The sequence below is a fragment of the Podarcis liolepis genome, assembly GCF_965112155.1.
Source record: "Podarcis liolepis genome assembly, chromosome: 12".
Taxonomy (NCBI): Eukaryota; Metazoa; Chordata; class Lepidosauria; order Squamata; family Lacertidae; genus Podarcis; species Podarcis liolepis.
Window position 1 is genome coordinate 11,661,712 of NC_139563.1, and position 144,179 is coordinate 11,805,890.

The 144,179-nt window shown below is 44.5% G+C and overlaps 1 long non-coding RNA gene across 1 annotated transcript; it reads right to left on the reverse strand.

Annotated features, from left to right (window-relative positions):
- Positions 1 to 44,994: 44,994 nt before the first annotated feature.
- On the reverse strand, positions 44,995 to 47,286 carry LOC310689545. The gene is made up of 3 exons (XR_014517473.1): positions 47,190 to 47,286; positions 46,017 to 46,369; positions 44,995 to 45,273 (listed from the first exon to the last, which is right to left on the reverse strand). It is a non-coding gene; the product is annotated as an uncharacterized lncRNA (long non-coding RNA).
- Positions 47,287 to 144,179: the final 96,893 nt, after the last annotated feature.

The window sequence follows — 144,179 nt, forward strand, 5'->3', positions numbered from 1 at the left end:
CAGGACTTGATGCCTGAAAACACAACACAGTGCAAATTGGTCCTTTGGCAATGCTTTTGGAGTCTGGCTTGTGGATTTTTTCAGAGTGGCAGAAATGGCACCAGAGACGTTTGTCCCATTTACGCATGTGCCACTGTTGTCTACGAGCTGCTTCCTAGCAACAGCAGGAGTCATTGCTGCCTTCCACTGGGGAGGCCTTCAGCAGTTAAAATTAAATAGATACAATTAAACACTAAATAGGAATTACAGGCACATGGGGAGTTGGGAGTTATTGATTTGAATTCTACAAGAATAAACAGGAGTCCTGTTTGACTTAGCCAGGATTATATTTCACCACTAATTAAAGTTCAATGGCGTAGCGTTTCCTTGAATATAAAGAGAACCTGGCCTCTGTGGATTGTTCCACTAGCAGCAAGGAGACACAGACCTTGCAATCTGAGAGCTTGCTTGCTTTTTCCTTGATAATGAAACTGATGCACATTAAATCATGCACAAAGTTGCCGATTCTTCATACATTTACAAATTCCTCTGCCACAATAAATCTGAACTGCTCCGAGCGGAGGAAAATTTTGGCCAGCGACAGCTCGATCTTTGCTTCATTGCTGATTTAAAGCCCAAAGTAAACTTCCCCCTCCCCATTACGCTTGACCTTAGCCATATTAAAACAGTAAATACAATAAAACCGGTTATAAATTGTGCCACTGATGTGATTTAGGGGGATATATTGCAACCCAAGCGAGAATCTCATCATTCCGTGGGCTCTCGCATTACCTTGGGTGGCTTCGTGAATGTTAAGTACAGCTTGGTTTTTGATGCAAATGTTAAAATAATAAATAACTCCCCCCCCCCTCTGTGGCCCAGTAATTCAAGAAGACCCTACTTTGTAAAAACAGCCTGGCAATGTGAAATGGATTTGGGAGTTAACATAAAATTGTTCTGCTTAGTTCCATGTAGAGGTTTTGGGAGGGGGGAAGCTGTGGCGTTCTCCCCACAACTCCTTACTGAGGTGATGAGAAAGGATACAGCCAATGCTTTTTTGGGGGGGGATGCGGGGGTACGCATACCCCTAAACATTTTGTGAATCTTTGTACTTTTGCCCATTTACTGTATTTATTTCCCCCGATTTGAACTATAAAATGGTGATTTCCTTGAGTCAAAATGAGAGTACCCCTAAACATTTTTTTAATAGGAAAAAAGCACTGGATACACCTTTTATTTATTACCTGAAGCACTTTTACTCTGTTTGTTAGCCAAGAAGGCTCTCAGAGCAGCTTACAGACCAACACAATTCCTGTGGGATTCAAGGTACAACTGTATTTGAAAAGCAATTAAACCAAGGAGGTGGTGAAGGAGGAGGGAAAAAAGCCAACTCATGCACCCTTCCTAAATTTACAGATCTGATGTAATTGCTACTGCTAGCTGACAGATGAGGGGGAAGAAGCAAAGACAGCTGGCTGCTCACTCCAGCAATGGAATAACCCTGCTTCCCTACTCTCCTGCTCTGCATGTGATGAAATGTCTATCGATACCTATGGACATACATTTGTACCCACCCTTTCTTCAGTGTTCCATTTCATCCTGGAACAAAGGAACTTCGGGTGCCATCCAAACCTCGGTTGCTACTTGGCAGTCATTAGCAGAGCTGTGGGGTCACCAAAGCACTCACAGCCCTGCCCCTCATGCCGGTGCCCGAATTCAGCCTGATGCCATCATGTGACACAGCAAGGAGGCTGGCCAGCTGGGGTCCAGCAGAATGTTCAGCAGGTGGAGGCCAGCAGGGCTGGGTGGAGGGACCCAATCCAAGCCCCCAAGCTGGGCTGAAAGGAGGGATGGTTTGCAGTGCATGGTGAGAGTGAGCAAATCTCCAGTTCCTCTGAGTTAAGCACATACACATACCAGTTACCAGTTGACCTTGCTTCAGGATGGACTTCTATGGTATGCAAGATTCTTACATCTGCTTCTTACAACTCTGGGCAATCCTCCCCCAAAAAAGCTCAACAACTCTGGGCAATCCTCCCCTTCCACCCAATGCTCCTCCTCCAGAGGAGAGCCAGTGTGGTGTAGTGGTTAAGAGCGGTAGACTCTTAATCTGGTGAACCGGGTTCGCTTCCCTGCTCCTCCACATGCAGCTGCTGGGTGACCTTGGGCTAGTCACACTTCTCTGAAGTCTCTCAGCCCCACTCACCTCACAGAGTGTTTGTTGTGGGGGAGGAAGGGAAGGGAGAATGTTAGCCATTTTGAGACTCCTTCGGGTAGTGATAAAGCGGGATATCAAATCCAAACTCTTCTTCTTCTTCCCTCCAATGACAATGGGTAGATCACTGCCAGTTTTTTTATACTGGGAGTATATTACAGTCTCTTGGGAGTTGGATGTGCCTGTTATAGATCAATAAACAGTAGTGAGTTTTACATTTAGGGAAGAACATCAGCCCAACAGACAGAAAGCCCATCTAGTCTAGCATCCTATTCTCAAGCAAGATCTGAGCGTAGCAGCTGGTACTCTGAAACATATTGCCTCCAATGATGGAGGGAGAACATGCACACCCTGGCTAGTAACCACCAACAGATTTGTCTAACCTTGTTTTAAATCTGTCCAAGTTGGTGGCCATGATTGCATCTTGTGGCAGTGACGTCCAGAGTTTACCTATGTCCTTTTCAGCTCTGAAAGATCCTTTTTCAGGTGACCAGAGTTATACGTCACATTCCAAGTGCAGTCACTTCATAGATCAATGGACATAGGATGCAAGCTTGCTTTTAAGAACGTGATATGAAATTAGCTGTTTCCATGCAAGCGTAAGGCAATGAGCGATATTACTAGACGGGTTGGGAGAGTGATGGTGGAAACACTCCTGATTCCTTTGATGTGGTTGCCACACCTAATTATCCTTCTCACCTGTGTTTCCAGATGGAAGAGTGACTCTCCCTGAGCTGAGCCAAAGTTTACCTCTCCTTAAGCCAGGAGATCAAAGTGTCTTTCTTATATCAAGAGGACAGAGTGCTTAAACGGTGCCATCCCTTGGGCTGGGATATTATGACATCCTGTGGGAGGTACTAAAAATTGGATGAAGTGAAGTCGCTCTTAATAACAGGCTTGAGGGAATGATATATAGGGAAAAGTTAAAAGCTGAATGCTTGCACTTTATCTACAAGACACACCGCATACACTCGAGTGTAAATAACGCTGGGGAGACAGACAAGTTATGTTACATTAATAAGAGAGAGAGAGGCCGCGAACAGATGCCTTTCCCAATCTGTTACCTGAATTAAACAACAGCCCACACGGAACAACATTTACATTCTTTCCTTCTGGGGGTGTTTTTGCATTGTCAACACAAGGGGGGAAAGGGGCTTCAGAAGATGTGCGATTCTGAGGAAGGGTGAAAGAAGGTGTAAACTCTCAGCAAGTGTAAAAAGATGTAGATATGGGTGTTTTGTTTTGAAATTACTACTACTACTAATTTGATTTATTATTCACTCTTCACCCTAAGTTCCCAAGGCAGGTCCCAAAAAACTAAAATACAACATTAAAAACAGCTCAAGACAAATCACAGTCATAAGGATAAGGTGAGTTCTGAATACCTGTAAATACATTTCAACTGTGAAAGGTAAGGGCAAATAGGTGCATCCATGTAACTTTAATTTATACTAGACTTGTAAATAAGAATGTCCTTGCAGGTCAAATCAAAGGGCCATCAGTAAATGCGTGATGATTTATGCTCATTTAATAAACAAGTATATGGTAAAGAAGGTAAAAACATGTACCGTATTTTTCGCCCCATAGGACGCACTGGCCCATAGGACGCACCTAGTTTTTTGGGGGGTAAATAAAGGAAAATTTTTTTTATTCCCCCCCCCCCAGGTGCGCTGCGCTGATCCTGAAGCTTGGGGCGTGCGGAGTTCAGCGCGCCTCAAGCTTCTGGGTGCTGGCAAGCAGTCCGCTAGCCGTGGGAGAGCCGCGTGGCTCTCCCAGGGCTAGCGGAGCGCTGTGCTAATCCCGAAGCTTGGGGCGTGCGGAGCTCAGCGCACCCCAAGCTTCTGGGTGCAGGCAAGCTCTCCGCTAGCCCTGGGAGAGCTGGGTCTCCCACAGCTAGCGGATAGCTTCCTGAAGCCTGGAGAGCGAGAGGGGTCGGTGCGCACCGACCCCCCTCGCTCTCCAGGCTTCAGCGAAAGCCTGCATTCGCCCCATAGGATGCACACACATTTCCCCTTCATTTTTGGAGGGGAAAAAGTGCGTCTTATAGGGCGAAAAATACGGTATATACTTCTGTACTCACACCCAAATCCTGTTTGAAATTCATAATATTTTTATCCCATCCTTCCTCTTCCCTCGAGGGTGGTGCACATACGCACTTAATTTTATTTTCACTACAACCCTGTAAGGTAGTTGAGAAATGGCGTCCGATGCAATGTCACCTAGTAAGCTTCATGGCAGAGTGGGACTTTAACGCTGAGGCCACTCCAGCACTTTATTCACTCCATGGCACTTGCTCTTCAGGGGGGCCTCCTACAGAATGTAGCATGGAGGGCTCCTGTTCTGGGTTCCAGCCAGCCAGGCCCTTTTCTAAGATACAGTGGTACCTCTGGTTATGAACTTAATTTGTTCCAGAGGTCCATTCTTAACCTGAAACCGTTCTTAACTCGAGGTACCACTTTAGCTAATGGGGCCTCCCGCTGCCACCGTGCTGCCGCCACATGATTTCTGTTCTCATCCTGAGGTAAAGTTCTTAACCTGAGGTACTACTTCCAGGTTAGCGGAGTCTGTAACCCGAAGTGTTTGTAACCCGAGGTGTTTGTAACCCGAGGTACCACTGTATTCCATTCCAGTCTCCCTTCCCTAGTTTTCATGCACCCTCCCAAGTCCCCAAGAGTCGCGCAGTATTTTGTAGCATCTGAGCATGCTCAAACCTCACTGGGCTGTTCTTTGGGCTCTGAAAATTATTTTCCATTTTCACGCAATTGCATTGCTTCCTCTGGTTAATACGCTGGTGAATTATATGTTTGCTTCTTTCTTTCTTTACTTCCTTCTGCATAGGTCAAGAGAAGGGAACCTGTAACCTTTCCGGATATGGTTGGACCACAACTTCCATAATACTCGACCATTTGCCATGCTGCTTTTGGCTGATGGGAATCTTAGGATGGCAGTGGTGCTGGCGATCCCTGACTTAAATGAACGAGTGCCATTGTCTGTGCCTGGAGAGGGGCTTTGCTACAGAAGCCTCCAAAGAACCGAAGCAGATGCAAAAGTAATTCCTTCTCATACAAACTTTGTAATGCCTGCACATATTCATTTGAGCGCTGCTTTCTCCCTCTAACGTGATCGAGCCTCTACCTCTAATGTGCTGAGTCTTCAACAAGAACGAAAAAACCCCCAGAGAATAATCTCCTGGCAGCATGATTGAACGCACCAAGAAGTTCTAATTTCCCTGCTGTTTTCTTATGCTGCATGTTAATTACTGAGCGGCAGGCATCAGGATCCTCCTTGCTTCCCCGTAAAAGTAATGGCGTGCGTTCAGTTCTGTGCTCTTAATGGCTGAGGCAGAACCCCCTCTCAGGAAAAGACGGACTGTAAAGAGCCTGCAGGATCAGGCCAGCGTCCCATCTAGTCCAGCATCTAAAATATAGACGTGCTTTTACTCTCGCAAGATTGAATGTACTGTATTGCCCTCGGCTGTACTTGAGGGACAAGAAAAACGCTTATGTCCCTGTGGAGATGGCAGTACCCAATTGGTGGCGCATGCCCTTCTGGCTTGCACTCTTTATAAAGACTTGAGGAATGAGATTATCACCCCTCTTTTATTGTCTATTCCAGGTAGCCCAAGCACTGCCACAGTGTCCTTTCTCTTGGCAGATCAAGATGAGCAGGTGACAGCAAAGGTTGCAAGGTTTTTAGCTGGGGCAATCAGAATAAGTTCCACTATTTCTCCTGGTATGCCCCGCGGAGGACCTTAAAGTCCACAAATGATAACATTTTGGAGGTCCCAGGTCGCAAGGTGGTTAGATTGGTCTCAACTAGGGCCAGGGCCTTTTTGGTACTGGCCCCGACTTGGTGGAATGCTCTAGTCACAAGAGACTAGGGCCCTGCAGGACTTGACATCTTTCTGCAGGGCTTGCAAGACAGAGCTGTTCTGCCTGGCCTTTGGTTTGGACTCAGTCTGACCCTTATTAACCTGTATTTTAAATTGGTCCCCCCCCATCATGTTTTTTACTGTGATTTTATTGGTGTTAGCTGCCCTGAGCCCGGCTCTGGCCAGGGAGGGCGGGGTATAAATAAATTTATCATCATCATCATCATCATTATTATTATTAGACTGCTGATTCAAAACCCTAAAATGTATTTTATATAACTGACTTTTTATTTCTATTCTTTGTATATCGTATTGTTGTTTTATTGCTATGGCCGATGGCTGATGCAAATAAAGATTCATCCATCCATCCATCCATCCATCCATCCATCCATCCATCCATCCAGTCCAGCATCTTTTTTCTCACAGTGGCTCAACAGCTGCCTCTGGGAAAGGATTTGCCCATCAGGAGATCCAAGGAATGCCATCCATTCAGATCTTCGTAATGGCATATCTCCCATCTGAACTATTGGCTTTCCCTCTAGGGCAGGCTACCCTGACCTGATGCCCTCTAGATATTTTGGACAACAATTCCCATCAACCTCAGCCAGCATGGCTAACAGTCAGGAATGATGGGGGCTGTAGTCAAACAGCACTTGGAGGCTGCCAGATTGGCTTCCTTTGCTTTAAGATACTGGTGGCCCTTCAGACATTGCTGGACTAGGATTTCTGATTGTTTTCTATGCTGGCTGGGCCTGAGGGGAGTAGCTCTTGTTGACAGCAAGTAAGAGCAGCGAGTACATTACGGGAGAGGCTGAACATACTCTGTTCTTGCCAGCACTTTGGTGGAATTGCAAACTTCTCACAATAAACAACACTATGCAAGTTTTTGTGTTATTTGAGTAGAAAATAGCGCACTGCCTAATTTTTGATCCTCTTTCTCCTAATTTAGACTTCCAGCCAAACACAGCATTATGATAAATAATTTTGCTGTGGTATGATGTATGTGTGTTTTTTTAAAAAAAAAATTGTAAGGAGCAGCTGCAAGATTCCCCAATCACTACGGGGGAACATGGCATGCTTAACCCTTTCTTTGCAGACTGTGGTCTCTGGTTCTTCTGTTCAGCATGGGAGAGTAGCTGCCACTGCTGCTAGCCAACAGCAGCTTCCATCCCATGTCAACAAGCAATGCCAAATCATGTGGGATAACCAGCCTCATGTAACCAATGTGCTTAAGTCTAATTAATGCACAAAATGGTTAAGAGTAAGCTGACCTGCCAGGCTTAGCAAGGTCATTTCCCTACTTGAGAAGCTCAGCGTGTAAAGAGGTCTGATCCAGTTGTTGCAAGCTCAAACTGCATGGCTCTTACAAGCCACTCTTGTCTTCCTATATCATTCATTTAGGAACTTTCACCACTGTAACTAAGCTAACACTGCCTATGATATCTAACTGATGCATGGAAAAGCACATGAACCTGACCTTTGCACAGTTTGTAAGTAAACTGTTTTAAACATACCAAATTTGTGGTCTTCTCTATGCTAAGGGAAGAAGGAAGTTTTGGAACTCAAAAGGGTATATTTTAATGTTCTAACAGTCCATAGTTCCATGCTTTACCTTGCTGCATATTTTATTATTTTAAATCTCTGCTGGGGTTCTCTCACTAAAGAGTACTTGCCCCAAACTTGGATCTTGGCATCCAGGAATTCTCATTTTCTTAACCTATTTTTCCTTGCCAGCAACAAACCACACACCTAACCTAGGCCCCGCCTGCACTATACATTTAAAGCAGCATCAAGCCACTTTGAACAACCTTGACTTCTCCCCCCAAAATCTGGGAAAATGCAAGGAGACCCCTACTGTCCTCACAGAGATACAATCCCAGAGTGATTTAACCGTTGATTCCTCTTTGCAGGTGCCTCTGGAAATTATAGCTCTGTGAGGGGAACAGGGGTCTCTTGACAACTCTTAGCCCCTCTAACAAGATGGTTTTCAGGATTCCTGGGGATGGAGGGGAAAGCATGACTGTTTAATGCAGTACGATACTGCTTTAAATGTATAGTTCAGATGGGGGCCTTAGTGAGTAGTTTGGGTCTTAGTTTGCCCACATATTGCAAAACCTGATTCCAAAATTGGGCAAAAAAGGGCACATCTGAGGCAGGCTCCCAGTAATGTACATATATAATCTTAAAAATGCTACATTTTAAGCATTTTAATTTTTTATTTAAGTGTGTGTGTGTGTGTGTGTGTGTGTGTGAGAGAGAGAGAGAGAGAGAGAGAGAGAGAGAGAGAGAGATTCTCTCATCCCCTTTTCAACAGCTGAATGTGCTTTGCTGTGTAAATAATCACAGTTTGTGTCGGTTTTCTACAGGAATATTCAATGATCCATGGCAAGGGCACACCTCTGCCTTGCCTAAGCCCCCTCCTCCCCTGACATGCTGTAATCTGGGTTTTAACCTATGCCTGAAGCCCTCTCAGAGAAGGCCTCTTTGCACACATTTCCATCCGAACCAGAAAATATCTTCCCTAGTGGCAACTTTACCTCCAAGCCAGTCTGTTGAACTGATGCAAAAACGAATGACTCTATCTCTCTTTCGACTGGATTTGCTGTCAGAAAGCATGCCTTAACTTGAGTTGAAATGTTTAGGCCGATGCCATCAAACCACTTAATTATCTGCGAGCAATCCTGCCAAAGCCAATGGAGCTACTCTGGAGGAACTCACCACAGTCTTCTTAGCTAATCTGATTAAGTCGCTGCATTTGTTAGATCCAGTCAATATATTGTATTTTAGCTGTCCAGGGAGCAGCTGAGGTATATTGCAGATGCTGAGTTGACAAAGCTGGCCAGCTCAGGTCTAAAGGAAGTTGGATTCAGTTAGGAAATATGTGTGGATATTCATCTAGTGGCAGTTCACAATAGCTGAATCTAAGGGTTCAAACTCCAACAACAACAACATTATTATTTATACCGTACCCATCTGGCTGGGTTTCTCTAGCCACTCTGGGTGGCTTACAGAATATATAAAATATAAGAAAGCATCAAGCATTAAAACGTCCCAATACAGGGCTGCCTTCAGATGCCTTCTAAAAGTTGTGTAGTTCTTTATCTCCTTGACATCTGATGGAAGGGCATTCCACAGGGAGGGCGCCACTACTGAGAAGCTCCTCTGCCTGGTTCCTGTAACTCCGTTTCTCGCAGTGAGGGAACCAGCAGAAGACTCTCAGAAGTGGACCTCAGTGCCCAGGGGGTGGAAACGCTCCTTCAGGTATACTGGGTTGAGGCTGTTTAGTTCTTTAAAGGTCAGCACCAACACTTTGAACTGTGCTTGGAAACGCACTAGGAGCCAATGAAGATCCTTTAGGACTGGTGTTTAATGGTGCCGGTGGCCACTCCTGGTCACCAGTCTAGCTGCCACAGTCTGCATTAATTGTAGTTTCTGAGTCACTTTCAAAGATAGCCCCATGTAGCGTGCATTGCTATAGTCCAAGCAGGAGATAATCAGAGCATGCACCACTCTGGCGAGACAGCATGCAGGCAGGCAGGGCCTCAGCCAGCGTACCAGGTAGAGCTGGTATACAGCTGCCCTGGACACAGAATTGACCTGTGTCTCCATGGACAATTGTGAGTCCAAAATGACTCCCAGGCTGTGCACCTGGTCCTTCAGGGGCACAGTTACTCCATTCAGGACCAGGGAATCCTCCACACCTGCCTGCCCCCTGCCCCTCCAAAACAGTACTTCTGTCTTGTCAGGATTCAACCTCAATCTGTTAGCCTCCATCCATCCTCCAGCCGCCTCCAGACACTCACACAGGACTGTCACCGCCTTCACTGGTTCTGATTTGAAGGAGAGGTAGAGCTGGGTATCATCTACATACTGGTGAACACCCAGCCAAAACCACCTGATGATCTCTCCCAGTGGCTTCATGTAGATGTTGAAAAGCATTGGGGGAGGGGGGAGACCTGAGGCACCCCACAAGTGAGAGCCCAGGGGTCTGAACACTCATCCCCCACACCACTTTCTGGACACGGCCCAGGAGGAAGGAGCGGAACCACTGCATAAGAGTGCTCCCAGCCTCCAACTCCTTTAGACGGTTCAGAAGGATGTCATGGTTGATGGTATCAAAGGCTGCTGAGAGATCCAGCAGGACCAGGAAACAGCTTTCACCTCTGTCCCTAGCACACCAGAGATCATCGACCAGAATGTTTAGGAGGCAACATCTTGGAGTAAATGGACATTTTGGCTGACCCGGAAGTGTTCCACTTTAGTACATTTGCAAGGGATGCAATCATGATACAGTAGGGGGAAATGGATCAGACCACACCCTTTCACATGAAACCCCTTTCTTCTGATTCCAGAGATGCAAGGCTGATTGCTAGAAACTCTCTAATGAGGAAAACGCCCTTTGCGCATGCTCAGTGGCACATCATTATTTATGACTGCATATGGCCCTGGGCTGATCTTTGATGCTGGGGAAAGAATTCAAGGCTGAGATTTGGCTCAAATTAATTTCTGATGTTTATGAGGGAAAGGTGATGATGCTTTAGCAGAGAAGATATTCTCAATCACTCTAGAAGGTGGATACTTCAAAGTGAAATATTTGAAGAAGGACAGTTGTAGGGGTGTGGTTTGATGGTTAACATGTTGGCCAACCTGGGAGTCTTGGGTTCAAATTCTCAGTCACAAGCTTACTGGGTGGCTGTGGACCAATTGCCCTCTCTCAGCCTGAGCGACCTTACAGGGTTGTTTTGAGAGAAAACAGTGGGAGACAGATTCACACATGCTAGTTTTTTAGAGGACGAGTGGTTCAAAAATGGAATGAATGGATGGATAACAGCCTCCACAAGAACTTTAGTTATGAAGGGACCACAGTCACATGTGGACTGGGGTGCATATTCTATCAAAAAGTGTGTGGATTTCCCAGGACTGTGAAACTTCCGCAGATTTGGAGGTTAGCGTGTACAGGACAGGACACATTTTGCCCCCCCCCCACAAGTGGGCAACTCATTGGGGTCTCTGAGTTACTTTTGCAAATCTAAAAGCCACTGTATCACCATGGGACAGGCAAAATAGGGAACACGAGACATAACCCAGGCCACCCAAGCTGAATTACAAACAAGGACTTTAAGAACTGGGTGGAGGGATGTCAAAAGTTGGGTGACAAAGCACTTAGTCGCTCTTTCGCCATCTATTATGTCCGAAAAGCAATTGCCTTTTTAAAGGGGTCTATTTTCCTTGCTTTATCATCTGAGCAGGAATTTGTGGCTGCTAAATTTAAACAGATAAAACACAAGCAGGTGATTTTCTGAAGGAGTATTAGCCTCTGTCGTAAAAACCTTCCCGGGAAATGGAGGGCTTTTATTAAACGTAATATAAAGCGACAAAGGCGACCTTGTGATGGCCGAGGGGGCAATACCTAGGAGAGACACATTGATTCTCTCATCTGCCTTACAAAACGGACACCTCCCTCCCATTTTGAGGGTGGCGGCGGTGGGGGGGAGTTATGCTGCACCCCAGTAGCAAAACCTCTCCCTCCAATACCTCATGCCACCAGGCCTTTAAACCAGCCCCACTTGAAGGTGCAGGATGGATGGATCTGCCGATTCTAGTTTCTCTCGGTTTTTCTTTTTCCCAATCTTAAATTCAGTTTTCTGCATTCCTCCTTCTGTTCGCATATGTTCTGTTATGGGGATTAAATTAGGAGAAGAACTACGTTCACCACCTTGCACTCCTTGGAGAAAAAGGTGGGATATAAATGAAACAAATAAACAAACAAACAAACAAACAAACAGACAGACAGACAAACAGACAGACAAACAGACAAAGGAGGGCTCAATGGGGAAGGTCTATGTTTATGTACTGAGTTGAATAGGATCCAAAATACAGCAGTCTGATGGGTCCTAGAACAATAGGATTCAGAATGCAGCAGTCTGATTGGTCTTAGAACAATAGGATTCCGAATTCAGCAGTCTGATGGGTCCTAGAACAATAGGATCCAGAATGCAGCAGTCTGATGGGTCCTAGAACAATAGGATCCAGAATGCAGCAGTCTGATTGGTCCGCAGGAGCCACCCAATCCAACTCCGGATGGAAGTGAATCTGCAACCTGATTGGCCTACAGGAGAATCCCAGAATTATCCAATCATGTGGGGCCCATTGTGTAAATAATGTATATAAAGCAGACATTTCGGGGGAACTTCCATTCCTCAGTACTCTGAGCTGAATAAAGAGCATGAAATCCACACTCGACTCTGAGTATATTTCAGTCTATGGCACGGGGTGCTGCAAACCCTCTCCCTCCAAAACAGGGGGAAATGTGGGAAATGGCTGCACCATGTTTGGCTGCGCTGGACCCATTCATTCGCTTTCAATGCCACATCTGTTTCCTCCTGTTGAAAGTGGCTGCTGTGGATGTTGCTGGGACATCACACTGACAATCTCAATAGTCTCTCTCTCTCGCTTTAAAACATTATTGCTTTTCCTTTGGTGTCTAACTAGGCGCTCATACTTTATAAAACCCTTAATTGGGTGAGAAGCCTAATAACACGGGGGTCGGCAGCAACCCACACCTCGCCCCTTATTCTTGTAATAGACTCCCACTAAAATAAAATAAGGCTTAATAAAACTTCCACTTGAAAAACTCATTTGCTTGGGCTATTGATTTAATTAGCGCAAGTCTATTTGTTTTTATCACCAGCCGTGGTGCTTCAAATGCAAAAAGTAGAACTTCTAAAAAAGTGAGCCTGCACAAGTTGCCATGGCTGGGTCCAGGCAGGACCGGTCTTCTTGGGGGGCTTTGCACTCGGCCCCCTGTTTTCAAGCAGCCCCCACTTCTTTTTATTATGCTCACCAACCCACTGTTGCCGTTACTTTTAAAGAAAACGATCTTGCTGCAGCAGACACTAGAATATTGTTCGCTCATCACACTTTCCTAGCCAGTGAGAGGTTCCACAAGTGCAACGCTGACCCAACTTTGGTTCTGAATTTGGAAAGTCACTAGAGGCTTACTGGCATTTTGCAACATCAGAATTTATTTGCAAGCCATCGGGGTAATCATAGGTGGAGGCCAGCTTAAACACTCTCAGCAGACAGTCAAAGTCCACTGCTCCCACTCCAGGTCTCTAGGGGCAACACCTTAATACCTTAAGGTGGTTCCAGAAGCCAAACACAGCTCTCTGCTTGCATCCTTCTTAGTCTTTGTCTCAAAACCCTCAATCTCTTTTCATGCATGGGGAGAGAAGGTCTTCCCTCTTCTTTGACGAGTTTTTCCTATGCAGAACCATTTCCCAAATGTCTCTAGATCAAGAAGCAATAGTGCAACTATTTAGCTCCAGGGTGTGGCTGGCCAGCTGGAACAAAGGTAAGCAGCACTTTAGGGCCACTAGCCTGGTCCAGTCCAACCTTCCAGCCTTACGACAATACTGTGCTTGCTGCAGCCTGAGGGCTAAGCTCTGTTCAGTTATTTAGGAAACAGGGCAAAAGAATGCATGCACCGGGAATGTGGGGATGAACCCATGTTGCAGGATGAACTTCTCCCATGAGAAGCGTGCCGTACTATTGTAGGATCCATGCAATTTAGAACCCCACCTATGAAGCCTGAGATTGCAATCCCACCTGCACTGCAGGTGTAACATCCTTGCTGGCAGAAAGTGAGGAGGAATTAAAGAACCTTTTAATGAGGGTGAAAGAGGAGAGTGCAAAATATGGTCTGAAGCTCAACATAAAAAAAAAATGAAGATCATGGCCACTGGTCCCATCACCTCCTGGCAAATAGAAGGGGAAGAAATGGAGGCAGTGAGAGGTTTTACTTTCTTGGGCTCCATGATCACTGCAGATGGTGACAGCAGCCACGAAATTAAAAGACGCCTGCTTCTTGGGAGAAAAGCAATGACAAACCGAGACAGCATCTTAAAAAGCAGAGACATCACCTTGCCAACAAAGGTCCGTATAGTTAAAGCAATGGTTTTCCCAGTAGTGATGTATGGAAGTGAAAGCTGGACCATAAAGAAGGCTGATCGCTGAAGAAGTGATGCTTTTGAATTATGGTGCTGGAGGAGACTCTTGAGAGTTCCATGGACTGCAAAAAGATCAAACCTCTCCATTTTGAAGGAAATCAGCCCTGAGTGCTCACTGGAAGGACAGATCGTGAAGCTGAGGCTCCAATACTTTGGCCACCTCATGAGAAGAGAAGACTCCCTAGAAAAGTCCCTGATGTTGGGAAAGATTGAGGGCACAAGGAGAAGGGGACGACAGACGACAAGATGGTTGGACAGTGTTCTCAAAGCTACCAGCATGAGTTTGACCAAGCTGCAGGAGGCAGTGGAAGACAGGAGTGCCTGGCGTGCTCTGGTCCATGGGGTCACGAAGAGTCGGACACGACTAAACGACTAAACGTTATTATGATTATGATTATGATTAATATTATCATCATGATCATCATCTGGATGGGCCAATGGTTTGATTTGGTACAAGGCAGCTTCCTAAGTAAGAGGCGATGACTCAGAAAGCGCCTAGTTCAAATCACTGCCTTTAACTCAGGAGGTAAGCCACTCTCTCTCAGACTCATTAACAAACGCCTTGCAGCAGGGATGGGGTACCTGTGACCCTCTAAATCAGGCTTCCTCAAACTCGGCCCTCCAGATGTTTTTGGCCTGCAACTCCCATGATCCCTAGCTAGCGGGACCAGTGGTCAGGGATGATGGGAATTGTAGTCTCAAAAACATCTGGAGGGCCGAGTTTGAGGAAGCCTGCTCTAAATGTTGTTGGATTCCAACTCCTGCCAGCCCCAGCCAGCCTGGTCTATGGTCAGGTATGTTGAGAACTGTAGTCCAACAAGACCTGGAGGGCAGCAGGTTCTCCATCCCTGCATTTACAGGGTTGCATTGAAAGGGCAATATGCTATTCCTCCTCTTATGCTACCAGTTTATGCACAATGTTCATGGTTGGGTGTGGTTGATATCATGGTTGATATGCCATATCCATGTCCTCCATTCAACTCACGTTAACAGAACCATTTGGACCTTTGGAAGTAGTTTTCTATAGTCTTCTGGTTATAATTCAAATTACTGGTTGGGCGCTGCATTTTCACAGTCCCATTCTACTTATTCCCGCCATGTTGGATCATGTGAGATAGATCGAGGGTATGCTCAAAACACTACCTCCTGTGCACCTGGGTTCAAACTGCAAGGGCACGTAGCCAGCGATTCCCAGGGATTGTTCTCAAGCATTGGTGTGCCCTGCCCTCCCTTTTGCATTTATTTCAAATATAAAAGTATCCAACTGATCACCACTGACAAATCTTACGCAAATCTGAGCTACTCGGTCTTTTATTCTCCCATCTGTTAGAAGCTAATTTCATGGCTCTGGCATGCAATTAATAATTAACTCCTGCAAATAAGTGGCCTTTTACCATGTTCATTACACTTCCCATTGCAGTGGAATTTCTGCAGCCTTGATCAACACTATTCCTCAGACTCTTTTTATTTTGACATTGCAGGGCTACACATGGACTTGCCTCAAAGAAGAGATACTTGACAAGGGCCTGGTTGGTTGATTTTGCTGGATCAACATTATATAATAGAGTGGGCGATGGATAGGAACTTCGGTCACTAGGATATGAGGACATGAGAGTCTTCAATGCCTGGGACCGATGGTGCTCTGTGTGGGATGGCATCCTAGGCCTTTTTAGCCAGACCTAAAACCATCCCAGGGACGCAGGTGGCGCTATGGGTTAAACCACAAAGCCTAGGACTTGCTGATCAGAAGGTCGGCAGTTCGAATCCCTGCGACAGGTTGAGCTCCCATTGCTCGGTCCCTGCTCCTGCCAACCTAGCAGTTCGAAAGCATGTCAACGTGCAAGTAGATAAATAGGTACCGCTCCGGCGGGAAGGTAAACGGCGTTTCCGTGCACTGCTCTGGTTCGCCAGAAGTGGCTTAGCCATGCTGGCCACATGACCCGGAAGCTGTACGCCAGCTCCCTTGGCCGGTAAAGCAAGATGAGCGCCGCAACCCCAGAATCGGCCACGACTGGACCTAATGGTCAGGGGTCCCTTTACCTTTACTAAAACCATCCCACTTTCTTTCAACAGACAACCATCTGGCCTCATTTGCAACCAAAGCACCCCACATCCTTTCCCCCAGGTTTTGGGGTGTCCCTGTCCTTTTCCCTGCCCCAGCTGCAAGGGGACTTGCTTGTGCACCTGTCTTCTCTCTCTGGACAGCATGGCGATGCAGCACAGAGGAGGGGACACACCTATACAAGAGTGTTGAAACCTCCTAAGTGCCTCAGTGTTCACTGCTGATGTTGGCTGCTTCTTCTGCTTCTCTTTCTGTATGCCACTTCTTCATACTTTTTGAAAAGTCTATGAGAAAAGTCAACAAACAAAACAGAAGAGTCAAACACAACTGTTTGGTATTTCTTTTTGGATTTCTTCTGTGCACAAGAGATTCAATACGATACAACATGGAGCTCTCACATTAGTGTTCAGTTTGTGTGCCATTATCCAAGAGTGCCTTTCTGCTGGAGTATGTGCGTGGGGGGAAGTTGATAACTGTGTTCCTTAGCTCTTGCACATAAAATAAAAGCCATTCCACATATCATAAAAGTCACCCAATTGCTTATTGATTCTGTGTGCTTTAATTTTATTATTCAGTTTCTCCATCAATGTGACAAACCACAATTGCTGGTACCAATCTAACATCAAAGCACCTGACCTGGACTCCCAGCGCTTGACTTGCATTAGTAGGACATCTGTTCAATACCAGACTGTGATTTTCACCCCCCACCCAAAAGAAGTGCTTGTGAAAATTTGCCAGCATTTTAGTGTGACTGTCTCCTAATTGACACATATTTTTTTTAATGCAATGCTGCAAAATGTACACATCTGCACACTTGCAGTCTTGGTTACAACTTCTTATAAAGACAGGGACTTGTGGCAACATTGCAATGTCAGCCTTTTGCTACTGAAATCGGGAAGGTCAGGGGAAGCATTGCAGATTCAGCTTTTCTTTGGTCCAACACGATACTTTTAAAGTGATGGGAAAGGAAGCCAAACTTCTGAGCTGAGGAATTCATTCAGCGAGTTCTCCCCTTCATCACAATCAAACCAGATTTCTATTAAATCCCTCTCTATGCTTGACTGCTCATGCTCCAGTGGCTGTTTCCAACAATTACATCAAAATTGGCCTTTTTCTCTTCTCCTCCAGTCCTCTTTGCGATGACCCTTCTAATCAGTACAATATCCGCTGGATATAACTAACTGCAATCCGCACACTTAATCTTAAAATGTAATTAAAACAAAGGAGTGTGAAATGAAAGCCCATCAGACAGAAAATCACAGAATTCACTCAAAGAGGCTGTGCCTTTCGCTCGGGGAATGTAAATGTGGGTGGTTATGGAAAGGGCATCTGCAGCTAGTTACAAGGCCAGCAGCAAAGCTTTTAACAAACTCTTTCGAAGTTGCAGGTGTCTTAATTTCGCCTGTTTTTCAATCAAAAAGAAGACAGCTCTTATTTGGGAGAGCTTGCCTTTCCACCACTCTTTCCAGGCACAGTTTGAGCTTTAAAGCTCTGTGTTAAAAAGCACACTTTCTTTTGCTCAGTCAGAGCAAATGGCAATCTGCAGGAAACCCAAATTGATGTTTGCTCTTATTGAGGTGAGTGAGGCTGAGAGACTTCAGAGAAGTGTGACTAGCCCAAGGTCACCCAGCAGCTGCATGTGGAAGAGCGGGGAAGCGAACCCGGTTCACCAGATTGCGAGTCTACCACTCTTTACCACTACACCACACTGGCTCTTTCCATATGAACCCACCCAGACTCTGAGATCATCTTCTGAGGCCCTCATTCGTGTGCCACCTCCTCAAGAGGTCCAGAGGGTGGCAACACAAGAACAGGGCCTTCTCTGCAGTGGCTCCCTATCTGTGGAATGCTCTCCCCAGGGAAGTTCGCCTGGCGCCTTCATTATACACTTTTACGCGCCAGGCAAAAACGTTTCTTTTTAACCAAGCCTTTGGTTGTACTGATCAACATCCCATGTCCTTTTAAAATGTGGCTCTTTTTGGGGTATTATTGGGTTATTGCTTTTATTTTTATTTTATACACTGTGATCTTTTTATGTGAACCACCCAGAGACCTCCGGGTATAGGGCGGTATATAAATTCAGTTAATCACCACCATTATCATCCTTGCTCAAAGCAAAACAATCTGAGGATATCCACAGCTTCTCCACCCAAAGACAAAATAAGGACTGGTTCACTAGGGGCAGATAACAAAAGCAAACGGAGCGGTCCCAGGAAACTAAGATAATAGGAGTGTATACAGTACAAGTCCTATTCACTTTATCCTTTCTCTTGCCTTTGACCTACCAGCGGTGGACACCAGCAGGCTCACCCTTCAATATTGTACAGTTTCTTCCAGAGAAACTGCTTGCAGAGTAATTTCTTCCAGAGTAACTCAGTGAACATGTGAGGACATGTGAAAGATGGACAACTGTGCTTACACAACTTCCCTCACAAATGAAAGGCCCCAGTCAGTGAGAAGAGAAGTTCCCAGACTAAAGTTCAGTAGCCTGCCTTGTTTAGATGTAACTTCCACATCGCCGGGAAACACCAGGAGCAGAAGGTGTCATCTTGAGCCTGCTCTGGATTTATGAAAGCGGTAAACCTTATTCTGCAGGGTGACAAAAGGTGAATCACCATTAAAGCGAATGACCTGGACTCCAAAAGGAGTCTGTCAGGAAGAGAATTGGAAACCTGAAGCGGCTGATCCCCAAATTACAGCTACAAGATTGCTTTGAAAGGGGAAAAGCCCAGAGGCAGAGGCAGAGGTGAAAAGCCGCCGTGTGTGAGGATTGCAAGGCAGATCCTTCCATTACCTGGCCTGCAAAAAAGAAAAGAGAATGGGGAAGTTTTAGAAAACCATTAACAGTGATTTAAGTCATGAGCATCAGTGTCTGCTAGACAAAGTGGAATGAGCAGGTATGGCCAGACCCCCCAACATTTCTCCGATGAATATGGGGACATCCTATTCCACATTAATAATAATAATTTTATTATTTATACCCTGCCCATCTGACTGGGCTGCCCCAGCCACTCTGGGTGGCTTCCTACATATATAAAAAAACAGTTTAAAGTCTTCTAAAGGTTGTATAGTTACTTATCTCCTTGGCTCGGGTGACACATGACTCCATTCCCTTCAACATTTCTCCAGCGAAAACAGGGACGTCCTAAGGAAGAGTGGGACATTCCAGGATCAAATCAGAAATCGGGACAGCTTCTGTAAATCGGGGACTGTCCCTGGGAAACAGTGGACCCTTGGAGGGACTGGGTATGGCACTCACTGCTAGACCTAGAGCAGGGATGGGATCTAGAGGGCCTTCCAGTTATTGAGGGACCACAACGCCTATCATTCCTGACCATTGGCTATACTGGATGAGTCCAATGAAATTTTTAGTCCCACAACACCTGGAGGACCACAGGCTGCAGATTTCCCATCCTGACCTAGAGAGAAATCTAATCTAAACATCTGGCTTCAGACAAAGAAACTCATATCTACTACCCTGTGACAGATGCCTGTCCAATCCTTATCTGTAACCATTCAGGCAATAAATCCTGCAGCTTGCCTAAACAGTTTGTTCCACAGATTACCTTTGCAATGATGGCATGTCTCACCAGGCTAGGGATGGGGGATATAATTTTCATTCAGTTCTCATGGAAAGGCAAACTTACCTAACTGGGGGTGCCTTACCTATGTGGGGCTTCCCAGTCTTGATGTGTATTTTATAATATTTATAAAGCATTTAGAGGATTTCTTTAAATGTAAGCAGTATATTTTTGATCGCTTCAAGATGCCTCCTGGGAAGCGATTCATAAATGAAATTAATACTACCATGAAGAATAATACTAAAATGAATAAACTTGGGAAAAGCCTTCTCTCTTTCCAGGGAGACTCACCTGCAAGCATGCCTTCTCTCATTCTCCTGTCCTTTTATTCACCTGGGCTTTTAATGCCTGCTAGACCTCTGCAGGTGGCACTGTGGGTTAAACCACAGAGCCTAGGGCTTGCCGATTAGAAGGTCAGCGGTTCGAATCCCTGAGACGGGGTCAGCTCCCGTTGCTCGGTCCCAGCTCCTGCCAACTTAGCAGTTCAAAAGCATGAAGTGCAAGTAGATAAATAGGTACTGTTCTGGCGGGAAGGTAAACGGCATTTTCGTGTGCTGGTCTGGTTCGCCAGAAGCGGCTTAGTCATGCTGGCCACATGACCCAGAAGCTGTACGCTGGCTCCCATGGCCAGTAAAGCGAGATGAGCGCCACAACCCCAGAGTCGTCCGCGACTGGACCTAATGGTTGGGGTCCCGTTACTTTAACCTAGACCTCTGCTGCTGCTCTTTTAAAAATCTGCCTGCTGGTCCTTGGCATTTTCATTTTTTAAAAATGGATTTTAATTCTGGGCTATAAACTTTGGGAACTGTAAAACCGAAAGGTGGAGGTAGCAAACATTTTATTAAATAGATGCATTTGGCTTGATCCTCTCAGAATACGCTTAGACCAGCCTTACAAAAAACAAAACAGCCTATCCTAGATTCCCACACACAGCCACAAAGGGATGGTCCCATGTTTGGTGGAGCTCTGGCCAAGTGGCCTTTGGCGACCTCCTTCCTATGGTGGTGGGCTCCTCTTTCAGTATGGTTCCAGTGTATGAAACCTCCTCTACATGGTCACATAAGTGCCTTTCTTACTTGTCACAGGTAAACTGGGTGAGTAACTAGCCAGTAGCAGCACCTGTGTTGTGGTGGAGCTGAGGATTCAGCCTCCTGAAACAGACACCTGTGCTGCTTACCTGGATGGGGGCAGAGTGGTGATGTCAAGGCCAAGTAGATGCTCTGGTGGGAGCACTGGATTAGCAGTGGTGGTCCTGCTAGTGCAGCCATGTGCGTCACCACCCAACCCAGCCCTGATCAGGAGAGTACTAGTTACACCTGAGAAAGGGTCAGGAGAGCAGTTGCACCTGTACCTGGCTGTTTATCAGCTTGCCTTCTATTCAGCAATTGTAGACTGTCAGCTCAGTTCCATTGAGCACCTCACATAAGAGGATGCTGTTGTTTTTCCAGTGGGGCTTACTTCTGACCTGCAATTCTTACAGCATTTCAAATGGATATTCCAAGCCCCTGCTTTCAGATGAATAATATGCATATAAACGGCAAATTGTTATCATGAGCGGAACTGATGCAAAGCCAATGGCGTGTCACACAATGTGGTTTTATTCCCAGCTAATTTTCAGAAATTGCACAAGTTGTTATACACCATTCTCTGTGCAGATGAATTACCTGATCCTGAAGTGAACACAATGAGATTCGTAGATTTAAGAAAAAAACAAAAAAACCTTGTATTTTAAATTTCTGAAATGTGTATTATTATTACACTGGTTAAACAACAAATGTAAAACAAGTACTACAAATAACAATGTTGCCATATTCAACATTTCTTTTAGCAGTTCATAAAATTAGGTTTATAGGCTAGTCTTGTTTGTTTGTTTCAGGCAAATCAGTTTTGGAAAACACTCTTTCCTTAAGTGGCCCATCAGACACCTGTCAAAAATATTTATGTTCATTAGGAAAGATACTTGATTACATCTCTAGTAAACCGGACATAGTGGCAGCAGGTTGCTAAATAGACTTCTTTCTGCTTTGCACTGAAGATGTAAATGTTAAGGAGATTCCTTTCATTCTCTGGTCTGGTGTTTTTCAATGCTTATTCCAGTGTGGCATTCTCCACCTGTCGTGGACTGCAAATCCCATAAATCCTGCTGGTTGGCTGTACTGACTGAACCTGATGCAAGTTGCAACATCTGGAAGACAGTCACATAGTCTACCACTGCCTTACTTTCTCTTACAGCAATTCCCCCCAGCAGTTTTTGTATGCAGTGTTACTGAGTATTCACCCTTACTGTATTACCAACAATCTTGAAAATCTATGCATTCTGAATCACCTCTCAAGTGCTTTCAGATTGGCCTCATCTACATTATTGAGTTTTCGGCTGCTTTTGTTTGCTTTGCTTTATGAAAGTTTATACCAACTGTAGAGGCGATTTGCATAAGGATAAGCCAAGAGTGTTTATGGAATGTTTGCTGGTATAAATATTTTATTATCATTAAGTGTCAGCTCTCCCTTTAACAAGACTGCTTAACTATTGTGCAAAACTAAATATTGCATCAAGGTACACCAGGGAGCTGGGCCAGAATTCTTTTAAAAAAAAGTTTTGCAAAAAGGCAAGAATTTGTGCAGATACCTAATTTCTTATTGGTTGAAGTAATTAAGCACATGGTGCAAGTGAGCAATCTGATGAAGATTCTATGGAGGTTTTTAAGCAGAAGTTGCATGTCATCTGTCATGTATGCTTTCACTGAGATTCCTGCACTGCAAGGGGTTGGACTAGATGACCCTAGGAACCCCTTCCAATTCTACAATTCTGTGACTGCACAATTCTAAGAAGGTGCTGTTTTAAGCAAGCTTATGCTTGTGAACTTTCATGACTGTAAAGTTGTGTTATATAACAACAACAACAACAACAACAACAACAACAACAACAACAACAGTAGTTTATTATTTTGATCCCGCCCATCTTGGCTAGGTTTCCCCAGCCACTCTGGGCGGCTTCCAACAGAAGGTTAAAAATACATTAAAACTTTAAGGATTAAAATATTAATAAAGGAGAAGACGTTAGTAAGTGAAAGGAGTTAATATTATTAGAAATATGAATTTGGAGAACTGTTATAAGGTGATATAATGAAATTCAGTTAGAGGGGATTTGAGGAAGTCAGTTATCAATGTAATGAGAATTAGGTAGATGAAGAAATAATTTTTCTTTGTGTTTAGTTTATTGTAGTGTAATGTGTTTTTCTTTGTTGTGTGTTTTGTTATGCCATTTTTGTGATAAATGTGGAAAACCAATAACATTTTTGAAAAACAAAATACATTAAAACATCAGTCATTAAAAACATGTGCATAGACTGGATCAGTTTGTACACCCGTAATAAGCTAGACCATCTATTACCTAGATATGTCAGAAAATGAACCATGTTTTTATCTGCTATTGCTGAGAGAAGAGCTAATTGCTGATGTAAGGACAATAGCATGAATAGCATGAGCATGAATAATAGATCAAACATCCACAAATTTTCTGGATCCAGAAGAAACTGTTATGGGTACCACAACATGCCCATTTCTCAGAAGAAAAACTGACAGTTCTTAGAACCTTCCTGAATCAGGCAAAACAACTGCACCCTATGACAAAACAAACACAGACAAAAAACCCCAAAAACCTCAGGCATCCTGCTCCCACAAACAGGAACACCTCAACCAAACAATATAAAAAGCCCCAAACCCCTAAATTAATTTTTTTTAAATTGGGGGGGGGGGGTCTTGGTGGGCACCAAGAGCACCATGTTGGGGACCTCAGCAGTATATGATACTTACAATAGTAGATGATTCATTTTTTAGCTTTACAGTGGAACCTTGGTTCTCGAACTGCTTAGTTGATGAACAAATCGTCTCCTGAACACTGAAAACCCAGAAGTAAGTGCTCCGGTTTTTGAACATTTTTTGGAAGCCGAACGTCCGACGCGGCTTCTGCTTGAGCTCAGGAAGCTCCTGCAGCCAATCAGAAGCCGTGCCTTGGTTTTCAAATGGTTTTGGGAGTTGAATGGACTTCTGGAATGGATTAAGTTCAAGAACCAAGGTTCCACTGTACTCCATTTGCTTATTTGGAGTTGATTTTTGTTCACCATTGGCAGATAGTGTATTGCTTATGTAAGTAAGATCTGTTTGCTTTGCTTGACTCAACTGCTTTGCTTTTTCAAAAACAGTGACCACCTCAAGGTCTAGGGTGATCTAGTGCTGGGGTGAGGAGGTTTTTTTTTCCTGCCTAGGGCTGCATTCTCCAGTGCACTCCAGCTCCCATCATCCATGCACAGTCAATAGTAGGGGTCATGTCTATTTGGAATCAGGCTCTAAGGAGCCAGAGTGAGACCACTCCCAGCCTGATGGCTGCAGGTTGTGGAAGAATGGGCCTCGCCACTGAATTTGTGGCTCAGGGTTTGTGTGCAGCATTCACTGCAAACCTTCGAAGAAGGTGAAGCATTAAAAATGGCATCTTGCCCCTGTAATGTTCACATTAATGCGATTTAATTAATTTTTATGGTACATTATATAACCTCATGCGTCAAAGTCACACAAGTACAGTAATAAGGCAAGTGGAGTAGAAGGCATTTGAAATACTTCATATGTGTATCCTCAATTTTTGGAAGATTGCTCGTAATTCATGTCTTTGCACATGGTAGTTCTCAAGGGGTGGTGAGCCGCGATCGTCTCCTTTAAAATTATTGAACAAATTCTCTCCCCTTCTGTGCTTTTAATTAATTTTGCCACTCCTCTATCCTCCCTTATTTACGTTAGATTTGTTCTCTTTTTACAATCAGGCAGCTGATTGTAAACAAAATGTATGCAATGACTGGCTTGGAGAAATAAAGCAGATTCTGAACTATGAGGGTTACTGATTTTTCTAAAAATGCTCAGGATTCTGAACAAGATGCTTGACTCGTAGCAAACGTCACAACTTTGTAAGGTTTTGCGGTTAGGCATTGTTTGACCTTATGATGGGGGAGGGGAGGTGTGGCCATCACCTGCCCCTCCAAGATTAAGTGTATTTCGTTCAAGGAATCTGGGGGTGCTCATCTTGTCTGAAGCCCGGGGTGGGGCTAGGGCCATGACGGGAACATCTGGGGGAGCTCGAGTTGCTCTGCATCGATGGGGCTCCCCTTTTTGGTGGTTTACACTGCGCAGCGGGCAGGAGTCAGATAAAGTCAGGTCCATTCAGTGCCTAAGCCAATACCACTCACAGTCTGTAATCAATAAAGTTGTGGCCAAAATTTGCCCAATAACATTAATATAATATCTGTGTCCTGGTGTCTTAGTCTTTACAAGGGGGTGGTTGCAGGGTCTCAACAAGGCCTGTCCTCCTTCCGGAGGGGAGGTGTTGTGAGCGGGAGCCAACTCCCGCGTCACGCAGGGGGCCTTCTGCCCCCTTCCCAGCCATCACCGCTGGTGTGCCGCGCCTCCCAGCCGGTCTCCCAATCGGGAGACACCGCGGGGGGCGTGGTCTAGCCGTTCAAATTCGGCCGTGCCGGCTCTCCCCCGCCAGTGCCCTGCCGATACCTGCGGGTTAGGCATTGGAATGTGTTGTTGGTGTATGGAAGGGCAAGGTGTGGCCATCGCCTACCCCTTCACTTATGGGTATTCCGTTAAAGGAATCCGGCGGTCATGGATCCTGTCCGATGCCCTTCTATGGCGGGGGGCCATGGCACAACCCCTGATGACATTAGGGGAGAGCTTATAGTTGAATGTGCATCAACAGGCTCCCCCTACTGGTGGTTAACCCCTCGTTAGACTCACCTCTCATCCTGAGTGGGTAGAGTCAAATTGCTCTTGTCCAATGCCTAAGCCAATACCTTTTCACATGCTGTAATCAATAAAGTTGTGGCCTTTTCTAGCCCATTAACCTTAACCTTATATGCCGTCTCCATGTGTCTTTATTATTCCCAAGCAGGGGGCGGGTCCTTGAATCACAAATACTTTCTAACCGTAAGAGCAGTTTGACCATGGAACAGTCTCCCTTGGAAGGTTGTGGACTCTCCTTCTTTGAAGGATTTTAAGCAGAGGTTGGGTGGGCATCTGCCATGGATGCAGAGATTCCTGCGTTTCAGGGGGTTGGACTAGATGACCCTCAGGGTCCCTTCCAACCTCCACAATTCTATGTTCTATGATTCTATTACTGCACTACTAGATACTAGTGCATGGGCATAGGTTGATGTGTGGATACTTTCAGACTGTCTTGCTTTTCTGCTGCCTGCCCTCCTCTTCCCTCACCTTCTTCAAGGAATAAATATTCACATGAACAGCATCTCTTTTTACTTGTTGGGGGAAAATGTGAATAAATGTATGAAGGCAGTCAATAATTCATTTATCCCGAAACTTGCAGACCTAAAATGGCTCAGAAACCAAAGCTATGATCCTAGGTAGACTTCATAAAGAGCAAGTCACATTGACCTCAGGAAGGCCAGGCAAGAAGCATTGCTTGGGCATAAAATTGCATTCAATAAGTGGCTACCAATGGTTTTTTTTTGCAGTTTTCTCATACAGCATATGGCACAAAGTAGTCGTTTCAAAAAGAGAGTGCTGGGTGGCTATTAAGTGAAATGCGAGCAGATGTGTTTTAACCATAGAATTACAGCTTTATTATTTTCATTTTCATTTTAACGGTTGCATAATAAGCTGGTAAGCAGCCAGAATTATTTAAGTACTGACATTCTATCTACCTATAAGTTATATTTTTAAACTTCCAGGCTGTTTTAGCACTTTTTAAAAAAACAAAATCTACTGTTGCTGCTTCAAAAACAAAAAAAAAACAAAACAAAACACATGTTTCTAAGGCTGGCTTTCCCAACTCAATCCTGGCAGAGAACATTCAGCTGCAATTAAATATTATCTGCATAATATATTTGCACACACAAACACCGGGGACGAATCCCGTACACAAGCGGAATATTGGAAGATTCAGAACAGACAAAAAGAAGGACTTCTTCACACAGAGCACAGTTAGACTGGGGGATTTGCTAGAACACGACGGCCGCCAATTTGGATGGCCTTAAAAGACAAATTCATGGAGGAGAAAGCTATCCATAGCTGTTCGCCATGATGGCTGTGTTCTGCCTCTGTTCTATGAGGCAGTATGCCTCTGTAGGGCAGTTGCTGGGAATCACAAGTGCAGAATGTACTGTTGTGCTCATGTCCTGCTTGCAGACTTCCCACTAGGGCAGCGGTTCTCAACCTGTGGGTCCCCAGATGTTGTTGGACTACAACTCCCATCATCCCTGAGCTCTGGCCTAGAATGGTTGCACAGTCCTCAATCTGCTGCCCCATCCATGGAAGATAATCCATGGAAGATAATGCACATTAGAGCAGACATTGGACAGATCAGTGCCATTTCTGTGTGTGGTTGAGAAACATTGGTTGTCATCTTGTTTACCTTTGAAAAAACCACAATCTATTGTATGGCTTCTTCTGTTTGGCTCTCTTGTTATGATGTTAACAAATCCCCCAATTTCTTCAACGTTTCCTTCCTTTAAAGGGAAACTCTTTCTCACCCAATCAGGCTTCCTGATTGCCTCTCTAACAGCATAATACAGAATGCTTCCCATTATATTAATTAGAATGAAGGCCGGTAAAGGACAGTAATGAAGAATAAAAGAGAGCATGAATACAAACACACATTGGTTAGTTTCCCCCCCTAGTTAAGATTAAATTACCGTATTTTTCACCCTATAGGATGCACATTTCCCCCTCCAAAAATGAAGGGGAAATGTGTGTGCATCCTATGGGGCGAATGCAGGCTTTCGCTGAAGCTGGGAGAGCGAGGGGGGTCGGCACGCCCCAAGCTTTGGGCTTCGCTCAGCCCTCCGCTAGCTGTGGGAGAGCTGCGCGAAGTCACACAGCTTTCCCATGGCTAGCGGAGAGATTGCCGGCACCCAGAAGCTTGGGGCGCGCTGAGCTCAGCACGCCCCAAGCTTCGGGTTTCGCGCAGTCCTCCGCTAGCCGTGGGAAAGCTGCGTGACTTCACGCAGCTCTCCCACGGCCTGAGGATAGCAGCCTGTTCTGGGGGCTGGGGTCGGGGGAAGCTCGGGCTTCCCTCGCCCCAGCCCTGCACCTGGGAAAAAAAATATCCCCCCCCCTTTATTCCCCCCCCAAAAAACTAGGTGTGTCCTATGGGCCGGTGCGTCCTATGGGGCGAAAAATACGGTAAATGTGAAATTCAAATCAATAAGTTGTGTTTATATCTATCTATCTATCTATCTATCTATCTATCTATCTATCTATCTATCTATCATCTATCTATCTATCTCACAACTTATTGATTTGAATTTCACATTTCACATTTAATTTTATATATATAAAATTTAATATGCATATATTACCCACTATCTAGTACAGTGGTACCTCTGGTTACGTACTTAATTCGTTCCGGAGGTCCGTTCTTAACCTGAAACTGTTCTTAACCTGAAGCACCACTTTAGGTAATGGGGCCTCCTGCTGCCGCCGCGCTACCGCTGTGCGATTTCTGTTCTCATCCTGAAGCAAAGTTCTTAACCTGAAGCACTATTTCTGGGTTAGCGGAGTGTGTAACCTGAAGCGTATGTAACCTGAGGTACCACTGCATATCCACCCCGTTGGCATAATTGACACAATGGAAGAGGAGTAGTGCATATCCTTTGGTTACCAAAGGATCCTGGGTCAAATCCTAGCATCTCCAGAAATGGCTAGGAAAGATTCCCTGTCTTAAATGCTGGAGAGCTGCTGCCAGTCGGTGTTGACAAATACAGGGTTAGATGGACCAATGGCCTGGTTCAATATAAAGATGGCTCTCTATGCTTCTGTGACAAACTACTTCAGCAAGAATTGGAGGTGGGTAAATTAGGGCACGATCGGCATTTCATTGTACCTTGGACAATAAAGAGACTCAGCTCTCTCATTGTAGAATCTTATTGTTGCAACCGGATTCTGAGCCTCCAGAAAATTTGCTGTCAGAAGAAAGGGAAAATGAACTAAACAAAGAAATACTTTCATGAAAAGGCTCAGGCTACTGTATCCGAGATTCTGAGTTGGGAAATAGCATCTTCAGAAAATCCATTATACTCTAATGATCCATAACAACATAAGAGCCTCTTTTGTATAAGAGACAATAGCTTCACAATAGTCTCGTATCAGGACAGACGGCATCTTTTGCTGAAGTGTACTGAGCCTACCTGAATTCAGAGGGAAGAGGTGAAGCAGACATTCTGAATTTGCTTGCTGCTAAGAATGAATTGATCTGGTGTCTGTTTTTATGAGGAAATTGCATCCGGAGGTGACAATTCTGCTGCAATTGCTGTGTGTGTGTGTGTGTCTGTGTGTGTTCCTGCCTTCCCTCCTATGGTGAAACTGGGATGTAGACAAAATAAATGCAATCGCTGAAAACCGATGTTGAATTTCCAGTGGGAAGAGGGCCTTACTTGGTCCTGGAACAGCTTTCCAAGGGATCCTCAGTTGGTGTCATTTTTGGGGTCCTTTCTTGGCCACTAAAGCCACATCCACACAACTTTATGCTTCTTGAGCCTTTGTTTTTAAACCCATGTTTTTAATTTGGGTTTGACTGTAATGGTTGAATTCATAATGTAGTGATATTTCCTTAGTGTTCATAAGTCGGTCATTTGAGGACTTGCCCCCAAAGCACCTGATCAGACTTCTTGTTTCCTGTGCACCAGGGGATGGACGCCTCTGCTACTGGAACCATATTGGAAATCAATAAAAACATTATTATTTTAAAGAAAAAGAAAGAAAAGCACCTGATCAAAGGAGGTCCAAAGGCCTGGAGGTTATTGCATAACTCTGTCTTAGAGGCTATTGAGAATAAAGTGGTTGGATGCCCATCTGTTGTGGATGCTTCAGTTCAGGCACGTCCAACAAGTAGATCGCGATCTACCGGTAGATCACTGGACGTCCATGGTAGATCACTGGTTAGATCAGTGGCTCCCCCCAAAGAAGCTGTATAACTTTGGCTCCCCAAAAAGAAGCTCAACATTTTTTCAGCAACTGTGACCTGAACCCCAACAAACAGGGCTTTCCTTCCTACAAAATGCTCAACAACTTTGACCTGAACCCCTCAAAAGGGGGTGGATCATTGCCAGTTTTTAACTCTGTGAGTAGATCTCAGTCTCTTGGGAGTTGGCCACCCCTGCGTTTAGTTGAGATTCCTGATGACCTCAGAGTCCCTTCCACTGCTATAGTTCTATGATTCTGTTCTATGAATAAACCACTTCTGGAAATCTGGAAGTTTAGCTTTCATTTCTGTGTTAATTGTACATGCCTGAGTTTACCTGAGGGACCTGGAGTCTGCTTCTAAGGAAGGCAGCCCTGCTGGGCAGCAACACATAACCAACCAACCAAATAAAATTTCCTGTGGCTGTGTCTCTTTTTGATGTTAGATGGTGGAAGACTTCTAAGTGGAGGTTCCAACATTCGCCCACACATTGCAAGAAAGTGTGTGTGTGTGTGGGGGTGTGTGTGTCACAGGGCTGTGTGGGCTGCCCCCTTTGCTGACATGTGCAGCAGCCATGCCCCCACTCTCTGCAATTTTGGCTGGGATGGATGCTTGCGGAAGATGGATCTGGCCCACATGGCCCCATAGACCCCCCACACTTTGTTCACCCCCCTCTCTCTGTGCATAGAGGGGTCGTCTTAGTTTCCCCAACCCCAGAAAGCAGGTCTTCCAGCAAAAACAAGAAAGAGACAATACTAGGTTTACGCACCCTAGCACTCTCCATATTGATTGGGGCTGATAGGAGTTGTAGTCCTGAACACCTGGAGGGCACTGGATTGGCAAAGGCTGATTTATACCAAGCAGAGGAAAACCACGCTCATTATGCCAATGCAGCCCATTAATTACAGAACACAACTCTCCTCTGTTCCACATCATCTACCCAACTAATGCTGCTGCTTATTGCTACCTAGAAATATTTTGTTAATTACAGTGAGGTTTACATTAGTTTTAGGCCACATGATTTCAGTTTAATCTATGTCTCACCCACCCCCACTCCCCACAGAAAGTGAATTTAGTAGATAATGGCACCTGAGAAGCACAATGCCGGCCTGGGGGGAGCTCATTATCCTCTTCCCAATTTATGATAATTTCACAAGTCATTAAATCTATTTACGCCTCCATGCTGTTACATTGTTCTTTGAGTCTCTCTTTATTTTCCTATTGTCAATAACATCTCTCTCCCCACAGCCCCCCAGTCTACAAACACTGGAAGACAAAAGTTCCTCCAGCAGCTGTTTACAATGTACAGTGCTCGAAAAAACGAGATTCGCAGCTTGTTACTCACAAAAGCCAAATGGCCCTTCAGTCTAGCCACTCCAGGGGAAACTCAGTTTCTGTCTCTTCCTGAATCTATTTTTGTCAACAAAGTAATCCTATGGATCAGTCCCGCCCAGCGTGACCTAATGGAACCAAATGCAGCCCTCTGGTAATCCTATCCCCAAAGCTACTGGGCAGAAGACCTTTTGTTTTGCCAACAAACCAACCAACCAGGCCATTATCAGCCTTTCGTTTCTTCAGTGACCCACCCCAGCGACAGAATTTGCCTTCTCACAGTGAGGGAACTGCCAGAAGGCTCTTGCTGCTGGACCTCAGTGTCCGGGCAGAACGATGGGGGTGGAGACGCTCCTTCAGGTATACTGGACCGAGGCTATTTAGGTCTTTAAAGGTCAGCACCAACACTTTGAATTGTGCCCGGAAACGTACTGGGAGCCAATGTAGGTCTTTCAAGACCGGTGTTATGTGGTCTCGGTGGCCACCCCCAGTCACCAGTCTAGCTGCCGCATTCTGGATTAGTTGTAGTTTCCGGGTCACCTTCAAAGGTAGCCCCACAAAGAGCTCATTGCGGCAGTCCAAGCAGGAGATAACCAGAGCATGCACCACTCTGGTGAGACAGTCCGCAGGCAGTTGGGCCTCAGCCAGTGTACCAGGTGGTGCTGGTATACAGCTGCCCTGGACACAGAATTGACCTGTGTCTCCATGGACAGCTGTGAGTCCAAAATGACTCCCAGGCTGTGCACCTGGTCCTTCAGGGGCACAGTCACCCCATTCAGGACCAGGGAGTCCTCCACACCTGCCCGCCCCCTGTCCCCCCAAAACAGTACTTCTGTTTTGTCATGATTCAGCCTCAATCTGTTAGCCACCATCCATCCTCCATCCATTTGGGGGTGGGGGTCTGCTCCTCAAAAAACTCATAACAATACATTCATATGAGAGCCTGCTTGGTGTAGTGATTAAGAGCGATAGACTCGTAATCTGGGAAACCGGGTTCGCTTCCCCGCTCCTCCACATGCAGCTGCTGGGTGACCTTGGGCCAGTCACACTTCTCTGAAGTCTCTCAGCCTCACTCACCTCACAGAGTGTTTGTTGTGGGGGAGGAAGGGAAAGGAGATTGTTAGCTGATTTGAGACTCTTCTTCTTCTTCTTCTTCTTCTTCTTCTTCTTCTTCTTCTTCTTCTTCTTCTTCTTCTTCTTCTTCTTCTTCTTCTTCTTCTTCTTTTCAGTGACAGTGAAAAAGGCACACAAAATCTTGCTATGTGAGGGTTGTTTTTAATTTTTAATGACTTAAAAGTGAGCCCTATTATTATTATTTTATTTTGGGGGATGAAAGATTTGGCTTATATAGGCTATAACAATTGAATGCTTTAAAAAAAACAACTTATAGTGATATTAAAAAGCTGTCACTCCCCAAATAATAAGATAAGCTGCCTGGCTTCAAGGAGCCCGAGTCATGAATGGTGAGTACACCAGAACTATATTTTCAGCCACATGGATGAAAATTTACTCATTTATTTCTATGGACATTCCAGATGAGATTGGTGGTATACAAATAATTTAATGAATTAATATATTCTTATCCAGCAAATAGCATTTCCTTTATTACTTGCATTGCCTTCAATTCAGTATATATGTACACACAATAACATTTTCCTTTTACTGCATTTACTTTGAGTTAGTTAATGTTTATGCATCAGACAACATTTCAATAAATTGAAGTCAGCGGCTGCAGAGCAAGTGAGCGAGGGCGGGAATCAATTTTCTAAACCCCAGGAACCTGTGCGGGTAATTGGAAATAGTTGCTGGATATTCCTTTTGCAGTCATTATTTTGAAGATTAGCCCGGGTTATTAGGTTTGATTAAAGGATTTTAGATCTGTCTTGTTCAAGAGCTGGGGATTTAAGCAATAAGGAGCTTTCGTCTCTGGTGTGTCCCAGAGTTTATCAGTTCTGTACTGCAGGACATTGATTACGCACTCATTGTTGTAAAACATGCCAATTTCATTCATTCATTTGCAGCTTTCAGATCAGCCGGGATTATTTAGCCTGCTGGGTGATATAATTATCTGACAATTTCACTCATGTGGAGCATTAACCGTTATGTCTTGGTGAGATCAAAGACCAAACCTTACCTGACTTGTTATTTCCAGTGGAAACCATTGAGGTGCCCATTTAGTCAATAATTGGGCAATGTAATTGTGGGTGCATTGCTTATGGGAAGATGGCAAGGGATATGCCAGTTTGGGTGAAGGGAATTTTCCAACTTTCTTGCATTCTGCTTCAATTCATTTTCAGCACCTCTGTGATTTCCAAAGCACCAGCTTCTGGAAGGCTAAGGATGGATTTTAATAGCTTTTGATAATCTGATTTCCCCCCACCCCACCCCACCTCAGAGGTTCAAGGTTCCTAACAATATTTCTACGTTTAATTAATTTTCACAACAATCCTATGAGGTGCATCACTCTTAATCCTAATTTACAGATTGGAAGTTTGACAAGCTCTTAGACAAACAACTGATCACATGGTGAGACCATGCTTGGAATACTAGACTTGTTCACATGCTTCACTGAACTCAGGTGCCAGCTGCCTCTGCACATGTACACATGTGCACATGTTTGTGTGAAAGAGTGATTTGTACAGGTCAGCTGTTGTGTACACAACAGTGATACCAATACAACAGCAAAAGTACCTATCAAGACGTCATGGTAATGAAAAGCCTAATAACAACAAATTTCACAATGGAACCTCACAATCCAAAGAAACACAATCCTATTCTGTACTTTAATTTTAGAACAGGCAATATAAATCATTAAAACACATATCAATTGATATAATTTCTATTAAAATATATAAACACCAATCAGCTGTGATGAATTTCTCCAGTGCATGGCCAGCTATCAATAAATATTATAACTAGCAACACAATCCTCAAAAGTGGTTGGGGGTGTGGCTAGTGCATCCTGACCCGCCCCTCCATGCATCAATTTGCATGTAATTAGATGCGTGTCAAGACCTTCCTTTGCACTCTTCTTCACTGCCGAAATGTCGCTACAGCTAACACGTGTAACTTTTCCTACTTCTTATGGTATTATCTTTCTTCTGCTTTAGGTCCCTTGGCTTTTGACTACGAGTTCATCCTTTCCCCTTCCTCAGTTCTTCTAAAAAAATAAAAATCAAAGCACTAAAAACCCTTCATCCCATATTCTTTTTATTCCCCGAGGTGAGTTTATAATTCATGCAGCCTATTAATTTTGTGTTGTATCATGCTTGGCTTATCTCCCTTCAAACAACTCATTTGCAGTAGCTGCAGTCAAAGCCCGCTATTAAACTTTCTGGTGCTGGCTCTAATTTAAAAAGGCTTGGAGGCAGATTCAGCAGAAAAATACTTCCGTAGCAAATAACCCATGGGAGTTGTGTGTGTCTCTTTGGTTCCATGGCCAAAGGCTACTTATTATTCCAAGGCTGTGTGGTATGTGAGGTTGTTTGGAGAGTAACCTTTCTCTGCCTCCATCCACGCAGTCATATTGGCAAAAGTATTCTAGCCAAGCTTCTGCTTGGGCATAGAAGGCAGGGTCCAAAACAGCAAATTGCATGCCCAGGCACCGCTGCCCTCCAGTGCCCTGACTAACATTTAAGAACCAGACAGATGCCATAGATTGGATTGAATAAGCCCACAACTTTATTGATTACAGAAGTCAATAGTTTGGCATAGGCATTGGGTCTAACCATTAAACCACCAGTGCACCTGCTGGCAGTACCCGAAGGGATCGACTCCAGGAAGGAGGTCCTATGACTTACACCAAATGGGATCATCCCCACATGATCACTGTTTTGAGGAGTGCTAGCCCCCATCTAGGAACGCAGGTGGCGCTGTGGGTTAAACCACAGAGCCTAGGACTTGCCGATCAGAAGGTTGGCGGTTCGAATCCCCGCGACGGGGTGAGCTCCCATCGCTTGGTCCCTGCTCCTGCCAACCTAGCAGTTCGAAAGCATGTCAAAGTTCAAGTAGATAAATAGGTACCGCTCCGGTGGGAAGGTAAACAGCATTGCCGTGTGCTGCTCTGGTTCGCCAGAAGAGGCTAAGTCATGCCGGCCACGTGACCCGGATGCTGTATGCCGGCTCCCTCAGCCAATAAAGCGAGATGAGCACCGCAACCCCAGAGTCGGTCATGACTGGACCTAATGGTCAGGGGTCCCTTTACCTTTACCTTATCCCCCATCTGGGTGTCCAGACAGAAGCACCTCCAGATGCCTTCAATGGGATGCCCCTTTCCTTCAGAGGGGCAGGCAGAGGATTACAACCTCCCCTCCAACCAAGACAAAGGCGAACCCAATGCCAAACTGTCAAAGTTTTGACAATTGCTATGAGGTTGGTAAAACCCCCAGACTGGGCCAATTTAGTCTGGAGGAAAATTCCTGCCTGGCCCCGAATATGGGTGATCATCAATCTCTATAGCAAGGTCAGGTAAAACAACACAGATAAAACAACACAGAAAATGCAAGGGAGATTGGGCGTGGGATCCGATGAGGAACTGCACAGAAGGGGAGAGGTGAGCCTCCTTAAATGTTTTGGACACGGACCCAAGTGAAGCTCAGTTGGGACTGCCCCCAGCAAATGTCTACCTCTTAGGCTGCTGGCCATTGGCCAACTCAGCTGGCAGATTTACAATCCACTTCCTGACCAATGGGGAGGGCTGTTTTGGTTCCCCATTGGTCAGGAAGCTTTCCTGTGCAGTTGCTGCGTTGGGAAGCATGGAGACAAAGTGGCCAGCCGGCAATGCCGTCGCACCCAAAATACGGCAAGAAGACACACTTGGGGTGCATTCAGACATGGGGATGGTTACATTGGTTTTCCTGATTATAACGCTAGCACATTTAGCTCAGCAACCATTGTTTGTTTTCACCTATTGTTACAGAAAGTGCAAATTAGGTAGGTTCATCTTTAAGTGTGGAATCAAATCCCACCCCCCCAACCTCTAGGAGTTGCTGCTAGTCAATGAAGAAAACTAAATGGACCAATTGCCTGATTTGGTGCAAGGCAGCATTGTCTGTTCCAGTGGAGACATTACTACTTCCAACACAGAGACAGTAAATGTAGACTATGGGGTTGTTGTATTATTGAAATGCAAGGCAGCTTTCAGTAGATTAGCTTTGCATTCATAAAAACTCCCAGTGAACAGTACTGACGGTAAATCATGTGCATGTTGTGCTACCTGCTACTCTAAAAATTAAATCCGTGCCACACAGAATGTGTTTGACTGTTTTATAGCCATTACATCGGGCCCCTTTGCAATGTTCTCATAAAAGGTGCTCCATAAATTTTATATAGTCTTCTATTGTATTATGTTTTATTGTAATAATTCAGGCTGTAATGAAAGTCCCCCCCCCTCTAAGCAGGGTTAGAATGCACAGGTGCAATTCTAGTAAAGATATATATGTATTCCTGAAAATTGCCACATTCCATGTACTCAATAGCATTGATTTTCCTTTTTTTACTGTAAGACCTGCAAAGGGAAAGTGTTTTAAAAGGTTATATAGGGGAGCACCGTGGCCCATGGTCGATTCTTCTTCTAAAAATATTTTTCTTCCTTAGAAAAAGTTCTTAGAAGAAAAATATGGGTTAGGAGTGTTTCCTTCCTCCAGATGTGCAGAAAGAATCCTAGTCACCAGCTTCTTCCAAGCCTTCTCCACTTCTCTCCTCCCCGTTATTGGTTCTGAGCTTGATGTACAATTAAAGTGAGAGTTTTATCGGGAACATTATTAACACGAATGAGCTTCCATGCATTTTGCCTGCAAGGCAGCTGGCCTTGGGTGCCTGGTCTGCTGACTCTGCATGCACAGAATCTCATTTTTCATTCCAATCTTGATAAGAACTTTTATGGGGGAACAATGCATGGTTTGTAAATGTTGCTGGCATCTGTCTGTCTTGAGAGACAATGGAGTAAACCTCTTTGGGTGGAGTCAAACCTCTGCATTAGCAGCACTGAAGCAACCTCTCTGGGGTGGAAGCTGTGGCAGTGTGTGTGGAGGTTGTGGGCTGCCAAGACAACAAGGACCTCCCCCCTCGGCTTTGCTGAAACCACAACACAACACAAAGGAAAACCTATTTTTGCTTATTTTGTTGTGGATATGGCAAAGTGGTCCAAAGGAAAGCAGAGCAATATGTTTGGTACCAGCTTGGCTGCAGCGTTAATAATAATAATAATAATAATAATAATAATAATAATAATAATAATAATAAAATAAAAATAAAAATTTATACCCCGCCCATCTGGCAGGGTTTCCCCAGCCACTCTGGGCGGCTTCCAAAAGAATATTAAAATAAAAAAACCTATTAAACATTAAAAGCTTCCCTAAACAGGGCTAGCTTCAGATGTCTTCTAAAAGTCTGGTAGTTGTTGTTCTCTTTGACATCTGGTGGGAGGGCGTTTCACAGGGCGGGTGCCACTACCAAGAAGGCCCTGTGCCTGGTTCCCTGCAACTTGGCTTCTTGCAGTGAGGGAACCGCCAGAAAGCCCTCAGCAATGGACCTGTGTCTGGGCAGAATAATGGGGGAGGAGATGCTCCTTCAGGTATACTGGACTGGTTTGCCAGAAGAAGGCAGACATGATGCCATCCAACCATTTTAGGGACTCCTCTTCGGATTTATGGAGGGTTAACCCTTAGCATTTTCTTCTCCCAAAGATATCCCATAAGGCAGTGGAAGTTTAGGACCAGAGTTTTCTTCTCCTACGACCTACATGGGTTACCTTCCCTGGTTGACAAGCCCCATCTACCCCTCACTTCCCTCTAGAGCACATGCAGAAACCACCTTCTTGACTCCTATAATTTTGGAATATTTTGGGGTGGATAGGATTAAGGGGGAAGAGCCACGGTAGGGCTGGGAATTACTGTATTTTTTGCACCATAACACTCACTTTTTTCCTCCTAGAAAGGGGAAATGTCTGTGTGTGTTATGGAGCGAATGCCTGCGGGTGGCAGGGGGGATCTGCTGCAGTCGTGAGCAGAGGATCCATGGTTCCCCTTCCTTTCCTCCTCTGTGGTTACAAAGCATGGATCCACATGGATCCTCAGGATTTTTGCATTGGGCTATTCCAAACTCACTGTCAGATCACATGTCTGTGGCCACAGCATGAACCACAAAAATCATATATCCACTATTTTGTTTCGAATATTTTTTTTCTTGTTTTCCTCCTCTAAAAACTACGTGCGTGTTATGGTCTGGTGCGTGTTATAGAGTGAAAAATACGGTATTCCTTGCCTGAAACCCAGGAGATACTGCTGCAGGCCAATGTAGATAATACTGGATTAGATGAACCAATAGTCTGACTCAGTACATATCCTCTTCCTATGGGATTCTTCTTCCAGCCTGTTTTTCTAAAGCAATCCACGGTGCTTAGTATTTATGTTCTCACTGCTTCTGCATTTTTTGCTGCTTATCGGAAGTTTCCATCCTTGTCAGCCGTTTTAATCACAGTGATGAAACTGGATTAAGTCTCCTTAAATATGCTAATATTCTGACAGGCCACAAAAAATGAGCTTGTAATAAATGATTCAGAAGCTAAGGTAGCTGACTCAACCTCACGCAGCTGCACCTGATTAGCTTTGATATTTCTGCTTGTCAAGTACATAATGATTAGAGCTCCACTTACTTTGCCTGCTAACCAAGGCATCCTTTTGGTTACAGCAGATTTATTTCGTATCCTTTGCAAATCGCACCACTGTCCTTCTGCCCTCGTGAAGGTGCCTTTTGAAATACGGCATTGCAAACCAGGCCTAATTGCATTTCACATACGTTGTGTTGCCTAGGTATGCTGTCCATCAGACAACCAGGTGAAAGGCTGGGGAAGATTAGGCAACGGAGCAGGAGGTTCATAAAAGAAGGAATTAGCAAATTATATAGACTGTACTTCTGCACACACTTGGCAGGGAAAAATCCTATTGAATTCCATGAGACTTACTCTTGAGCGAAGAGACGTGGGACTGCATTGATTGCCTCTGTTGGATTTTAAAATAAGTTGCTCAGTGAGTTGTCAGACAAATGGGGCTGTGGTTAAAATGGCTTCTTCATTAAAAGTACAGGATTTTACCTTGACATGATGTCACTTACCTCACCTCCATTCCACCAATTAGCGTTCCTGGACATCCCACATTGAGGACGAAGGTGGGGAAAGAAATTCAAAAGGCCATAATGACCCCTGCCATGTTATCAGCTTGAGGTCTCCCCATAAAACTGCCCTTCAGGAAAACTAGCACTTGGGTATGAACCATGTGGGTGGCGCTGTGGGTTAAACCACAGAGCCTAGGACTTGCCGATCAGAAGGTCGGCGGTTCGAATCCCCACAACGGGGTGAGCTCCCGTTGCTCGGTCCCTGCTCCTGCCAACCCAGCAGTTCGAAAGCATGTCAAAGTGCAAGTAGATAAATAGGTACCGCTCTGGCGGGAAGGTAAACGGCGTTTCCGTGTGCTGCTCTGGTTTGCCAGAAGCGGCTTAGTCATGCTGGCCACATGACCCGGAAGCTGTACACCGGCTCCCTCGGCCAATAAAGCGAGATGAGCGCTGCAACCCCAGTGTCGGTCACAACTGGACCTAATGGTCAGGGGTCCCTTTACCTTTACCTATGAACCATGTACATAGCAGGATTGTGTATGAACTGTCCATATCTTCGTCACCATGTGAGAATGAGCTCTCTGCTTTGGTGCCTAGGAATTCAGTGCAATCAGTTACAGTGCAATATAAAAACTCAGCAGATTTTGCCTTCATTTGCTCCGGATTTTCACTCCTCAATACTCCTGAGGACGGACGGCTGATTTAGTGCTGAGGCGTTTACAAAGGTTCAGTAGGAGAATTGCCATGAGTGTGAATTATGGTCTGCCTCTTGCATCGGGCTGTTAATAGGTCACCATGCCCAAAGAACCAAGGCCCAGATTTTCTTCATTGCCAAAACATGTGCTGCACAGATTTTCATTGCTGTTGGCCACCTATATGCTTGAATTTTTCTTTTTGAGACAAGGGCAGCCTGAGGGGTGCGGACAGCTCCCAAGTGCTGTAGCTACAGAAAGTGGAAAAGGAGCTTGAAAACACACAGTGCAATATGGGATGCCAGCTTTAAAGTGGCAAAAAGCACCCAGATCCAACAGCTGGATCTGTTTTGCCACTTTAAAGCTGGCATCCTGTATTGCATTGTGTGGTTTTAAGCTGTCACACAGAATCTAAGCTGACTTGGAGACAGGCAGCCCAAAACACAGGAAGTCGGCTTACACACAGTTACCATAGCTGTCAACGTTTTCCTTTTATAAAGGGAAATTCCCTTATTCCAAATAGGATTCCTCGCAAGAAAAGGGAAAAGTTGACAGCTATGACAGTTACGGGGATGCAGGTGGCTCTGTGGGTTAAACCACAGAGCCTAGGACTTGCTGATCAAAAGGTTGGCGGTTCGAATCCCCACAACAGGGTGAGCTCCTGTTGCTTGGTCCCTTCTCTTGCCAACCTAGCAGTTTGAAAGCACGTCAAAGTGCAAGTAGATAAATAGGTACCGCTCCGGCGGGAAGGTAACCGGCATTTCTGTGTGCTGCTCTGGTTCGCCAGAAGCGGCTTAGTCATGCTGGCCACATGACCCAGAAGCTGTACGCCGGCTCCCTTGGCCAATAAAGCGAGATGAGCGCTGCAACCCCAGAGTCGGCCACAACTGGACCCAATGGTCAGGGGTCCCTTTCCCTTTCCCTTTGTGACAGTTACAACATTGGCCCATCTAGTTCAGTATTTCCTGCTCCATGTGTGTGTGTGGGGGGGACCCTTTGGCCCTCCAGACGCTGCTGAACTACAACTCCCATCATCCTTGGCCATTGGCCACACTTGCTGGGGCGGATGGGTGTTGAAGTTCAGCAAGAGGTGGCAGGCCAAATGTTCCCCACGCCAGGACTACCCTGACTGCCTGCAGCTCCCCTGTTTCAGACAGAGTTCTCTCTCTGCCCTTCCTGGAGATGCTGAGGATTAAACCTTGGAGCTTCTGAATGCAAGGCAGATGCTCTACCACTGAGCTATGGTCCTTCCATAGAAGTGCTTGGCTACTGCGGAATCAGACCAAATATTTATCCATCCATACGTTCCTGTGTTGAGCACTGGCCAATCAGATGCTTCTGAGCAACCCCACAGCTATCTGTGAAGGAAACAACAGTCCACCCTTGCTGTGGTACTTAGAGAGTAGGGGTGTGTGTTCAATTTAATCAGTAAAGCCCAGAGTTAAGGTAAGACTAGGACGCGGGTGGCTCTGTGGTCTAAACCACAGAGCCTAGGACTTGCCGATCAGAAGGTTGGCGGTTCATATCCCCGTGATGAGGTGAGCTCCCATTGCTCGGTCCCTGCTCCTGCCAACCTAGCAGTTCAAAAGCACATCAAGTGCAAGTAGATAAATAGGTACCGCTCCGGTGGGAAGGTAAACGGCGTTTCCGTGCACTGCTCTGGTTCGCCAGAAGCGGCTTAGTTATGTCGGCCACATGAACCAGAAAGCTGTTTGTGGACAAACGCCGGCTCCCTCAGCCAGTAAAGCAAGATGAGAGCTGCAACCTCAGAGTTGTTCGCGACTGGACCTAACGGTCAGGGGTCCCTTTATCTTTACCTTTAAGGTAAGACTTGCTAAAAAGAAATGCAGCTAATTTTGCTTCAGACTTGTTATAACAGAAAATGAAAAATGAAGCATTAAAGGTGACTGAAAACAAATAAATAGGGTGGTAGCTTTTCTTGCTCAAATCAAAGTGATTGCACACTTTCTTCAGCATGTTTAAATGGTGCCAAAATGCCCACATACATCCTTGACCACTGAGCTGTCCAAAGTGCTGAAGTTCTTCATAGACTATGAGTAAGTTCTGTTGAGTACAGTGGTACCTTGGTTTACGAACTTAATCCGTTCCGGAAGTCCATTCTTAAACCAAAGCATTCTTAAACCAAGGCATGCTTTCCCATAACAGCAAGGGACTCAATTTACAAATGGAACACACTCAACAGGAAGCGAAACATGTTCTGCTTCCAAGGCAAAGTTCACAAACCAAAACACCTACTTCCGGGTTTGCAGCGTTCTTAAGCCAAGTTGTTCATAAACTAAGCTGTTCTTAAACCAAGGTACCACTGTAGTGTGTATGGGGATCAGGGCAGGGCACCTCTTTAAGGCCAAGGGCGGCATTCCCTTCTGGGCTACCTCTGAGAGGGCCTTTATCAGTGGTGTTGGTGGCACAGGGGCAGAAGTGGGCAATGGATGTGAACTTTACCTTTGTACAGTAGGCTCGTTTGTACAAACACCCTCCCTCTATCCTCTGTTCAGATAATCAGGAGGCATTATTAGAGCTCAAGGACACAATCCAGCCAGCCAAAGACATTCAAGTAGGGTGTGACTGGAGAGTGGGTGTTGGACACGCAGCAGAGGAGGCTTTCCTCTGTATGTTGGGTTGCATGTCTCCCTGCTATGTAGAAGATCTGACCTAAGAAAGACAAAATCTCTCTGTTTATTTCCCCACAAATTATATACTGTTTTTGTTCTGTTTTGCTCAGTAATGTGTTGTTGGGGCTTTTGTCTCTGGACTCCACCTGCATTATTTAAATGACTTTGCTAATGCTGGAAAGAGTCCTGAGAGTCAGACAGGTGCTTGGAGGGCTGCATTTGAGCTTCCCCACCCCACCCTAGATGTTTATTATAACATGTTGGCATGGATATGAGGCAGAAAAATATTATGGTGGGAATTATTTGGATCCACAACATAGGGCTGCCTTGAATTTTTTTTATTTTTTGCTTACATAGCTCTGAACACACTAAGGTGTATTCCCTTTGCTGATGGTGTTTTAATTAAAGTACAGCTCAGTGCCTTTTTTTTTTAAAGCGCAGCAAACAGGGTGAGAAGGCAGCAATTTAAAATGAAAGACAATTAACAGCAATCAGCAGCAGCTGCACCAAATCAATCAAGCAGCCGCCCCTCTTCTTTCCTACACAATTAGTGCCAGCTGTAGCAAAATGCAATAATAAAAGGTAATTGGGGAGAAGGAAAACAAACGTTTTAAAAAGCTGCACACCTTTATGCTCTTAAGGGTTTGTTGTTTTAAAAAGAATTAATCAATATCACCTTCTACACCAGTCTTTGGGAAGGAAGAGCAACAGCCACTTCTCTGCTTGGTCGTACGTGTATTCACGTGACGTGCTCCCTCCTTGACGCTTGGTCTTTGCGGAATTATTTGTTTATATTCTAGGGCACTTTTGGGTTCACTCTTCAACCAAGCCCCCTGCCCCCACCACTCAGAACTCCTTACATAAAAATGGGCTTGCAATCTAAAACGTGACACAAAACTATAGGGAGAGGGAAGAAGGAAAATACTGAAAGCATTGTTTTCCCCTTACATTTGCAGTGTTTGATTTGCACTGGCTTGATTCTGCAGTCAGGCCATTAGCAGCGAACCCATCCTTTGCCACTGCTTCCAGTTTTTCAGTGTCGTTCCCCCAAGATCAGTGGTTCTCAAAGGGAGTGGCAGGAGAGGATGGCAAGTGTGGTGGGAAGATTCAAGGACAGCCAATATTATACTTTTGGGAATGATTCTTGTCCCTCTCTAGCTGCATTTTAGTTCTGCATTTAATACTATTCTTCCACATAGATTGGTGTGATTTTGGTTTTAAACGCAGTGTAAGACCGAACAACGGGAGCTCACCCTGTCACAGGGATTCGAACCGCCGACCTTCTGATCAGAGCCTAGGACTTGCTGATCAGAAGGTCGCGGTTCGAATCCCCATGATGGGGTGAGCTTCCATTGCTTAGTTCCTGCCCCTGCTAACCTAGCAGTTCGAAAGCACATCAAAGTGCAAGTAGATAAATAGCTACCGCTCCAGCAGGAAGGTAAACGGTGTTTCTGTGCGCTGCTCTGGTTTGCCAGAAGCGGCTTAGTCATGCTGGCCACATGACCCGGAAGCTGTACGCCGGCTCCCTCGGCCAATAAAGCGAGATGAGCGCCACAACCCCAGAGTCGTCCGCAACTGGACCTAATGGTCAGGGGTCCCTTTACCTTTACTTTTTAAAGAGTCTCTGTGGGAGTATATTGTATTTAAAAATGGGTTATCAGAGTTTTTAGGGGGCTAACCAGGTTGGGATAGCTGGGATAGCAGGCTTGTTGGTTTTTGAATATCTTATGTAGATCTTTTCAATTTCGTTGTTCTGTGTGGGACAATGACAATAAAGATTATCGTATCGTATCGTATCGTATCGTATCATTATTAGATACTTTCTGAATGCCCCATGATCATATTAATAAAGTAGCTGTGTTCTGTGTTATAAATCAAGCAGGCCACTACAGCAGCTGCTTCACCATCCATGTCTCTTGGTCCTACATAAAGTGGTACCTCGGGTTAAGTACTTAATTCGCTCCAGAGGTCTGTTCTTAACCTGAAACTGTTCTTAACCTTTAGCAAATGGGGCCTCCCGCTGCCGCCGCACCGCCGGAGCACAATTTCTGTTCTCATCCTGAAGCAAAGTTCTGAACCCAAGGTACTATTTCTGGGTTAGCGGAGTCTGTAACCTGAAGTGTATGTAACCCGAGGTACCACTGTACATGTGAGACAGCACTTGGGCTTCTCCCTCAAAACACCCTCGCAAATCCCCGTTTTCAAGTCCTGATCATGAGCTTCCAGAGGTTGCAACCAGCAATACAGAACTGCTGCTGGCTCCTAACTCTTTCCCAACTCACTTCCTTGTTCAGCCTGGCTTCTGAAAGGCCCTTTCAGACAGATTTCTGTCAGTGGTCCCAGCAGTAATTCTGCAGTGTGGTGGGTGCAGGGAAGCAGTTGGGAGAATGAAATAACAAATGGATTAAAGATTCATAGCGTGTGCCTGTTTTTCTTTTTTCTTTTTTTAAGGCTCTCATCATCTGAAATGCATCCAATAGAGTCCAATTAGAACCCCTCCCACATCTTTGTATGGCTTCCAATATCTCGTTAACACCGAGCCCTGGTCAATTGTGATGGCTTTATATAATAAGATCATTGAGAAAGAATTATGCATGTGTTGCTGATGTAGAGGAAATCCAGGAAACGGCAATACATATAGCTGCCGAGGGATTGCTGCTGGCTGAATTCTTGGAAACAGAAGTCAGAGAGTTACATTGAGAGTAATTCATTACCAAATGGACCTCATTGTCATTAGAAGGTAGTTATACATATATAGCGGCCCTTTGTGTTTCAAGGCGGGTCTGCTTCCTGAAGAAAAGACATCTGAAGGAGCTGTTTCTGTCCGGAAGAGAAAAAGAAGCACAATTTCTGCCTGCTTCTCCAATTGGCTTCCGATAGCTATTGTTGGGAAACTATTGTTTAAGAGAAATTGATGGAGAAAAGGTGGGTTTTCAGTATCTTTCTGGGGGTCCTGCAGTGTGCAAAGGAGGAGACAGTGGGGATCCTGGCATCGTGCAAATGCATGAATTGGCTCCACTGGTGCATTTGCACCATCGTGGGTGGCGCTGTGGGTTAAACCACAGAGCCTAGGACTTGCCAATCAGAAGGTCGGCGGTTCGAATCCCCGCGACAGGGTGAGCTCCCGTTGCTCGGTCCCTGCTCCTGCCAACCTAGCAGTTCAAAAGCACGTCAAAGTGCAAGTAGATAAATAGGTACCACTCTGGCGGGAAGGTAAATGGTGTTTCCGTGTGCTGCTCTGGTTTGCCAGAAGCGGCTTAGTCATGCTGGCCACATGACCCGTAAAGCCAATAAAGCGAGATGAGCGCCGCAACCCCAGAGTCGGTCACAACTGGACCTAATGGTGAGGGGTCGCTTTACCTTTAATTGCTTTGCTGCCTCTCCACTCCCAGTAAGAGACAGTGACCCACCTGCAGGGAAGCTACTGCTGTGACTGTGCTCTCCACCAGGCTTAAGCCCCTTCTGTCATCCACAAGGACAACCAGTGCTGTTTATGCCCCCAACCCAACCCAAAGAAACAGGCCAGAACCATTCTCTGGGTTGGCTGACATGCCCACGGCTACTTACTTTAAATTGCATCAGCATCAGCACCAGAGAACAGGAAGGTCACCACCAGTACCATAAAAATGGGTCGGCCTCAGCCCAGCTTCATAGGTTTCTCTGTGAGTTGCTAAGAGGAGCCTCTCCACAAAGTATTGCAGTATCACAGACGATGCCACAAGGACATCTCCACTCAAGTGTTATTCTTTTGTGAGCTTTTGATGACATTTTTTCTAAACAAAATGAAGCTAGGCCACTCTTCTTGGATGGGAGCACAATAGGGATGATCACAGCGCTGCCTCCTTTTTCTTCCCATCTTCTTCGCTGTTGTTTGATGTTCCTTCTTAGATAGAAAGGGATTGCTGGGAACGCGCAACTAAAAAAGTAACAATCAAAACAACACATTTCTCTCTCTGCAACAAAGAGTACAGGATTATTTTATTTCAAAACTTTCAAGTGCCTCTTTGCTGATGTGCCTTAGTTCTCTTTCTTTTTAAAGCTCTCAGCAATCCTGAAAATCAGGACACACACTAGAACCAGTCAAAAGTCATTGTTTGAGAGGGTATATATGTTACTCACTTGGTGTGCTTCCTGCAAGTAAGTGACTTCCCTCTTCCTTGCATACTTTTTATGGCTCCAGCTAAATTCTCATTTTCCTGTATCAACTGGGGATGTATAAAGGTCCCATTGATTGATTCAAACCATCAGTCCATCTAGGCAAGTGACCTCATGAGCAACAGCAGAGTTTAAGCTGCTAGCCAGGGGTGGCAAAGCGGGGTGGTAGGTTGTGGAGAGTCTGAGGGGCCAAATAAAAAGTCTTGGAGGGCCAAATTCAATCCAGCTTTCCCAGTCTCACTGCCAGAGGACCTCAATTTGAATCACTTGGGATATATCTAGCTTTTCTATGATCCTTTAATGAATGCAACCCTTCAGCAAAGGTGCCATTTTTAGGATCCTGGAAGAAAGAGGATAGTTTCTTGAAAGTGCAACATTTAGTTGCCATCACTCAACTGCATGTTGGGATTACTGCAAACATTACCTCTGGGGACAAACAGCAACCCAGGAGGTGATGATTTTCTGCAGAAAACTAATTTATGACTCAAATAAGAAGCATGTCCTACATTTGAGGCCTCACTGCTGCTATCTATTCAAAATATAAGTTGCCATTGTAAGCATGCTTTTAAATACAGCTGTACCTTGGTTGTTGAATGCCCTGGAACTCGGACATTTTGGCTCCCTAATGATCAAAACCTGGAAGTGACTGTTCTGGTTTTCAAATGTTCTTTTGGAAGCCAAATGTCCGACGGGACTTCCACGGCTTCTGATTGGCTGCAGGAGCTTCCTGCAGCCAATCAGAAGCTGCAATTTGGAAGTTGAATGATTTGGAAGTCAAATGGAATTCTGGAATGTATTCCGTTCAACCTCCAAGGTACAACTGTAAATGTAGTAGGTTTGGACCTTACTGTTGCTGGTAGAAGAAAAGACCATTATGCTAAAGGTTTCTTTGCTGTGCTACAAAAGTTGGGTGCCACCCCAACTCTCTGCCAAGTGGTAGCAAGATTCTAGGGGGTTCCAGGCACTCACACAGGGTCTGTGTTCCTTTGGAGATTTGAGACACAGTGGAGACTGTCGTAGCTTTAAGAAATTTGGTTTATTCACCTATTTACAACTTCCATCTGCATGGAGTCCAGAAGAAGAGGAGGAGGAGTAGTAGTAGTAGTTTGGATTTGATATCCCGCTTTATCACTATCTGAAGGAGTCTCAAAGTGGCTAACATTCTCCTTTCCCTTCTTCCCCCACAACAAACACCCTGTGAGGTGAGTGGGGCCGAGAGACTTCAAAGAAGTGTGACTGGCCCAAGGTCACCCAGCAGCTGCATGTGGAGGAGCGGAGAGCGGAGACCCAGTTCACCAGATTACGAGTCTACCACTCTTAACCACTACACCACACTGGCTCTGGAGTCCAGATGTTACAGCATGGTCATTTCAAGAGGGGTTTGTTCCCCACAGCAGTGCAGCTCTGGAGTCAAAGGCATACTTTCCAACCAGCCTTCAGCCAGCCTGCCCAAGATGGATCCTAATATTTCTTCTCCCCAGCACACCTTGCTAAAGACTCTCCCTTTCCTGTCACCTTACACCCAGTTTCAGCTGGATCCAGTTAGGTGGTATTTTTGATATCATCTTCTTTAAAATGTTTGTGCAAATCAGCTTATTTTCCTCTTTGGGGTTTGCACAAGAGAGACTACGTGTGTGTGTGTGTGCATGTGTGAGTTTGTGTATACACATGCTGAGAGTGAGGGTTATATCTGCAAAATCTTTTGGGTTGTGTTTTTTTTTGCAGCAATGGTAAGGCAGTTTTACAACCTCACTATGGGAAAAACATTGTGCACACCTTGATTTGTGAGATATATATATCTGAGATTCAATACAGTTATTCATACCAGTCAGTTCACAGTGCCCAATAAACTCTCAATTCTGCCTCATTCATATTGTTGAGTGAGGTAGCCCTATGATCTTCTAACATTAAACTACAATATCCCATGAATAAGGGACAATCTGTGCACGAAGAATTAGCAGTCGAGTAGAGAAGTAATTAAACGTTGCAGATTGGGGTGATGAAAGTGTAACAGTCTGAATGGGGTTGGGAAAGGGCATGGAAATGTTTTGATGGAACTACTCTTTAATCATCTAGGAGCTGATGATATGATGGTGGGGTGCCCAGGATCTAAGACCTTCATCTTAGAGCCAAGACTGTGTAGGTCAAGGAAACAACAGTTAAGCTGCTGACACAACCAAGAAGTAATAAGGGCTTCTGCCTAAATCGATCATATTAATGCTTCTTAATTAGCCGGGTATCAGGTTATAACTCGTTTTTATGGGAACCACACAGAAACTACAAGTTGATTTATACATTATTATCCCAACAAGGGGAAGATTTGCCTTTGGCAGGGCTGGCCCAAGACATTTTGGCACCTGAGGCAAACCCACAAAATGGCCACCTACACTGGGTGGGTGCTGAGCCCAGGAGACCCCAGAGGGCAGCCCCTGCCATTTTCTCCCTAGGGACAGAGGGAGACTAGGAACACTCCCAGTTTGCCAAGAGGTTGCCATAGAGGCAGAATTAGAAGGGGCTGCCAAGGAGACGGCAGTTCCAGCCTACAACGAGTATAGCAGCAGCAGGCAAGGCCAGATCTGCTGCCCTGTGGTTCCTGCTACCTGAGGTGGTTACTTCATGGGTGGGCTGACTCTGGCCTTTGGTATATTGCATTTGTTTCTGAGCATGTTCACAGTTATTTGGGTGCACTCTTCCCACCTTGGATCAAACCTATGCTTCCAGGTGCCATAAGAAAGCTGCTGAGATAGTGCAGGATAGTGCACACCCTGGAAATGATCTCTTTCAGCTTCTGCCTTCTGGAAGAAGGTACAGGGTTATAAAGACTAGGAATAGCTGCCCGAGAAACAGTTTCTATCCAAATGCCATTTTGGTTTTAAACACAGTGTAAGGAGTCTCTGTGGGAGTATTTTGTATTTAATTATGGGGTACCAGAGTTTTCAGGGGGTTGACCAAGCTGGGATAGCAGGCTTGTTGGTTTTTGAAGGTCTGATGTAGATTTTTTCAATTTTGTTGCTCTGTATGGGACAATGACAATAAAGATTATCGTATCGTATCGTATTTGGGGATGCATGGTCCTTCTCAGGCATAGGCGTGGAGAAAGTAACATGAGAACATACCGTATTTTTTGCACCATAACACTCACTTTTTTCCTCCTAAAAAGTAAGGGGAAATGTCTGTGCGTGTTATGGAGGGAATGCCTACGGGTGGCATGCCTACGGATTTTCCTCCTCTAAAAACTACGTGCGTGTTATGGTCGGGTGCGTGTTATAGAGCGAAAAATACGGTAGATATAGCATATCTTGTGTGATTCAGATTCATTTCTGCTTTGGTGAAGTATTTTTTAAAAGATGTCACAGTTGCAGAAATTGTTGCACATAAGCAAGAATGTTCATGTGGGGAATAACACAGTCAGATGAAAACATATAGATAGATTGGCTTTTGGCACTCAAATGCCCCAATGTTTTGTGGGGTTTGCACTGGAATGCAAAAGTTGAGGCACAGAAATGTTGCTGCTTGGCAGTCACATAGGCATTTTAGCTCAGTTTTAGCTAAATGTCCCCATGGGACTGATGGAAGTCATGGCTTTTGTGGTAACTTATATTATTATATGATGATGATTTCAGTTGGTATTTGATAGTCAGGGACAGGATGGGATTAGTAACTGTGATGGGTTTTATAATTTTAACATATTATTATTAGGGATAGAGGGACATGTCTTTTTCACTTCTCTCTGTTTCTCATTTTTCCAGTCTTAAATCCAATTCTTCACATTTTGCAGCAATTTTCAGATCTTTTATTTAACTGTATGAAAATTCACCAGCAATTTAGCGTGAATTTCTCTTAACAATGCACCTTTTGCATGCAGTTTTGACTGATGTACACATTTTGGCAAGCATTTTCCCCAATGCAGTGTACTTTAGTTTGTTACTATCACCAACAAAATCATTTTTATTCACACTTATATGGATTTTTAAAAACATTGGTTGGGAAGCTGCATAGCAAAAATGGGATAAGTGTGACTTTCCAAGGATAGCTGTGTTTCAGTTCATATATTGTATCAGAAGGCAGAGCCTAGGTGATCTTGCGCCCCTGGCAGAATCATCCAGATTGCGCCCCCTAGCCACTGACAAATTAGCTCTTCTTTCTGCCTCTCCTCCACCCCCTTCAATTCACCCTCTATTTAAAACCTCTTCTTATGAGGCAATAATCAATATATTTATTTATGGATATATTTGTAGCCGATTTTGTGCCCCCCCCGCTTGCCTGCGCTTCTGGCGGGGGCCCACCTCACCACCCCTTAGCTCCAGCCCTGTCAGAAGGTGCAAATTTGATAGTTTCAGCTTCAAATGAGACATGAATTGGATTCTACTCCTTCTCTAATTTTTATTCATCCACCCCCAAGTCCTTGGGATGTGGGGGTGGGCTAAAAAGGAAACAAGCAGAAGAACCAGTGCACTACTTCAAAATGCTCAATGCACACAGAAATTGCTTTGCATTCTATCAAGTCCTTTGCACTGTAACCAGATCTGGTACAGAGTAGACTAAATTTTCTCCATGAAATGTGTGTTAAAGAAACCACATACCTTAGGGAAGAAGAAGTTCATAAATGCAGCCGTAGAAAGTGTTAGGAATAAACAATTTTTTTAAAAAAGAAAGAAAGAAATAAGTATGTCAACAGTAGTTTGATTTGATTTGGAATGAGAAATCATGCAGATTGTTAAGAAGCTATGTTTTATTTAAGCCATGCCAAACATTTGAGGACCACGATAGCACACCTTGGCTGATCATTTATTTATTTTACTTATTTCAGCACCAGCATACATATGTTAAAACTCAATGATTATACTTAAGCTCCAGGCATGTTACCAGATTTTCTTTTTAAAGTTTAATCAAGCCACAGCAAGGAAATAAAATAATTCCAAAACAATTCTAAAAAATGTCCTTGTTGTGGCAAGTGCTCCCCACCTGTCAGGAGTCAGTGTGAAAGACGCAAGGCTCTGTTGTCAGTGAAGTTAACTCTCTTTATTTAAGGAAATAACATACAACTCAGCAACACTTCCCAGCAGGTCTTGCCCCTACGGAGCAGTTGCCAGGACTGAAAGTCCTTGCCGCCCACTCTTTCTAAGGCTCCTCCTCTCCCAGATGTTTCCCAAGCAGTCTCAAATTGCATCTGTGCACCTCTGGTCTCTGTTCCGCCCTCCTCGTTTTTCTGCATGTTCTTGGAGACCAGGGTGGAGGGGAGATTGTCACAGCAGGAGAGGGAGACTCCCTGGATTTTTCAGCAGTCTCTTGACCCCTCTCCACTGCTTCAGCCTCAGAGTCTGAACTGCTCCCTGTCACTGGCTCTTCCTGCTCACTAAACTCTGTTGCCTCTTCAGCATCTAGTCTTTCCTCCCAAGCCTCTCCCTCTGTCCTCTCCTTAGTGTCCCCTGGCTCTGATCCTTCCTCCTCTGGGGTTCCCCTTGGGGGTTCACTGGCTGGTGCCTCCCACCACTCCTGGTGTCAGAGACCAGGCTGAGGAGTACTGCTCTGATGAGGAATGGTGGCAGCCTCCCCCTCCCCCTGCTCCTGACCAGGATACTGAAGCTGCCCAGGAACAGTGGAGCAGTATAGATTTGGAACAGTGGTTTGCAGAGGGGCATACTTCTGAAGACAAAAGTTGGGATGAACTTGGGTGGTGAACAGGAAAGTGAAGAAGAACTGGAAGAGAGAGAGAGCTAACAGACTCACTCTCGCTGTGAAGTGTCCAGCCTACCAGTACAAGGTCAGGTAGAGAAGATTAGGTGGCTACACAAAAAGCACAGTGGTTGCGACATCAGGTTGCAAGACGGAAGTAACTCGGGGGGAAGTGGGTGGAAACCTTAATTGGGAACACCTTCATTCCAAGAATGGCTGCTTTGTTCTTTTGCTGTGATCATTAAAGACTCTTTAAATGGTAAGCGACTCTTTTCACTTTGTCCTGCTTATCTACGGCCAAATGGGGGGAGGAAGCCGGGTCCCTGAAGCCTGACACTTGGTCATTATGCATAGAGCAGTTAACATATGAAACCCTCCAATTATATCAAAATTTCCATTCTCCCTCTCCATGCCCCAACCTTCAGAGTTTGCCAGGTACACAGACTGGAGGTGTGAAGGTTCATCATGACATGATAGAGCTCCACTTGGCAAGCATACCTTTGTGTTTGTGCTGGTCCGGGGGGGGGGTTACCATGAGGCGTGGTCAGAGTCTGGTCCTGGGCCGAGGGCCTGGAGACTGTCCACCAAGGGCGAAGCGGGGTCCAAAGCAAGAAGCCAGGCGTGGTTGGGAACTCCGGAAAAACAGGTCTGGGTGCTGGCAGAAACAGGTTTACAACGTCGTTGCTCCCTCAACCTGGGACTGGGCTGACTGGCCTTTATCTCCTCTGGGGCCTAGGGCGGTCCTGGCCCACAGGTGACTCGCCTCTCCTGGCCTTAAGGCGAGCACTCCTCCTGAGAGAACCCAGTTCCCTCTGCCTCTCTGCCCTGAGCCTCTGCAGCTCAGGAGAGGCTGGAGGGTTACTGGACCCAGAGGCAGCCTCACCTTCTCCTGACAGAGCTGGGAGAGGAGCACCTGCAGGCAGTGGGTCCTCAGTCACCTCCGGAGCCAGAGTAGATTCATCTGGTATCTGCTCCTGAGGATCTGGCACAGGTGCAGGCCCTTCAGATTCAAGACCCTGCCCCAGCTCAGCCGGCCCTGGAGGCGGGGACTTCTGTGCAGGCTGGGATTCCTCCGGTTCAGCCTCTGAATCAAATTCCCAGGCCATCACAGTGTTACAGCCAGCATGTACAGCTCACTCATCATGTGGAGCCCATTCATATTGTCATCAGCATCCCTCTGGCAAAACTACCTAAATCTCTGTATCTTGGTCCTTAATGAAGGGCTTTCCAAGGGATTGAGTCTGACTGCAACATCTGGGATCCAAAGCAGCCCATGTTCAAAGGGGAAAGACACAACTCTGGGGTAGACTAGCATGTCCCTACCACCTCCAGTTAGAAGGATCTCAGATTTCAGGAGAGCAGCTGCCCATCAGAGTAGACATTACAGGGATAGATGGACAAATAGCTCTCTATTACCCAAGGTAGCTCTCTATTACACAATACATTTCTGTGCATGCACAGCTGAAATGTGCTCTTTTTAAAAAACCACACATGGTATTTATTGGATTTTTTTCGATACAAAAAGAAGTAGTATATATGGCTAGATGCCATCAATGACAAGATAAATTAATCTTAGCAAGGAAAATAATGCATAAAGCAATTGCTAAAGGAACATCATGAAACAAAACAAAACAAAATAAGGAAATGGAGCATAGATTCCTTTCACGTTCAGTTGTGGCAAGCAAAATATATTGTGGAACAAGTAAAAGGAGGTTCTCCATTATAAAGTGTTTCATCACACAACACTAAGAGGACAGTAAATAATATTAATAAGGACAGCAAGGTAGAGATATTGTAATGCAGTCATCTAATAACATCCCTCCCTAAAGATGCACAAATAGGGGGGAGGGTGCTTTTGAGGGGCCTTTGGAGGGGGTAGAGTGTTCTCCATTATTGGGTTCCATTTTGGATGGTCCACAGACATTTAAGGCTGCTTTTTAGGGTTTAGTCATTTATTTATAAAAGTAACTTACTTACTTATTTACATAATCAATTGTCATATCATGTAAAAGATCAAGGTGGTGTATAAAACTATATAAAGACACACCAAGACTTATCATACCCTGCAAAACAGTACAAAACAATCATTAAAATGAATGGCAGGACTTAAAATAATGTAAACACAAGCCTCATGGGACCAGCAACACTAAATGCCTGAGATTTAGTTGAGGCCGTTTGGGCCTCTATAACATGGAGGACAACCAACAGCACTCCTTTAGGTGGTCTCACTGATTGAGATAGGTGGTCCTCAAGATACCCTGCACCCAAGTGGTTCAGGACTTTCTTCATACTAATACAAGAGCCTTGAACATGGCTTGATAGCATACAGGTAGCCAGTGCAGATCTCACATATTATCAGCACATCAGCAGTCTAGCTGCTGCATTCTGCACAACTTGAGTTCCTGGATCAGGTCCAAGGACAGCTTATCCTTCCTGCCTTTCAGATTGATAATGTGAAGTATGGCAAGGGTGAGTCTCCTCCCCGTTGGCACTCTGGGCTGGGCAGAAAGGAGATGAAGAGGAGAATTGCCCAGTTTGGTCTTCCTCCCCATTGTAACAATGTGGGACCCGGCCTGTCCCAGTGCCACCATATTGCAATGAATCAACAGGGAGAAAATCTTTTGACTGAAGGCAACCATCACGGCTGCTGCGAAGGGTGACTCCTCAATGTCTATCTTCAGTTTCTGCAATGAAAGAAAGAGGATTATCCTAAAACTGCATCAGCTGTCTTAAGGATGATTTATATATGCCGTAAAGCAAGAACAAACTTGCCATAAAGTTGTATAGCATCCCACTCTTGAGAGAGCAGTAATTGTAATGCTAAGGAGCCTGAGAGTATTCATTATTATAACTGGATTATACATATGAATAATTTTAGGGGCAACTAGTAAAACATTTGTTTGCATGCTTGTTTATTGCCCATATATTTTACTTGTGGGGGCGATAAGTCTACACTTGTCTTTTTAAAAATTAAATCTGATGGCCATTCATCTCTTATTAAAAATGTTTATGTGCCATAATTTATGCAGTTGTCACCTCAGTATTCGCATAATGAAAAAATATTGCGCTTGATTAATCTTCCCATATTCTCCAGTTAAGCAATGGTACATAAGTGCGGGGGCAATCTCACACTGTGCAGTAAAATGCAAATTAATCAAGGCTTTTAACAATGGTGTTTTGAACGTATGGATCCTAAATGAGACTGCTGCAGTTTGCCTGCAAACCAAAGCTACTGTCAGCAGAACTTTTTTCTTTTCTTTTGAAGACAAATAGCAGGCTGCAACTCAGGAGCACTAGGAACACAAATTGTAATTTAGAAGTAGCATTTGTTTTCATGTGGAGGTCTGTTCCCCTGAACTGGTGGTACAGGTGAGAGCCTGCCCTTCTGGGCTCAGCCTGCCTGTGTACTTGGACAACCTGTCTGAGGCATGAACCGTCTGGCAAGAATGAGGGCTGACATCATTTCTGGGCATGGGAAGCAATGTGTCAGGTCATCGGTTGGCTTGCTTTTATATCAATCAGAACATAAGAAGAGCCGTGTTGGATCAGGCCACAGGGCTGCATTATCCTTTGATCTGTTATCACAGTGGCCAACTAGATCTCCCAATGTCAGGGCCTGGACTGAGGAGGAATGGTGAGGACTGCCCCCTCCTCCTCCTGAACTTTCCCAAGAACAGGAGGAAAGTATAGATTTAGAACAGTGGTTTGCAGAAGGGCATAGTTCAGAGGCTGCAGAGGGGAGAAGCTGGGAAATATTGGAAGAGGAACAGCAAGAGGAAGGAGAAGCACCAGGGGAGAGACAGCTGACAGACTCAGTGTCCTTGGAAAGCATTCCTGAACCTCCCTCTCCCAGGACCAGGTGGGCATTGAGGCTATTAGCACAGAGAGCTCAGAGGCAGAAAGCTCAGATTAACTGCTGCAGGAGTGATGTCGAATAGGGGAGACGTAGGGGGGTGGGACTTTACTTGGAGCAACGCCATTATTAGGGAAGGGTGCATTCCTTCGTTGTTCTCTCTGAATTATTGAATAAAATGCTTGCTAAGAACTTTTATTGTTTCACTGATTGTGGGCTGCCACCATGCGAGGTATCTGATTCCCCGAAGGCTGAAACCCAATGGGAGGCTTGCAAAGAGAACCTGAGTGTAACAGCACTCACCATGCTAGTTAGTCCGAGCAACAGCTGCCATGGCCAGTAGCTACTGATAGCCTTATCCTCCATGAATTTCTATAATCCTCTTTGAAACCCATCCAAGTTGGTGACTATCATACATCTGTCACACAAGCTGCAAAGCTGGGTGTATATTAGGGCTGGACCAAATGGACAAGGACAATTAATCAGTTGTTTCGCCCACCCTGACATTGTTTCAGTAAATTTCCAGGGTTTAAGTGAATCTTTTCTGTGGTAGGAAGAGAACCAGAGCAATGTCTATGCCTGCTCCACACACACACCCAATTCTGAGATGCTTTTTGAATTTTGGAAAGTTCAAGATGGTCATCACAATTAAATCGGCTCCTTTTTTTGCTGACCATTGGGGGCTGGCATTGCAATGGACAGATGTTGAAATACAATGTGTGTGTGGGCTTCTCATTCTCCACTCTCAGGAGCTAAAGAATTGAAGCAGGCTTGTTAGAAACATAAAGTCAGAGTGTGCCAATCCGTGCCACCCTATTTTTAATGTTTGGATTTTTAAAAAAATAAAGAGAAGAATGTCTACCCCCCCAAAAACACCAAGATACTTCATTTAAATGTTTAATGCCATTCTGCACATTTTCTCCCTTAGTTTACACTGTGAGTGTAGGAACTGATATGACGGCTCCAGGCATGCCATGTTTATTTCAATATAAAAGCAGTGTAGCTGTATCATTGAATTTAGGAATGCTTAAGCCAAGGATGGCTACAGACTCTTTAACAATCACCTTGCAGTATCTTAAATTTCTGGTAGGAAGGGAGAAACTGCAGTCACACACCTCATCTGTTACTGTTTGTAGGACGAGTGGCCTTTCTAATCACTTTTACTTCAACTATTAATTCTGCAAGAATCTCTGCATAAGGTTATGTCAGTGTGGCCATAAATCAGATCAACAAGAAATCAATGAACACCAAAGCCAGGTAAAACTAGACTTATTGAGCTATTTAATGATGCTCAGGTTTCTTGCATATTGCTGAAAATAGGAATCTCATAACTGAAGTATACAATGATTATAAAACTAGTTATACAAAAAAGAAAGAAAAAGAGAATTTTGCATAATAGACTAAAATTAGCATTTGTAACAAACAGACACATCTCAATAATAAAAACCAACACAAAATCATTTTAAACTTATGAAAATTGGTCGGCAGCCATTTCCCCCGAATTGGTACTATGATTAGTCTTCATTATTTTTCCAATATAAGTTCTGCTACTCCTAATAAAAATGTGTGTCTGTCTGTCTGTCTGTCTATCTATCTATCTATCTATCTATCTATCTATCTATCTATCTATCTATCTATCTATCACAGGCTTCCTGAACCTTGGCCCTCCAGATGTTTCAAGACTTCAATTCCCATCATCCCTGACCACTGGTCCTGCTAGCTAGGGATCATGGGAGTTGTAGGCCAAAAAACATCTGGAGGGCCGAGGTTGAGGAAGCCTGATCTATCAGCTCCTTCGAGAAATATTCACAGAGCAATCAGAACTGCAGTCTACCCTATTGGAGGGGTATGAGTGGAGCAGAGATGTCTCTCCACTCAGCCCAGCCTGACTCCACCAAATCGGCTGGCAAGGAGTGCCCCAATGTACTCACCCATACAGCAGGCACTTGGATATCACTGGCAGCCCCATTTCTGGCAACCAGCAGCACATTTCAGGGGCAGGGCTGGGTTGGGACTGTATCGTTTGCATTCTGAGCTGCTGTTGCTGCTGTTATCCTATGATGGCAACATGCCTGATCCAGGCCTCTTTGCTTTGCCAGCCGGGGAGCTGGTGCAGCGAAGTGGCATGTTTGTCCTGCCTCCACCTTCTACCCTGGCAGTGAGGCTGTGGTGCTGGCTGCATTGCTCCATGAAGTCCTAGCATTGCTGGCCAGGGTTTAGGGTTGCAAGTCCCACCATGCCATCCCCAGCTTTTTAACCTCTTGTTAACAAGTGGGCATTAAAATAAATCACTAAACACAGCAACGTTTTGCAGGCTGAATTATATCGACATCTGCTTTTTCAAGAGTAAGTGTACAGGTGGTCTGGAAGAACTGCTCCATAACTCGCAACAAGCCCTTGTAACAGAGAACAATCTCCATTCTATTTGCATTGCCTGGAACAGAGAAACAAAGAATAAGCAAGGTCCTTCTTACTGGTAAAGTGGAAACTGAGGTACTGCCACAGTATTCATCCTTAATCTGCCTGGTGCAGAAATCCAAGCCTTGTTATCTATAGTCCCCCATTTTAATGTGTTTTTAATTGCCTATTCAAATGCACCTATTGCAATTAAGGAGAAAATATCTCCCCTTTTGAAAAATGTATGAGCTTTGCAATTAGAAGTAATTGCCCTTGTTAATTAAAAAGTGCTCCTTTATTTTCTGTTGATCGTATTCCCCCCCCCCCACCCCTGTATTAAAAGAGTAGTTAATGGCTTTGGAAATTCCATTACAGGGCAGGTTTTGTCCTTGCAAGCCTTTATAAGGTTGGTGCAAAGGCTCAGTATCATGCTTGAGCTCCAAAAACGTGGCTTGGGAAATCTACGTAATTTATGGTCAATTCGGCCTCATTCAAAGGTATCCCTTAATCTCAGGAGTCCTTAGTCTTCAGCAACATTACATCCATTTTGTTGTTTTTGAATGCAAGCAGTGTTAGCAGAGTCATTTAGATGCAGTTGGAGTCTGGAGAGAAAAGAAACTGTTAATATTTTACTGGGTAAACTGAACAAAAACAGTACATAATGCAAGGAGAAATAATAAAGGAAGACAAAAGCTCTCTGTTTATTTGTTTATAGCAGGCCTTGTTGATAGTAGGAAGACACACAAAGGTGAAAGGTTATTGGGAAATGATTTATAATGAGTTTAAAAAATGTTTAAAGTGATGGTTCCCAAGAAACCTGAGGCCTTTCTGTTAAGTATAATTGGACCAGAGCTTCCAAAGGAATGGTTTAATTTGTTTATGTGTGCTACGGCGGTGGCAAAAATAGTCTACCCACAAAAATGGAAAGAAGAGGAAGTCCCAAAGAAAGAAGAATGGCTTATGAAGGTGATGGAATAGGCTGATGGCTGATGGCTACACTAACTGCGAGAATTAAAGTTATTAGAAATAAGGAACAGTATAAATTACGTCGTGCTACACTCTGTGGATCCTTAGAAATATGACATTAAGGAATTCATTTTGAAGCCTGATTACCATTGTTACATGTTGTAAATAAGGTGTGACACCCAATGTAACAAGCAGAGTATTGTTGTCAAATTCAAACTGCTAAATCAAAGACTCCCTTCTGAATAAGAAAGCATTAATGGCCTTGCCCTAGTATGGGAAGTTGTGTACAATATTTTGCAAGCTAAAGTCAATTATTTGATTTGCCATCTTCCACACTAAGTATCTTCAGTACAGTTTTGCAAACTGCCTTTAAATTGATCATCTTCAATCTGCGATCCTGTGCTTGCATTTGATTTAGTTGTATATTTTCAGGTAAGAGTGCTGTCAGTCACATGCTTATTCTCCAGTGGAGGCAGCTAAAGGGTTTTAAAGACTTTAATTGGGGCAACTATCTTTGAACTTGAGGAGATCAATACCCAAGAACTGTGGGAGTCCAATATCCATGCAGGCTTATTAGAATTGAATTAGGTGTAGGAGGTGGATGTTTACCTGGGAAAACAAACACATATCTGATTTTATTACTAAGAGCCGGAGCGATGATCTGGAATACATATCTCCACCTTGCCCTCTCCTGAAGAAAGACAAAGGAGCCTTATACTCATCTCTCTTTCCATTATCACGTTCTCTCTTTAATGATTAAGAAATTGTTACGGCCGAGTATATGTGCAATATAGTCTTAAAGGTCAGATCAACCATTCAGTTTCTCATGGAAAGAATGGCACTAATCGTTTCTTTACACCCCCAACACCAGTAATGGATCACAGACCATTGCCCTGAATATGAAGATGCATCTTCGCCATGACAAATCATTAATGACGCTCATTGTTTGCAAACTGGTACATTCTGCCGCTGGATGAAACACAATACAAGCTGCAACATATCATCCTGTTCCATGTCCCCCGCTCTACCCCCTCCCCACTTGTATTTGGCTAGTTTTGTAAAGGATAGCACAGACTCAGGGATAGCTCAGAAAACACTGTGCTATCACTTACCTTTGTGTGCCTTGTTCAGGATTCTGCTGCTATAATTAGAGATAAGTATGTTCTCATCAGACAAAACAAATCTTTCCACCTACTGAACGGGTGCACAGTGCAATGGAGCCCTATCGTACCACCACCAGGACTTGCATTCAGGAAACGATGAGAGCCTATGGACAACGAGAGCAGCTTATCCACCTGTAGAAGACACTGTGTCCCTCTGATCCTCCTGTGCTTTCGTCTACCCCTTGTTTGTGTCTGAGGAATGTACAAAGGGGTGTGGATGGAAAGGTTCCTCTGGCTTCTTCTGTTCTGCTCATGGATACGTGGAGTCACTGAACTATTGTGCTCATTGCATTATTTACAGAGCTCTATCAACGTGCTTGGGTGCTTTACTAAAGATTTATAAGCAGAAGACAAAAGACAGGTTGAAATCTACGTTTTGACCGTGGGGAAGACAATGGAGAAAGGGGGAGGGAAGGAAGAGGAAGGATAGCAGTGGGGTGTTGTAATGTTGGATTCAGACCAGGGTGGGGGAGGGTGGAGCAGGGTTCAAATGTCCTCTCAGCCTTGGGCCAGTCACCACCTCTAACTGAGTTGCCCAGAGCAGGGGTCAGCAACCTTTTCCAGCTGTGGGTCGGTCCACTATCCTTCAGACCATGTGGTGGGCCGGACTATATTTTGGAAAAAAATATGAACGAATTCCTATGCCCCACAAATAACCCAGAGATGCATTTGAAATAACAGCACACATTCTACTCATGTAAAAACACCAGGCAGGCCCCACAAATAACCCAGAGATGCATTTTAAATAAAAGGACACATTCCACTCATATAAAAACACACTGATTCCCGGACCGTCTGTGGGCCGGATTGAGAAGGTGATTGGGCCGCATTAGGTTGCCTACCCCTGGCCTACTGTGTGGTGTTGATAACGCCAAGGTTGCAAGTTTGATTCCTGTATGGGTTCTTAGCGTGTTGAACTAGAGGGTCCTCAGAGTCCCTTCCGACTTTACAATTCTATGATTCTATGATCTACCTCACAAAGTTGTGAGGAAGGTGGAGTTGTGCATAGGGCCTTGGATTATTTCCTAGAATGGCAGGTTAAAAATGCACTTAATAATAGCAAGGCTTGAATATGAACGAGTGCTAGCACACACTTGAAACGTGACCAGAGGAGGGCAACCAAGATAATCAACGGTCTGGAAACCAAGCCTTATGAGGAATGATTGAAGGAGCCGGGTATATTTAGCCTGGTAAAGAGGAGATAAGTAAATCTGCTCTGTCTTTCAGAATGTTGTTTGTCTGTGGACCCCTTTTAAGGTATATTCTTTTTGCATGATGGCTCCCAAGATCAAGGAGCACTTTTCATCTATGTTTAGATACAATTGGAAGCCATTTTGAATCAAGATGGTGGACTAAATCTTTCAAAACTGCTCAGATTTTTTTTTGTTTCATGGAGTTCCCAAGCAATGCCAGGTTTGAGGCTCCTAGTGGCACAAGTTTTTATTTATTTATTTATTTATTTCACAAAAGGCCCAATAAACCGCCTGATTATGTTGCTTGGGACTGCAAAACAGGAGGATTGTCAAGTACAGGATACACGGGTCTGGCTTGGTGGTTCTAGTCTGAGTATATAGTAAACATACTGTAAATATGGTGTGTGAATGTGTGTGATGGGGAGGTTTGTGGCATGAACGGCCTAGCTTTGCTTCAGGTGGTTGAATATGATATCTATGTGAACCTGTGATTCTATCTATATTACTACAATATCCCCAATCAGTATATCTGAGTAGATTTTTTGGGTTAGGAAGACAGAAATTGATTAACTTCTGTGATTAACGAATTCAGCATTGGCAGGTTAAAATACATTGATTTAAGTCAAATTTTAATTGGAATTGCAAAGTCTGAACTTTTCATTTTCTTATTTTTATTGCATTGATCCAGAAGATGTCTTAAAGATAATCTTCTGAACAATTGATTTTCCTTTTTTATTTGGTTGGTTACTTCAATGTACCTTGCAAACAACCTCATATGATCACCTATACAGAAACACTGTATTGATCTTAATTGTAAATGATAAGGGTCAAGTTGCTGAGAATCTCCTCCGTTATTTGTTTAGCCTTCCTGTTTATGAAAGTGACAGAACAATTAATTAACTGAGATTTTGACTGTTGTGAGCTGCTCGTCTCTGCAAGTGAAAACAGAATATTTACTTGCTTGTCTCATAATACATGTAATGTGAAATGTGCTCATTTTTTGCTGTTGCAATGGCTAAACCCCATTAGAAATTCTAATATGCAAATGGATAATGAGAGCATAATGAAAATTGGTTAGTTCCCTGTTTAGAGAAGCTTTTAATGTTTGATGCATTACTGTATTTTAATGTTTTGTTGAAAGTTGCCCAGAGTGGCTGGGGAAGCCCAGCCAGATGGGCAGGGTATAAATAAAATTTATTATTATTATTATTTTATTTTATTTTAGTAAATTTATTTTTGATGCCTTTTGCTACCTTTCTAAAGTGATTTTCCTTCCTTCCTTCATTTCTTCTACCATAACCTATTGTTTTGGGGTTCCTTGCTTGCCTCATGGCAAATGGGCATGACTCTGTGTCTGCCCCTTAGATGGAACAAGCAAGGCATGGGCACATATTGGCATCCAGCTCATGGTGCGCTGTGCATGTTACAGTAACAACACATGAACCAGGAGTTCCTTCTGCAGCAGTTCAGTTAAGTAACTTTTTGACTTTGGAGTTTGTGTGTGTGTGTGTGTGGCGCTCTTTAGAAGATAATGTGCATTGTTTCACTTCAAAATGTGATAAGCATCATCCCTATTTGTTTGCTCATTCCACTCCTGCTCATTCTGCTGATTGAGGCCCTGGACACCTGCCCCACAGAAGAAGAAGAAGAAGAAGAGTTTGTATTTGATATCCCGCCTTTCACTCCCCTTAAGGAGTCTCAAAGCGGCTAACATTCTCCTTTCCCTTCCTCCCCCACAACAAACACTCTGTGAAGTGAGTGGGGCTGAGAGACAAAGAAGTGTGACTGGCCCAAGGTCACCCAGCAGCTGCATGTGGAGGAGCGGAGAAGCGAACCCGGTTCCCCAGATTACGAGTCCACTGCTCTTAACCACTACACCACACTGGCTCTCTTTGCTATAGCAAAGAATCCAAGAAAAAATACGCAGTGATTTGGGTGTGCACAATGGCTAGTGGCAGTGTTGATTCTTCATTTCGTTCACACTATCCCCCAAATTTACATTACACATTCTGGCAACATTCTGGCTGCTTCTGTATAGACTTGTGACACAAAGGAAAGGGGAAATCAGCGTATTTTTTCTTGGCCCTTTGCTATAGCATGTTCTGAAACATAGCTTTAGACAGACTCTGGAGAATTGCTTGGTTTTAAAATATCACTGCAGATAAAAAGGATGTGTTAAATGGAGAATGGGTATAAAGGCTAGCCACTGTACATGTTGACCAGACATGATGGAGGATTTGCATCAGTGAATAGCATTAACTGTGGATTTTGTATATGTACTGTCTGGTCGGTGTGCAGTCTCTAAATGATTTTGTGGAACATGTAATAATAATAATAATAATAATTTATTATTTGTACCCGGCCCATCTGGCTGGGTCTCCCCAGCCACTTTGGGCGGCTTCCATAGAAACCAAAAAACACTAAAATATCATACATTAAAAACTTCCCTGAACAGGGCTGCCTTAAGATGTCTTCTGAATGTCAGGTAGTTGTTTATCGTTTTGACATCTGATGGGAGGGCCTTCCACAGGGCGGGCGCCACTACCGAGAAGGCCCTCTGCCTGGTTCCCTGTAGCTTTGCTTCTTGCAATGAGGGAACCGCCAGAAGGCCCTCGGCGCTGGACCTCAGTGTCCAGGCAGAACGATGGGGGTGGAGACGCTCCTTCAGGTATACTGGGCTGAGGCCGTTTAGGGCTTTAAAGGTCAACACCAGCACTTTGAATTGTGCTCGGAAACGTACTGGGAGCCAATGTATGTCTTTCAATACCTGTGTTATGTGGTCTCGGCGGCCGCCCCCAGTCACCAGTCTAGCTGCCGCATTCTGGATTAGTTGTAGTTTCCGAGTCACCTTCAAAGGTAGCCCCACGTAGAGCGCATTGCAGTAGTCCAAGCGGGAGATAACTAGAGCATGCACCACTCTGGCTAGACAGTCCGCGGGCAGGTAGGGTCTCAGCCTGCGTACCAGATGGAGTTGGTAGACAGCTGCCCTGGATACAGAATTGACCTGCGCCTCCATGGACAGCTGTGAGTCCAAAATGACTCCCAGGCTGCGCACCTGGTCCTTCAGGGGCACAGTTACCCTATTCAGGACCAGGGAGTCCTCCACACCAGCCCGCCCCCTGTCCTCCCAAAACAGTAGTTCTGTCTTGTCAGGATTCAACTTCAATCCATTAGCCGCCATCCATCCTCCAACCGCCTCCAGGCACTCACACAGGACCTTCACCGCCTTCACTGGTTCTGATTTGAAAGAGAGGTAGAGCTGGGTATCATCTGCATATTGATGGACACCCAGTCCAAACCCCCTGATGATCTCCCCCAGCGGCTTCATATAGATGTTAAAAAGCATGGGGGAGAGGACGGAACCCTGAGGCACTCCACAAGTGAGGGCTGTACAACTTGACAGCAAGTTGCTGTACAACTTGACAGCATTAAACAGACAATTTCATACTTTTCCCACCAGTGGCGTAGCGTGGGGGGTGCCAGGGGGGCCGGCCGCACCGGGCGCAACTTGGACGGGGGGCGCGCTCGCACTAGCAGCTCTCTGCCCCTACTAAAATCCACGGGTTAGGGAGCCCGCGCTCGCTCGGCTTGGCGAGGAGGTCGCAGAAGGGGGAGAGCGAAGCCTTCTGCCGGGCAAAAAAAGGAGAGGAAGCCGGGCTGGCTGGCTGGCTGGCTGGCTGGCGGGGGTCTGGCTGCGCCTGCTGCTGCCGTTGCTGCTGCTGCCGGGGCTTTGACAGCTTGGCGAAGCGGAGGGAGAGGAGCTTTATGGTAATTGTGGCTCTCTCTCCACTGGCCGCCTGGCTAGTGAGCTGAGCCGAGCAGGGAGTCGGGCGAGGGGGCGGGAAGAGACTTTTCCACCTCGCCTGGTCAAAAAGGAGAGCGGAGTCTCCTCAGGGCGCCCTCAGGCAGGGCAAGGCAAGCAGAGCGAGGAGGAGAGAGAGGGGAAGGGGGGGGAAGCAGCCAGGAAACGCTGCTGTGTGGAGGAGGAATCAAGGAGAGAAAGCGAAAGGAAAGAAAAGAGGCAGCTCCAGGAGAGCACGGGGGAAAGAGAAGCCTCGCTGCTGCTGCTTGGGAGAGTAAATTACTGTACTTGCCTTGCCCCGGGTTAGGGGGCGCAAATTAATTGCCTTGCCCCGGGTTAGGGGGCGCAAATTACTTGCCTTGCCCCGGGTGCTGATAACCCACGCTACGCCGCTGTTTCCCACTCTCTGCGCATTTTTTCTTGGACGCTACCCACATTTGTTGATCAGCCTGTGAAATATTTACATTCTCCATCACCACTTAGCGATGGCGCAGATTGATTGGACAATGCGCCCAGTTCCCTGTTCATGCTACTAATAGACCCACAACTTTTTCCAAAGCCTTTGGGTGTGCACAATGGCTAGTGCCATTATCGATACTTCATTTCCCTCACACTGTCTTCTAAATTTACATTACACATGGCAACATTCTGGCTGCTTCTATATAGACTTGTGACACAAAGGAAAGGGGGAATCAGCAACTTGAGTGACTGACTTTCTGATGTGCTGTGAACAATATGCCCTGATCCAGACATAGAAAGAATGGTCCAGTCAGGTGTTCCTAATATGCAACAAATTTGGACCATGGTTTGTGGCCAAAAAATATCACACATCCAGTTTTGCTGCCACTGGTTGCTGCTGCTGCTGTCATCTGCAGTACTGGCCAAGCAAGAAATCAATAACTTTATTGAGCTCTTAGAGGGAAGACATCATACTTGGGCTTCAAGACTTGCATTTGACTTGGTGGGTCAGAAGTTGTGCAGACTTGCAGTACAGTGTTTGGAAGCCACTGCATAGTGTGGGAAGATTCTTTCCTTATATTCTGCATCAGGAATGTAAAAAGGTAAAGGGACCCCTGACCATTAGGTCCAGTCGTGACCGACTCGGGGTTGCGGCGCTCATCTCGCTTTACTGGCCGAGGGAGCCGACGTACAGTTTCCGGGTCATGTAGCCAGCATGACTAAGCCGCTTCTGGTGAACCAGAGCAGCTGTTTACCTTCCCGCCGGAGTGGTACCTATTTATCTACTTGCACTTTGATGTGCTTTTGAACTGCTAGGTTGGCAGGAGCAGGGACCGAACAACGGGAGCTCACCCCATCGCGGGTATTCGAACCGCCGGCCTTCTGATCGGCAAGCCCTAGGCTCTGTGGTTTAACCCACCCGCGTCCCTTCATCAGGAACGTATTGGGGCTCAAAAAACCCCCACCTGGTTGTTTTTCTGACCTGCTGGCAACAGTTAATGCAGGCTGATGGCAATGCCCCTAGTAGGCTGTAGTGCATGGCTGATGTATTCAGCTTGATAGAGCATAAGAAGCCATATTGGAATCTTCCCAAGTAACTGCTTTCCAAAAAGTAGGCTAATAGAAACAGCCAGAAACCAGCAGAAACCATCACCACCCTGACCCATATCCATTTAAATGTTAGCGATTTTTTGAAACTGTGCAAAAGAATATGTATGTGACTTAAGTCTTATGCAAGGAGTTGCCGTCATGAACGATAACAGCAGCACTGCTTATATATGCAAGGAAGTGGTTTGTTTAAGAACTATAGAAGAAAAGGCAGCAAGCAAGATAATTTATGGCAAAGTGAAGTCATTTTATCGATTACTGCAGAAGGAACACATTTGCTTTCTCAAGCAAAATATGTTTTTTCGGTGTTTTGAGATAGAAAGGTATTTCTGTGGTGTATGTTTTTCTGTGAAAACCCCCTAGCAGCTGTATAGAAATCAAAGGTTATCACAGGAGGCCAATTATATGTAGTGTCCAAACAGAAGAACTTGGGAGGAATGAATATGTACATCATGTCACTTAAAACACACATACTGCCTTGGTACTTACAAATATATTAAATGGGTTCATTGTTGGATACTGAGTGTGGTAAGCCTTCACTAACCAGATGGAAGTGATGTTTCTTATTGGAAGCAGTACGGGGCTGTAATAATAAAATATATAATACAGCTTCTTTTCTTAGGTTGGTGCTATTATCACAGGTATTCTGTCCTGTATTTTTGTCCTCCCCCCAAGTTTCTTGAGTAGCCACAAGGTGGCAGATGAGCTACAAAGATAGCAAAATGGTGGGGGGAGACACAGCGATTTATAGTGGATATATATATTACAGATGCATTTATCTACTGCACTTTCCCCCCCTACTTGTGGGTGGGGGTGGAAGAAGAACCTTCTCTTTTAAATCAGAACATGAACCCAGCAAATATGTACTACAGTCCATCAGTTCTGGTGAAATTGCTGGTGCAGAGTTTCTCTGCATAGATATTTCAAGAGGTATCAATTGTTGGAAGAAAAAAAAATGCATGTGATTTTCTGCTTTTCAACGAGAGGGGAATTGAACTGCCCTGGCTATCAGCAGAATACAAGGAAAGTGTGACTACAGATCCTTTCTGTGGTCTCCCAGGAGTCCGTTTTGTGACCTTCCTAATGTCCTTCATGATTCAAATTCATCACCATTGAGATATTTTCTGGTGGGGGTGACATATTACCATAGAAGGCAAGACGTCTGGGGACCACTGTGGGTGCTTCTGAAATCTATGCAGCAATCCATTGATGAATGTTCTGCATCAAAAAAAGATCCTACATTGCAAAGACACAGATACGTTTTTGTCTTTACAGTGGCTAGCAGCTTCCAGCCTTTTCAGCGATGGTCCAAACAGGCGTTGTAGGAACCATTTCTTAATGTTTTACAATATATATTGGTGGAAGTGCTGCTGTTGCAATCTTCCAACTTAGATCAGGTAGTGGGGTCACAACACACCAGATGAAAACCAATGGAACGGGTCACCTGTTGATAGTTTTATAGTACACACAATACATTTCATTGGCAATTCACCATGAAAGAATGCTATGCAAGCTAAAGATGCGCTGATTTTGTGCACGCTGTGAAGTTGTCTGGTGGTTGCATTTTCATGTGCAGATCTTGATTTCTTAATGCTTGTCCCCACTTTAGCATACCAGAGAACAATCTGGAAGGCACCAGCCCCCTTCCCTCTCAGCAGTGGCGTAGCGTGGGTTGTCAGCACCCGGGGCAAGGCAAGTAATTTGCGCCCCCTAACCCGTGGATTTGCGCCCCCTAACCCTAACCCCCAGATGTTGCGCCTGGTGCGGCTGGCCCCCCCTGCACCCCCACGCTATGCCTCTGCCTCTCAGCCTGTACACGACCACCAGGTATTGCTGCCATGAATGGCCACTGTGCTTACTTGGTGTGCCTAAACTACTGTCACAGATGGTACTTTTTGGGGAGGCTTTTTGTTGCCATTTGACCCCCATTTTTACATTTCCCCCCTCTACACCTGCGTGTGTACATAAACACACACATACTGCATACATATAAATCTGCAAATTTAGTATAATCCTCCATGCACCTGATGAAATGGACACTGGACACAAATGCTTGTTCCTTAGTAAACATACTAGTTTTTAATGTGTGACAAGACTCTTTTCAGTTTTGCTTCAAGAGGCCAACATGACTACTCTTCTAGAAGTCTCTTGGAAGCAGCGGCGGAGCATATACATGCGCTGCATAGGGGGTGGTGGTGCAGAGCGTGCCCTCCCAGGCATGGGATAGTCACTCGGGTCATGCGCGCCCTGCATGCAGGGACAGAGCTAGCCATCCACATTGGACATTCAATGTGCCACCTGCCCGTGACTCCCAAGCCTCCCCCAAGCTGTCAAAATGAAAGGGGAAGGGGGGGAATGCCGCCGCAAAGCAGCACAGCTCCCCCCCTTATCCTGACATCTCGGGGTAGGCTTGGGAGTCATGGGTGCATGCCGCGGCGAATGTCACCCCCCTCAGTGAGGCCACCAGGGGCAGTCCGCTCCCACCGCCCCCCTTCCTATGCCCCTGCTTGGAAGATGTAGCTGTGGCCCAGTACAGTCTTACCTCATGTTGCGTCTGCTTCAGGTTGCACTTTCCGGATGTGCAGAAGCGCTAAATTGCGCTTTGCGCATGCTCAGAAACACCGAATTGCAACCTGCATGTGCGCAGATGTGCAGACACGGGTTGCGAATGCTGCAGGTTGTGAAGGTGCATCCTGCACGGATCACGTTCGCAACCCGAGCGTCCACTGTATAATGTGTCCAATGCTATACATTCTTCAAATGCTTTTAAATGGCTCCTTCATGCTTTGGGCAGATTTCAGTGCTCCATCCCTCTGCCTGCCACTTAAAAGCTCCACTGGAGAACTGAGTGAAAAGTAGGCAAATGAACAAACCTTCATTGCAATGGACAGCCTAGAGGCTCCAGAAGATCTGCATGTCAGGCTCACAAAAAAACCCCTTGCCATATTGGTCAGCTTAGCCTAGGAAAGATGTCTTCACCTGGTCCATCCAGTCTCTTTTGCCTTAACAGGTGTTCAACTTCAAGGCCTCACTCAGGGCTTCTTCCCATCAGCTCCAACCTGACCCTTTTAACTGGAGATGCTGTGGAAGCGAACTTGAGGCCTTCCGAGTGCTAAGCAGATGCTCTGCCCCTGAGCCACGGCTCTTCTCTTAATGCAGTTACTGCAAGGACTAAAATGTAAGGTTGAAACTGACCCCAGACTGGGCACTGCTACTGCTTGATTAGCCTTCTAGCAAAATGTGCACTTGGAGGATAGGAAATTGTCCAGAGAGCTTATTCTCTAGAGAATAATGCAAACAGCACATCTAATGCTGCCTGCTTCCAGGTACAAAAGGTGAATATTGCAATTACTAGGAAGCAATGAAGAGGCATTTCTGTGAAATATTGCCAAGAGCTGCAGATTTCCCCTTCTTCTGTCATGCATCTGTATGGCATCTGTATGTAAAGAGAGCTATTTTTTCCTAGTACCTCTTTACTCATTTTCTCTGTACATTCCACACATGATTTAACATGGTATTATCATCACAGTTCTCCTTTCCAACTTGTCAGCAAGTCATCACATTTGAGTACAGTCCTCCAGACAAGTTCTTAGCCAGGGCTTAGCCAGGAAACCTTTCAGTTTCAGAAATGACCTGCTCATTATGCAGCAGACAGGACAAAGTTTGATTAGTTTCTTCTCTGTGTGGCGCTTTCTGCCTCATCCCTCTTGTACGATTTAGATGGCCTGTTCCTACCTACACTTTTCTTCCATCTCCACTCAAAGGTGCGAGTCTTATGGTCGTATGCTTCAACCTATCATTTATCTGTCATTTTAGGATGATGAACATTTCTGTGTCCGCATTGCCATGTGGTCCTGGAAACTTTGGATCTCTCTTGTGTGGCAGATCTTGCATGGGTTCACCCAAGAAAAAGAATATTCACCTGTGCTCCAAATGTCCCCCCCCAAAAAAAACACCCACCTGCCTCACACCTTAGAGGGGTCCAGTGACTCCCTCAAAGACCTAGGTCAGGGCTAGCCCATCCATGAGGTAGACTGAGGCAAGTATTTTGGGTGGTGGAATCCCACAGGGGTAGTACTTCTGTGGGAGCCACATCCACCCCATCTACCAGAGAAGCGAGGAGAAGTTGCAGCTTCCAACAAGATGTCACCACAGCTGCCCCTTCTCCTCACTTCTCCCATGGCAGGGGGAGACCTGCCCCCATCACTGCTGCTGCCAGATAATCAAGGAGAAGTGACTATGGCATCTGGGTTCTAGCAAGATTTCATAGAGCTCTCTTGAGATCATGCTGGAACCCAGAAGCCACAGTCATGTGACCCCATAAGCAAGGCGGATAGGGGGTAGTGGTAGGGCAGCAGGTTTGTTTGTGTGGCACCTTCCCACCTCAGGCAGTGAGATGGGATGGGCCACCCTGACTAAGGTCTTTGGTTGCTGATAAGAAGTACATTAGGGTAAGGAGTGAGGTGATATCCTGAGCCTGCAAGCTTCATGAAGGATATGCTTCATTATGCAGACAACGTCTGTGGGCAACAAGCGAATGTTTATGTAAGAGCCGGACACTGAGGTCCTCCTCCAAGGGTCTTTTGGTGGTTCCGTCGCTGCGAGAAGTGAGGTTACAGGGAACCAGGCAGAGGGTCTTTTCAGTAGTGGTGCCCTCCCTGTGGAACATCCTTCCATCAGATGTCAAGGAAATGAACAACTGTCCGCCTTTTAGAAGACATCTGAAAGCAGCCCTATATCAGGAGGTTTTTAATGTTTGATTTTTCATTATGTTTTATATCATGTTTTATATCATTATGTTTTTAATGTTTGATATTTCCTTTTTTAATAAATGATATTTATTAAATTTTCCATTTTAACAATCCAATCAAACCACATTAAGCATTCCAAATTATACAAATTATCCAATAATCAAACAATCCACATGTTATGCCAAATTATAAATTTTTAGGCCGACTTCCCTTGCTCTGAGGTTGAGGGGGTTCTAATCATCTCATATTTCTGCTGCTTTTCGTATTTATCTCATATAGTTCCCATAAGTCATTCTGATGTTAATCCTTCATTGTTTTCAACAGCCTCTGAGTTCGTCCAGCAAGCGAGATAAATCAAAACAGTGTGTTTCTGTGTGGGTTCTTATGTCTTTAATGTTTGATGTTTCATTATGTTTTATATGTACAGTGGTGCCTTGCAAGACGAAATTAATTCGTTCCGCGAGTTTTTTCGTCTAGCGAATTTTTCGTCTTGCGAAGCACGGTGTCGGAAAAGTTTTGGAAAAGCTTCAAAAATCACCAAAAACCTCAAAAAAGGCTACCACACCGCATTCTATGAGTTGCTCCTCGAAGTCAAGTCGCAACTGTATTAACGGTGTTAAGAAAAAGGAAACAAACTTGCAAAAAACGCAAGACGTTTTCGTCTTGCGAAGCAAGCCCATAGGGAAATTTGTCTTGCGAAGCAGCTCAAAAACCGCAAAACCCGTTCGTCTAGCGAGTTTTTCATCTTGCGAGGCATTCGTCTTGGGGGGCACCACTGTATACGTTTTATATCATTATGTTTTTAATATTTGATGTTTCATTATGTTTTATATGTTTATATATGTTTTATTTCCCCAGAGTGGCTGGGGAAACCCAGCCAGATGGGCAGGGTAGAAATAACAAAATTATTATTATTATTAAAGGTAGTGACCAGTCACTTAAGAAAGGGGAGGATCAATTCTGAGGCTGCTTAAATCTGCTTGTTTGTGACTCAATGGATCCTTGATCTGCCAGCTTAGCTCCCAGAAACACTCTTTTCAAGAATGCTAGCAGTCCTGACACATTGTGCAATGACATTATCATGTTAGACATGACACCATAAACAAGTTCTGAGGCCCTGATGAAGCTCATCTCACCCATTCCTTGAACCTTCTAAATAACTTCTAATGGAACAAAATTCTATGATTCTATTGTTCAAAATGGAGCTTGAGTCTGGTCCACTCTTCTAGAACTGAGTTCCGTCATTTAACTAGGTCAGGAGTCCTCTTCCACCTATGCTTTTATGTTGAGATATTGGTAAGATATCTACAAGCTCAGTCCATCACCCATCACAATCCCTTCTGTTTCTTAGGACAACTGTCAGGGGAAATTGCGATTCTTCCTAATTTGTTCAACACACAGAGAGAAAACCTTGTATCCTGAGAAGCCTTGCTATAATGACTCAGAATATATATGTTGCCTTTCTCCAGAGTATTTATGTGAGGGGTTTGATTTGGGCTTCTTAATATAGTTAGTGTCTAATCACAGGTCCTTAGAGTAGAAACAGAAATAATAATGAAGTAGCACAAATTAAAAATGCCAGTTGTATTAATGTAAATGGTAATAACAGGGGTGCGGCCTGCTTTCCTTTTAGCTAGATAATTAAACAACAATTTATTTTCTTGTGTTGTGGAAGCCTTTATACCCTGCATAGTTCATTGCTGTGCTTTGATTATGGGATTTCTTATCTGATCTGCTTGTTTGCGACAAGAAAGATGGATCCTGGGGCACTCTTTAAAAAGAGGGAGGAAGAAATTAAGGGCTAAATCTGTATCCCACTCTCTAGTCATAAAATCAGTACAATTTTTATGAACAAACTCGTTCATAAATAATTTAAATGGTACTAATTAAAAACATTTTATTCCCAGATAGTAGGTTGACGGCAAAGGTTTTTTTTTTGTTTAGCCACTCCTTTATTCTGTTATCTAATGCATGGTAGTCAATGAAAACATTTCATATTTGCATGTTTAAAGCTGAACAAGCAAAGAGCTTGGATGTCATGTTGCAGTGGCTTCCTGGCTTCTTTTAACTTCCATTTTTTATGTACGCTGTCCAAGGTCCTCAAGTATTTAAGTGCCAAGTATGAAATGTACAAAACAGTTGTGTCCAAAGGAATGGCAGCCTATTCCACAAACCTCTCAATTTCACACACACTATTAAGCTTTGTAGCTGCCATCAGCCCACCTACCCCCTCCAAAATCCTGTGGTATGGTGGTACATTTTGGAGTGCAGGAATTTCTTGTGGCAGCCTTTGTAGCCATGTCTGTGAGGAAAGTCTAAAAATGCAGATAGCTGTGTTGATCTATTACACCCACACACCCAATTTATAGGGATCAGTTTATAGCCAGAACACAGTAAGCAAGCAAAGGATAGCTGGACACACCTGGACACACATTTCTGTCAGTCACTGAGTTCCCTGTGTAACCTTGAGCTAGCTATTGTGTCTACTTCATAGGGTTATTCTTAAATGGATAAAGTGGGTGCCCCAGATGTAAACATACTGTCATTGCTCCTGCTCTGAAAAAAACTCCCAGAGATGAATTCTTTTGTGTCCCCCCTCCACTGCAAACAGTTAATCTCACAAGTGATCCTGCAGTCCACAGCTTCACACAATCTTAGGTTCTCTGCTCTTAAAGTTTGAATGCCTTGCTTTTAAGGTTTCAAAATTCTGGACACTGCCACAAAGGCCCGTGGAGATGACATTTGAATCGCAAGCTGCAAGTTCATTCTGGCTCATCTCTCAAATCTGTTAGGCTTGGAGGGGGTGTTGTGAGCATTCAACAGAAGTGTTTGATTTCTGAGCTGGTCCCCAAAGAGGAAAAAAGCCTTCCTATGGGGAAGGTGGGGAGATGAACAAGCAAATAGAGGCACCTTAAAGACCAACTAAGTTAGTTCTTGGTATGAGCTTTCGTGTGCATGCACACTTCTTCAGATACCTGAAGAATATTCTTCAGTATCTGAAGAAGTGTGCATGCACACGAAAGCTCATACCAAGAACTAACTTAGTTGGTCTTTAAGGTGCTACTGGAAGGATTTTTTTTATTTTGACTATGGCAGACCAACACGGCTACCTATCTGTAAGCAAATAGAGGGTTCACTTAGACACAGGAGAAGACCTGTAAAGGCTTCTGCGTAGTTGCAAATGATGTTCAGAGTATTGTTTTCCTGCCAGGGATCAAGGGACTTGTAGTAAAAATAACCCAACTGACATTTGGAGGAATGCTGCAAGCCACAATGAAGGCAGGATATGGTCATCATAGCAAGAAGCCATTGATAGCTTTATTGTCTTTCTGTGAATTTGTCCAATTATCTTTTAAAGTTGGTTGCCATCACTACATCTTGTGAGAACAGATTCCATGGTTCCGTTACATACTATGGGAAGAAGATATTTCTTTTGTCAGTCTGGAATCTTCCAACATTCAGTGTAATTGAATGTCCTTGATTTCTAGTGCTATGAGAGAGAGAGAGAGAGAGAGAGAGAGAGAGAGAGAGAGAGAGAGGGAGGGAGGGAGAAACTTCCCTAAATTCAGTTTTTCCACACATGTATAGAACTGCAGTATTAGTTATTGGTTTATCAGTCTTGCCCTTGCCCTGTGTAGAAAAGACCAATATCGACATCAAAATCAGGATTTGAAAAGAAAAATGGTCAGATCCTGAATACTTTAAATGACCAGTTTTGGAACTCACTTCAAGGATCCTGCAAGCTGCACTTAAACTCAAGATTGTATCATTTATAAACATGTCTAAAGTTAATTTCACAGCTCTATGCTTACACTTACACACACACACACACACACACACACACACACACACACACACTGTTCTAAGCACCCACAGACAAGTTCTAATAAAGCAGGTGGATATACAATTACAGTCTAGTTGTTAGATCCAGGTGCTTTTGGAAGAAACTGATTTTCTGGATCCATTTCAGTCAGGGTTTAGGCCTGGTTTTGGTACAGAAACTGCTTTGGTCGACCTGTGTCAAGAAAGACAAGAGAAACATGTCCCTGTTAATTCTTATTGACCTCTCAGTGTCTTTCAATACCATTCAGTACCATTGACCATGGTCTGGAGCGACTATCTAAACTAGGGGAGGTTGGCACCACTTTGCCCTTTCATTGTGGGGTTCTGAAGGTCTCAATCCTATCTGCTATGTTGTTTAACATCTACCTGAAACTGGGGTTATCCGGAAGCTTGCAGTACATTGTCAACAGTATGCTGATGACACTCAGCTGTATTTCTCATCTACATCTGCAGCTGAGGCAGTGGAAATGCTGGACCAGTGTCTTGCCTTGGCAATGGACTGGATGAGAGCCAACAAACTGAAGCTCAATCCAGATAAGACCGAAGCACTGTTAGTGGGTGGTTCCCTAGACTGGATGGGTGGGAGATCACCAGTTCTTGATGGGGTTACACTTCCTCTGTTGGAGCAGGTTCATAGCTTGGGGGTACTCCTGGATCCTTTGCTGTCACTTGAGGCTCAGGTGGCCTCTGTGGCCCGGCGTGCCTCCCATCAGCTTTGGTTGGTGGCTCAGCTATGCCACTATTTGGACAGGGATAGCCAAATTACTGTTGTCTGTGGTCTGGTAACTTCGAGGTTAGATTACAGCAATGCGTTCTATGTAGGGCTGCCCCTGCCTCTGAAGACAGTTTGGAGATTTCAGCTAGTGTAGAATTCAGCAGCTGGGTTGCTTACCGGAGCAAGACAGTTTGAGCATATTACACTGATTCTGGTCTGACTGCAATGGCTACCAAATAGTTTCTGGGCCCAATTCAAAGTGCTGGTTTTGACCTATAAAGTCTTAAATGTCTCAGAACTGCAATACCTCAAGGACCGCCTCTTTCCATATGAAACTACCCAGACCCTGAGATCATCTTCTGAGGCCCTTCTTTGTGTGCCTCTGCCTCAAGAGGTCTGGAGGGTGGCAACACGAGAACAGGGCCTTCTCTGCAGTGGCTCCCCATCTGTGGAATTCTCTCCCAGGGAAGTTTACCTGGTGCCTTCATTATACACCTTTAGGCACCAGGCAAAAACATTCATTTTTAACCAGCCCTTTGGTTGATTTGATTGACATCCTATGCCCTTTTAAAATGTGGGGTTTTTTTTTGGGGGGGGGAGGGCATTATTGGGTTATTGCTTTTCTTTTGATTACCGTATGTATTTTGTGGTTTTTAATTTTGATTTTATTCTGTGAACCACGCTGAGATCTCTGGGTATAGAGCGGTATATAAATTCTAATAATATAATAATAATAATAATAATAATAGTTGATTTCAGCTGCAATTTTCTGACCTCCATAGCAATTTTCTGTCTTCCATAGTAAAATGAGCTCAGAAAGCAACAACATGGTATACAGCTAGTTTTCCCTGGGAAATGTTATTATTACTATGGGGCAGATGGGGCTTGTCAACCTGGGACGGTAGCCTATCTAGGAGAAACAAAACTCTGAGCCTAAACCTCCACTTGCCTTGCAGCTATACTCACTCATGAGAAAGGTTTTGAGAGTAAACCCTGGGGAGCAGTCTGAACCCTCTGCCTTGCCTTCATTGCTACCTTCACTGCCACTAAGTAGGCTCAATGATATGCCCTCACTAGTGTTCAATCGCATTCAACCAGAGTTTCTTCCATTCATCTTCAAGTTGCCTCCCAGCTTGTTTCCTCACCCTAAGCTCGAGGATACCAGGGAGCCAAGTGGGCTCCATGAAGTGGGAGAGGATACTCAGGAGTGATCATGTCAATGGTCCCAGCCATTCTGATATTTCACAGGTTGGCCAGGGCTCTGACAGGAGTGCTGGAAAATCCCACCCCCCAAGCTCTGTCGGCTCAGGCAGGGAGACTGCTGGGCAGCAAGGCAGGTGGTGAACCAACAGAATCCTCAATCTGTCCTGATTGCCCACTGCCAGGAACACACACTCAGTTGGACAGAGAGCTTGGAGAGAGACAGACATACAGAGAATCTCTATAGACTACAGCAACTTCCTTTCCCCAACCCTCAAATCTACCCTGATGTTGCCCCAAGTACATACATGGGCACAGCTGGGTAAGACCAACACCACCCTGTTCACTACCCAGGTCTCAGTGATACAGACCACACTGGCCTCCTCATCCAGAATAGCTGGGACAATCCAGTCAAATGAGAGGGGAGTAACAACAACAACAGATGTGGAAGGTCTTCCTCAAACCTGACCTGACATTCAACAACAGCAGCCACAGACCTGAGGGCTGGCTGATATGACAATTGCAATTCCTAGGGTTGGAGGAGTGGTTGGCACACAAGGCAGTCACCAACTTCCTGTACCATATGCCCCTTTCTGGCCTGCCCACCCCTCCCCCACCACCCCTCCCCTTGCCGAGAACCACTGAAATTGGTGTCACCCCTGCTCTCCCCAGCTCCTCTTTCTCCAGGCACATCTTACATCTCTTAATTTGAAAAACAACAAAACCGCTACATCTTAAAACACATAAGTTAGCAGCCTCAGCCTTTGTAGCTGGAGTCAGTCCAGGCCCTGCCCTCCCAGGCCAGGTGGAAAAGGCCTGCAACACAGGGATCAGGTCCTTCAGGATGCACAGCCAAGTTGATCTATTCTTGACTGGGGATGCTGGGAGATGGATAGGAACTTGTGTTACAAATCAAAGGGTGCAAATAATCACCCACCTAAAACTTCAGCACCAGCCATAAAATCACTGCGGGGAAAACAAAATGAGCTGCTACACTGGCTATCAGCTGGAAATAAAACCTCCCACAGTCTCTGTGGTGGTCATTAGAAGACAGAATGAAATGAATTGTCACCATATGATATGCTTCCCTGGTTGACAGTCCTGTAACACTTGAGCAGAATGCGCAAGAATCTGAGACCTACAAGAAACCGAGCCCTTCGCTTCAAAACAAATTAGAGTTCAACACTCTAATACATTGGTTGCAATGTATTAATACACAGTTGCAAGCCAAGACAGCTTGGCTTGTACGTTCCCTGTTGATTCTTGAAGAACTGGAGGAGCAAGTGGCCACATGTTCTCATTCTATTGCTACAATGCATTTTTGCATGAGCAATGTTTGGATACTTCGGGGAAGGTGGGGAAGGAGATTGTACTCAGTCCACCAATATACAGCAGAATTTCCCCCTCCCTGAGATGGACTGATTTAAGTAAAATATGTGGGGGGAAGATGTATGGAAGTGAGAGCTGGACTATAAAGAAGGCTGATCGCCGAAGAATTGATGTTTTTGAATTCTGGTGCTGGAGGAGACTCTTGAGAGTCCCATGGACTGCAAGAAGATCAAACCTCTCCATTCTTAAGGAAATTAGCCCTGAGGACAGATCATGAAGCTGAGGCTCCAATACTCAAAATCTTCTTGCTGGGAAAGAGTGATATCAATCTCTGCAGGTCTTTCCTAGCATATATCCCTTCCCTCTTCATCAGGCCAGTCAATTTTAGACCCTGTATTAATGGTCCTATGGGAGAAAGGCCTTTAGATGGTCGTGTGTATAACTTTAGATGTGAAACCACCCCTTGACTATGACATGTTTTTTTTCTAAATTAAGAAATCTGGACTCTGGCATGTCCATACTGTCTTAGAACTCAAGGCAGCCAATTTGTGGTTCCAAGGCAGTCACACATTTAGGCGTTGACCAGACACGGACCTGCTTAGCTTCAGCTATCTATCTCCCTTATACTGAGCCAGACTATTGGTCCATCTAGCTCAAAATTGTCTACACTGACGGCAGAAGCTCTTCATGGTTTCAGACAAGGGAGAGTTTCCCAGCTTTACCTGGAGATGCTGAGAATTAAAGCCAGGACCTTTGGCATGAAATGCTGAGGCTTTACCACTAAATAGGCTTCCCATTCTGCACACAGGTGAAAAAGTAAACAAAATTCCTTCCAGTAGCACCTTAAAGACCAACTAAGTTAGTTCTTGGTATGAGCTTTCGTGTGCATGCACAATTCTTCAGATACACTGAAACAGAAGTTGCCAGATCCTTCTATATAGTGAGAAGGTGGGGAGGGGTATTACTCAGAAGGGTGGTGGGAATGGGTGATTGGCAGATAGCTGAGATGAGCCTGTTGACGACTCTTAACGACTGCAATAGGTCTTACAGGAAAAGGCAAGGGGTGAGAAGGTGAAAAATGGCTTAGTCATGTATAATGAGATAAGAAACCAATGTCTTTGTTCAGACCAGGTCTCTCCATGGTTTTAAGTTTGGTAATGAGTTGCAATTCAGCAGCTTCTCTTTCCAGTCTATTTCTGAAATTCCTTTGTAGTAAAACAGCTACTTTGAGATCTTGTATAGAATGTCCTGGGAGATTGAAGTGTTCTCCTACTGGTTTCTCTGTTTTGTGATTCTTGATGTCAGATTTATGTCCGTTTATTCTTTGGCGTAAGGTTTGGCCTGTTTGTCCAATATAGAGAGCTGAAGGACACTGTTGGCATTTGATGGCATACACAATGTTAGATGATGAGCAATTAAATAGTCCCGAAATAGTATGTGTGATGTTGTTGGGGCCAGTAATGATGTTGTCCGGGTGTATGTGGCAGCAAAGTTGGCATCTGGGTTTATTGAAGGCTCTGGTGCCAGTGTCCGTGTTAAGTCTGGTTGCAGTATTATTGTTAGGGTTAGGAGTTGTTTAAGATTGGGTGGCTGTCTGTAGGCAATGAAAGGTCTTCCTCCCAGAGCTTGAGAAAGAGAACTGTCATTGTCCAGGAGAGGTTGTAGATCTCTGATGATGCGTTGTACTGTTTTAACTTGGGAGCTGTATGTGATGACTAGAGGTGTTCTGTTATTTTCTTTTTTGGGTCTGTCTTGCAGACCAACACGGCTACCTATCTGTAACAGGTGAAAAAGGTGCATATGAAGTAACCCAAAGCATTGCCAAGAAGAAGAGCCTATTTATTTTTTTAACACCACTCTGCTGAATGATTTCATTGCTTTTCTTTATGCCTTTCTGCGAATGTCTCTAATAAAATCACAGGCTGCCTTTGCCCTTGTCTTCTTCAAAGTGTTTACATAATATGCCCTTTAAAACACACACACAGAATGAGACCCTGCAGCAAGAGGCTACTACTATTGTTCACATCGGATCTGTATTCTCCTCATCTTTTTCCAATACCCTTTCCCAAAGCCCAGGCTTAACAAGCTGCTAAACTCTTTGATATTTTTTTTTTATGTTGGTGAGGCAAAGCCTCCATTGTTCAGAAGGCACTCTAACAGAGTGTGAAATAATAATGTGATGCTGCAGAAACAATATTAGGAGTCGATGATTAGAGGCACCCGAGCCCTTGCTCTTAATTGGATCGTTACAAATGAAACTCACGGACCATTAAAAGGGCATCAAATATGGTGGCTACCATTACTGCGCGAGCTGTTTTTGGCAAGGACAAATTGTTCATTAAGACCATATGATGACTCTAAGTAGGGGTCGTTAAAACCAAATTCTGTTATAATGGCAGTGTTCTTTGGGTCACAGTTAAGTGGCCTCTCCATCTTCCATGAAGATTGTCTTTCAATCTCTCTGTGTCACAGACCTGTCTCATTGCTTGGATGTCTCCAAGAAGCCAGGTTGTTGTCCCTCACTTATTCTCACGCAAGTATATATTTTTCTTGCAAAAGAAGTAGCTGCACAAATGAATGCAGTGGCTTTCATAGGAAAACTCAGCAATCCTCTTTAGTCTGATGTGAAGGCTTCATTGCACCTAATGGAGTTCCATTGTTCTGCTCATCCATCCACATCTGAGCTTTCAAAGGAGGCACATGCAGAAGTTCCTACTGAAGACCAGCAATTCATCTTCCCAGCCATCACACCAGCCAACCCTGACCCATACATAAATGTAAAGATGAGAAAACGAGCACAGATACTTCAATATTTGCAGATATCTAGATTGCATCCTCATAATAAACCTCAAGGATATAACAACAATAACAACAACAATTTATTATTTATACCCCGCCCATTTATTATTTATACCCCAGCCACTCTTGGCGGCTTCCAACAAAACACTAAAATACAATAACCTATTAAACATTAAAAGCTTCCCTAAACAGAGCTGCCTTCAGATGTCTTCTAAAAGTTTGGTAGTTATTTTTCTCTTTGACATCTGGTGGGAGGGCGTTCCACAGGGCGGGGGCCGCTACCGAGAAGGCCCTCTGCCTGGTTCCCTGTAACTTGCCTTCTTGCAGCAAGGGAACTGCCAGAAGGCCCTTGGCGCTGGACCTTAGTGTCCAGGCAGAACGATGGAGGTGGAGATGCTCCTTCAGGTCTTGTGGACCGAGGCCATTTAGGGCTTTAAAGGTCAGCACCAACATTTTGAATTGTGCCTGGAAACGTACTGGGAGCCAGTGTAGGTCTTTCAAGACTGGTGTTATATGGTCTCGGCGCCCGCTCCCAGTCACCAGTCTAGCTGCCACATTCTGGATTAATTGTAGTTTCCGGGTAGTTTCCTTCAAAGGTAGCCCCACACAGAGCACATTGCAGTAGTCCAAGAGAGAGATAACCAGAGCACGCACCACTTTGGCGAGACAGTCCGCGGGCAGGTAGGGTCTCAGCCTGCATACCAGATGGAGCTGATGAACAGCTGCCCTGGACACAGAATTAACCTGCGCCTCCATGGACAGCTGTGAGTCCAGAATGACTCCCAGGCTGCGCACCTGGTCCTTCAGGGGCACAGTTACCCCATTCAGGACCAGGGAATCCTCCACACCTGCCCGCCTCCTGTCCCCCCAAAACAGTACTTCTGTCTTGTCAGGATTCAACCTCAATCTGTTAGCTGCCACCATTATAATATAATATAATATAATATAATATAATATAATATAATATAATATAATATAATATAATATAATATAATATAATATAATATAATATAATATAATATAATATAATATAATATAATTAATATAATATAATATAATATAATATAATATAATATAATATAATATACAATTTTCTATTTGATCTGGCCCTTCCTTTAGAAGCCCAAGTGGTCTCAGTGGCATGAAGTGCCTTTCACCAGAAAAGGATGATGCACCAGTTCCAGCCTCTGTCGGACACTACAATTTAGCTCAGTTAGTAAAGCATGAGACTCTTAATCTCAGGGTTGTGGGTTTGAGCCCCACATTGGGCAAAAAGATTCCTGCATTGCAGGGGGTTGGACTAGATGGTCCTTGTGGTACCTTCCAATTCTACACTCACATGATTCTATGGAGGTCTTGCTGCTGTATTTTATGTCTGTTAACCTACAACAAGTTGGGCCCCTGTACTACACCCTGACTACAGGTGTTCCCTTGCAGGAAGTTTAGAAACTGCAGGTGGTACAAAATCCATCTGCTGCACTACTAACTGGAATCAGGCATATGTTATGCAACTTTTGAGTCTTAAAACAACTGTATTATCTCTTGGTCGGTTTCCTGGCTTAGTTTAAGTTCTTAACGTTTAAACTCTTAAATGTGGAACCTGAAGGCAACCTGAAGGACCACTGTTCCCCTTATGAACCGGCCCAATTATTAAGATCTTCCTTAGAGGCAGGCAAGGACCACCATGGTATTATTTATTATATTTTCTATACCACCCTTCATCCAAGGATCACAGGACAGTTTACAATATAAAAGACAAAAAGACATGACATAGTAACAGACAAAAACAACACCGCCCCACAGCTGTTAATCAGCAAAAGGCCTGGGAGAAGAGGAAAATAATAATAATAATAATAATAATAATAATAATAATAATAATAATAATAATAATTTATACCCCGCCCATCTGGCTGAGTTTCCCCAGCCACTCTGGGCGGCTTCCAATCAAGTGTTAAAAACAATACAGAATCAAATATTAAAAACTTCCCTAAACAGGGCTGCCTTGAGATGTCTTTTAAAGAGAAGATAGCTGCTTATTTCCTTCACATCTGCAGGGAGGGCATTCTACAACGCAGGCGCCACTACCGAGAAGGCCCTCTGTCTGGTTCCCTGTAACCTCACTTCTCGCAATGAGGGAACCACCAGAAGGCCCTCGGCACTGGATCTCTGTGTCCGGGCTGAATGATGGGGGTGGAGACGCTCCTTCAGGTATACAGAACCGAGGCCGTTTAGGGCTTTGAAGGTCAGCACCAACACTTTGAATTGTGCTCGGAAACGTACATTTTTGCCTGGTACCTAACAATGTGTAACAAAGGTGCTAGGCGAGTCTCCCTGGAGAGAGCATTCCACAAGTGGGGAGCCACTACAGAAAAGGCCAGTTCTTGTGTTGCCACTCTCTGGACCTCTCATGAAGGAGGCACATGAAGAAGGGCCTCAGATGATGATTGCAGTGTCCAGGTTTGTTCATATGGGGAGAGGCAATCCTTGAGCACTTCCCTGCTCTCCAGATGGGTGAGGTATAAATAAATAAATTATTATTATTATTATTATTATTATTATTATTATTATTATTATTTCCCAATGGAGTCTTCCTATGCGCATGTACCTGGGAGCAAACCCCTCTGAATTCAATCAGTGTTCTCTCTGAGTAGACCAGTGGTGTCCAAACTTCTTTCAAAGAGGGCCAGATTTGATGAAGTGAAGCTCCTTGGGGGCCGGCCAAAGTTGTTGACCTTTTTTTTAGTATTGAAGTTGTTGAGCTTTTACCCCAGGAAATAAACTGCCACAGGGGCCAGGTTAAACTGACGGGTGGGTCGGATTAGGCCCCCAAAACAGACTTTGGACATGCCTGGGGTAGACATTCCTAGGATTGCACTGTTGATGTATGATCATATTGTTTTCATTTCGAGCTGTTGTGAGAACTCTTACATACTAAAGGTGGAGACAGAGGACAGAACTCAAGCAAGCCAACATATCAAATGGTCCCATCAAGGTTTAAGATGGAAATGACACTGGGAACAATCCACTCATAAACGCTGCTGGGGAAGTTCCATGGAAATGGGTGGAAGAGCTTAGGACAAATAGCCTGTGAAAGCTATTGCTGTATCTGCTCTTTTGAAAGTTCATTACTCATATAAAGCTGCCTTCTCTACCCAGTGCCTTCCAGATCTTTTAGACTCCAGCTCCCTTCAGCCCCAGACAGCATTTATATTTTATTGGGTTTTATTGGATTGTTTTTATCTTGTTCTGAGCTGCCTTGCCAGTGTTGTAATTAAAGGCAGTATAAAGAAGTCAAACAAATATGTACATAAATAACAGTAAGAAAATCCACTGCACTCTTGTTTGCATTGATCTTCCCATGCCAGAGAATGGCAGCATTATATTATATTGCTAATTATATTACATAACTCGGTTGGGTCAGTTTTTATTGGCCCAGACACTGTCACCGTGCCGTAATGATAACGCTCCGTTATGTTGCTGTGGTTCATTGTTTGCAAGCTGCTTTGGGATTCATTTGAATGGAAAGTAGCACAGAAATACATTCAATTAAATCAAATCAGCTCATTACGGCTGTGCCTGCTGACTCTCCTGACCTTAAAAGGAGATCAGGTCGATGGAGGAGAAAGCAATGACTCTCCATCTCTTAGCTCAGGACCTCATGCTGATTTTGAATGCTACAGCAAGTGGAAAGTTGGCCCAGCCATGCCCAGCTACTCTTAGCAGTTTGCTCCATAAATCCCTCCTAGCATGAATACACAATAACTGAAGAGGCAACAGGTTTTTCTTTCTTGGATTTGCACTTGCTCCTTTGGTGGTTTGACAAATTGTTTTGCTACCAGAGCAAGCCACCGGTGCTTTGCTCGTGACTCTGTGCACTCTGAAATCTAATATTCGTAATTACTCCCAATTATCTCTCATGATGACATAGGTCATTGTAGCCTGGGAGACTTATTGATGTCACGCTGCTTGCTGGCTGCTCATGGAAAAATAAAGCGAAATAAAACAAATTAAATAGCTCCTTTTGTTACTGATCTACTTGGCTCGTGGCACAGAGTTTCCTTTACTGTTGGTGGACTAGTGGTGTTTTCTTTGAGGAATGTTGAAGAGATGCAAGCATTTCTTAGCGCAGGGAGTCTGGCAGAAGAACTATGTCCTTTTCTTTGCAGCAAGGGATTCTGCTCACGGAGATAAGTAGCCTTGTCACATTCACTGCTGCTGCTGATGAAAGGCTGTTACAAGTTTAGCTTGCAAAAGCAAAAATATTTTGGTTGCTCTCACTGGAGCCCTCTCTCCTTTCCTCGTTTCCAAGAAAAGAAATCCTGTTAAAAGGGAAACACTGAAAAATAATCCCGAATTTAAGGGAGAGGTCAGTAAAAGATGAGCTGAGAGAATTGGCTCTGGAAAGTTCTCTTTTCCAGTCTTCTTTTGGGCTTCTGCTTTTGACAACTGCCGCTGATCAACATGGAGCAGCTTGTGAACCCATATCTCAGCCAGCTAATTTCACTAGATCAGGCATAGCAAACTCGGCCCTCCAGATGTTTTGGGACTACAAATCCCATCATTCCTAGCTAACAGGACCAGTGGTCAGGGATGATGGGAGTTGTAGTCCCAAAACATCTGGAGGGCCGAGTTTGCCTATGCCTGTTCTGGCATTTAGGGGTGAATTAAGCTTTCTCACAAAGCACCAGAATCCAGGGTCACCATCATCCCTCACCAGTGCTTCAGAAATCCCCGAGCACCCCTTGAAAATAGCTTCCATAACTGTTTACCCTTTGCAGAGCTACAGTTCCCAACACCCTCAACAAACTACAATCCTCCTTCCACTAAGAATTCCCAGGATTCTTAGTGGAAGGAGGATGTGCTTTAAATGCATTGTATGTAAACAGCCTTAGATGGCCCAGCCAAGCTAGTAAGTTGCAGAGAAGATTGAGATGGGACGCACATCTAAACAGATAGGTCCAAAATGACAGAGGAAGATAAGTGACTTCACTACATTAAATTGGTTCTCTCTGCTGAGTAGTTGGCATGTTTTCCAGCAGGATTTGGTTAAAGAAAAAGGAAGGAAGGAAACCTTTTCCTTCCAGCTCTAACTTGAGCTGTAATTGATCCCAAGAGTAAAACAGAACTAATCTCTGAACAAAACACAATTATGGTAAGTATTTTGGAAAATTTAATGACTCTGCCCTTGGGAATCCACTGCTGTTAGAAGTGATCTAATTCTTAATAGGCCTATTAGGCCTAATTCGGTAAAAGAAAGGGGCTGTTAAGGAGATAAATAATGCTTTGCTTCTCATAACAAAACAAGCTTTAATTTTTACCATTAAAATAAATTCACCAAGGGATATGTTCTTCCCTAAACTATAGTTATTTAATCCAGACCTTGACCTTTGCCTTAATACATGCAAATCCATGTTTTATCCTTAAATATGCCCTGAGTCCAGTCAGGATTAAAAGTGGGCAGTACTTCATAGTTCCAATTGCCAAAAAAGGTTTGGCAGACACAGATGGTCTACCAAGAAGTTGGCTGAAGTCCTAGTTCCACTGATGAAGTTCCTGGAATCAGAAGAACACCTGGTACTGGGTATAATCATTGATGCACAAGAAACTGAGGTGGTGCTCCAGAAACTGCTAAAGGGCAGGAAACTACAAGAAGGGAGCAGCTGGAGGAAATGACTTGTGGTTTCAATAGTCTCTATACTAATGCATAGAGTATGGAAAACAAGCAAAATGAATTTGAGCTCTTAATAATGCTTTAGTTGAGATTCCTGCATTTCAGGGTGTTGGACAAGACCCCCGGGTCCCTTCCAACTCTACAATTTGGGGCACCAAAAACACCAGAAAAGGAGGCACTTGTTGACTCACAGCTTGGTGAGGCTTTCCACATGCATTTGGGACCATGCGCTGCCTTCAGCTTTGCCATGCCACCTCAAACACCCAAGAAATGGTATTTGCGTCACTGTGCCAAAAGCTGAATCCTGCTGGTGCCAGCAGACACAAACAGATTGCAAAAGCACTCAGGGCCAACGTGTGTCAGCTTTCTCTGTGGTTACTACACAAACATCCAGATGGTTGTGTGAATATGTCTCAAGCCAGCCTTTCGGTAAGTGCACATTTTCCACTTAACTAGTGTGGCCTGCCCCACCCTAAAATGTAGGGGCACCCACGTTGGGAGGGTGGCGCTGCTACATGAGAAAAAATGGCCAAAGCACCTAAGAGGGCAAAGGGCTCCACGAAACCCCTGCTGCTGTTCACACTGGGAGAAATAGGGTTAAAGAGCCCTTTGCCTATGTCTCAGCTGAGCAGAACAAAGTGGCTGCAGGCAATGACAACAGGTTTGGGTGTCTGGAGCTACACTGGGCGACACGTGGGAATATGCTGGGAGCAAAGCTCAGCCCTTGAGAAGCCAGGTGTGTCTGCTACCCCTTGTTCCATCCATCTCATCCCTTGGGTTTAATTCTGGGAAGTTTTATAACCCAAATTACCCTTCTCCTTAGTATTTGTTTCTCAGTCCCTGTATGTATTTTCCCCATCGTGTTTACGCTTTTCAAAATGTTTTGTTAATGGAGATCCTATTCTATTATTCAGGATGTTGCTTCTGTATTCTCCTATTCTCTTTCAACTTCTTGTTTCCCCCCAACATCCCCCCTCCTCATCACAGAGGCATCCTATAATCTGTCTGTCTTATATGTTGTGAAGTGTCTTAAAAATCACTTTCTTCCATCTTTTAGGTTTATAAAATGATTCATTGGTAGTTTGCCAAGAACAGGTTTGTTTGATGCATTAAAAAACAAAACCCAAACAGAAAATTGACTTTTGGAGATTGTGATCCTGGCAAATTGTGTAGTTTTCCATCTGTTGAAAGATACATCACTGTGGACAAAAATATCCTTATTAGGCTGGAGGGAAATCTACGGGAAAGAAGAGAAGAGAAAATAAAAGAAGTTATGCAGATAAGGAAGGTTTGGTTCTGTGCATCTAATAGCTGTGTAGAAGAGGGAATTTTGTTTGTCATGGCAAATAGTAAATCTTCCTTGAATTTCCCTAATGCTTCTTATGGGCCAACAGAGCTGTTCTCTTGCCTCAGCCTCGTGTTTTCTGAGGTCATGGAGAAAAAGGGGAGCACTTAAAGGAGAAGATTGGCCTAGATGGGGGAAGCCAATCTCTCTTGAACTTACTGATTTTCTCTGCAACTGTTCTCCTGAGTCCATTACCCCACCACACCCAACCAGTTCCATGCGGAAGGCATTAGAGGGAAGAATTGGCAGAGATGAAGAAGCATTCAGAAAACATTCCTGCCAATTGCCTCCTGAAAATGTTGTGGGTGAACATATCAGACGACACAGTGATTCTTCAAACAGCTCTTGTTTATTCACAGGCCAGAACAAAACTGAACTGAAGGGTTCAGCCAGCCTGCTTATATAGAGCTCCACTAGAACGCAACAGTAACCATTTTCTGTAACTATCCAATCACTGAACGTCACTTTCGATCCCTTATTTGCATATGTGGACCTGAACTATCTACAGTATCCCCCTGCTGGCCCAGGGTGAGAACTTCAGTACATAACAAAATGCATGATGTGGAAACCAGGCCTGAGCCTTAAATAGAAGTGCAGCTTCCTTTGAGCAGCAAGGTCCATCTCTGATGAGTGGCGCTTCTACTCTTAAAGGTGTCCAGCCTGTTGTTGGAGGCACTGATTCTGGTGGCACAAAGGAGGCCAGGATTCCATGATGGCTTCTGATCTGGAGAAAGGAACTGGCTCCAGGAGCAACTCTGCTGCTGAAACTCTGAAGGCTCTTGTCTACAGGCTCCCTGTTGACACTTCGCAGATCTCTTGACGCCAGCCCTGTATTGTAGCAGTACCTGCAGGTCCCATGTTTACATGGCAAACAACTAAGGAGGCTCTAAGTACCAGCCTCCAACTTTTCAAGCTTTGATCCAGGAAGCCAGGTTCAAATTATTTCTTTGCTATGCTGCATAACCAGTAATAAAGGCTTTCCTAGTGAGAGATTATACGATTCTTCTGTAGGTGTAACTGAGTGTGTAATTTGAAGATGAAAGAGTTGCACACTTGATTGACTGCAGCGGCTTTCCCTCCCAAGCACAGCATTACACTGCCATCTCCATGACCTTTATTTTTACTGCACAAGGTAGCCCTTTGATTCATGGCTGGCTCACTCCTTTGCTACTTACAATTTCATGCCATCTTCAGAGCAGGCTTCAAGTTGCCTTCCAGTTCTGTTCCTGAGCCCTCTCATTGGCACATTCCACAGGCAGTGATGCTTAGATGAATAATTTAATTGATTCAGGGCTGAGAAACAATTAATTTCTTAAAAGTCAGGATTCAACATAAACCTGTTCAGAGAGAAACAGGTGGAGAAAAGGAGACTGTTATGGGCTGTAGGGAAGTTATTGGAGGACTAAAATCAATTCCATGTAGGTCATAAATTGGCGTTTCTCAGAGTGGCTTCCAGTTGCTACCTGGAGGCAATGGTACCTGAGTCTTCAACTAAATAGACATTGCTGCTGCCTCCTAGAATTCTGCTCAAATGAACTTTTTAACCTCTTCTCCTTCAATTTGTGGCTGAAAAAACACCCCATCCAGACTGTCACACTCATGGGAAGAAAAAGAAATGTGTGTGTGATTTTCATAACAAAAACACACCCTGGAGGAAAGGACTAGGAAGCCCCCCCCCTTGCTCTTCTTGTGGGTCTTCCACTTTGGACTGCAGCCTCTACATCTGCATTTCATTTATCACACACACAGAACTTCAAAGAAAAACTGTAACTCTATGTCTCATGCAGTTTGGCCCTAGGGTTGGAGACAGGCCATAGTTTTCAACAGAGCTGGAAGAAAATAAGAGAGTGGCATGTCTCATCCCACATTCCTGTTATCCTGATATTATCTCCCTGGTTTTACAGCACAACAAGCACCCGCAAAACCTGTTAAACCCAGAGGATATAGTAGAACTGAAAAATGGTGTGTGCTTTCTATGGGCAACAATCTGTATACCATCAACCTCCTTCAACTTCCCAGGTGTGGGGCGGGGTGGAAGATACTCTTTTTCATGCCTAAGTAAGCATAGCAGCAACTGAGTTCCATGCCTCTAAAATGCAGCAAGTAATCAACCACCTGTATTCTTGCAAGCACCCGCCTTTTGTGCCATATTGCTTTCCTGCATTTTATAATTGTGATGAGAGTACCTTCAATGCAAGAATAGAACCTGAGCAAGGTGCAGTTCAAGAAATTCCAGCAGCAAGCATTTAAAGCATGGATACTGCAAATTGATTCTATACCACTTTAACTATTACAGATGTCCCCAAGAACTCCTAGTAGCTGTCCTTTGCTTTAGGGTGCTGAAAATCTCTGTCCTTCCCTTGCAGATCTAGAGATCCAGGGTTTTCTGAGGGAAAGGGAAGACGATTAAACCAGTTTCAGCCTGTAGTGCAACCATTCCATTGTTAACTGCATGTTTTCCAACATTCTTCAAGGACCTCAGGGTTCTTCCGCCACTTCCCCTGTCATGGCAACCTTGTAAGGGAGGCAGGGTTGAAGGGGGGGGGGGGCAGGCCCAAGGAGTGATCTTCTTACTGAGTGGGGATTTGGATGCAAGTTTCTCTGGTTGCTCAATATGCCACGAGTAGTAAGCATTTTTAAACCACTTAGTTTTTGTATGTGAAAAATGACTAACAATCTGAGACTCCCCTTTACAGTTTTGCCTCAATCCCAGTTTCTCCTCTATTAATTCCATGCATATCTTTGTTCCACTTTTTTCTAGGAAAAACTGAGACTTTATGAGATGACCCAGGGCTCATTTAGAAACATTTCCTGCTGTGCCTGATCTCCATATGTTACACACACACACACACACACACACAGAGAGAGAGAGAGAGAGAGAGAGAGAGAGAGAGAGAGAAAGAGAGAGAGAGAGAGAGAGAGAGAGAGAGAGAGAGAGAAACAGATACACATATTACCATACTATACTATGTTGTTGTTGTTTAGTCGTTTAGTCGTGTCCGACTCTTCGTGACCCCATGGACCAGAGCACGCCAGGCACTCCTGTCTTCATACTATATTATACATATACACATTTATAATATGTTGTTACAGAGCATCCCATAATTTAAAAACTCCACCCCCACCCCACCCTATGATTCTTTGCCCCATTTAGGGAGAAGCAATGCAGACTGTAGCCGCCTGTCACAAACATTGCTTATATGGCACTGGGAGCAACTCCCTTGATTTGTGTTAAGATGACAAGATGGTCTATGTTGGTTCACATTGGGGTTAGAACCAGCACATTCTATTTATGTTTGCCAGAAATATGTGTTAGTCTTCATGCCCCCAGCCAGCATGTAAGGAAGCTTGGAGGAAAGCACTTGATTTAATAAATAGATACCTGAAAAACTATAGGCAACCATTCAGTGTGAAGTTGTTTGCCTTGCCATCCTGAACAAAATTTCACATATTTCTCCTATCACAACAAAGCTGAGGATGTAATTTTTATTGTGGAGGGAAACTGTGCAGTTTTTAATAGGACACACACACATAGCTGCTTCTTCAGCTTTCACCCTGTCCTTAAATTGAATTCCAGGGAAAGCTTCACCTGTTGAATTTCTGCTCACCACCTGTGAAAAGGGTAGAACAGATGGAGCCCCCAAGCCATTCTCCACCTCACTTGCTCATCTGTGTTGGCAACCGTGATGGAAGGGGGCACTTCCACGCTGTCACGATTTGGGGACACGAATCAGTCACATAAAAGAAAAACCACCATTAAAGTTGATTTGGAAGTCTTCTGTAACGAACTCATTCCCCCCCCCCCCCAAACACCAGACTTCTTGCAATAAGAAACATGATGGTGAATTGTGCTGGAAAATGTGGGGCAGATTTGCTTTCATGCAATGCCATCTAACGTCCCACAAAGAAATGAGAAGGAATGCTGATTGCATGGCTAACATAATCTACTCTTGCTGCAAGCAAATCAAGATGAATGCCCCAAAAGAGGTGGTCTGGAAGCACCCTAGCCGCTGATCAGTAGTGGGTGATGTGGTTGGGTGCCACCCTTTGCCTGAGCTGTGGTTGGTCATGTTGCTGCTGCTCACTGGGAAGTAGAGTTATGAAAGATATCATCATCATCATCATCATCATCATCATCATCATCATCTATTATTTATACCCCACCCATCTGGCTGGGTCTCCCCAGCCACCCTGGGCAGCTTCCAACAAAGTATTAAAATACAGTGGTCTGTCAAACATTAAAAGCTTCCCTAAACAGGACTGCCTTCTAAAAGTCTGGTAGTTGTTCTTCCCTTTGACATCTGGTGGGAGGGCGTTCCACAGGGCGGGTGCCACTAATGAGAAGGCCCTCTGCCTGGTTCCCTATAACTTGGCTTCTCGCAGTGAGGGAACTGCCAGAAGGCCCTCGGCGCTGGACCTCAGTGTCTGGGTTGAACGATGGGGGTGGATGTACTGACCTCCCCGCTGCACCAAGGATTCCCTGCCCGAGCTGCTTCAGGTCGTGGCGGATGTTCTCCTGGAGACACCTAGTTTGGTTGTCCTAGGGGATTTTAATATCCATGCTGACACGACCTTACAAGGGGCTGCTCAGGACTTCGTGGAAAGCATGGCCTCAATGGGGCTGTCCCTGAATAAGTCTGGCCCAACTCATAGCCGCGGACATGCCTTGGACCTGGTGTTTACCTCTACGGATGTTGGTGATCTGACACTAACTAAAAGTGAAGCAAAAGAAGTGCCATGGTCAGATCACTTCCTGGTGCAACTGGACTTCTCCGCGTTCCTTCCCCTCTGCAGGGAGGTGGGACCGATTCGGATGGTCCGCCCCCACCACTTAATGGATCCAAATGGTTTCCAGAGGTGGGGGATGCTTCATCCCATGTTGATGGCCTTTCAGCCGATTCCCTGGTGGCCCGCTGGAATGTGGAGTTAACCAGGGCTATTGACTGTTTGGCTCCGAAGCGCCCTCTCCGATTGCATGGAGCCCGGACAGCCCCGTGGTTTTCCACGGATCTGAGGGCAATGAAACAATCGTTGAGACGGCTAGAGCACCGGTGGCGGATGACCCATTCTGAAGCTGACCGGACACAGGTTAGAGTTCAATGTCGAGCCTACCAAGTGGCGGTAGCGACGGCGAAGAAGACTTTCTTCACCGCCTCTATTGCATCTGCAGAAAACAGCAGCAGGAGACTTTTTCAGGTGGTCCGCAATTTAGCGGAACCACCTGCTACATCGGGGCCCAGTACGGGCCATATGATCTCCTGCAATGATTTTGCAAAGTTTTTTTGCAGATAAAGTCACTCAGATTCGGGAAGAGGTAGACGCCACCGTGGGAGGAGGGCCAGGGTGGGAGAGTGCTAGAGTCCTGTCTAGTCAAATTGTGTGGGATCAATTCCAATCTGTTACCTCCGAGGATGTGGACAGGCTGCTTGAACGAGTGAAACCAACCACCTGTCTCCTTGATCCTTGCCCATCCTGGCTTATAAAAGCTAGCCGGGAAGGGCTGGGCGATGGGCTTCGTGGGGTGGTGAATGCTTCCCTCCGTGAGGGAGCCTTCCCAGACCCGCTGAAAGAGGCGGTTATTAAACCGCTTCTTAGAAAACCATCTTTAGATGCGGCCACGATGGCCAACTATCGCCCAGTCTCAAATCATCCATTCTTGGGCACGGTGATTGAGCGAGTGGTTGCTGAACAACTCCAGGCACGCCTGGAAGAAGCGGACCATTTGGATCCCTTCCAATCGGGATTCAGGCCTCATCACGGGACTGAAACTGCCTTGGTCACACTGGTTGATGATCTCCGGCGGGCTAGGGACAAAGGTGAGAGCTGTTTCCTAGTTCTGCTGGATGTCTCAGCGGCGTTTGATACCATCGTCCATAACATCCTTCTGGACCGTCTTGAGGGGCTGGGAGCTGGGGGTACTGTCATACAGTGGTTCCGCTCCTTCCTCCTGGGTCGTGTTCAGAAAGTGGTGGTGGGAGATGAGTGTTCAGACCCCTGGGCTCTCACTTGTGGGGTGCCTCAGGGTTCTGTCCTCTCCCCCATGCTTTTCAACATCTACATGCAGCCGCTGGGAGAGATCATCAGGGGGTTTGGGCTGGGTGTTCATCAGCATGCGGATGATACCCAGCTCTACCTCTCTTTCAAATCAGAACCAGTGAAGACGGTGACAGTCCTGTGTGAGTGTCTGGAGGCGGTTGGAGGATGGATGGCAGCTAACAGATTGAGATTTAATCCTGACAAGACAGAAGTACTGTTTCTGGGGGACAGGAGGCGGGCAGGTGTAGAGGATTCCCTGGTCCTGAATGGGGTAACTGTGCCCCTGAAGGACCAGGTGGGCAGCCTGGGAGTCATTTTGGACTCACAGCTGTCCATGGAGGCACAGGTTAAATCCGTGTCCAGGGCAGCTGTGTACCAGCTCCATCTGGTACGCAGGCTGAGACCCTATCTGCCTGCGGACTGCCTCGCCTGAGTGGTGCATGCTCTGGTTATCTCCCGCTTGGACTACTGCAATGCGCTCTACGTGGGGCTACCTTTGAAGGTGACCTGGAAACTACAACTAATCCAGAATGCAGCAGCCAGACTGGTGACTGGGAGCGGCCACCGAGACCATATAACCGGTCTTGAAAGACCTACATTGGTTCCCAGTACGTTTCTGAGCACAATTCAAAGTGTTGGTGCTGACCTTTAAAGCCCTAAATGGCCTTGGTCCAGTATATCTGAAGGAGCATCTCCACCCCCATCGTTCTACCCGGACGCTGAGGTCCAGCACCGAGGGCCTTCTGGCGGTTCCCTCACTGCGAGAAGCCAAGTTACAGGAAACCAGGCAGAGGGCCTTCTTGGTAGTGGCGCCCTCCCTGTGGAACGCCCTCCCACCAGATGTCAAAGAGAACAACAGCTACCAGACTTTTAGAAGACATCTGAAGGCAGCCCTGTTTAGGGATGCTTTTAATGTTTGATGTATCACAGTATTTTAATATTCTTTTGGAAGCCGCCCAGAGTGGCTGGGGAGGCCCAGCCAGATAGGCGGGGTATAAATAATAAATTATTATTATTATTAATTATTATTATTAGGGCTTTAAAGGTCAGCACCAACACTTTGAATTGGGCTCGGAAACGTACTGGATGGGGAGGTGGGGGAGGCAGGAGTGCCGGATTGGCTCTGTTTGTATATTTGCACTGCATTGATCTCACCGTCAACTCCTGGAGCTGCTTCGGATTCAGCTCCCAGTCTGTGGGGCTGGCTCCTTGGAAGACTGCAGGCTTCATCCCTTTCCCTTCCCAAACAAACTCCCTATTGAAAAAGCAGCTGACCTGTCTGTGTATTTGCTTACTGTTGTGCAGAGGGACACAACAAAAGAGGGCACAAGGAAAACCCCGGAATGGCAGCCATGTTTTGTGTGTACAGTAATACCATTTCCTGGGGATCTCATTTCTGTAACTCTGTTTCTGCAGCACACAGTATCAAATGTTCTATCAGGTGAACAAGCACTCAGGGATGTTCACTGAGAGCCTGAGATAGTCACAGAGGGAAATATTTCATTAGCTGTTCAACTAAGTAGGATTTATTTCTGAAGGATACTTCATGGCTGATGTAGTTTAATTAGGGATTTCAAAAGTGGCCAATTGGGATTAGAACACACACACCCTTTTCAGTCCATTCTGGTTGGGTTTTTTTTCTAGAGCCCCTTGATTGCAATGTAAGGAAAAGGGCTTATAGTCACAGGCAACCATGAAGATTTATTGGGTGATAAGTCAGAATGGAATTCCATGTATCTGTGTGTGCACATGCTTGTTCACCTGTTTGTAAAATCCTAGATCTTTTATCTGGTGATTGGCTTCTGGGATTGTAAGTGACAGCCATGTGCTCTGCTGGTCCACAGTGCATAAAGATGTTCTGGGATCTGTGAAATGTAAGTAAAGTTCACATTTAAATTCCCAGTGTATCTCCATAAGCTGCTATATGATAAATATTTGATCAGTCTGAGATCAATAAAGCTCATATCCTATCTGCTGAGGTCTTTATAAAGGAGCATTGCCTTGGGAATAAAGACCATTGCTGTGTGTTTACATACCTTAATTTATGTGGCAATCCATCCGCAATCAATTTACCTGACTGCACAAGTCTACATATATGTCATCACAATCAGTTTGTTCTGGCACAGAACCCTGGGCAAGACTTCATTATTATTATTGTTGTTGTTATTATTATTATTGAAAGCATTTGCAAAATAGCCCCCCGACAGCTTAGAAGTATAAAATATGTAATAAAAGATAATGGCAGGCACAGCAGTAATGAAGCAGATGAAATAATAAAACATGAGATTATAATGGCAACAGTTAAAACCACAACATAACCAGCAGATAACTGAGACTCCAGTGTACTTAAAGGGCATTAAAGGCATATGAGAACAGGACTGGCTTTGACAGGCACCTAAAAGACCCTTGTGAAGGGAATTCCATAAATGGGTGCCTCCACTGAAAAGGTTCTTTCTTCTGTGGTCACCCACTGTGCCAGAGGCTTAAATGGCAGGCAGGTTCATAGGGTAGAAAGTGGATCTTTAGATCACCAGGTCATTTAGGGCTCTGAAGTTCAAAACCAGCACTTTGAATTGAGCATACTAGCAACAATTAAACTAGGAAGCAGACCAGCAATCAGCTATTTCAGTACTGTTGTAGGTATAGTATGGATGCAGCAATAAAACCATATTACAATACAAGCAAAAGGGTGTGTGTGTGTGTAATTTTTTTTAAAAAATGTTTGGTGCTTGCAAGAATCTACTATGCAGCCGAGAGGACAAACATGTCAAAACTTAATCACAGCACACCTAGAGATGTTCATTTTTAGAGTATTCAGCATTTGAATCAAGTAAGGAAAAGATATTAGAAAATTATACGTTAGCAATATGACATATGATGTTCTTTCCATGGAAGCAACCCACAGATCCTTCGTATATGGGAATCCAGATTCTTTTAACAGGAGATGTCATGGATTAACTCTGAGCATAGCTGTTAATCCCAACACAGGTATGTTCAACTTCTGAGCTCCTCCAAGCCAAAGGCAGAAAGCCCAGCCAGCAGCCAAACGAAGCCTCAAGCGGTGGTTCCCACAGCGCAGCAACCCAGCAAAGGGGATGCAGCAAAGAAAACCACCGTCACCTCTCCGCTGGGAAGCGCTGAGCAAAGTCGAGTCCCCAGGCAACGCGGCCGATTTGAGCTCCACAAGGCATGCAAGCTCCACCCCCCCAGTCGTTCTTAGACTCCTTATTGGGTGAGCAACGCAGCCAAGCAACACAGTTGGAGCCTCCCTCCTCACTGGCCGACAGGCAGTGAGGGAGAGGAGCTGCTTCCTTTGAAACCCGGGAAATTTAAGGGACATCATCAATAAGGAACAGCAGCGGGGCACAGCACTGGGATAAGGGACTTTCCCGCCAAATAAGAGACAGTTGACAGCTATGACTCTGAGACATCCTGCTTGCAAAACATGGGTTCAACCCTGACCTCTGGCCATTGCTTTCGGAAGCACCTTGTGGAATTCTGTTTGTGAATAACTGCTGCCTTTCACCTCCCCCGTTAGATTATATATCTTACCATTTTATTTTCAGGAACATGTTTTGAATGGATAGAAATCCTTGCACACAAGAATTCAAAAGCATACTTGTGCCACAAAGCCTTCTGTTTCTCAGTGGCTTAGAGATGGCGGGGAAATCAAATGCCTTCGAAAGAGAAGAATAGCAACCTCCAAACTCGGATCGAAATGTCAGGGACTTGAGAGCGACTTGGATCCCAGGGATTGTGTTTGTTTCCTCCTTCTCTGCTGCTTACCCAGCTGTGAAGATCTGACAGGCAGTCAGGCACCCTGGGGGATACCCCTGGAGCAATCAGTTTCAATAGACACCAGTAGAACATCAGCAAACATGCGCCAGTCACTGCTCTCTCTGATGAGGCCTGTTCCCAAATGGCAGCTCCCAAAATCAGAGAAGACAGCACAACACAGACCAAAGGGAGCCACAGTATGGGGCCTGAGGGGCTGTCAGAGTAAATGGAGGAAATTATTTTTGTTTGTTTTTTAAGGGAGAGAAACTCTAATAGAGATTTGAGGGCAAGCAAAGGAGGGGACCAAGAGAGCTGTTGGTCTGTGAGGGAGAGTAATACAATTGCATCTGGTGCAACTGTTGGAAATGCAACTACAGAGATATTTATTTATTTATTTTCTGAAAAAATTCTGTGTGCAACTTAAGTGTTGATTCTGTTAGTGTTACAGTCAACTAGCCAAGAGGGGGGTGGGTGTTCTGATTGGTTGTGCAGTTCCGAGGAAGTTTTCCTCTTCTTGTTTTGTTGCTGCGCATTTGTCTCCTTGCTATGAACAAGGTCTGATGTAAGAAGAGCAAAGCCTCTCTGTTCCTTCCTCCTCAAATTATACGCTGTTTTTGTTTAGTCTCCTCAGTAAAGTGTCATCAGGATTAATTTTTCTCTCTGGACTCCATCTGCATTATTTTAGTGACTTTGCTAGCACTATGTCCATGTACCCAGCAGCAACCAACTGCTGTTAGGTTCTTCTCCTGCTATTAGCTCCATCAGAAGCTATATCACTGGATTGTATCTTATGAAAAGGGGACATAGCAAAGTCCCCTCCATTGGCTTAGCGAGGAAAGGCTAAAATTTGGTTTCACTCCTGTAGCCATTCCACCTGCTCAGTTTGCAACTGTAAGTTTCTGAGCCTGGTGAACACTTACGCAATGAAGTAGCTTTACTCACTCCTGCTTAGATTCTTGTTTACCAGTAACACACCCACCGACATTCTATTAGTGAAAATATGTCTGTCCTAATGATTCTCCTATTATTGTACAATGCTACACCCTCTCTAGTGTCTCCATTGACACACAGAGCCTGACCTGTATGGATTTAAAAGGCCAAGGGGGTGAATGGTTCTTTTGGTTCAAAATGTTAGGAAAAAAGATAATTGTCCTACAATTTGTTATCAGTATTTATCCAAGCAACTGGAGCAAATGAAATGGCTGACTGTGCACTGTGGAGTGCTTTGATGTTCCTAAGTGTGCATTTACCTTGATGCATAAAAGAGATTAGGTTTATTGACCCACCCACTCATCTAAACCCTGCTTGATAAACAACAATAGCAACTTATCTACTAAAAAAACCTGGTATAGCCAAAAACCGCAGTAGAGACAGAAGAGCAACTGTGATCTTGCTGGGACAAAAATTTAAGACCACAGGAGAAGAGCCACAGGATCCCAAGGAGTGGCTTTCTATTGAATCAGACCATTGGTATTGGCCAATGGCTCTTCAGAGTTTTAGATAGCAGACACTTCCAACTCTCTTTGTAAACCTCTTTGATGGTTCTTTAAACAACAACAACAAAGTGGTGTATAAATTTTATGAAATTAGGAAACAATAAAACCTGGAGAGGCTGAGCATTGAAAACGAGACCTTCTGCGTGCATCTGGAAACCAAGCCTTATGAGGAACGGTTGAAGGAGCTGGGTATGTTTAGCCTAGAAAAGAGGAGAGTGAGAGAAGATGTGATAGACATCTGAACAGCTGTCACATGGAAGATGGAGCAAGCTTGTTTTCTCCTGCCCTGAAGGGTAGGACCCGAACCAATGGATTCAAGATACAAGGAAGGAGGGTCTGACTACACCTCAGGAAGAACTTTCCAACTCTACAAATCTATGGTTCTATCACCTGCTCCCCTGCCTTTTAAATACTGGTAAATATGACTAGTCAAGCTGTATGTGTACTGTGATAGGAATTTTGAGGTCTTAGATATATGGCAATGTTCATAACCGCACGTACATAGATCAGCACAGGAAGACCAACCTGAAGCCATTTTGATTCTTAAACTGAGCAAATGTTTTCTCTGCAAGGTCAAAGTGGAAAAGCCTCCCCATTGTCTTTTCCTTCACAAATCCTGTCTTAAGGGTATGTCTGTGTTTGAATAAGGTGCGAGCCTGTGACATGGCCCAGGAACTAAATATTTATCACTACAAAAGAATGGCCAGACTCCCCAGGCAATCCAATCAAGTAACCTGCCAGACAGGAGATAAACAAGGACAAGAGAAAAACAACATTCAAATTTCTGTTTAGGCCGCTTTTTCTGTGATGTAGGTATGATGTTTCTGGGGGTGGTCTTGATCTACAGGGTGGCAATTTCAAAAGTCTTTATAAGGCCTTGCACGCCATTTTTCTGGGTCCCTCCTCTCTCCTGCGGGTGAGGGGAGCACCCTGTTGCAACAGATCAATAAAGATCAAGCTTACTAGCTGCTTTGCTTCTCAATATTCTCTGGTTGGCCTCTGTTATTCTCTCCTACCAATAGGGAACCTATGTAAGGACTCTATATGGGCTCTTGGATACCCCATAAGGGAAAAGGGCAATTTTTATTTGCAACAGTACAAGCCCAATCTCACCTGGAACAGTTGCAGTAGCACAGGATGCAGACTGAGAAGATTCCAGCAGGACTCCTGCCTCTTTAAGAGCTCTTCCTAGCAGGCCAGCAACCAGCAGTCTCAGCTCTTCCCATCACTGCAGCTGCACTATAAGTAATACCAATCAATCTCTCTCTTGATGCAATGCTAATAGGAAAAGGGGATAAAATTGCTAATATGATATGGAGCTGTTATTTTGATGTAATAGGCCATTTAGGACAAAATTGCTATAGATTTTCTGTCTTTCACCTGATCCATTTCCTTTCTTGTGAGGAGAAAGAGCTAGGAAGGAAAGCTGGCGTATTCTGGTTATACAACTGCCACAGCACTTAGAAACTTCTGCCGCTGTAATGGAAGACACTTGGAATCATTCACTTTTAAATAGCCGTTACCTATTACTTTCACGTTTGTTTCCTGTTACTGTTAGCAAAGCATCCATTTGGTAACCACGGCTCAAGTCCTGTGTGCAAACAGCAGCAGGGTGTTTACTATTAGCCAGGAATCAATAGTGCTTGCTCTGACCCTCCTCCCTGCACCTTACTTTTGCTGTTTTGTTTAGCAACAAAACCCTGGTATAAAACCAGACCAATCCCAGAGGCAGTTTTAGGGTAGTGTGACCAATTCTGCCACGCTGGGTGCCACGTTGCAGGGGGTGCCACAGCATTGCCGAATTCTAGCATCTCACAGGGTCGCCACTGAGAGCCCTCCGTGTGCCACTGCCAAGCCTGTCCTCTGGCCTTGTCCCTAAGATGATGATGGTGATGATTTATTTATTTATTTAAATTATACATACCCCACCCATCTGGCTGGGTTTCTCCAGCCACTCTGGGCGGCTTCCAACAGAATATTAAAATACAATAGTCTATTAAACATTAAAAGCTTCCCTAAACAGGGCTGCCTTCAGATGTCTTCTAAAAGTCTGGTAGTTGTTCTTCTCTTTGACATCTGGTGGGAGGGCGTTTCACAGGGCAGGTGCCACTACCGAGAAGGCCCTCTGCCTGGTTCCCTGTAGCTTTGCTTCTCGCAGCGAGGGAACCGCCAGAAGGCCCTCGGTGCTGGACCTCAGTGTCCGGGCAGAACGATGGGGGTGGAGACGCTCCTTCAGGGATACTGGGCTGAGGCCAGATTGAGGGGGCTCAGGGCTCAATGACACCATCATGCCATGCGCTCAGGCCCTGTGACATGCACGCATGACATCAGCATGCTTCACGGTGTGCTGACGTCACTTGCACATTCCATGGGGAATACTGCCCTGTCTCGCCACCACAAAACACCCTGCCCCTCCTACTTGGCACTGGTGACTTCTAGTAACTGCACCAAATGGAAGCTGAGGTATCTTTGCACAATGCCCCATGATCTGCCATCTTTCTCTCCACCCCAATTCATTCATTCATTCATTCATTCATTCATTCATTTGACTTATTAGTCGCTTGTCACCCAAAGGTCTCCAAGTGATTTACAGCAAGAAAAGATATACAATACATATTACCATAGTGAGGGGAGTGGAGGGAATCATATAATATATTAATGTTTCATATATCATAACATCAATTAAAAAAACCATACTCAAATAATAAGCGAAGCAATACTCAGTCCCACTAAGTAACAAATAAATAAATAAAAATAAACAAAACCACAACCTCCCCTTAATCCAAAAATCATTTGCATCAAACCAATAATTTCCCCCCTTTAACGCCCTCCCATCCCATTCTCCCACAGTTCTATCATGCTTAGCAACGCAGGAAGAAGCTATGTTATATATGCTTTAATGTATTTTTAATCTTCTGCTGGAAGCTGCCCAGAGCGACTGGGGAAACCCAGCCAGATGGGCGGGGTATAAATAATAAATTTATTATTATTATTATTATTATTATTATTATTATTATTATTATACTAAGCCGGACCACTGGGCCATCTGGAGGTTGTTGATTTGCTTTCTGCTTCTTTCACCAAAACGTTTGGCAACTCCAATGTTTGTTCTACCACAGACCTGGTGGGCTTGAAGCTAGTTGCCAGTGAGTGCCATCCACTGAGAACCTATTATACAGCTGGCAGATGTTAAACTGTGCTTCTCTGCTGTTTGGATTTGTCTGACGGAAGAAAAATAAAACAGATGGAAGCTGGTGGTTTGTTTTTCCAGCAGTTGGCTGCATAATTCAGATGTGGGTGTGCATGTAAGAGAGAGAGAGAGAATTCATATGTAAAGAGATATGGATATAAAATGTCAATGACTTTTTAATGGCTGGTGTGTGATTCACCTACGCAGCATCTGTGAGTGCAGTGGTGCCCTTGAGGTCTTCGCTTGGTGCCTTTAATATGATGGCCACCTTTGTCAAGAGATGGGTGGGTGGGTTTACCTTCTCTCCTCTGAAAAATACATAGAGCTGAAGGAGGAAGTTAGATGAGCAACATTCCTTCTCACTTCCTTCAGCTATGTGTGTTTTTCAGTTTGGCACCTGAGAGAGGGGGAATGGTGTGTGAGACAGAAAGTTAGAGAGGCAAGAGCAGACCTTGGTAATATGCTACCCTGTACAAGGCCATTTGACTCTCTCCTCCCAGCCCTTGCGGTGCTGGCTTAAGCTAGGCTTTGGGAAGAAGTGAGGCTCTGGTAGAGTCCTAGAGCCCTTCTGTGTCCTTAAGCACTTGTCCAGCTTTGGGAAAGAGAAAGGAGACTCTGGGACCCTGTCAGAGCCATCACACTCCACACTGCCCTAAATCTGCCAGAGAGAGAGGGGGGGCATGGGTACACACACACACACACACACACACACGGTGAATACAATGGATCCTCTTGAAATTGCATATTTTTTTCCATGGGTCCACCTCCTCCCATCAAATCTCAGAGCATGTCCATCTCCATTGATGCTACAGTAAAAATTGCAGAGCTGGTAACACACACAAAAGTCTCTATCTTGATTTCAATCCACATTAGGAACATTAAGAAATTGTCTTATATCGAATCAGGCCATCTAGCTCAGCAAGCTTGGGTCGAAAGCAGCAGCCAGCCATGGCCTCTGGTCTATTGCTGCAGCCTCTTCCAGCTAGTCCTGCATGGAGTTCTCCCTTCCTTCTTGTTCCCAGAACACCTTGCCAAAAAACAACCCTCTGTGTAAAAGGACAACTTTTTCCATGTTGCCATGGCAACCCCCCCCCTCGGTTACCGTAGGGTCTTTGCCTTGTAGATGGCATTTGCAATGGGTTAATGGCAGAACCACCATCTCCCTCTGACCCTTTTATCGCAGGAAAAACAAACCCTGCCTGTCGTCTCTAATTAAACCAGCACCCAAGAATCTAGAGGAGAATACCTGGCACCCAGGAAGCTGGGGGTCCCTTTCCCTATAACAATATTATCCCTTCCACTGGAACCTGAAATATGGTGGTTTTGTGCTGCATTTGTTGGGGACATGGTGAAGGTCTATTTGCCATGTCTTTGCTGTACATCCATTGGGGGATAACGTGGGTTTTCTCCACAGTAACTATCCTCCCTGTTGGGTCTCCCCTATTATTGCAGGCATGGGAAGGAGATCAAGAGCTGTTCTTGGTCCTGCTGTGAAGTTTTGCTCTCATTTCTCTAAGATAAACATTTCTTTTCTTTCTGTCTTACTGTCTAAGCCACTCCGAACACTAATATTTTCATCATTGCATTTTTATTCCACCTTTCCTCCAGAAAGCCCAGATTTCCCTTTTATTCTCACAACAACCCTGAGAGGTAGGCTAGGCTGAGAATGATTGGCCTGTGGTCACAAAGGTTTTTTTTTGGGCTGAGTGGGGATATGTGTTTGGATTGCTCAGGTCAAAATCTAGCACTCCACCCACCACACCACACTAGCTCTCAAACATGAAGGGATTTGTAGTTCATCCAGATGATACAATGTTGGTTACTGTCGATCTAGTTTATATAACTAGGGATTAAAAGTAGGTGGGAAGCAGGAAGAGATCCATAGCCAAGATACTTCAACATTGATTGATTGATTGATTGATTGATTGACTGAATACCTGATTTATAGATGGCCTTACTGGGCATGTTTACATTTTATGGTAGGTTTCATCTCTGTACATTTCAGTTTTTCCCTCCTTTTCCTCAGAACGTATACTAAAACAAAGGACGGCAGTGGCAATGATATGAAATATGGTATGTTGATGTGGGTTGGAGGAATTTATAGCTGGAAACAGAGAGAGCAAGATCTTTCATATAACCCCTTTCTGCCCCAGATAAAACCTGCATATAGAACTCTGTTATTACATTATTCCAAAACAGGAGAGTGGTTGGCTTCTATCACCGTCATTGTGTTCTAACCGACTCATTCTGGAAAATTGTTTTGCTACTGAGGGTGTAATGGTCCAAGAGGAGATAATTATTTTCTCTCCCCGTCTCCCATATCTCCTCTGCAGATGTGAAAGAGAGGAGTTTTGGCAGACGATTTACAGGCTCCACAGCACCCCAGCCTTCAGCAGTAAACATCCTTGTATACCACGGAGGGAGACATGATCTACAGCTTTCATAAGCCCTAAACTGTAGACCTCCACAAATGCTTAACAAATGCTGAATGTGCTCCATTGTATTTATGGAGATTCAAGAAAACGCTGCGTATTTAATTGAAAATTAAGCAATGTTCTCTTATAAATAAGATTTGCATTGACATTTATCCTTAAATAATGCATTATTGTAACATCTGCTCCCATTATCCCAGGGAAATTTTAGAACTCTCTGCTGTTTATATAAATAATCATCACCTCACTTGGTGGCAGTTTACTGTCAACATTTGCATCTTTTCATGCGGCGTTTTTGTCTAAATCGTGACAGCGCTGGCAAGCAGTGTCTGTCGCAAGACCGTTAATATTAATGAAACTGTCAATAACGTCATGAGGTGCGTGTTATTCCATTTTATTGATCTGCTGTGCAGAATCTAAAATTTAAACAAAGCCACTAATAAAAATGGGTACCTAGGCAGATCAAATCATTGCCTTCAGTACATTGATCCTAGTACATATGGGTCACAGCAACGCCAAACCTTAAAAGCAATCCTATACCACTTTAAGAGAATCCTGGGAACTGTAGCTTGTTAAGGGTGTTGGCCTCACAGAGCTACAGTTCCCAACACCCTTAGGAAACAGCAGTTCCCAAGACTCTCCATGACTGTTAAAGTGATGGAAGAGTGCTTTAGATTCTATGCTGTGGGTGTAACATTTGCTAAATGAAATGATGTAATAGTCTAAGTTTCTCAGGGGCAGTCTACTCCATGGCCAGTGACAGCTGGAAGTGATATGATGATGGAGCCATTGCTGCCTTTGTGTAAATATACTTTTCTATCCCCTCGCCCCCACAATCTCTGATCAAACAGGTTTCCTTTTTTTTTATAATAATTTTTATTAAGTTTTCCATTTAACAATCCAATCATATCACATTAATTATTCCAAATTATACCAATACATATCATAAAGTCCAAATATTTTGCCAAATTATATATTTTTGTTGGGGGTTTCCATGCTTTGAGTTCAGTAAGGGTCCAGTCATCTCATATTTCTGCTGCTTTTAGTGTTCACCAGTCCCATCTTTCAGTCTTCTTGTTGTTATCCTTTTTCTTGATCAAACAGGTTTCCATGGCTGATTTGAGAAACTATTATTATTATTATTATTAGTAGTAGTAGTAGTAGTACCCCACCCATCTGACAGGATTGCCCCAGACACCCTAGGTATATATGGGTGGGGTGGGGTGTATCTGGGATGTACACAGAAGTGAGAATGTGGGCAAATGCAGATTGTACCTTCCTGTGTTTTTCCTGACCCCAATATTTGGGCTGAAGAGATTTTATCTACAGCCAAGAGAAGGTGGGGCAGAAACTGTTGCATATTTCTTTGTCTTCAATGCCCAGACCTTCAGTGAATGGAGAGAGCGTAGGGACTGACATGCTCAAGGAATAAGCTATTTAGGCCTTCTAAGTCAAACGAGGAAGAACTGAAAAAATGAAGTGAGGCTGGGAGGCTTTAAAGAACTGAGAAGCAAGCAATAAAATATTGAAACACACTACAATAAGCAGAATAATGTTCCGATTTTGATGAACATTATTCAGATTTTATGAACCCTTGCAGGTTACTTGAATAGCTTGGCATTGCTCGTTGCTGGTTATGTTTAAGGCTGGAGCAACGAGCCGTAGCCAAATTTAGACCTGGACAGCTCTGTGTCCCTGTCCGCCTGGCCCCTGATGGGTTTGGATGCTCTAGTCTGCAACCGGCAGGAAGAACCGTTGCATTCTGAGCCAAGGAAAGGGGTTGGGGAGACATTAACCCCCCCCCTCGAAACAAAGCTTTGCCTAAAAGGAGTGCACAATTTGTCTGGAAGAATAAACGTTCTTCCTAATGACAGTTCAGCAGAAAATAAAATGTGTGCTGCTGACTCCACTAGGTCATCATCAGCTGAAAATCGCCATCAAATCCCAGCAGGGTTTGAGAACAGAGGAAAGGCAGCATGAAATATTGATCAGAGGGAGATTTGCCTCTCTTGTAGGAAACTTTATTTTCAAAGTAGAGCACCTTCATGATTTCAAAGGGAGGTGTAACCCTTGAAGAGCTGCTGATTGCGGTCGGGAGTCGGGAGTTGCTGGGAAACTGCTCTGAAGGGCTGGGCAAGACTAGCTGTGACTGGCTTTGGGAAAGGCCTGAGACTTGGCTTCTTTCAGGAAACCTTCGTCTGTTTCAAGGGGTTCTGTGATGACCCAGAGTCTTCTGAAACGTTCTTTTGATCGCAATGGAAATCACTGTGGAGATAAAGTTTTGATGTAATCCTTTGCTGATCTGAAATAATAGCTGCACATTTACCTAGGCATAGACATTTCCCCCTTTCCAGACTTGCATGCAATAACTTTCTGTTGTTTTTTATGAATAAGCATACCATTGACTCCATAATTTGGACTCCATACGAGCACAAGGCCCAAAAAGATTCTGGGATTCAGCAGACTGTAAGAACCTAAGAAGAACTTAAGAAAACTAATTTTAAAACTAGGGAAAAGCTGAAATTGACAGGTGCACCCATTGCTGCCAACTCACAGTGAGTTTTAGAGAGGTTTTGCCATGGTCCCCAACCTGGGAAGGTGCCCCAGACTGTAGCTTTTTCTTTCTTTCTTTTATCTTTTTTATAAAAATAAGTCTCTAGCCCTTGGGTTACATTTCTTCTCGTCATGCCATGACCTCACAGCAAACAGTTTGCGGCTGGCTCTCACAGCACACTCAGAGCTTCCAGGTGTCCCTATTTTCCAGGGACAGTCCCAGATTTAGAGAAGCTGTCCTGGTTTCTAATTTGATCCCAGAATGTCCCATTTTCCCTTAGGACACCCCTATTTTCATCAGAGAAATGTTGGGGGTTTATGGAGTTATGTGACCCCCGGAGCCAAGGAGATAAGTAACTATACAACCTTTAGAGGACATCTGAAGGCAGCCCTGTATAGGGAAGCTCTTTAATGTTGAATACATGTGGTATAAATAATGAAATGACAATGAGATGAAAAAAATGTTGAAATATACATTTATTAAGAAACCAGAAGCATTTTTACTTGGCATTGTAGGACATGATATAAATAGAAAGGATTGTAGGTTGTTTTCATATGCAATGACAGCAGCAAGAATATTATTGGCACAAAAATGGAAGCAAGAAGAATTACCGACAAAAGAAGAATGGAGGATGAAATTGATGGACTACGCAGAATTGGATAAACTAACTGGAAGAATTCGAAACCTGCGGGACCAGAGATTCACAGAAGACTGGTGTAAATTTATGGACTATTTGAAAAGTAATTGTGATGACCAGATTACGTTTGTAGGTTTGCAAGAAGTTTTGTGAAGTAAATTATTTGAATTATTGCAAAAATGGTTAAAGAGGTGGATTGTGAGTTAAGATAATTAAAGGCAATAGGAATTTAAGAAATGCAGAAGAAATGACAAAAATGGTGGATCATCAGGGGTGCTGATGGAAGTCCAAAAAGATTGTATAAGATGTGAAGTTCTGTGGAATGTATAATAATTGGTATGTTGAAATTAATAAAAATTATATAATATATATAAAATAATAATAAAATGATGATGATTATGGTGGTGGTGATGGTGATGGAGTAAGATGTCCCTATTTTCATTGGAGAAATGTTGGATGTTCTCCTATTTTCACTGGAGAAATTCAAAATATGCCCACTGTCTCCAAAAAGCTTGGCGACTCCTGCTTTAGAAGACGGAGAAATATATTAGCTCAGCTTCAAACAGGGATTAAAGCTGTCTTTATTTTTAAAGAGGAGTCAGTTGCCGAAACCATTAAAAGTGCACATGTGTGAGTGAAGGGAGCCCCAAACAGCTGTTTGGTGACATTTATATGGTTATTAAGTCGTTGCTGGTTTTCATCTATTAACAATATACAGCGAACAACACAGAGTCATATACTGATGGAAGATCAGTGGTTTTAGGCTTCCCACATAAAAGAGAATATAATTGCTCTGAGACTGCAACTGCATTTTAGCTTTTGCAGCTTTTACTCTAGAGAGCACAAACAGTTCTATTATATTTTTGTCTACAATGAAGAATGAAGAGAAGGACTCGCCGTTAAGAGCACTGTTGATCAACTAGGAAGGAGGAAATTGTGGTAAAGACTGACAGAGGAACGCAGTTCAGAGGTTTTGACACAGGGCAAGAAGTCTAGGGCTGTGAAGAAAGTACGGTAATTCGAATTCGTGAAATGGACCCAGAGGAGAAACAGTTTTGTGTTGCTGAATCATTTCACCCATTTGTCAGGATGTTTACTTGGGAGTAAGTCCAGGGGGGGGGTTACTTCTGACCCCCCCCCAAAAAGGTGGCATGGGATATCTTTTAAAACGTTTGTATCTGCTTTTAAATAAAGGACATTGGGTTTCTTGCAGAACATTTTACTTATTTCTTTAAATAAAAGAAATCCAAACATATCGTAGCATTTCAGGTTTAAAAATAGGGTTGCGTTGAATGGCAGGCTATTACTTTTTAACAAGCCTACTTCCATCACTGCCCTTTGTTTTGGAGTAGTATTTAACACTGCACCTCTTGAATTAGATAAGCTGCTGGAGGTACAATCTGCTGGCTCCACTCACGTGGGCACAAGCAGCCCTCCACATTTAAACTGGGCCTTGAAACAAACAGGCAGCCAACATAATTGGTACAAAATTGGTGTAATGTGTTCCAAATGCTTAATCCCCTACAGGCGTTCTTGCTGCCACATTCTACACTGATTCCCAGCCATCTTTAAAGGACAGAATGCATTACAATAACCCAACCTGGATATGATGGAAGAACACGAGCTGGGCTCAGTTTCTCCAGGTAGGGTGACAGCTGACAAACCGGTCAAAGCTGGTGAAAAGCAGAATTAGCCATTGAAGCAGCCTGCACCTCCTTTGAGAAAGCTGAGTCCAGCTTTTTGGGTGGAAAAAGGTGAATTTGTGATGCTTGGGATTGAAGATTGAGAAAACTACGCCAGGCAGATTGAGAGAACAGCTGGACATTAATGCAAACAGAGGTTATCCTTGAGTACATACTTCGACTATTTTGAATAATTATCATATACATAATTGGCTTAGACAAAAAAGCGGAAATCCTTCTTATTTCTTTTCTTCTTTTTACCAGCTTCCCTTTCTATATTCTCCAATTCTTGATTTCTTTCTGTTAATCCTATGTACATTTATGCTTTGTTTTTTGAAGTTCCCTGTTTTAGATTAGCAAAGATACAAACATGAAGGTAATGGATGGAAGATGCAGGGCCCTGTGTGAGAGGCAGGACAGAGAGGATTTCTGGCAAAAGAGGTGGAAACTCTGAGGTGAGAGGGTTTCTCTTCTGTGTGTGGAAAAGGGGGCCTTGTATTCTCCTTTTCTCTTCTTTCTCTTCCTTATTTTCTTCTGTTTATTATTCTTGCTTTTTTCTTACCCCCCCCCCAGATTAGTTTGGCATTTTTCATATTTTATGTTGAAAACTTAATTATAAAAAAGAAGAGAATGCTGAGTCCAGAAGCACCCCAGACTAGGTAAGTATTCAATGTCTGTTTGTAGTAAATGGGATCATCTTAATAGATGGTCCTGGTTGAGGGCAGGCTCTCAACCTGGTTCCCCCCACCCTGGCGTGGGTGGAGCTATTGCCCTCACGCCGGGGTGGCACCACAATCACCCAGGACTATTGCCCAATCATGTCAAAGGGTGATAGTGAGGGAAAGTGTAAAAGCAGCAGCGCAACGTGTGCTTGGCTCCTGCTTCGCATTGCTGAACACCCGTCCACCCTCCCTTTAATTTAGATCCTTTGGCCTTGCTCTGGACTTTGGTTGGTTTCCGTACATTTCCGAGCCCAATTCAAAGTGTTGGTGCTGACTTTTAAAGCCCTAAACGGCCTCAGTCCTGTATACCTGAAGGAGCGTCTCCACCTCCATCATTCAGCCCGGACACTGAGGTCCAGCGCCGAGGGCCTTCTGGTGATTCCCTCCTTGCGAGAAGTGAGGTTACAGGGAACCAGAGGGCCTTCTCGGTAGTGGCGCCCGCCCTGTGGAACGCCCTCCCTTCAGATGTGAAGGAAATAAGCAGCTATCTTCTTTTTAAAAGACATCTGAAGGCAGCCCTGTTTAGGGAAGTTTTTTTATATTTAATGCTGTATTGTTTTTAACACTCGATTGGGAGCTGCCCAGAGTGGCTGGGGAAATTCAGCCATATGGACGGGGTATAAATAATAAATTATTATAATTATTATTGGTTGCCCGGCTTGAGCCGGGTAGGATTTTTTTCCATTTGGCAAACTGTCATGGGCCACTTGGTTTTTGCCTACCTCTTAGCAATCATCACAACTTTGTACGGTTTGGCGGTTAGGCATTGGCTTAGGGTGAATGGGGGAGGGGAGGCCGCCCATCGCCTGCCCCTCCAGTGTCAAGGGTATTCTGCTAAAGGAAGCTGGGGCCTGGTTCCTGTCCGAAGTCCTCTTGAAGGGTGAGGGCCATACCAGGCCGTTGGGAACACCAGGGCAGATGCAGGCGGGTTCCCCCGAAGCAATTTCCCTTTGGGTGGTTTACCCTTACAGACTTCCTGCAAAGCGGGCAGGAGTCAGATATAGTCTTGCCAATGCCTAAGCCAATAGCGCTCTCATTCCTGTAATCAATAAAGTTATGGCCCAACTTTTGCCCCAAAACCTTAAACAAAATATCCGTGTCCGTGTGAATTTATTTATCTTCATGGGGGGTCAGCTTGAGGGTCTTGCCACACAACATCATCACACCTCAACAGGAGGACAAGTCATGCATGCTGCTACACACCTCTGCTGGAAACAAACTTGGTGGCATTTGAACTGGGAAGCTCATAAAGGCAAACAGACACACAATACGGATTTGCTTGCAGTCAAGATGTTATGTACTGAGTTGAATAGGATCCAAAATGCAGCAGTCTGATTGGTCCTAGAACAATAGGATCCAAAATGCAGCAGTCTGATTGGTCCTAGAACAATAGGATCCAAAATGCAGCAGTCTGATTGGTCCTAGAACAATAGGATCCAAAATGCAGCAGTCTGATTGGTCCTAGAACAATAGGATCCAAAATGCAGCAGTCTGATTGGTCCTAGAACAATGCAGCAGTATGACTGGTCTGCAGGAGCCACCCAATCCAGCTCCAGATGGTAGTGAATCCACAACCTGATTGGCCTACAGGAGAATTCCGGAATTAGCCAATCACGTGCAGCCCATTGTGTAAATAATGTATATAAAGCAGATACTTTGGGGGTACTTTCATTCCTCCTCACCACTATGAGCTGAATAAAGAACATGAAATCCACTCTCGACTCTGAGTATATTTCACGAGGTTAAACAAAGTAAATGCCAGGCTTGTGCACATATCCAGTAACACCAGTCTTGATGAGTGTTTCAGACTCAATGAATGGACTTCCCCACCCCCTTTTAAAATGGAATCTAGTCATGTCATGGTGCTCAAACCTCAATCAGCGTGACTCAAACCCGGTTTGTTACATTCCTATCTGTATAATTGGCTATTATGTTCTGACAAAGCACCGGTTTGTGGTTATAGGACAAAACTACTCCTTTTAAATGGGAGATCCTGTGATTTTCCTTTGTTAAATGTTGGCAACTACTGCAGGATTGATCAATATGGGCTCATTCCCCGCAATTTATGAAACTTTTGCCCAAATAAAGCTTTCATTGGCTGAACTGTTTACAGCCGGGCTGCCAATTTCTTCCACTTTTGTTTTGCCATATTTCTTTCCAGAGCAGAAGGACTTTAAATTTTTAAATTCTGATCAATGAAATAACATGCCTCTGAAGTGCTGTGCAAGCATTTGCCAGCATGATCTGTATTTCTAAACGGTTCCAGGCAGTCAAAGATATAATCTGCTCAGATTCAGAGCTGAGAATGTGATGCATCCGAGCGCTGTGTTTACCCTCTATGTGCAGGGAAATGTACAATGTTTGATTTAAATTCTTGTTCCCATCAACAAGTGGTAAAGGGAAGATCTCACAATAGAATTTCTGACTTAGTTAGAAGAAGGGAAATTAATCTCATACCCAATGGCAGGGCAGTTCATTCATCAGTTTATTCCCCAATCAATCAGCCAACCCACACTCTCCAAACTACAGGGGAAAGATGGGGGAGAAATTCTACTGAGTTTGCATTTAAAAGCAAAACAAGTCAATCCACTCTTTCGGAAACAATATACAAACCAAAACACAGCCACTGTTTGAACTTTGCATTTATTTGAATTTTGCAATGCAGTTCTCCAGCCAAGTACTGCATACAGAAGTACTTATACTAGGGGGAAAGTGTGTGTATAAATACACGTATCAGTGAAGATAGCATGAAAAATGTGTTATGTTGGGGGAACAAGCAGCATAAGGAAGCCTCGTACTACAGGGCAAGGCATTCTGTTCCTACAAGGTCTGAGGGCTCTTCTTTAACAGTGGGCTTCTCCCACCTATGTATGAGGGAGGTCTCAGGGGAAGTCCAAAGTTTGCAGAAGTACAAAGAAACCCAAAATCATGAAGTGGAGGTGGTGGCGGCGGCGGTGGGGCAGAACCTAAGGAAGGAGGAGATAAAAAATAGCCTAATGGAGAGCAGAGCAGGGCCTGGAGGACAGTGTGATTTAATGGCTAGAGAACGTACACATTTTTTTTTCAGAAAAAGAGGGCTAAAAGCATGAAAAATGTTATGTCTAGTTTGTCCCTGTGAGCCTCTCTAGCTTGGAAGATCTCCAGCTTGACTGCAACTGCTGAAAAGAATCTTTCAGTGGCCAATCAAAATTAATCCTAAAAAAAGGAAAAAGTAGAATATTAAATTAGATGTAAGCAGAGACCAATTAGGTTTAGAATCTGTATATTCTATTTTACATGAAGAACACCAGGAAATTGTTGGGAACTTGTTCATATGAAAAGGAAAATTATAAAGGTGTCAATCAGCAAGCTATTTGGAGTGTTTCAAGTCAGCCAACAGCCGATGCCTCCTAATTGATAAATACCACCAGGCCACATTTGGAGAATGGTAAATACATCTGTGGTTGTCCATCTTCCAAAGCAAGGAACTTGAAAAGCCACTGCTGTAATGAGAAGATTTATGCCTTTCTGTGCTTTCCATCTACCTAAAACAAATTAACGTCATGCTGCTGCTGCAATAATGGAAGTAATCAGGGAAATGTTAATCAAGGAGAATATAACACTCTGAAGCAGTCTGAGAAATGAATTACCTTAAATGAATGTTTGAACTGGGTAATAATTTCATTGCAAGATTTGCAAATGAGGAACTCGACAGACACTTTATTTATGTATCCATCTATCTTGTCATTAATGAGTGCAATTAATGTGCTTCAGAATGGATCTTGCCAGCTCCCAAAGATCACGGGTGTTTAGAATCAGGAGTCTCGCCCCTTGTCTCTCCATGTGGCATGGATTGAATTTCCTTAGGGATGCTTTAAGACCATGCAGAAGTAGTCATGTCTGCATGTATTGTCCAATTGTATTCAGAATCTGCATATCTGCACAGGCATATTTCTAGACAGCCCCAGCACGTGCACTGTTTGCATCAGTTAAAAAGGTAAAGGTAAAGGGACCCCTGACCCTTAGGTCCAGTCGTGACCAACTCTGGGGTTGCGGCGCTCATCTCGCTTTACTGGCTGAGGGAGCCGGCATACAGCTTTCGGGTCATGTGGCCAGCATGACTAAGCCGCTTCTGGCAAACCAGAGCAGCACACGGAAACGCCGTTTACCTTCCCGCCAGAGCAGTACCTATTTATCTACTTGCACTTCGTGCTTTCGAACTGCTAGGTTGGCAGGAGTTAAATGTTGCCAATTCTGCATGCGCCACCACTGTCAATTAAGGATGTTGGGCAGTCTGCACAGAAAGGCAACAATAGCAACAACTGCCTTATCCTATCAGACAGGAGGCCTGTCCCATATGACCACTGCCTGTCAAAGTCTCCCACTCCCACCCCGGCCATCTGGTTTCTGATTTCTTACCACAAGTTGCATTTCAAAGCAACGTGACCCTGAAGACAAAAATAGCAGCAGAGGAGAACACAGAGGCCTATTTGGCAAAGCATATCCCAGCCCAGCCACCCTTGAGTTTTAAAATCTTATTTAAGAAAGAATAGCTATTATGCCCTTTCAAGCTGCAGTCCTGTCCTCTGCCCACCTGAATGTGGAAATATCTGTTACATTCTGGTGCATTCTGATAGTGCAGCTGACCAGAGGTCAGGCAAGCACTGCACAGTGGCGTAGCGTGGGTTGTCAGCACCCGGGGCAAGGCAAATAATTTGCGCCCCCTAACCCGTGGATTTGCGCCCCCTAACCCGTGGATTTGCGCCCCCTAACCCATGGATTTGCGCACCCTAACCCTAACCCCCAGATGTTGCGCCCGGTGCGGCCGACCCCCCTGCACCCCCCACGCTACGCCACTGGCACTGCCTCCCCCACCATGCTGACCGCTATTGATTACGCCGCCAATCTCTTATCCCCTTGCCCACCAGTCTGGAAAACAATATAGGAGGGTTCACTTTCAACTAAAGCATCTTGGAGGTGGGTGAGGTTGCAAGACATATTAATAGCTTCCCAGTAAATTAGGGCTGGCTGGGTGTGACAATGATCGTTCTGAAGCTGTTTCAGTTACATCAAAATGGTTTTCGCCAAAAATTGATGAACTGAAGCAAACCATTTTAATGGGAATGGAAGAACTTTGAAATGATTGCTGCCATTTCAAGCCACCTCCAGCTCCTCGAGGAGATATTAATATTCTCACGGTGATGCACTGAACATTAAACATCTATACGTTTACGACTTGTAAATGCTAAAAAATGTGCTTTTGAGAATGGTTAAGAAATATATGTTTCGAAATTAATGTCCTCAAAATGTACCAGAAGAGGACTCACTGGGAACATCGTGTACCTTGGTGCGAGCTGCACAACGGACCACTTGCTCACTTAATTTAAAACCCACATGCCTGTAAACTGTTCAGAGATTTTTTGTTGTATCAAGCAGCGTGTTTTTTTAAAAAATAAATAATTAAATAATTAAATAATTAAAATAAAATAAAAACAATGGGCTCGGTGTACAATTCCAGCTGTATACACAAAAGGTCCCAAGTTGAACCCTTGGCATCTAGGTAGTGCTAGCAAAGATGCCTACCTGGAATTCTGAAGAGCTGCTGCCAGTCAGTGTGGGCTGTATTGAACTATATGGACCCATTGTCTAATGTTGAACAATACGCAGAATGGCCAAAACAGAATGCATAGGAATCCTGAGCTATCAGAGCTCATGTACCAGCAGGTTGACACAGACGTGAGCCTTTCATACCTTGTATTGAATGTAGGGATTACAGGATAGAGCTTAGAGACATAACCCTCCTCTCCTCTTCAGTGTGAAGGGAAGGTGTGAAAGGCATCAGCACGGTTTTCTTGAACTTCGCCTATGCCATGGTCACATCCGTACCATATATTTAAAGCACCTTGCATCTCCCAGAGAGTCCTGGGAACTGTGGTTTGTTAAGGGTGCAGGGAATTGTAGCTCTGTGAGGGGTCTGCTACATTTCCCAAGACTTTTTGGGAAAGCCATGTGCTTTAAATGTATGGTGTGTGTGTGTGTGTGTGTGTGTGTGTGTGTGTGTGTGACCTTAACGGCAGTGGACAACTTTCTGGGCTCTAGACCAGACAGTGTATGAAGAAAACCATACCCTTCAATATTTCTCCAATGAAAATAGGGACGTCTCATTCCATAATGATTATTTTACAATTTATATCCCACACATCTTATTGGGTTGCCCCAGTCACTCTGGGCAGCTTCCAGCATATATAAAAATATATAATAAAACATTAAACATTTTTAAAAACTTCCCTATACAGGATTGCCTTCAAATGGCTTGGGGGTCAGATAACTCCAAACCCTCCAACATTTTTCCAGTGGAAAAAAGGACATCCTAAGGAAAAGCGGGGATGTGGGTGGCACTGTATTCTAAACCACAGAGCCTAGGGCTTGCCAATCAGAAGGCCGGCGGTTCGAATCCCCGCGACGGGGTGAGCTCCCGTTGCTCGGTCCCTGCTCCTGCCCACCTAGCAGTTTGAAAGCACGTCAAGTGCAAGTAGATAAATGGGTACCGCTTCGACGGGAAGGAAAACACCATTTCCGTGTGCTGCTCTGGTTCACCAGAAGCGGCTTCGTCATGCTGGCCACATGACCCGAAAAGCTGTCTGCGGACAAACGCCGGCTCCTTTGGCCAATAAAGCGAGATGAGTGCTGCAACCCCAGAGTCGTCTGTGCCTGGACCTAACGGTCAGGGGTCCCTTTACCTTTAAGGAAAAGTGGGACATTCCAGGATCAAATCAGAAACCAGGATGGCTTCTCTAAATCAGGGATGCCCCTAGAAAACAGGGACACTTGGAGGGTCTGGGAAAACATAAAAGGGAATATGGCATGGGGGCGGGGTGGTCAGTGAGTAGGATCAACAAGTTCCATCACCGAATGCTATAAGATGGTTGTATCCTTTAAACTCTCCTGTTCATTTATTTTTGTCAAGAGCTAAAGGGTACAGAGGCCCAGGCAGTCATCCTTGTGATAGCTTTAGTGTTTCATTTTCAGAGCATTTGTTTAACTACAAAAGTTAAGATGATTTGTGGGGAAATATCTTATAAGGAATAATCATCTCTGCCGCACAATCCCATTTTTAATACTTGCCATTTCCCCCCTCAAGGCACTCTCCCGCTCATCCAGAGGTTTAGCAAAAGCTATTAAAATTGGCATGAAGCTGTCTCGAGGTAAGTAATGTGGGTGTGTATAAAAAGCCCAGCAGAAATATACGAAATTTAATATGCTGTGCTTTTTTTAAAAAACCCACCCACTTTCAATTCTAATACTTTGTTCTTTTTTTTTTAATTAAGTGACAGATAATTAAGTATTCATGTAATCAGGCATTTGTGCAAAATGACTCGTTGCCTCTTAATATTTCTTGCTGCACATACACAAATCTAATCATTTTTCCAGGACACACAAAACACAGAAGTTTTTATCTTTTGGTGTTCTATGAATCAATACAGTTTTCATTCTGAATTCCATTTCAGTGACTTATGGCCCGATCATAAAATTTGTTGCAGCAAAAATTGAATCTATTTGCTGAGATGTTTGTTGTCAGACTGAGAACAATGGCACAAAGCAGGATGCTAAACTTGTGTTGCTTGATAGGTGTGGGGGTAACAGTGAAAATGCAGACAGATGCGCCAGTGCTGGGCTATTAATGTTTCCATACATAAGCTGTGCATTGTTTTTATTGGAAATAACTCCCACTGGGACTTCAAAGTGAGCATGTACAAAGTCTTAAAGCTAACTTGGTCCTATTAATCCAATGTAGCTATGACTGTGCAAACGGGTCCTTAGCTTGCGCCTTCATTTTTAAACCCAGACCCCCAAGTAAGCCTACAACAAGTTATTTGAAGGGCCTTCTGTACCCAAATGAACCTGCCCAAGCCTTAAGATGGGCCATCCAGATCCTTCAGACTGCTGGACATTAGCGACAGGGCCTTCTCAGTAGCGGCCCTGTATCTTTGGAACTCTCTCCACAATGAAGCACATACGGCCCCATTTTCATTAGTTTTTTTTTTTAAAAAAACAGACCTTAAGACCTTATTTGCTTGAACCTACATTCTATTAAGAGTGCTGCGAGCTGTAGGGCTTCCTCCTGAAAGGGCAAATGCCAGTATTCTAAATTAAAACAAAAGGGATAAATATTGGTGTCCCCTCCCTCTGCTGATAGCATCACCTGCCCATCTTCTGACTCTCTTCCTTCACAGTTGCTTCTCATGGGACTCTGATCCTGTTCTCTTTTTGTCACATGTCTGTGCTCCTGCCCATTGAAATTTGTGGTTGTTCTGCTCATGACATAGGCCCCATCCTCACTATTCGCTTAAAGCAGCGTCATGCCACTTCACACAGCCATGACTTCCCCCCAAAGAATATTGGGAACTGTCATTTAGGATGCTGAGAGTTGCTAGGAGAACACTATTCCCCTTACAGAACTACAACCCCCCAAGTGGTTTAAGCATCGATGCCTCTTCCCAAGAAACCCTTAATGTTTATTGCAATTGCCCTTCTCCTGAGTAGTACTTGTCCCTCTTGGTGGGTTACTGGAATTCCAAGCCTGTTTTTCTTTCTATGAATCAATTTGCATTCTTGGCTACAGTTGTGGTCTTTGTTGTCGTAAACCACTTTGAATGGGCTTTGCTTGGGAAAGCGCCATATAAATCCTTTAAAATTAATTTCCCCATTGCAGATAGGCATGCAGTTGGAGAGATTGCATCATACACTGGTAGGAGATGTGGGGGGAGGCTGGGAAACATCAAGGTGCATAAAAACATAGATCTGGAATTTTTTAATGGTTGTATAATGATCTAAACCACTGAGCCTGGGGCTTGCTGGTTGGAAGGTCGGCGGTTTGAATCCCCACGACGGGGTGAGCTCCCATTGCTCGGTCCCAGCTCCTGCCAACCTAGCAGTTCAAAAGCATGTCAAAGTGAAAGTAAATAATAATAATAATAATAATAATAATAATAATAATAATAATAAAAAATTGTTATTTATATCCCGCCCTCCCCAGCCGAAGCTGGGCTCAGAGCGGCTAACAACAGTAAAATAATACAGCATTCTAAAATCAAATAGGTACCGCTCCGGCGGGAAGGTAAATGGCGTTCTCATGTGCTGCTCTGGTTTCGCCAGAAGCAGCTTCATCATGCTGGCCACATGACCCAGAAAAACTGTCTGCAGACAAACGTTGGCTCCCTCGGCCAGTAAAGCAAGATGAGCGCCGCAACCCCAGAGTCGTTCACGACTGGACTCAACTGTCAGGGGTCCTTTACCTTTTTAATGATCTCATTCTCCATCAACTGTATTGAACTGCCCACTCTTCATTCACTATCAAAGATGCCTTGACTATTTACCTGTGCATTTAGCTAAAGTAATGCAAATCCCAGAGAGTACAAAGTGCAGGCGTTCCACACAAATGGGGCACAGAGGTGCCCCCCACTCCCTGCATTGTGTGTAGCTATTTTCAGTAGCATTCATGCCACCACTGCCAAGACTACAGTTCCCTCCAGCACTGCCAATGTTCAGGGATGATGGCAGTTGTAGTCCAACAGCATCTGAAGGAACTCAAGTTGCCCATCCCTGGACTTTACAGACATGTGTACACAGGTGTTGAAAGAAATGCATGGCCATCCACATTTTACTGTTTCTGCTGCAGGAAATACCGGTGCAATGCCAATGGGTCGCCTTCTCTCAGCTCCTTGTAAAGAACCAGTGTAGTGTGTGGTTGGAGTGTTGGACTAGGACCTGGGAGACCAGGGTTCAAATTCCCACTTGGGTGGCATTGGGCCTGTTACTGCCTCTCAGCCTAACCTACCTCACAGGGTTGTTGTGGAAGGCGAGAACTGTGTGTGTCACCTTGAACTCCTTCAAGAAAAAGCCAAAGGCTTCATAATTGTTGGAGTGGAACCCGTCTGATTCCCTTAACTCTCCCCTGACAACTCTGTATTAAGGATGTAGCACCAAAACCAGGGCAATGGTGTCGCCCATTCGTTACTTTCCTGAGGCACCATGGGATCAGGAAATAAAAGCACGTACAGAAGACTCTGCAAGTGTAATTAAACATTTCCCATATGACTGCCTCAATGGATACCTGCAAATGAGACAGCTCCCTCTTCCTCGGCTTAATATCACAGCTCTCTTGGAAGCATCCAACTCAGAGAAGCTACCGGAAGGTAATCTATCAAGCCTACCTTTACCACAGGGATATTTATAAGGAAGTAACACATAAATTAGACCCACCTTTAGTAGGTCTATAAATATGCTTCAAGGCGTAGACACCAAGGCGTCTCCACCTCCGCTAATCTGCAAGATGTGATCTGATGTCTGCAGTTATTTTCAAACATTTCTGGCTTCACAAAGGACCAAGGGTCGCTTGTGGGGACGATCATAAGTAGGGGAGAGTGTTGTCTGATGTCTGATGAGGCATTGGCTTGACATTGGAGAACAGAGGTCAGTTTTCACAGACTTGGTTGACCTTTGGACCAGTCGTATTGGATACTCTCCAGCCAATGTTTGTACATTGGTTAGAGTCCTAGAGGAGGGTTGAAGAGACTCACTTTTAAACTCACACTCAGTTATGAAGCGCTCTCTCTCTCTCTCTCTCTCTCTCTCTCTGTGACCATACTCTCTCAGTATGCCAAGGCATTCTGAGTGCCTTGGAGGAAGGCATTTGTGATATCACTGTGCCTTCATTTGCAAGGGGTGATTAACCTGTGGCCCCGCAGATGATGCAGGATGACAAGCCCCTATTGTCCATGCAGTCAGAGGCTAACTGGAACTGGGATCCATCAACATCTGGATTCTCCACCCTACTCATAGGCTGTTGCATGACATGTCAACAAAATTAGCTACTGTATATGTAAAACATTTGCTAGGAAGGCAGAGCTGACTCTAGCCAGCAAATATCAAATGTTTAACATGCAATTCAGCCTTCCCCAATCTGGTGCTCTAAAAAAAATTTAAAAAAATTGGGGGGAGGTATTAGAACTCCCATCATCCCTTCCATTGACCATTCTGGCTGGGGCTGATGGGAACTGTAGTGCAATCACATCTGGAGGGCCGCATCAGGTATGGCGAGGCTGCCTACTTTACATGAAAGAAGATAGTCATTGGGACAGGCAATAGGCAAGACTTGCTAACCACCACAGCAGCACCGACTCCAAGTTGGGCAGCAGAGGGGCGTTCAGGACCAGGCCACCAGGATAAGGCACTCATGGCAGATAGGCAGTGAGCGGTGAGACTTATTGGGGAGGGAAATGCTCGTGAAAATTATAGCAGCAGAATCTGAGATTGTCAGGGATCCATTGTCAGGAATTCCTCACCAGACTTTGCACGGGAACAGGCTACAGATGCGGAATCAGGTAAGATAACAGCCTAGGCTGCAGCGTTCCAAAGTGAATTTGCTGCATCCCTTCCTGGGCATATTGCAGGCCTGGCTTTCCTTTAGACTTTGGATTCTGCAGTTCAAGGGACTCACATATTTGTCCCCATACCCTCATTTGTCTCCAAGGCCCGTCACTTTCAAAGTTTAATTATAAGTCTCCGTGACCCCAAGCTGAGAAGGTAAATGTAAATTTCATGGCAATGCAAATGCAGAATTCCGATTTCATGCTGGAAGGAAGGAGAAAGGATTGAGGAACCTGATCTAATTTCCAGGCCTTTCCTGAACTAATAGATCTGATCTGATTTGGGCCTCACTGTTACAGCATCTGCGCCTATCAAGTCATCACGATTTCCTGTGCCTTTTCCCGAAAATGCCCCCTTCCCTATCCTTTTGAACCAATTCAATTTCTGATCCTCTGTGGCTTCCTCTCAGGTCTCTAAACTAATCTGTCAGTACCTTCCTACCCGGTTGGATATTATGCCTCTTTGAAACAGAGCAGGTAAACCTTTCCTGTGGCTTTTCCTGCCTGTCACATTCATGCGCTCTGCTCATCTCCCCATATGAGCCGCAGGAACATCTGGTCGCACTGTAGGAGCTGAGCTGGATAGCGCTCCATTGCTCCAACTGCAGCTTCTAGAGATCAATTTTTTAAGAATGAATGGATGTTATTCATTCTCCCTGCTGTCAGGGCTGCTCCCACTACCTTTCAGTCTGCCTGCTGAAATCCTGGCATTGTGCTTAGCTGGCGTCTTTGTGCATCAGCATTCACACTGCTGACGGGCAGGAAACAGAATGTCAGCTGAGTAGGACTGGGCTGACCCCTGTGCTGTGCATGGCACAGATTAAGACAACTACGAGAGCCTCGTCATCAGATTGGCTCTGTATGGAGGACGGGTATAAGGATTTCCCTCCCACCTTCTCCCACCAAGAAGCAATGGGGGCAGAAGTGGTAGCCCATGGGCCACCGTCTCGGGCACTTCCACCGCCTGAGGCAGCTGCTTCACCCTGTCTCATGAGTGGGCTGGCTCTGAAGCTAGCCTACTCCTCAAAGATAAAACTGGTTTAACATTGTGTTTTAACATTGTTGTGACCCACCCTGGGACTTTTTGGTGAAAGGGAGATAATCAATCCATCACCGTCATCCTTCACATGCATTACCTGACAGGTAAGATGCAGCAGGTGGCATTTTGGAAAGTGGTACCCTGACAGTGGCTTGCTGCCTCCACAGAGACTTGCCTGGTGCCTTTTTTGGTGGTTCTGGAGTTGCTGTTTAAGTGCCAGGTTAAATACCTCTTTTTAATTTCCCTGGCTTCCTACATATTTTTAAATTATTGGTTTTAATTCTCTGCTGCCTGAAGGTTTTTTTTAAGCAGCATTAGATCCGCCCCCATCCTCATGTTTATAGCTGCATTTTAATGCTCATCTTGCTGTTGCAAGTCTCCTGGAGCAGATAGCCTCTGTCATTAAAAGGTAAAGGGTAAAGGGACCCCTGACCATTAGGTCCAGTCGTGGCCGACTCTGGGGTTGCGGTGCTCATCTCGCTTTTTTGGCTGAGGGAGCTGGCATACAGCTTCCAGGTCATGTGGCCAGCATGACCAAGCCACTTCTGGTGAACCAGAGCAGCACACGGAAATGCCGTTTACCTTCCCGCCAGAGTGGTACCTATTTATCCCCTTGCACTTTGACGTGCTTTCGAACTGCTAGGTTGGCAGGAGCTGGGACCGAACAACAGGAGCTCACCCCGTCGTGGGGATTCGAACCGCCAACATTCTGATCGGCAAGCCCTAGGCTCTGTGGTTTAACCCACAGTGCCACCCGCGTCCTTCTCTGTCATTAGATACCATACAAATATGGTAAACAAAAAGATGGATAGATAGATAGATAGATAGATAGATAGATGATAGATAGATGATAGATAGATAAAAGGGCAGACTTCAAAACAGAAGGAAGTTGTCCCAGATGACTTATAGTTGAATTTGACTGACACAAATGTTAAGATTTTAAGCTACATGTTTATACAATTGCTGTTTGCCAAAAGTCACCTTTGATTTGAAATTTGTTGTTTGATGTACCAGTTACATACGTTTCTGCAGTGATTGCAAAAGCACCAGTCAGAGCTGGGGATGATTGCGCCGATAGATGTTAAAGGTTACAAAAAACGTCTCCGGCAATCTAATCAGTGTGGGCAGCCTTAAGGGCCAATTTATACTTTACTTGTTAAATCTCTGTAGAAAAAGCATGTGAATTTCAGTAGCAAAACTATGTGTACTTCTAGCATACTGTTCTCCCTCTTTTTATGTTTTAGGGTAACTTCTCTATTGCTGTTTTATCGGATGCGCTGTATTTTTTATTGCAGTTTTATTGTTCTTTGCCTTTGGATTTTAGCTGCCTTTGCGGGGTTCTCATTTGTGAGAAGAAAAGTGGGTAGAAATATTTAAGTAAATAAATAAAGCAAGCAACACATTTATTGCCTTAAGTGATGTCTGTACCTTTACATGCATCTCTCCAGCTATAAATACAGAAGCATGAAGTTGGTTGTTCCCATTCACCAGTCCCCTGTTTATCCTGGGGAAATCTAGCTGTTATAAACAAGTATGTGCCATTCACAATATTTAAACTCACTCCCATCTTTGTATGCAGTTTTTTAAAAAGCAAAGTGTAGATTGTGGTGTTGACTTGCGTATCTGGCTCTATACCCCTCTCCCACAAATTATAGACTAAATGCATCACCTTGTTTATTTCTTTAACTTCATTTGGCACAAAGGATGGGCAAATCTGTCAATTTCAATTTCTCTCAATTTAGCTTTTATTTAGAAATTCAGACAATTTTGCCAAGTCGTGTTACCATGTAAATTGATAGCATGGAGTAGGAACTCTATCAAAGAAAAGAAAAGAAGTATCCAGCCTTTGTTTGATTATTTCCCTCATTCTCTGAATTTCTCTATGCTAATGTGTCACAAACAACAGTAAAATCTGCAAGCCCGTTCACTTGCCAGAACCAACAGCTAACCTGGCTGTCTAGTGGATGGCATTCTGCTCTGAAACAGTCTCCCCCACCCTTTCGGCTCCACTACACTAGCAAGCCGAGCTCAGGGCAGCTAATAAGATAGCAAAAGACCCCTTTTAGGCAGCAAGGTCCCTCTTGAATAGAATAGCTGCAGTTTGAATTGTGTTGTGCTAATGAATCTTCCGCAGGTACCTGAAGAGCATGCCAATTTTTCCCAATGACTTTGCATGTTTTCTGAATTGCCACCTCCTCCAGAGACTCGGGGAGCTTAGCTGCTTAATGGCAGGAAATCAGTTTTGTTTGCCCCCCCCCCCAAGTTTTCTTCTGCAGTTTTCAATTATTTGCAAACCTGCAGCTTCCCTTGGGGAAACCCCTTTGGAAAGAAAAACCAAATAATGTTTACTGAGTCATTAATGTTGAGCTGATAGCTGTGGAAACCCTGTATGTCTGTCTGTCTGCCTGTATTACAGATCCCAGAAGATAGGAACATAAGCCAACCCAAAAATCTTTCACTTGTTTCAATATTGTCAATTATTCAGAGGTCTGTGGACACAATTTTAAAACCACATCTTGGGGTGGAAAGAAACTGATCAGCATAGGCAATCATAAGTGGTGATAGGAGGAGAAAACATTAAATACAGGAAAGATTTTGGTAAGAAAAAATGAATTTCGAGGTAGATGGAAGTCCACAACAAGTAAATACGGAAAGAGATTCAATCCATATGAAAGGTATTATTTACGAGAAATACTAATACAGGATTGAATTGTATTGAATAGTATCTAATAAAAGATACATAAGGACTTTGTGTGTGTGTGTGTTTATGTTTTTTGTTTTCTTTTTTAGAAAGTGTGTGTTCTTGTCATTATATACCGTAATGTGTTATCTTTCTTCCTTTCTTGAATATAATGTAGAGATGTAAGGTTTTTCTGAGTTTGATATTATTTGATTTGGTCATTATTATTTGATTCATACAGAAGTTATCAATGTATGTATTTGTTATCTATGCATTATTTGTACATATTTTGAAATAAAAATGTAATAATAATAATAAAAGGAGGTGCCTGGGTGGAGATGCCTGCGTCAGCAACACTGGATTTCATGCCTGCTCTTTTATGTCCGTTAAACCTTCCTTGCCATCATCTTCCAGCACAAACTGTTCTGTATTCATGCCCTGAAGAAGCTCCTTACACAGCTCTGATCCACGACAGCCAGAGCACACTATTTTAAAAGCAGCCTTGCATTCTAGCTGACAAGCAAGGAAGTTTTGCCATCTACTTCCATAAAGCTAAAAGCATTAACGTAGGTGAGAGTGTGAAGTGTAGACAGGTGCCTCCATGCCCTGCTTGCTGTTCTTGATATTCTTGCTGTGTTTTTTGTTTGATGCCTGCTGCTTGAGTCAATGTGCGTTGGGTTGCGCTACGACCAGAACATTGGGCATTTACAGGACTCTACCCAGGCGCTGTGGGTTAAACCACAGAGCCTAGGACTTGCCGATCAGAAGGTCAGCGGTTTGAATCCCCACGACGGGGTGAGCTCCCGTTGTTCGGTCCCTGCTCCTGCCAACCTAGCAGTTCAAAAGCACATCAAAGTGCAAGCAGATAAATAGGTACCACTCCGGTGGGAAGATAAACGGCGTTTTTGTGCGCTGCTCTGGTTCGCCAGAAGTGGCTTAGTAATGCTGGCCACATGACCCGGAAGCTGTACGCCAGATCCCTCGGCCAGTAAAGCGAGATGAGCGCCGCAACCCCAGAATTGTCCGTGACTGGACCTAATGGTCAGGAGTCCCTTTACCTTTACCTTTACCCAGACCTAGGACACTCTGGGCAGGACAAAGAGAAATCTGCATCAGAGATCAGCATCTTTGAAGTCTTCCCACGAGCAAGAACATCCTGGTTACACAAGCAATGACTAGAGCAGGGGTCGGCAACCTAAGGCCCATGGGCCAAAAGTGGCCCATGGGGGTCATTTAACCAGCCCATGGACCCCCGCTACCTGCTCAGGGACCCCCACTGCCCGCTCGGTCGGCTCCCATGTGCCGCGCTAAACCAGCGTGGAGCAGAGCAGGGACCACCTTCCGTGACACTGGCCAGCTTCCCATTGGCTGCAGGAAGCTCCTGCAGCCAATGGGAAACTGCGCAAGCCTCCTCTGCGCTGGAAGAAGCGCTGGAAATAGCGTTTGTGCATGTGTGTGTGCGCACTCCCGCCCACTGCTTCGTCTGCGGGACCATGAACCGGCCCAAGCCACAAAAACTTTGCCGACCCCTGGACTAGAGCAAGGAGATGAAGCAGCATCATTAATTTGCTATCTGCTCATCTGCAGGTGTACAACCTGATTCCTCGCAGGTGCCAGTGGACTCCAACTCCCATTATCGTTGTCCATTGTATGCTCAGGCTGATGCAAGTTGTAGTCCAAGAAGTTTGAAAGTCACCAGTTTCGGCAACTCTGTGGTTTTTTTTTTTTAAGTATAAAATAAAATGCTAAACTGCATTGAATAATATTACTATAGCAGCAGGAGAGACAATCATTCTTAAAATGCAGATCCATAAAACCATCCCAAAGCAGACTGGATTTTTTTCTTAAGGAGATAAAAAAAACATGAATCTAATGGCGCCCCATCTGTATCCCACCTAGGGAAGGTATTCCAAAGATAGCAGGGCCACCACAGAGAAGGCCCTGCATGTGATACTCACTAACCTAATAACTCCTCCTAGTGTACCAGAAGACCTCCAATGATGATTTTAAGTTATGGTGAGGTACATATGGATATAAGCAGTCCATCGGATACCTTTTTCACTCCCCTGGAGGAATCTAATGGCTCTGCTTTTCCCCAATGCTGTTTATGCACAGTATTCATAACTGATTTCTGTAATATCTCTGCTCCTTGAATTTTAAAGGATAACCATAGCTTTTTTTTTTTGAGAAACTCCTTGTTCCCGCGTCTTGTTGCGCCTCCATCCCTTACAGGGTTGTCTTTGGATTGTTGTTTTGGGGTTTTAACACTCACCCAGAAAGTAGTCCCTTTCTCCAGGTCCATTTCTCCAGGTGAACCTGGCCATATGAACAGGTAATGCTGTGAGGATGAACACTCCACAGGAAAGAAAGACCCAGGGAGGGGGACCATGCAGGCGTGTTTTGAGAACAGGCCACAAGGTGTACAATTAAAAAAGCAAAAACAAATAAAACCCCAACAAGCTACACTATGATGCTTCTGGCCAATGAATCGAGAATTTCTAGGGAAAATGCAGCGATTTTCACACACATAGAGATTACAGGAGACTGGAGGCACAGTGCCCCCTATAGGCAAACTAGCAGTGTTGTGCTAATCTGATATCCAACTCTCTTGGTTGTTGTTTTTTAATTGATGGAAATGGTATTCCAGTTTACAAGAGAGCTCTCTCCCTCTCCTCTTTCTCCCCCCCCCCCCATAGACACACATTTTGCTTAGTGGCCCTTTGAAGAGCCACTGTCCAAACCTTTTACCTCTTTTTAACATCACCAGCCCCTTCTCTTTTTCTTTTTCTAAAAATGAAGTAATCCACTTTTAAGACAGCAATGTCATTTGATCTGTATTGAGATTTTGAATTCATAGAGCTGGAGAGTCTGAAATTAAAATCCTCTGCAGAAATAAGATCTTTCTTGAGGCCACAGGAACATAGGAAGCTTTCTGTATTTCTCCAAAACATAGGATTTCCCCAAGCGTGCAAATACCTTGCTTTTGAGCATGAGTGGTGCTGTCACATAAGCAACAGCACTCTCCCACAGAAGGCGGGAAACAGAGGGAAATGACCTATTCTTTTCAAACTGTTATGATTGTGGTCAAGTTGTGGGCCGATGCAGCAGAAGTCACTTCATCTCATCACTCCGACTTTACTTATTCTCCATGTTTCATATCGTAACTCTCCCCTGTGTCTAAGCAGGGCAGTGTCTCTCAAAGCTGCTTAGCAGGAAGACTTACCTGTAACTGCAGGCAAGCTGCTCTGAGCAATTTGTGCGAAGAGCAGGGTCAAAAGGTGCGGCAGGTTTTCTTTAGATGTAAGTTTGTGATGTGCTTTTCAAAGGCAGCTTCCTTGATGCACAAAAGTTTCAGAGAGGGGTTCCTATTTTTTCATCAGGCCAAGATGTGCGTTAGAAATAGTTCATTCAATGTGTGTCAGTTTGTGGTTGGAACATTTAAGGCCAACTTCTTTGTGTTGATGATGTTTAATTCACCTTCATTAAGTTCGCAAGGATTTTACTTACTTTTATCTTGCTATGTTAGTTGCTCTGCTTTCTCCAAATCCTGAGAGGAAGGTCACTTCCTCCCACATTCTGGGCTCTGAGAGAAGAAAGGAGCTGGAAGGTCCATGTCAATAACTGCTTTAGGAAATGCATACTGTATTTGGAAAGGTTAATCCACTTGGCAGTCCGTCTTCTTCCCCTGAGGCCAGAATTGAAAGTTTCACATCTTTTGAAGTCTTCTGCAAGGATTATGAGTTCCCAGTGGCAGGGCTTTTCAGTTAACACTGCACAGCAGAACTGGGTGATTTCGTTTAATCATTTAAATGTGGACTTTGAAAAACTGCAAACTTTCCTAAATTGTCCCGGGAATCTGATACTTTAATTTGCTAGCAAAGTTTAGTTCAAGAGATCAAGCAATATGGTGATTTGATTTATTATGGGAGTTTAACCAAGAGACCGAAGGTGTTGATAATTTGATTTTATTCCCAAACTGCAAAGTGTCCGGAACCTGACATATTGCTGTTAGCAGAACATGGACTCTAATACAGTGAACTTTGGGGGAATCTCAGTTTTTCACTAACTTCATTAAGAGTCAAGTTCCATGTCCTCATTGGTTGCTAAGAAGAAGAAAAAGTTGAGAATTGTGAAAGCAATTAGCTTAGAGAGCTTCAGAAGATAAGAAAGGATAGTTTTTCACATGTTGCTGAATCCAACGCATGTAGGAATAATCTTACTGTGTTCAATGAGGCTTGTTCACAGGTATGTGTGTACTGGATTGCAACTTTATCATCATTTGTAAGGTGTTTCCTATAGTCCTTCATCCTGCTCCTTCTGTTCAACTATAATCCTGAGATATTATGACTTCCAATCTTACTTTTGTAAGCTGTGAAAAGTAATGATGATAATGGCACGAAAGCTAGATAGGATGTTTCTTTTATAGTCTGGCAGGCTATTATACACAATAAGATCAGTATTGTGTCCAGTACTGATAAAGGCTAATGCATTGCTTCTTATTTCTCAGGGGAAGTAGACCCCTATCATGCACAAATTAAGCGTCCTTGCTGGGTGGATGATAGAAAAGCTTAACCAGCCTGCATTGCACATGTTAGCCTAGTCTCAGATTCTGGCTTCCAGTTTTAACAAGCTTCCCATTCCATTCTGGAGAGTCAGCAAAGCTGTCCTGGCTTTTAGGTATTCTGTGTTTGTCACACAGCAGAAGAGCCCCGTCACATCTTTTCCCCTGAGCATGGTGTTCCAGAATGTGACTGTGTACTGTCTCAGTCTGCTTGATCCCTTGTTTTATCCATGTTCCCTCATTGCGAGAAGCAAAGCTACAGGGAACCAGGCAGAGGGCCTTCTCGGTAGTGGCGCCCGCCCTGTGGAACGCCCTTCCAGCAGATGTCAAAGCGATAAACAACTACCTGACATTCAGGAGACATCTTAAGGCAGCCCTGTTCAGGGAAGTTTTTAACATGTGATATTTTACTGTATTTTTGGTTTTTATGGAAGCCGCCCAGAGTGGCTGGGGAGGCCCAGCCAGATGGGCGGGGTATAAATAATAAATTATTATTATTATTATTATTATTATTATTATAACTGAAGTGTTCATTGGCATGGTTTACTCAGCAGAGAATGTGGTTGCTTACCTGAAGCTGCATGACCTCACATTACCCTTCTCTGGTTGAGAGAGTCTTCTCACAAGCCCCTGAATCTTGCCCTTTGTACAACAGTCATTCATTCATAGAACCATGAGGGTGAGCATGGTTTTGCTGGTCACAAAGATTTTCCTTTTTAAAAGGTGGGATGCTTGTTCTGAAGGAGCGTCTCCACCACCATCGTTCTGCCCAGACACTGAGGTCCAGCTCCGAGGGCCTTCTGGCAGTACCCTAACTGCGAGAAGTGAGGTTACAGGGAACCAGGCAGAGGGCATTCTCGGTGCTGGTGTCCTCCTCATGGAACGCCCTCCCATCAGATGTCAAGGAAATAAACAACTATCTGACTTTTAGAAGACATCTGAAGGCAGCCCTATTTAGGGAATTTTTTAATGTTTCATGTTTTATTGTGTTTTTAATATTCTGTTGGGAGCCACCCAGAGAGGCTGGGGAAACCCAGCCAGATGGGCAGGGTATAAATTATTATTATTATTATTATTATTATTATTATTATTATTATTATTATCTGAGGAAAGTTGAACGTCAGATTCAGATGCAATTTGAGTTTGCTGCTGTCATTGTTTCTTCTTTTGAAGAACCATGTATTTTAAATTAATGAGGGCTAGTAGCTTTTCAATCTGGCTCTGAAATTTCATTTTTCCTATTATGATATAATGCCATAGAGTTTCTCTTTGTGAAACCTATTTTCCTAAACTATAAGCCTTCTTTACATCTTTACATCTTTCCAGGCTCAGGCTGCAGTCCTACACTCACTTACTACAGGGGACAAAGCCCCATTGAACTAAATGGGACTTCTGCTTAGGCACACATAGGATTTCACAGTTCAGCCCTACTTTTGTACTCATGGTTACGGACAGATATATGGGGTGGGGGTGTGCATGTGCATTTCAAAAATAAATAAATGAGGCACACCCAAGTACCTAAACGGCAGATTGAAAAATATTAATTTAAAAACATGAATTATTAAGCATCCATTTGGAGCACTGGCAACAGTTACTACCATATACATAATTTATTTGCTTCTTTAAAAACTAAGGACTGGATGAAGGTGCAAGACAATGAGGTTAATAAATCCCAGATTTCAGTCCCTGAAACACCCCACTTTGTTTGAGAAACTTTGTTCTGTCAGAACACAGCTTAATTTTGAACAGCAAGAGCAGAAATGTGGCATTCTATCAGGTGATTACTCTTCACCACTTACCTGTTGGGAAACTGCCAGGGAGATAGTGTCCATCATGAGCCCCCAAGCCGGAGTTCTGGACGATCCATCGGCCTCCCGTAGACAGGCAGATCCAGCAGTTAGCGACACGAAGCCTCTGGAAATTCCTAGCCACATTCCAGGGCTGGGTGTACACTGTTTATCAGCAGAAACACAGCCAAAAGCTTGCACCGCAGAAGAGCATAATTTTCAGACTTTATTAGCGTTTAACAGAACAAAAGAAAACGTGACCGTTCTGTGTCAGCATCTTCGGCCAACTGAGAAAACGAAAGGAATCTCAGCAAGAACATAAACATCCTGTGACTAGGACATGCGCAGACTCTGTTACTCACAAAGCCTGCTCCCTTTAAGGTGGAACGGAAATATCCTAACATCCTCCCCCTTTCCGTGTAACCTGTTGTACCTGTGGTTCACTCAATTGCAACCTTTGTACATAAACCTTATGTTGTTCTTTGTTAACAACCTTAGACAACAGATCAGCAGGAATTTCATTTCCTGCCATGTAGGACACCTGAATCAGTCCTTTCTGAATACACTCTCTTGCACGATGTAGCTTAATCTGCAAGTACTTGGTTCTCTGCTTGCAACTCTCGGAGTTCAGCAAAGCCAAACACGATCTATTGTCTTGATACACTTGTATAGGACATTTCACAGAAACTCTGATGTCCTTAAACAGTTGCATCAACCATTCACAATCCATGAGTGAAAATGACAGAGCATTGAGTTCTGCTTCACAGGAACTTAGGCTCACTGTTGTTTGCTTCTTGCACAACCAGTCAAACAGGCAGTGGTTGTACATGTAGCACACACCAGAAGTGCTTGTACCATCCGTGGTGTCACTTCCAAAACTTGCATCTGCAAAGATTTCAAGACCTCCAGTCTTCTGACTGGTGAACCTCAGCCTGTAGTGCATAGTCCCTTTCAAATAGCGGGCTATGCGCTTCAGAGCTTTCCAATCCTGAACCGTAGGATTGTTAGCATGTCTGCTAAGCAGATTACAGCTTACAGCTATGTCAGGTCTTGAACATCTGGCAATGAAATTCAGCTTGCCTAGAATGCATCTGTACAGCGTTGTGTCTGAAAACGCTTCAGCAGTACTGTCTACCTGGTAACCTGTCACCATCGGTGTGTCTGCTGGGTTTGCATCAACCAAATTCAACCTGGTTAATACATCAGCAATTTTCTGTGTTTGGTGTACCAGAAAATTACCTGCTTGGTCCCTCTCCACCTGCAGAGAAAGATAGTTGGATACCTCACCAAGATCCTTCATGTCAAAGTGCTCCTTCAGCTGAGCTAGGGTGCTTTGGTAAAAAGCCTGATTCTTCCAAAACATCAGAAGATCATCAACAAAACATAAACAATACAGTTTGTTTTGTCCCTCCTCCTTGACAAACACACATGGATCAGCTTTGCCCTGGTGAAAACCTAGAGAAAGCAATGTCTCAGTGAGTTTTGTGTTCCAACACCTGGCACTCTGCTTGAGACCATATAAGGATTTCCGCAGTTTACAGACCATTCCCTTCTGTATCTGCATCCCATCAGGTGGAAGCATGAACAGCTCCTCCCCCAAAATCCCGTACAAAAAAGCTGTATTAATGTCATGATGGGTGACATGCAGTTTCTCCTCCGCAGCGACCTTGAGCATCAGCCGAATGCTCTCATATTTGACTGTGGGTGAGTAGGTCTCGTGGTAATCCTGTCCTGGTACCTGTGAAAAACCTCTGGCAACTAATCTGGCTTTGTGTCTGACTACCTTGCCATTCTGGTCTGTCTTGGCCTTGAAGACCCATTTGCTGCCAACCAGTCTCATTCCTGGGACTACCGGTACCAGTTCCCAAGTTTGGTTCCTGTTCAAGGAATCAACTTCAGCCTTCATGGCATTAAGCCAAGGCTCAGCATCTTTAGAGGTTAACTCCTGAACCTCTTTGAAGCTTGAAGGTTCCCATACCTTCTCTGAGCTACTAAGAACAGCTGTTGCTGTCTTAGCAAACTCATCAGCATACCTCTTTGGAGGTCTGCCTTTGGTCGCCCTTTCAGATCTGCGTACTAGACGCAAGTCTTCTGGACTCATCTCCTCTTTCTTAGGAGAAAAATGACCAATGGTGAACAGTGGTTCTTCCAGTTCATTGTCAGACGCATCAGATGGTCTGACTGAGGCCTGTGCGCTCTTGTAGTCTGCTGTGTCATCACTGTCACTGACACCAGCAGCAGCAGCAGCGCCGCCCACTGAACTGGAATCCGAACTCTGATCATCATCATCATCATCCTCATCATCCTCATCCTCATCCTCATCCTCATCATCAGCAGCTTTCTCATCTTTAGCTGCTTGCTTGACATCACCTTCATCCTCCTCTGGGTAACTCTGGAAAATTCCCACATTTTCCCCCCACTTAGGATTGTACTCAACACTCCTTGTGAACTTAATGGACTTAGAGTCAGTCATCCATACCCTGTATGCACCTTTTTCGTACCCCATAAACAAACCATGTGCCCCACGCTTCCCAAGCTTGTTGGTTTGTTGTGTGCGTACCCACATGTCTGAACCAAAGATTCTCATGTGTTTGGTGTTGGGTTTCTTGCCAAACATCTTCTCATAGGGGGTACAACCAATGGGTGATGACAATCTGCGATTAACGGTATAAACCAAATTCCCCAGAGCCTCCCCCCAAAACTTATCAGGGAGATTGGCATCATGCAACAAGGTCTTGATTCCTTGCAGCAATGTTTGATTTGCTCTCTCCGCAAGCCCATTCATCCATGGCGATCTGGGCGTTGACATGTCATGCTGGATTCCCTTCTCAGTCAGGAAAGCTTCAAACTGCTGAGAAGTAAACTCCCCGCCCCGATCAGTAAATAAACAAGAAATACGTTTACTGTGCACATTCTCCAACCAAGCACAGAATTCCTTAAACTTCGGAAACGCTTGCGATTTCTGTTCGAGCAAATACACATGAATGTACCTGGAAAAAGAATCAATCAGAATCATGAAGTACCTTGCTCCTCCTAAAGAGGGCGCTAGTGGACCAACCAGGTCCGCATGCACTAGCTGGTAGGGCTTGGAAGCCTGCCTGCTAGACTCCTTGCCTTTTGGAGCAACCTTCACCTTGTTCTCTGCACAAGATACACATTTCATGTGAAATTTACAAGGTTTGATGTTCAAACCTTCAACCACCTCTGGCATCTTGGCCAGTGCCTTCCAAGAGAGGTGACAAAACCTTCGATGTGCATCATGAATGCAACCTGCATGAAGAACTTTGTTAGTTTGTGCAACACAACAAGAATCAGCATTAGATACAGCAACAGTGTCATCATAAGTTATATGGAACAAACCATCCATAAACTTTGCATGCAAATAGTCCTCTTTGCCTTTACTGATGACACAGACGCTCCTCTTGAAGGAAATCTGAAAACCACGCCCAGTAAGCTGCGGGACGCTCAACAAGTTGCTTGCAGCGCCTGGAACATATAGTACACCACTGATGGTTGTGTGCAAACTTGCAAGTTTCACAGTCCCTTCTCCTGCAATTTGCAACGTCCTTCCATCAGCCAGGTGGATCTCACCTTCCTGTGGCTTGAAGGAGATAAAGAGATGCCTGTCCTTGGAAACGTGGCGGGTGCAGCCTGAATCCACAACAAAGTCGCCTTTGGCTGTTGGAGCAGTCTTTACAGCAAGCAAACCCTTGTTTTCCAGCGGTTTGGGCTTTTGCAGCTTGCCCCCCTGCTGCTCCTGGCCAGCAGACTTGCCTTTAGCCTTTGGTGAAGCTGTGCCAGCAAGCAAAACCTTGCTTTCCACTGACGTGGGCTTTTGCAGCTCGCCCCCCTGCTTCTGGCCATCTGCAGACGTGCCTTTAGCCTTTGGTGAAGCTGTGCCAGTAAACAACGCTTTGTTTTTCCCTTGCGCGGGCTCTTCACCCTCCCTCTGCTCCTGGCCATCTGCAGGTGTCTGCCTGTGGCTCTGTTTACCTTTGCCTTTCCGGCCTCTGCAAAGGCGATGGCCTTGGTTCCCATGAGAACCAGAGCTCTCAGCTGCCGACTCCTTGGCTCCCCCTGGAGGCTGGAATGCTGCCTGGGACGACGTGACGGTCAGCTCCCCCTGCAGCTTGCAACCGGTGCCCTCAGCATCCCTGCACTCAAACGCATTCTGGGAAACAGCTAGGACCTCCGATGCAGTCAAACTCTGGGCTGGGATTTTTGCTTTGTGAGCTTTTTTTAAAGCAGACCACATTGCACGTGCAGTGGTGTTGCCAGCCAGCGTCTTAATTTCCTCAAGAGATACGGATAGGACTATTATGTCAATCGCTCTCGAATCAGCTGATCTCCATTTCTCTGTCAGAGGAACTGGGGGGGTTTCAGAAACAACATGCCACACCCCAAACTGACGCAGTAAACTCTCACACCATTTTGCCCAGGGTTCATAATTCTGCCCATGTAACTTAAGGGACTGAGCATCTCCAGAAGCTTGGAAAAACTCCATTTCCAGCTTTTGGCTTTTAGCCGTGAGTCTTCTATGCCTTCAAAAGACTCCTTATCTTGGCAGCCCATTAATCACGAACTCTTTGGCTCGGCTCCCAGGCCAATTAAGCCTTGCCGGAGTTCAAAGGCTCTTTGCCGAGGTATAACAGAAAAAGCGTCCGTCCCTTTCGCTTTTCCCCCCTTCATACCTCTTACGCAGTCTGTTGCAGCTTTACTCTCCTGTAGGTGCCGTGAATCTGGGCCCATAACCTTGTTGTTGGGAAACTGCCAGGGAGATAGTGTCCATCATGAGCCCCCAAGCCGGAGTTCTGGACGATCCATCGGCCTCCCGTAGACAGGCAGATCCAGCAGTTAGCGACACGAAGCCTCTGGAAATTCCTAGCCACATTCCAGGGCTGGGTGTACACTGTTTATCAGCAGAAACACAGCCAAAAGCTTGCACCGCAGAAGAGCATAATTTTCAGACTTTATTAGCGTTTAACAGAACAAAAGAAAACGTGACCGTTCTGTGTCAGCATCTTCGGCCAACTGAGAAAACGAAAGGAATCTCAGCAAGAACATAAACATCCTGTGACTAGGACATGCGCAGACTCTGTTACTCACAAAGCCTGCTCCCTTTAAGGTGGAACGGAAATATCCTAACATTACCATCCATCTTTGACTTGCTGATTGACAATTTTTACTGTCTCCCTTAAGCATCTGAGAAATGAGCAAGATGGACGTTTTTGATTCCTTTCCTAGACAACATTATAATAAGTGCAGAACTTTTCTTAATTCCTGGCACTGCTGTCCTTTAAAAGGTAAAGTCATGCCTCCTATAAACAGGAACAGATCTTAGCAACACAAGAAGCTAGGTGACTTCTAAAGAGCCAGATCATTGGTTCATCTGCCTCAGTATTGCCTGACTAGCAGCAGTTCTCCAGGGTTTTGTTGTTTTATTTATTGATTTGATTTATATACCGCCCTTCATCATAAGCTCTCAAGGCAGTTCACAGAATAAAATACAGAATAAAAACAAGTAAATAATTAAAACAAAACAGCAATACAATAACACCCCCTTCCCACAGACACATTTAAAGACTGTAGAATATTAATCAGCCAAAGGCCTAGTTGAAGAGGAACGTTGTTGTTTTTTTGCCTGGTGCCTTAATATATGTAATGAAGGTGCCAGGCAAGCCTTCCTGGGGAGAGCATTCCACAAATGGGGAGCCACTACAGAGAAGGACCATTCTCGTGTTGCCAGCCTCCAGACCTCACGTGGAGGAGGCACATGAAGAAGGGCCTCAGATGATGAACACAGAGTCCAGGGCAGTTTATATGGAGAGAGGCAGTCCTTGAGGTATTGCGATCCTGAGCCACTTAAGGCTTTATAGGTCAAAAGCAGCACTTTGAATTGGGCCCAGAAACTAATTGGCAGCCAGTGCAGTTGGGCCAGGATCAGAGGAACATGCTCAAACCATCTTGTCCCAGTGAGCAAGGGTTTTAGACAAACCTAGACAGCATCTTAAAAAGAAGAGACATCACCTTGCCAACAAAGGACCATATAGTTAAAGCTATGGTTTTCCCAGTAGTGATGTATAGAAGTGAGAGCTGGACCATAAAGAAGGCTGATCGCCAAAGAATTGATGCTTTTGAATTATGGTGCTGGAGGAGACTCTTGAGAGTCCCATGGACTGCAAGAAGATCAAACCTCTCCATTCTGAAGGAAATCAGCCCTGAGTGCTCACTGGAAGGACAGATCGTGAAGCTGAGGCTCCAATACTTTGGCCACCTCATGAGAAGAGAAGACTCCCTGGAAAAGACCCTGATGTTGGGAAAGATTGAGGGCGCAAGGAGAAGGGGACGACAGAGGACGAGATGGTTGGACAGTGTTCTCGAAGCTACCAGCATGAGTTTGACCAAACTGCAGGAGGCAGTGGAAGACAGGAGTGCCTGGCGTGCTTTGGTCCACGGGGTCACAAAGAGTCAGACATGACTAAACGACTAAACAACAACAACAATTTCAGCTGGGAAACACGAGGGAAGGAACTCGGACATTTTGCATACAAAGGCAATGTTCTACCACTGAATGGTAGTAACCTCAGTCAATGGCTTTGCCTAGTGTTGCTATTTGAAATCCGAATGACACTCTCCAAGGTTTCTCACCAGATCAGATAAGCTGTACAATAATTTATTTATTTTTTGCTGGAGATTGCTCATGTGTCTGAAACTGCCCTTTGTTCAGAAGTAGGATGGATCAGAAGGCTTCCGGGGAGGCGCCTCCGGCAATGGCTGGATTCCTCTGATTGGGAGGAATCAGCTCCGTGGAAATCTGGGTCTGGCCGCCACGGCGAAGGCGGAGACCCGTTAAAAATCACAGGCGGGAGAAGCCTGTGAGTGTGGGATTCGGCGGGCACCTTTTGCGCCTCCCCCACTCGCAGGGAAACCCGGTTTCGGGGATCTGGAGGGATGTGTGGTGAGCGGCGCGGTGCTTCGAATCACCTGCTTCTTCCATGGAGCGAAGCCGCATAGCTGTTGTCGGAGAGCACTGACTTTTTCCTGTGGACAATTTGACTCTAAAGCAACTACCCGTGAGTAGAGCTTAATCGGGAAAATTGGATTTTTAAAACATCTAATTTGGCATCGAAACGGGGAAGGTTTAATACAGGAAGTCCGCCTTCCTCTTTTGTAAATAGACTGAAGCAATTGAGGCTGCAAGCTGAAGTCTTGGAAAGCTTTTTGTAAAAGACTAAATTTCCATAAGTAAAGAATACAATCTCCCCCCTTGGAGGCAGGAGAAGGGGGGGGGAGTTGTGGACTGAGTTTGCCTGCGGAAGAGACCAAGAGAGGTAAAATACCGCCGCTCAGACCCTGGGAACGGGCTGCTAGTAGTTCTGACGTTTGGTGGGATGTTTATTGACAGTGTTTGGATCGTTCATTGACAGTTAGCATAAGAGAAGACACATTGTTTCTACTGTCTCCAGCAGTGAAAGTAACTGAAAATTGAAATTAGTTTTGGGTCGTTTGAACTGTGCCTATAAGAGGATATTATTTATCAATACAAATAGAAACTGTTTCCCTCTAGTGGAAGTTCTTGAAACTGGCGGCTATATAAGATCTGGGCTGGGAAATTTCCAGCTGTAAGATAAAAACCGTGAGACTGACCTTGAATCTATTGAGTGTTATGGCAGATGGAAAATACGGAATGTCGCCAGAAGAGGCCTTAGCGGTTGTATTAGTGAAAATAAATGACTCGCTGGAACAGCTTCACAAGAAAACGGATGTGATAAATATGAAAGTGGATGCTGCAAATATTAAAATTGACTTAATGGTAGAAAGTTTAAATAACCTGGGACAAAAGGTGAATACCAATACAGAAACCACCCAGAAATTGATACAGGAATCTACCCTGATACGGCAAACTGCGGATGAAGTTAAGGAGGAAACCCTTGCTGCTGAAGTTAAAGTAATTCAACTGGAGAGAGAGAGAGTCCCATCCATACAAGGACAACTTGATGAATACAAGCTGACTTGTTATGACTGAACTTAAAGAGAAACAGATGAAATTGAGGATCAGAGCCCTGCCTGAGGAAAAGGAAAGCTTGATAGAGTTTCAGGAGGAGATAGGACTAACATTGGTTGAGAAAGAGAGGTATTTGGGGGTTAGTATGACCGCCAGAAATGTGAATCTATTCAAGGGCAACTGTGAAGGATGTTGGCTTGAAGAGAAGGGGGATTTGGAAATAGGGTTAAATTGGAAGTTGTTATTGTTGGGCTGAGTTGCTGTGGTGGGGACGAGGGTTGCTGTGATGTCGGGGATGTTGCTTTTGTTTCAAACATTGCAAGCTTTGGATGGGAGGGATTGTCTCAGGAGGTGGCGGAGGGACGTCTCTAGATTTGGTTGGCAGGGCAGGAAGCCTCGAGTAAAATTTAAGATACTAACAGATGCTAAAGAAGGAGGTGGACTTGCCCTGCCAGACCCCTAAATTTTGTTGTGAATCATCTGCTTTTTGCTGGCTGAGAGAATTGGCAGAATCCGAGACCAGGGAGAAGAGCTGGTGGAAGAAGACTGGAAGTTTAAAGACTATTTATAGAAATATTGCAAAATTAATGAATGTTAGAACAAAGTTGGAATGAAGTTATATGGCTTTAGCAGAAATGTTATAAGGAATTAAGTATAAATAGATTAATAGAGCATTAAAGGGAACAAAATAAGGTTAGAAAGTGTTAAGATAATTATAGGATAGAAAACAGAGGAAGATGGAAAGGAATTGCTGAAATAATTAATTGATGTGGAATACAAAAAGGGAGGTGTGAGGAAGTCGTGGAAATAAGCGAACGAAAGATATGACATTGAAATTGTTTAATGTGCTTTAAATGGTCCTTGTTTTATTTTATTTGTCTTATGTGTTAGTGTTTTGTAGTGTTTTTGTATTGTATTGTGTTGTTTTTCATTTGTTTTTCCTTTTTCCTTTTTTGTTTGTAGTGTTTAAATTTTTGGAAACTCAAGAAATATTATTTTTTTAAAAAAAACAGAAGTAGGATGGATCATTTTGGAGCCACATATGGGCAAACCACTATGGCCTTGTTCAAAACACTTACCACCACGATGGCCATGCAATTAATTTGTGCAGTACAAACTCATTACCTCTTTGAGGAGAACCTGCTTGGCTGCACTTGATTTGTACAGGCCACATCTAATGATCTTTAATGTCATAATGCCACGATCTACAGCTGGTGTTTCTTTAGTATGCAAAATAGCTGCATTTTTCTTTAAGTGGAAGGATAGAAACCTTGATTTTAGGGCTTTTCTGGGAACCAAAGCAAAGGAGAAAGCTGCTGAAAGTGTTGGCAAAATGATGTACCAATGACAAAGAGGTAAAGAATACCCGCAGCCCACAAGTGCCTTTCATCAAACCCTTCCCAATCAATATAACACTAAACGTAATCCAGACCGCAAGGGTAAAAATAACGCATTCAAGATCACTTAGGAAACTGGGCTAAAAATAAAGATTAGCTTTTAGTACTGTTTAGAGGGCTTTGCTTTAAAAAGAATAAAAAAAAGAATAAATGGAGAGAAGCTTAGTGGCCCAGCAGCTAATATCCCCCAAGGGATCTCTGTTTGTTAAACAAAATTTAATGGGAAAATGAGTGCAAGTGCAGATGAGAATTGCCATTTTCTTCTGCAGTCTGATTCATTTGCATTGCTTATCATTGGATAGATACCGTATTTTTCACTCTATAAGACGCACCAGACCATAAGACACACCTAGTTTTTGGAGGAGGAAAACAAGAAAAAAAATATTCTGAATCTCAGAAGTCAGAACAGCAAGAGGGATCGCTGCGCTGTGAAAGCAGCAATCTCTCTTGCTGTTCTGGCTTCTAGGATAGCTGCGCGGCCTGCATTCGCTCCATAAGATGCACACACATTTCCCCTTACTTTTTAGGAGGGAAAAAGTCTTATAGAGCAAAAAATATGGTAGTCCTCTCTAACAGATAGATATAGCTACTGATGACACATGCACACACTAGAGCAATGGCCTCATTATAATGCAATGCTTGATGCATGTGTTTTTAAAAAATATATATTTGCAGAGTTCTATAAGCAAGACAAATTCAGGCATGCTGCCCCACTGGAGAGGCAGTAAATACAATGGAGGGGTTAGAAGCAAGGAAGGAAGGTGAAATGATCGAGGCAGAATGTGAACAAGTTGCAGCTGCATGCATTTAGGCATCATTTCTCTTAAGGATGTTACATGCTCCAGATGTCCTTATTTAATGGCAACAGACATGGCTGGCAGATTGGCAGCCAAACCTAACAAATGCATATTCTTGCTAGTTAGCATGAGAAGGGGCTAAAACTACAGAGCTGTACTGCTGAGAGGCAAATACTCAGACCATAAAAATACAATTGGTAGAGAGGACTCTGTGTGATGTATGTTCCCCTCTCTCTCTCTTCCTTGGACATGCCTCCTTTTGCTCCAGCTTTAGGTACATTCCTGAAGTTGGTTATACTGTAAATATAAGTACTGTGCCTGCATAGTTTTTACTGTTGCTGCCGTTGCTGTGAACTAATGTGAGATTATAAGTAAGTAAATTATATTTTAAAACTTACTTCCCAAGTTGTTGCCTGATCAGAGGGGGTGGCGGGGGGCAGCGAGGGGCAGCTAGGGCCACATTATGGAGGCAGCACTTACCATGGAGCCTGCAGCGCACCCAAGCCACGCGTCTCTCCTGGGAGGACGCAGTGGCTGGGACGCCTCCATGCTCTATGCTGCCCGAAATGGCAGTGTGGGGCTTGCGTCTGCCGCTGCCTCCCCACACCCAATAAGCGACTTGCCCCACCCCCATGGGCGGCTCGTCCCGCCCCCAGGCACAGAGCACATGCGCCGCCCCAGGCGCCCGAGTGGCTAGCTACTCCACTGTGCCTAATTCCTTGTTAAGCAGGGTAGGAAATGGGAGACAGATTACCCCATAGCTGGACTTGCTCAAAACAAGGCTTTCCAACATATTTCCCATGCTTATAATTTTTTGCTGCCAAGGATGGGATTTTGAAATTGTTCAAATCACACATGTGCACCTGGAGGGATGAATTCCAATTAATATATCCTCTACTAAGAATTGATGCTTTTGAATTATGGTGCTGGAGGAGACTCTTGAGAGTCCCATGGACTGCAAGAAGATCAAACCTCTCAATTCTGAAGGAAATCAGCCCTGAGTGCTCACTGGAAGGACAGATCCTGAAGCTGATGCTCCAATACTTTGGCTACCTCATGAGAAGAGAAGACTCCCTGGAAAAGACCCTGATACTGGGAAAGA